The sequence below is a fragment of the Struthio camelus genome, chromosome 9 (assembly GCF_040807025.1).
Source record: "Struthio camelus isolate bStrCam1 chromosome 9, bStrCam1.hap1, whole genome shotgun sequence".
Lineage (NCBI taxonomy): Eukaryota > Metazoa > Chordata > Aves > Struthioniformes > Struthionidae > Struthio > Struthio camelus.
Window position 1 is genome coordinate 6,052,164 of NC_090950.1, and position 121,896 is coordinate 6,174,059.

The following is a 121,896-nucleotide window of genomic DNA, read 5'->3' on the forward strand; positions in this document are numbered from 1 at the left end:
CTTCGCCACTTGCAAGCGGAAGCACCATTGGCAGCACAGAGAACAGGTGACAATAAGAAATGTATTCCATAAGTAGAAAGAAACTGATTGCGTATGGTATAAGACCTCTTGCAATACAGATCTCGGCCTCTGTAGAGGCTTTCTCTGCTTTTCTGGTTGAATCAGCGTATATAAGCAGTGCCCTCTGCTGCCCAGGACAAATAGTGCTGCACTGTGGGAAGCTAACCCAAATTCATGCCAACATCCTCCAGTTACGCTATTTTTCCATGACTAGTGTCTCTAGTATCGGTGTTTGTATGAATTCAAACAAATCAGATTCCCTCTTTCGCTTGGAGGCAACTGTTTGCATTCACTGTTGTAGCAGTTCTGTTCTATTAGCTCAGATCAAACATAATCAACTGATTTCAGGTGATCTTCATTTCTCTGAACTGGAGGTTTCATAACCAGCCTAGAGAAATAAATTGTTCTGTACTGTTAGACCAATGACCTTGAAGTGAGCTCTGCAACATGAAATTTCACACTGACTTTCTTTTCCACTGTATCTAGTGGCCCATAATGAATACGTATCACTTCTCAAATCTGCCTCCGTGGGAAATGATAGGTAAATAATACAGTCATGCTGTAAAAGCATCTGTATTGAATTAGATATGAAGAGATGTCAACATCCTATTTGCTGATAACAGAGGGTAGATAACGATTGGTGAATCTCCTTCCTAGGGTTTAAAATGACTAATTTGCTGATCTCTGTGGGAGCCGCTTTCAGCTGGGGCTGACAGTTGTGGATGGAAACCCTAGGTGGATGTTTTTCTCTGATGGTTTTCTGTGATCTCAATCTGCACTGTTCCTGCCGCTATCAAGTTGGACGGACTGATCATTGCGGGAAAGAGCTTTTGTTGAGCTCAGCTTCTTCCAGGTCTTTGGTTCTGGTTACTCTGAAAACCAGAAGTTGTGCTGGAAGCTCAGCTCTGAAATGTTCAGGGCAAGTCAGCTGAGTTGTCAGGAAGGGTCTCATCACGTGAGGGGTTTGTATCTTTGTACAATGTGGAAAACTGGGAGGGAGCCAAGGGGTCTTGTGGGGAACTTTGATACTAGAGTGCTCGGGGGAGCCGGGCACAGCATAGGAAAGGTCACGGGGAAAAAACTCGTTTGAGAATAGTTAGGCATAGAGGTGCTCTTAGGAAGTATCTTGCGGAGAGTATGTGGCAGATTTTGGCTCTTCTGTGCCTTAGAGCCTCTGTTGTCTATTGAGGTAGTTCTTAGACTCTTATGCTTGACCCCCTGGAAAATAGACACTGCTCTGTAACACCAGCAATTTCATTTGAAGTAATCTGAAAAACCGCAGGGTACAGTTTTCAGAAGTCAGTGTGAACTACTCTACTTATCTCATTTTTACTTAGTTTTATAGAACATTCACAGAGCTTTGGATGAGACGTAGAGCTAAGTCACTGCTGGGTTTGAGGAAGCCTGTGGTGCTTTTCCCTGATCAGAGTGCTAAAGCCCGTATCCCATCTGAGTGCAATTCAGACAAACGTTCTTTCTACTGAGCTGTTTGCTATTTCCTCCTGCCCTCTTTCCTTCCTGTCCTAAATTACGTAGCATGTGTATATGATGTGAAATGACATCTCTGCTTGCAAACAACACGTTCTTGTCAGACCTACTGGCTATTTTCATGTGAGGAGAAGGGATCGTGCAGGCCCAGCCTTAGCATTTGTACAGCTGCTGAACGAAACACTGTTGAACGAAAAGAGTTGCAGCGCCCTGCCTGCCTCAGGGCTGTGGCGATCCTCTCTTGAGAGACCCGTGGACCTTCCCCAGCACTGTCCACAGGTGCCTGTACTTTCCCTTCTTCAGAAGATCTCCTAGCTGCCAGGTAGCTTTTTTTTTTTTTTTTTTTTTGGACAGAGATTAAATGCATTTCTTGAGACCAGGGATAATATTTTAGATGTCTTATCTGTGCAATGGCCCGTTTTCCACTGCAAAATGGGGAGAATAGTGATTATTGGAAGTAATAGCAATACCCTTAGGCTCCTGCAGGCTTTTCACAATGCAAATTTCTAGTGGTTCTCTTATAAATTACTGCTGGTCTTTTGGAGAAAGGAAGAGGAGGATATGGGCTCAGTTTGAGCTAAAACTCTGGTCTCGTTCCATGTCTAATTTCTTTGCTCAGTTGCAAGAGACGATGCCACTCAGCAGCACTGCCTGCTTTTAGCAGACACATGACTTGCAACCTGTACTGACCTGTCAAGCTCCGTGCACAGCAGCATGTTTGATAAAACTGGCTCCCAGCGCAGGCTCATTGTTTCCAGCTCCAGGGAGAATCAGAATTTGCACGTTTCAGAGCTGGCTAAGTGGCAGTGTCAGGATGTCAGAGTCTGACAGAGATGATTATGCCGCAAGGAGAGGAAGACAGATGGGTTTGACATCTCAGCAGACTGTAGCTGTCTAGTTTCATATGCTCAGTTTAATGCCAAAGGGCAATCAATTTCAGCCAGGACAATTAATTTATTTAAATCTGACTTGACAGATTGGCTAAAATTCTCTGTTGGAGTCCTCTTCATAAGGGAAGGTGCCTGGAAAGGCACTAGCTGCACTCAGTAATTAGGACCACGCAATGCAGTATAATACACGCACCTTTAGAGGGCAAGTATTTAACGCTTTCAGCTTGATCTTCTACAGAAGAAACAGGGACTATCTCACAGTTTTACATACAAGAGATGAGGGGGAGCTTGGGGGAATGCCTACATGAGAAAATGCACGGCTAGGCAGCTTCTCCTCTCTCCGCGTGGCTGCAGTGGCAGGAGAGCACGGGGGTCCAGATAAATTTCTTGTCCGTGTACTGAGAGCAGCCTGGCTCCCTAGATGTAACGCATCTGAGAGAGGGCAACTGGGATTTCCACTCTATACGGAAGCCTTGCCTGTATTTGTCAGTTGTGCCTGCGCCCTCTCAAAGCAGCAGTTCACCTCTGGTACGGAGTCTGCCACCCTCCCCTTCCCCTGCAGTATCCTGGTTATGGGATCAGGGCCTTTTGCTGAACCTAGGCCGTTGAGGGATTTCTGCCAAAAAAGACAGCCACACTGAAGGCCTTTGTTGCCTATCAGTTCTTGAACGTTAACAGCAAACAGAAAGCAAAAATGCTTTAGAAAACATCTTTGTAGCTACTTCTTCAGATGTAAAATGCTGTTTTCTGTGTGCAGGCCTGTAAAACGTTTCAGGAGAGCCCTCCCTGAAGGCTGAGAATGGGCCTTATAGTAGGGTGTTGCCTAAGGAAGTGCTTGCAGACTTTATTTTCTCAATAAGCTGCTTGAGGCACTCAGCAGAGTGTCTTTGCTTACCCCACTGGGTGATTCTGCGTCACATTTCCCCTCTTTTCAGTCTTCCCGCTGTCTTTTTGTTTCTCCCCTGCTTCTCCTTCTCTTTCTTCTCCAACCTTATACAGGGCCTTTTATACCACAGTTCTAGTATTATATGATATACAGCATTAAAATAAAATTGACAATAGCACTACAAGTCTGGGTGAGAAGGCGTAGATCAATAGCTATAGCTTAGTCCAGCTGTTCTTCAAAAAAAAAAAACAAGCTTTCTTGCTCTGATGCCACTCTACCTATATTCTTCAGCAGAGGCATAGTGAATACCCTGAGCAGGTGCCTCCTTACCTTTGGATCCATAGTTCTTCTAAAGCTCTCATATCAGCGTTTACTGGAGGTGCCGATCCCTTCTGAGATAAAACCTCCTTAGCCAGAGGCTCTTTGACGGGCTCATCATTTTTGAGTGAACCTGTGACAGAAAAGAAAGCCAAGAGGGAGTTAAAAGAGTCCTTTTTCAAAGGGTCATCTTTACTTGTAAGTAAAATAAATAAATAAAAATTTGTAAATAGTGGTTTACTTGCATAGAAGGCAACAGGAAGACCACAGACATACAGAAGTCTGCATTTGAGCTTTGATTTTTGAGCAAGATTTAAATGACATTAGCCTGCATATTGCGTGATTATGCAGCCTTTGTCACAGCTGCGTGTGCAATCAAGGAAAGGTGCATGTGGATTTACTGTATCGGTTCTTATATGTGCAAGTGGCTTTCTAACCACTGAAAATTGGGCCTCAGCATTAACAGTTTTCAGTGCAATTCTTTAAGGAGAAAAGGTTTAGCCCTGTGTGCCTGTGCATGCCAATATTTGGTTTCTCAGGTTAGGACTTTACTACTGCTCTGCTTTCAAGCATACAGTCTCTGCTTTCAAGAATACAGTAGATGTTCAGTTTACTGGCTAAATCAAGCCTAGATTTGGGTGAGACAGGAGCTTTACTTTTAATCACTTCTCCACTTTCCCTCAAATGAACCTCTGATCCTTTCACAGGGAGCCAAAGTTGTGCTAAGTCCATGGCTTACTACTGCAGTCCTTGGCAGGAGGGGATGCATCTCACTTTCCAGATGAAACCTCCTGTTGTTTGCAGCCTGTCGATAAATGACCTTGTTGTTGTATTATAAATATTTTGGTCCAAGTCATAATTCTGCTTCCATTTCAAACTGGTGACAGCATGGGCAAGTCAAAGCTCTACCTGAAGTTGGTTTCTGACATGCCCGTTTAATCATTGCTACTGATGTTCAGAAGGAAAAAGTGAAATCCAGATTTTTCTAACTCCCTAAAGCAGTGCCAGGGGCTTATGAGACACTAGTTGGAGTTATTCTCTTTGCCTTTCAAATAGGCTAAACATTTTATCCTCCTGTCAGAGGAGATTGTTTACAAAAACAAACTCTTTTTATAATTAAAGGAAAGCATCTATTATTTTTTACAACTCTTAGGCTACGAGCCAGAGGTAGGCTGGTGCAAAGGGTGCCCAGATAGAAGCTTTTCTCTCTGCTGGATTTACATTCTTTTAGATTATTTTTCCTGTTCTTGCTTCTTGAGTCTTTATTTTTCCCCTGTTTGGTATCCTATCCTGCATTTTCCCCTGTATCTTTCCCTCTCTTCCTTTCTCCTTTCCTCCTCCCCCCCAAGTAATTTCCTAAGCAAAATGACAACAGGTTAACATTTGAGCTTGAGCCAGACTCTTGGATAGCTGCTGTTCAAATGAGTATGAAGTCAAGATAAAAGAGCTCACCCATCCCTTGTTTCCATGCACGTCAGCAAATGCTGTCAGAAGAGGTTCCTGCTACAAAGGTGGCTGGTGTAAAAGCACCTGCTGTCCAGTTTCTGGGAGAGGGGATGGAATCGGTGGAGTAGAGGGAGAAGGCAGGAGAGCTGCTTACACGGTCCTAGCTGAATTTAAAAGCTGTTGCTCTGAGCTGGACTTGCTACAGTCATACTGGAGAGAGAGCTATTGCTTCTAGAAGGTCCTGTTGTATGGACTGAAGAAGAGAAATGCTGTTGCCTGTGTGTCCTGCTGAACAGTTGCAGATACAGAAGAAAAACCAGTTTGGGACAGATCCAGTTTCACCAGTGGAAACACAGAGAGGGGGTGCGTGGGAGAGAAGCGCAGGTCAGCTGCTATGGATGCTCTTAGGAGCTGCTAAGAGAGAAGCTTTCTTTTAGCTTGTCCTTCCTCAATGACACTGCCTAGACAGGAGGGATGTCCTCCTGTCCTGGAGCGGTGACGCTGCAGACATATGAGTAAGATGCTTCCCTCAGCGCTGCTCCTGCTGCAGTGGCACCAGTGGCCAAGAGGGGAGAAGGGCCGCCCCGGCAGCGGTCTGGATGCCGTGACGCTCGGGGAGCAGGCGACGGGGCGAGTCTTCTCAGCGCTTGCTCCGCAGCAGCGCTCTGGATGAGCACGGAGGGAACGGCTCTGCGCTGGTCCCACTGCTGCACTGGCAGGGTGGAGAGCAGATCTGCTCTGGCATAGGCAACGCTCAGTTTATCCACAAACCTCACTGACAACAGTAGCAGAATATTAAACAGGAGCTCTTTGCTCTGGTGCTGTCTGTCTGGAAACTTGGAGAAGGGAGGGAACTTCCCTTCTCTCCATGCCACAGGGTTGAATGGGCCTTTTTACTGATGAAACACCGTGGCTCCCTTGGCTAGGCAGGCAGGAGACTCTTATTTGCTTGGGGGCATGTCCCAGACTGCTTTTATTGTGAGGTGGAGGATATCTGTTCTTTGTTTTCTTAGAGAACTTGGTCTCCCTTCAGGGACTGAAGCAGTGTGCTTTACTACTGCGTAACAAAATAATAGTTGTCGGTGGCTTGCTTGGCACTCAAAATGCCTGGAATATTGTTATTTCTTTTTGAGCCATGCAACTAGCCAAGGTTCAGAGCCTGGTGTGTAGTTTCTGTTAGATTAAAATCTGAAGATTGGATGGGTATCTTCACTGCTTTGCCTTCTGTTTACAAGGAGCTTCAAAGTTCAGTGTCTCTGGACACCTGGGAGATAAGCAAAGGGCCTTTTCTGTCTTCGCAGTTCCAGATCTCTCTCATTTTGTGTCTGGATTGAAACCGCTCTCAAATTTTTCCTGGGGCCCTGTTTCCAGGGCTTCTGAGTCTGTTGAGATAGCTCCCTTCCTGGCTCTCTCTCTAGCTTCTCACATCTTTCTCCAGTTTCTTTCGCAGACATCTGCTCAGACAAGGTGCCAGCTCAGTGAAACTGTAGCCTTGTAGCCATGCTCTGTACAGTCCGTATTCAGAGAAAGCCACGTCGTTCAACTTGTGTTCAAGCCATGGCTGAGTGCAGGTACGTTCTGGGTGGTGTTCCTGTTGTTTCAGCCCCCAGTTTTGTAGGGGAGCTTACGTGTTTCTTAGAACTATCTTCAGTGCAAGGTGGCGGTAACTGCATTTTCAGAGAAGTCTGGCTCCCCACTCATAATCCATTGCCATTTCTACAGGCATTTGATCCCTAAGCATACTGCTCTGTCTTTGCTAGTTATTTCCTCAATAGGCCACTCACCTTGCTATGCAATTATTTTTATAAATCCTACTTTTTATCATTTTTCCTTTCCGCGCTCTAAGGAAGTACCTACATTTTTGACTACCTCATGTCTTTCCCTGTTTCACTTATTTCTCCCTTAGGGAGTGAAGGGCTGGTGGAGCGCAGTCCCAGATTTGCTTGGATTTTCCACCATGAAGCATGTTTAAAGAACCAACTGTTTTACATTTTCAGGCTGACCGGAAAAGGGAGGCACTCAGCTGTGAGTTGTGCCATAGGGCAGGGGCGTTCTGTAATGTGCTGACCAGCGAGACCATTTTCGATCTTCCCTGTCCCTTTTCTAATCTCACTGACTGCTATGAGTCCTAGTCAAAAAGGAAGTGCAATGCTGTTTGGGTCAGTACTCACCTGCAACACGCCCCACAGTCATTGCCTCTCTCGTAGTCTTTCTTTTCTCTGTGCTCCGCAGCCTCATGGACCGGTAGTACCTGGAATTCCTCTGAATGGCAATGTAATGTGTGTGTGACTCTTCCTCACCTTCGGAGATTGATCCTGCCTCTGTTAATACCTGCTGAGGAGCGCCTTGCCAGAGCCCACTGGCGGAGAGCCCACCGGCAGCTCCTCCGCTGTGCCTGTCCATGGCTTCCAGATCTTGTCTCTATGGCAACTGAGACGATCCATCAGCAGCGGAGCAGCAGAAGACAGGTAACCTCCATAACTCCATCAGCTTTGTCTGAGGCAGAGCTGGAAACAAACACACACAAACACAAAACAAAGTAGAAAAAGGGAGAGAAAGTTTTAGTTAATTCAGGGACTGCAGTGCATCATCTGTTCAGGGTAATGAAGGCTTTGCAGGATTTTTTTCTTTGAGATCATTGTGAGTAAGGAGACCATCCCACACTTTATAAGCCTTATTCAAACGTCCTGAACGTAGCTTTGATGTGCATATCACTGTCCTGTCGTGACACATTGTAGTACTCCAGATTTTACTGAGAAAATGACTGTATTTGCTCATTTAGTGACCGCACCCTCTCATTGCTTGTGAGCAATAGATTACCAGTTCATTTAGAGGGGATAGAGGTTATGGCTGTGTTCTTGTTTTTTAAGGGTGAAAACCTTATGCATTAGGAAATAAAGCTGAAAAGAAAGCTCCGTTAATATGTCTGTTATCTGTGTATTGCTCCCCGTACTATAAAAATGAATCCCTTTTACAGGACTCGGTGGCTTCCTGTCACTTATTAACAGCACTCCTTCCTGTGGTGCAGATAAGTGAATAAAAATCCATAACTGCCATGACACTTGCTAGGTAGAAGAGAAAACATTACATAGCAATTGGGAGCACAGAGACTTGATTTTATTTCCCAGAGTTGCCCTCATATGTGGATGGATCCTCATCCGTGACACATGAATTTCAGCGCAGGGGTCCCGCTCTGCTGTGTGTTGGTACGTGGACTATGCCAATACTCCTGAGCATTTCCAGGAGACAAACCGCTATGACAGCAGAACAGCAGTGAGTCCTTCTGCGTTTGCAAGACGGGGTTAAACGTGAACTGACTACTTAAGTGTTCGCTGCTGGCTTTGTCTTGTTAAATTCTTACAGCTGTCAAAGCCTTTCTAAGTACATACACGATTTTGTGACTGATGGGGCTAACATGAATTGTAGAAAGAGATGCTATATAGGAAATGTGAATGTAAAACTGACAGTTCTCTGAGAGAAGGGCACAAAATAGTACCAAAGATTAGTCATTAGGTGCTGTTTTGAGAAGTTGCAGATAGCGCTGGTTTACATTACAGTATATCCAATACAAGATACTGTAGAGGGTAACAGCCTCAATTTTTGTTCTGGCTCTCCTGCAATCTCTCTGAACTGCTCCCTGTGTGTCCCAAACCTTTCTCTCGCACAGGGAGATCAGCTTGCCCACTGGGGTCACTCCAGGTGGTCAGATGGGACTTCTTGTATGAAAACTGTGTTTCCCAAGATTTTTGAGAGCCTTATCCTTATAAGGGTGGGTCACAGCCTGAAGTCATGCCCTGGGCCTGCGTCGTTCTGCTTCCTGGGTGTACGGGGGACTGTTCGTTCTGGGAGATGAGAAAGTCTGCTTTTTCCTTTCGTAACCTGGACCACAGCATTCAGCTCATAGCTGCTTAATTTGGATCCTGATTTCAATTCGGCCAAGACTTTTGGGCTGTTTGGAACTGGTGGTTGCTCTGGGATCATTTCCTGTGTTACTGGAAGCGTATGAAGGACACATTTGTTGGTTGCGGTGTCGAGTTTGGTTTGTAAATTACTCTGAGGTGTAGAGATGCACTGAGCCTGTTTCTGTTTCTGTGGCTCAGTGGAACAGCAAAATAAAGAGAGCTGCTGTTAGGGACAGCTCGAAAAGAAAGAACAGGCTATTTCTTTTCCCCCGCCTTTCTTACTGTGCTTCTTCCCGTCCAGAGACTAAAGCCGCAAAGGCTTGATCCTGTATTAGCAACTGTAATGGAAGCATTTCTGTTAACTGGACCACAATTAGTATTAAACCTACAATCCTTCCTGAGCCTAAACTCTAACAAACATTTATTTTTCATTCATTTCTCTTCCATAAACTGTGTTATGCCTTGCCAGCCAAAGAGATGAATCTGTAACAATATCCTCTATTTCAAAGTTCCTATGTGCTTTGAACAGCCACCCCTGGCCCGTGTTACTTAGGCTGGGAAAGAGACTTGTCTCTCTTTTGTGACCTTTACAATGTTGACATCGTTTGTAGCTGTTACAAATTGCTCCTGGTGTCTTCCCCAAAAATGATTTGCAGCTTTCACAGGAGCTGCTCACCACATTGAGGAGTAATTTCAAAAGCGCGTAAGTCTCCAAAGGCATCATGAGCCAAATAGAGGCGCGTGTGTGTATGTGAGTGTGTACGGGTGTGCAGAATACTGCTTTCCCCTTTCAGTTCCCTGGTGAACAGGAAAGCAAAGAGATGTCATTGTTGGGCTTCTATGAAGATATTTGGCAGAGAAGGAACTTTGGTTTTGACTAAGCGATTCTCACTCAGCTGGGTAGCTCAAAGATGTAACCCTGCGTTTAGTGGCACTGTCAAACCAGCCAAGTTATCTTTGCCAGATACACTTTTGTTTTGTCCACCACAGGAATGAAGGGTGTCTGTCCTGAACAGGTGAGTTGCTGTTAGGCTACCAAATGGACCTTAACCAACAAGATGTTTAAACAGAAGTGAATATAACAGAGGATGAGAGAAAGACTTCCGTGTTATCTAGGAGAGGAAGGGGTGAGGAAGACATTTGGTTATTGCGGTGTCAATAAACACTATAGATATTTTTTTCTTTTATGAAGCGTTCAAGAAGAGAATTTATTTCTGAAAGCAATACTCCTGACTGTAAAACTGATACTCTGAGAAATTATTGAGAAGCCACTTACTGATATGTGAATCTAGTATGACTGATTTGGAGTTACTTTAGGTTTATTAAAACTAGGTATGGGTTTAAAGGATATGTTCAAATTTACTGTTAAATTATTCCAGGATCAGTCAAGCTATTGGGTGACAGAGAATGAATAAGTCAAGCAAGTGTGGACCATAACTGTCTTTGTCTGGGTATCTGCAGTGAAGTCTGGAAGAAGGTATTCATCTCTGATCGTCACAGGTATGCTCAGTGTCATTTCTTACATCAGGAATGGCCCATCCCAAGTACATTCACATATCGTACTGAAATCACATGTTTTGCTGCAGAGTCACCACCCACCTGAATTTGCTTTGCAGGCAAGCGTACTGCCCTGTAGTTCAAGAAGACCAAAGTAGCAGTCTGTATGGAAAATGATTGTGGGTCAGATGACAACAGTAAAACCAAGTGATGCATGTATAGCATCACGAGAGACATGCAATTTGACTCACACATAATTCAGCCTCCAGGAATTTGACAGATTGGAAATTTTACCTGTCAGTGTAAAAAAATGGCATTTACCAGCAAACACCACGGATTTGCTGGTACGTACAAGAGTAATTGAACTTGGGAACATTAGATAAAATGCTAATAAGAACTGTAAAAAGGACTGAGATTTCTAGAGCAATGTGGACAGAGGCACGTGGATGTGTGTAGGAAACAGGAACCCACCGCTGCCTCTGAGAGGGTGGGCCTGGATGTATTTAAAAGACGTGGTCTGGCTATGGACGCCAGCAACTAACTGCTGGTAACTACTGCACTAAGGGAATGTGCTGACAGGGATTCAAGGGATATCAGGTGTGCCACAAGACTAAGGCCTTTTAATCAGCTGCACCTAACTGAAGATGAGAAGGATGTAGCAGCAGGAGTTGCACCCTGAAAGCTGAGATTGCAGCTGTGTAGCCTGCTGTGTATTTCAAACGGATTTAACCTGGCCAGACCTTGAACCTGAAGCCTGGCGTGGGAGGTGGATTTTAGTGTCGGTTGATCACCTCGCTCTCTTTTTGCTCGGGCATTTGCTGCCTCCCACAACACGCCAAGCAGCCCCGGCTGCGGGAGCAGCGTTAGAGGCAGGCTGCATGTTCTGCCGCTGGTGGCAGCAGGGCAGGCAGCGGTGGGAGAGGTGGGAAGTATTAAAGCCCTGGCAAGTCAGCCTTGCTGCCTAAGCTGTTGCTGAAACGGGAGGGGTGCAAGCGGTGCGGCAGGGCTGCTTGTTCCCTGCAGTACCTGCTGCTCCACACTTCTTGACTCCTCTCTCAGCAGCAGTTTTCCAGGGCTCCAGCACAACAAAGCAAGGCGGGCAGCTGCATCACAATAATGTTGCTGCCTCTGGTAATTTGCCACCCTGGTTAATCACCTATGTTATTGTGCCTGGTGCTGGCCCTGGAGTAGCAGCCTTTGTCTCTGGGAGGATTCCTACCACAGGCTCCTCTCTACCACCACGAGGCAATTGTTTGGGTTGTACCTGTACTCAGTCTCCCATGTGATACAGGGCTGCAGTAGCATGAGACAAGTGGCTCTGCTAGCTGGTGGGTCCATTACTTTATTAAATTCCTGGTTCCCCTTTAAAATTAGGTGAAGTATATTGTCTGCCTGAAAAGTCTTAAGTCCTGTACTTGGTATATACTTAGTAAGCACCTAATGATTTTGACACAACAACAAAAAAAAAAAGCTTGATTTGCCAATGTTCTACAGTGTTGTTGCCAAGATTGGAAGAGCAATAAAGATTGTTTGATTAATTTGTTGCTATATTAGAGACAGGCTGAAATCTCCAGCTGTGCAATTCAGGAACATTTTGAAGCAGGAAATAACAGGTATGAATATAACCTGACTGTATAGTTGTTCTATATGGGGGCACACAGTCACAGAAGGTGATGAGCCCGTATGTGATTGTCTAATGTGCTCATGCCACCAGGGACAAGATAACAGTATTCATGCGCCTGAGTGGACATACAAAATATGCAAGGAATGTATCAGACCAGAATGAAGGCAGGTGCTTTTAATACAGAAGGTAACGAACCACTGCAATAAGTTCTCTAGTGATGTGTTAGTTTTGCCATCATCTTAAATTCTGACATGAACACTGGATGCCTTGTTAGATTATGTACAGCTCAACTGAAAGTTTTGGGCTCAATGCAGAGGTTGTTGGCTTGGCTGTAGGGTTTTTATGCTGTAGAAAGGCAAAAGAGAGGACCGTATCGTCTTCTCTTCCTTCTCGTATGTTCTTTTTTCTTTAGTGTAAGCCTTTTTTTTAACGACCTCATCTGGAAGGTTTTACACATTGAATGTAGGAATGGAGCTTTCATGTCTATTTGATGAACCAGACGGAAGTCTTTTAAGACAATGTTTTGTCTTCAACCCCTCAGAGTGAGCATGGCTTCTTTAGTATTTCTTCTTTAGATACAGTCTGAATGTACAAGCGAATGCCTATTTTGCTGCATTTTATCAGTTTCTTTCTAAAATGCTTTAACTATTTTGAACGTCTTGTGCAAACTGAAAATAAACCTCTGCCTCCCACTGCCATCAGTCCCTCATTACATCCTTGCTCGAGTATTAGACATTGATCCCCCCCCCCCTCCCTTCTGTTTTAAATGGTGTGGAATTTCATCTGTAAACTATTTCGCTGTGCATCATAATGAGGCTAAAACAGCTCTTTAAGGATGGGGCACAGTCCAAAATCCAGCAGCAGGTCTTACTCATCAGCTGCCGTTCTTGCTCACATGGGTGCCGATCCCTTAAGGAGTGCCACGCGCGGGCGGGCCCCGCTCAAGGCGCTGGGGCTCCACACAGGCTCAGGCCTGTGTTTGCATTGGGAGATATTTCTGTCTGAGTCAGGGGAATAGTAACACCCACAGACTCAGCCCTAGGCTCTGGCAGATTTAGCTCTCAGCAGATGTAGCTATGAATTCATTTAGCCTCATCGGTGGTTTAAGCCAATGCACAGACTTTAAACTGGTGAAGGTGAGGCCCTCTCACGTGTCCTGTTGAGCTACCCCTGCTACATGGGGAATAACTTGCATCGGGAGGGTGGATGGTGGCAGCAGCTGGTATGGTAACACCTTACCCTGCCACAGCTAAATCCATCAGAGCCGGAGCTGCCCGTCCATACATATGTTTATCTTTCCTTTGTCACTGGTTGGGATAACCCTCACTGAAAACGTTAACAATCCTGACCCTTCCTCTTAGATAGCTGCAAGAGACAATTAAGCACATGTGCCTGACCAAATCAAAGGTACGTGAGATCTCACACAGGTATTTGAACTATTTAGGTGCAAGGCAAAGGCATTATTTGATTAAGGCATGGTGGTGGAGAAACCAGGAGGAGCATGGGAACAGACTGACCAGAAACTGAGACAGAGACCAAAGAGTTTCACTGCAGAAGCCAGAGAAAAGTTGAGGTTATGTCTGGGGACACTGGCTGAAAGAAATTCAAATTGTTGGATTCCACATGTTTTCAGAAAGCGAAACTTTGCACGCATCCCGTAAATAAGATTGAATTCTGTCATCAGGTTCTTCTAACAGAAACAAACTACAACCGCTCAGATTTTGAGCTAGTCTTTCAGGTGAAAAAGGGTAATAGAATGGTTTTTTTACCATGATTTAGTGATGGTACCTTATTTATAGCAAGCAAAAACAAGAGTGAATTATGCAGTTCATTACACACTAGTGACAATAAAACCTTTATGTCTTGCACATATGTTACAGCAAACCTGTTTTAGAAGCACTTCAGAAACTAAAAATAAATGCATTGGATTTGTTTTATATAGCCTTCAAAGCCTTGTGCTTTAGACACCATGAGACTAAGTGAACAGGGTTTGGAGAGAGAGAGAATAAGTAAAACCTGTACATTTAGAACAGCTAAAAATGACTCAGCTGGCCTTGCTAGATATAAAAATGTTTCCAGAATTAAGTTTGGCAACTTGGGGCCTTCTATGGGTAGAAGCAAGTATACGTGTGTAAATGCAGACACAAAATAAGTGCATCTTATAAATGGTTACCTACATAAAACAGGAATGGATACATACCTTCACACAATTTTCTCTGTGTGAAAAATGGAATATTTATAGCAGCTACTCTATATAAATTAAGTATATATTGCTATATATTAGTTAATGAATAACTTTAAATAGCAACATCTTTTTCTGCTGGCAGAATGATTTATCTTTTTCATTGTTTACTGATTTTTTTACTTTACAAGTCAAAAATAATGATGAAAAATACATTCCTTCTTTAAATGCCACTAATAACTGTAGTCACTGCTCGAAGATATAATTGTCAGCTCCACGTATCTCATGGTGGAGACACTCTCCCTCTGTGTGGGGAGAGTCAACCTAATTTTTAAACTGTATGGAGGAGCAGAAGTGGAAATCTACAAGCTCTTCTGTTTTTCAGTGTAAGCTGTTAAAACTAATTAAAGAAAAACCTGACCTTATTTTTATTCCTTTTCCTAAATTAGCACACATGCCACGCTGTATATCCCTGCTTGAAGATTTTGAGAGAGTCTTGAAAAGTAAGAGGTGTAAACACTCACCCTGCTTCCCTGACACCACTGACATAGCTTTCTATGTACTAACAGGAACTCCTGCCTCTGGAGGAAACCCCCTTTCCTCTCTCCTGCTGATTATGAAGTGGTGTTGCCTCTGATGCCATCCCATTCCTTACTTCTGCTTAGAAGATACTAGTGAAAATTGTCACCAAGAAGCCATGGTCTAAAACTCATTTGGTTTTCCAGGCTTGTTCCTGGAAGGTAGGTGAGTAACTAAAAACCCAGTCACTGTTGCTCCTTGGCTGGTGGGACTACACAAGCATCAGCACAGGGCCAAGTGCAAATCACAGGACATAGCCTCAAAGCACAAGATACCAATGTAATGTGCAAGTGCACCAGAAGGCCCGCAGCAGCCTGCCAGCTGATCTGTCCTATTTTACAGGGTTGCACATGAGAGCTGTCAGTCCTTGTTCCTTTGCGTTTGAACCACATGAAGCTTTCTAGCCATGGAAAGACTATGCAACACAGAGCTTAAACTTTGTCCGGAAATGTCACAGCCTCTACATATTGAAGGAATCTTGTATAGAAAGTTTAGTTTGTGATGAAATGGTTCAGTTGAGAGCAGGATATGACAAATAATGTCCTGGGAATAACACCTCACTGGAAGCAGTAAGGCTTAGTAATGCCAGGGTACATGGAAGAAGGGATTAGCAGATGTCTTGGTTGAAGCTTTTCAAGACAGACTGGTTAGCAGGCAGGCAGACCCAATGTCCCTGGGGCAGACAGCACTTAACGCTGCTCTTGGGAAAAAGTCCAGCTCTATCTGCTTCTATTTCTAGATCTGCTGGTTGCATACTAGACACTTGTTGTGGAAGAAATGAGCACGGCTGGTTATTTGAAGAGCAGAGCAGTAAGAACTCAAAGGGTTTTTTATTTGAAAGTATCTATGCAGAAGCAGGTAAAGGAAAGGGCTGGCTTTGTTGATCAAGGAATAGTAGAGCACTCAGTTTTTCCTCCCTCTGTGGTCATTGGGTAGAGGGTGCAAGGAGCGTCTGTCTGGGGAGTCTGCCTGCAAATTCATAGCTGCAAGGGAGCCAGAAGTCAGTGAAAACGTTAGAATCCCGTTAGACTGGTTTCTGCTGGTTCGAAATGCCAGGTGCAGTCAGAGTGCCGCTGTGCCAGGCTATCCTTGTCAACGGCATCAAGATAAATCCAAACCTGCTATCAGGTGATACAGTTCTTACAGCCTGACATGCTGTTTGCGTGTGTCTTTAGTACTCAGGAGAAGTCCTTGATTGACAGCTCTGGAAATTCAGGTCGGGAGCATAGTGCAGCAAACGCACAGCAGCAGTGCAACCCACCCCTCCAGGAGGGCTCCCTGTAGTCACTAGGGCAGCCTGCGGGACTGCTGCTCCCAGGACAGAGCCATCTCTTCCGCCCTAGAACTGCGGTGCTAATTCTGGGCTGCAGATGACTGCTCGTCAAGCAAAGCCCCATGAACTTCCCTTCAGTTTGCCAGCTACAGCGCTAGACACTTTTGCACTGTAGGGGGAAAAAAAAAAAAGGCACCGTGCAGTGCTCTCTTGGTGCATGCGCAACCACAGTAAGTCTCCAATTTGGCAACCAGCTGATATCCCAAAGACAGGGGCTTCCAAACCGTAGCTCTGTTGCTAACTTCACCCTAGTCTACAATACTACTACCAGTAGTTTAAACGGCAAATCTGCAGCTATGTAGACGAGAGCGAGTGTTTGGCCAGCGCGGTTTCCAATGGTTGTCTCCAGGGCAGCATTTGTGTTAGCTAGAAACTGATTTCTTTGCTAAGCTGATCCACTCGGTGTTCTCTCCAGCATCGCCACAGAGCAAAAGCTCACCCTCTTGCATCGGACGGGGCATAGACGGTGGCGGTGGCGGATTCTCTTTGTCAGCGTATCGCCAGCAGATGCGGCTGGGCTGGAGTGGGAGGCCAGCGTTAACCGGCTGGGCTGGGCTGTGAAAGGTTGGCAGGCCTTTCCCTTTCAGCCCTTTCTCGCTGACAGCAGCCGTCCCTCTCCCCTCCATCCACAGTTTTTAGGCAGGGAAGGAGAAGGCTGGGATGAGGGGAGGGAGTCTCACCACTGTGGCACTGAATCCTGGTCCTATGAGAGCAGGGTTCGTTTCTCAGCTCTGCTGCAGTTCCCTGGGAGCTCTTGGGCAACGCAGGGATTTTTCTGGGTCTTACTTCCCCATCGCTACAATGGGAATCATATTGCCGTGGTGTATAAATCCTCCTGTATTTCGCTCACACTGTTTTCCACGTGAGCTCCTTGAGCAGGAGCTCGATATAGGTGCAGAGCATGACATGAGGGAGCCGTACTGGAGCAGGCACCTTTGCGCAATACTGTAATCAAGGAAAAATGAACCAGTTTGGGTACTATCTCTTTTTCGCTTTTTCATTTGATATTTGCTGCACTTTTGTCCCCGAGTATATGTCAGGCGTTTCCACTAGATTTCTAGTTCCTCGTGGTCCCTGTTGTTCTCCTAAAGTTTTATTTGAGCTGACTGCAAGTTGCTGGAGGAAGGGGCGGTTGTTTCAGGAACGGCCCCCTTTTGGAAAAGCAAAGTCCAAGTTTTGCTGATTAGTTGGGTAACCTGCTAGATATGTTTGCCTTTAGACATCTGTTTCAAAGACGGTTTTGGGTAGAAAACAGAAGAGGGGGAGGAGACTGGGTTACTGGGTTCTTTTTGCTTTTACAGACTCTTGTCAGCTTTTCTTATTTTAGACCTAATGGGGCTGCTTCCACAGGGAGCTGCTTGGAAGCATGAAATAATGCCTCAAGGCACTGCTACAGTAAAGATGACGATATAATTGCCTACAGAAATCACAGAATAAGCTACTTCCAAAAGTAGAATTTTTGTACAAACCCCAAGTATTGGCCACATATTCAGGCGGACATAATGGTCATTATGTAACTAAACCCTTTTAGATTGTCTTGCAAATGTCCTCTCCAAATTGTGGTAGCGTGGGACAATGGATTCTCTGTCTCTAGGCACTTCTTTTCTGTCAGTTGCTGTGGTGTTTCACACATACTCCTGTGTTTACAGTTGGTATTAAAGTGGATCAGATTTATCAGTCCCAAATGGAGTTTGGATAAAATCAGACCTGCGTAAAAGATCTGTCTATGTCTTAAAATGAATCTCAGCCAATTAGTCCTTTTTGCAGGCTCAGCAATGACATTTTAAAAACTTTTCTTCCCTTTCAGTGCAATTTCCTACTTTCAACGAGATCTGGAAGTAGCAGGTCTACTGTAACAGCAGAATCTGTCAATAGTTTGAAATCTCAGGAGGTAGCTTGTTCATACGGGATTTGAGTCCCTGTTTGCTTTGTGCATATAAAAATATACATAATTGCTGGGATGGAGTTCACTGCTGTGCTGGATGCCCAGCAATTGGTCTCCTGAGAGTGAAAGGAAAGATCAGCTAAGGGGAAAGATCAGGCTGCCATTAGGGCAAAAACAGGCTGTTTTCCGTATTTCCTGTCTTTATTTTTTTAAAAGCGAGATCACACGTAAACAGTTGCCAGGAAAAATCACAACTTGTCCTGCCCCTGGAAAAAGAGAGACAGTTTGGTTGGTTGGTTTTGGGGATGTTTGCTGTTTAGTTTGTTGCATTAATGCTCATTTTGTGCAGCCTGGGTCTCCCCACTGACTAGGCTTCCTCCCTGTGGTGGTTTTTATGCCTGTCAAGCTGTGCCAGTGGGGTTTGATTCTCTCCTTGCTGTTAGCCAGTATTTCAACAGTGTCACTACTGTGCTGTGTCTGGGTTGCTCAGGGCTCCTTCAGGATGACTTGGTTGGTCGAGCAAAGTCGGTTCTTTCCCAGGCACTGGATTTGTGCTTTTGTTTGTTGCCTGGGGTTTCTTCCTCAGACCATTTCCCTTCCAGCCTCCCCCCAGAATAGGTTTTTACTCACCTGGCAGCCTGAGTCCGAACCCGTCTCTCATTTGCCATCTGGATGAGGTATGTCCAACAAATCTGGACTAAACTCCCCCGAGTTATAAGGACCTTGCAAATCAGCGCTGAATGCCGAGGCAGGTACGTCCTCCTGAAAATCTCTGTGTCCTTCAGTCCTCGTGCTTGCTATCAGGTCAGTTCTGATCGAAAGCGAAGCTTTCCTTCGGACGTAGTTTGCTCACTTTCCAGAGTCACAGCAAACATGATTTAAAGGAACAGCTTTCCCTTTATCCAGATAAGTTAGTGTAAACATGAGCTCAGCGTCCTTTGCACTGCTTGCGCCAAAGGTTTAATGACAGGCCTTTGTTAAACCTCCCATATAAATCTTTAACAACTGGGTGAAACTGGTCCAAATCTGCAAACTCATGTTAGTGGAAACAGTAAATGGTATTTCCTTACACTTTTAAGGCCCACTGGCTGAGCTGCTGCTCTTGCTTTACATTATTTACAGCCATTTGAGATGAAAAGGCCTAAATGTTCATGACTGTTTTTAGGTTGCCATTTTTTGATTTCATGTGTGTTCACATACCTGGGCAGTGGAGTGCATATAGCGGATACAGTGCATATAGGGGGTATGTGTTTATATCTGTTCATCCAGAAGGCGATTATAATTGTCTCCCCTGAAATACTTTGATTTCTTTTTCACATTGTGCTTACATTTGCTGTTTTCCCAAATGGGCTTGTTAACTCTCATTTGAATGTCCCTCTTCTGGGGTCAGCTTGTTTTGCTTCAAACAAAGGCAAATAAACCCAGAACTCCTGTAGATAACTATGCCGTGCTAGTGGAAGTTTTCCCTCATCCTTGGATAACTCATCTGGTATTTTAAAGCCTGCAGTTTGAATGACTCTTATAAAACATATCATTTCTCCTGCTGAAGTTGATGCTAGTTTTTCCCTTCATTTTTTGTTTTTGAAGTTCACTGAACATGCAAAGTGCCATATTCAGCTCAAAATATTTCAATTGGTTGTGACATTACCCTATTCCTTTTAAAACCCAGCCCTATTTTTCCCATGTCCAATCTGCTCCATGGAAGTCCAAATGAGTAAAGCTTTGGCTCATCTGAGGTCAGTTATCATAGCTTCATGGTCACCGGTGTGATAGTGTCCCATTGCATCCACTGAGGTCCTGGCCTGGGCATAGAGAGCCATCAGCAATTAGTTCTCTAATAATTAATCAAGGTCACCATCAGACCTGGCTTGTACTTCTGGTCTGTGAGCTAAAGGGACACGGAAATGAAGGATGCACTGGAATTTGGGTTCCTCTCTGTCACAAGAGTTGCTCCAGGGTGAATCTGGCTAACTCTGTGCTTCAGACTGGCCTTCAGAGCATCCCCAGAGGTGGAAGAGCATGAGAAGCAAAGGGCTCAGGTTTTATTGCATTTTTCAGACATTAGAGCGCTCCGGTGACTCCTTACCAGCTCTGTTGTTTTGAGGACTAAATAAATCCTATTTCTACAATCCCCTTTTTATATGTAAATCTCACCGCCTCTTACCTCCCTTCCTTTGTTTTCCTTGAATTGGGTCATTAATTTTGTTACAGGAAATAAACTATACATATAAATACATATATATTTTTTTTTCCTTTCCAAATGAGCAGAGTGAATGGAAAAATGATATAATAATGCCTGTCATAGGCAGGCTGTTCACTGGACGCTGTGTTTCACAGGCTGTGGAAACTTCCCTGTGACAAACCTAAAACTCATAGGTAGAGTGTCACAAGGCACCCGGATCAGATGGTGATGTCATCGCCCTTTGGGCTGAGGGAGTCGATTTTTTGAATTTGCCCCAACTATTCCCACTGGGAGGAGGAATCGGTTTTCAGAGTTAGGATAGTAGTTTCTGGGAAAGTAAACACGGGGGGCACAGCCCCTCGCTCGCTCCTTCTGATGAAGATCAAAAGTAACTTTGGGGGGGGGGTCAGTGGAGTGTGAAACGGGTCTGAGCCCTAAGAGAGGCGAGCGCCTCATTCCTGCTGCTTTGCAGCCGTTCCTTAGCTCTTGCGGCTGAGGAGGATGGTGAGATGGTGACTTCAAATGTGTGCAAAGGCTCCTTTCCTTAACCAGAATTGGAATACAAATCTGACTGTTTTTTTCTTCCTTGTCCAGAAATCCAAATCTGCGTTGTCCAGTGAGCCCTGTGCCCCATAGAGCTCTACCATGAGCATTTACACAGGCTACTTTCATTATTAGTACTTGGGCATTTTCTTTCCTTTTTTTTTTTTTTCCTGACAAAGCAGGCTTTCGTGCAGATTGCAGGCCCGTAGGATTTAGGTTCTGCTCAGATGATGCTCAGATTCCCTAATGTCTGGAGAGCAGCCCGCAGTGTGTTAACTGAAAATTTGCAGAAACACATGGCCTGACTACACAGAAGACCTCTTGATTTGAACTAGCTGCCTGACCAATTACAGGTGCTACACCGTACAGCACAGTAATAGTTACTGAATTACCTGAGCTGGGCTTACCTGTCTGTAGTTTAACACAACAATAAATTCAGGCTTAAACTGCACAAGGGAAACTGATATAGATATATCACCATACAAGGCTATACCATGACATACATTGATCATTTTTGATTGACTGGGTATCCGTCTTTCAGTAACTGTAACCTTTGTTGTTTTCCTGTTAATCTCTTTTCAGGTACACGCACCACCGTGAACTTCTAAATTCAGTTTCTTAGCCTTCTTTGGAAGCTCTTGCTGTATCTTTCCTACAAGGTGGCACCTGAAACCGAACACGGTCCTCCACATGCAAATGCTCCATTGTTCAATACCCTGTCGTTAGATTATCTCCTGCATTATTTTTATATCCTCTTATTAATGCACCCACACACCCCATTTGCATTTTTTAACCTTTTAAAAAACATTTTCAGTACAACAATCAGAAATAAGAGCAATGAAATCAGTGTGGAATAGCAGAAGTGAAGAGCTTGCTTCTCCTCAGACCTATACCTGTTTTAAACGTCACTGGTGCCACCAAAAAGAAAGGGGGGGGGGGGGACCAGACCCAGCATGTCCACACTGAGAAATCCGTTTTTTATAGATAGCAAGGAGTGGTTTTGTCAAATAGTTACAGCACACAACACGTTGTTTGGAGAAAGCACTTTTTCTTTTACGGGAAGGTAACTGTTTTGCAGATAGAGGACTGCAGTACGGGATAGCATCCGAGGAGGAGTGCCGGAGGCCTGGTTGCTGGGAGCGCTTGGCAGCAGCCGAGCCAGGGTAGGACTGCTGGGTGCCCACGCTCCGGCTGCGTGGTCATCCTGCACAGGTGCCAGGGCCTGCCTGGGTTGACCTAACAGCAGGACTAAGCCTGCGTTCTTCATTTTGATAGCGGTTCTTGGCCTTTCTAAGCTGTTACCTTCTTCACAGGCGGGGAAGGGGCACTGGGTGACAGGAGGCACCTGGGGACAGGGCCATGCTGCCTCCTGCCAACACAGAGCAGGGAGCTGTTGCCACCACAGCAAGCCCTATTTGGGACTTCCCCCTCTAAGGGGAGGGGGGCAACCCATTTTATGCTTCAGCCAGGTGAGGTGATTTCTGTTAAGCAAACGAGCATGTATGGGTTGTCTGGCTGCAGAGGCAAAGCGCGTGAGTCAGAACGCCACCTGAGTAATGCCCCTCTTAGCCAAGGAGCACTAAAGAGGTGAAGAAATCCTCAAAGCGATTGTCCATATCTCCATTTTTGGCAGACTGTACCCTAGCAGCCTCTTCAGTGTCTTCTGTTGTACTTTACAACAGAATTGTAAAGTTTAATTGCTTCTGTTGTACTTTACTCCAGATTTTCTCCAAGAGTCACTGTTAAAAGTTGCAATCTAGTGTATATCAATGCCATTGTCTCTGGAGGGGTTCTTCCTCATGTTGAGGAGTGTTCGATTCCAGGTAAAGCAGTGAGATACAGGTGCTTCCAGCTTCTTGTGTGTCTCTCAGTCCAAAGCAATTCTTTAAAGCAAGGTTCATAAACATGGGGCGTTGTTTTATGATACAGCTGATGTGATCCAGTGGCTAGCTCCCAGTCAGAGGCGGCTCTGCTCCTCCTGACAACAGCTTCACGCTCCTGCTCCCTCTCCTACTGCTGGTCCTGCTGCTTGTCTTACTTCTGGTGAAGCAGTCCAGGGCACTGACCCAGCAGAAAACTATTCACTTGTTTTTGCTGGATTGCTTCTCTGCCAGATTGACATCCTCTGATGTCTTGCCAGCGTAAGATGAGCATCAGTGCTGGCACAGGAAGGGATACAGGGTGGCTCAAGAGTGAGGGAAGATGGTAAAGTAATAGCATCAAATTAGATTGGTTGCATGGTTGTAAACCCTTGCAACTCTTTATTTGGCTTGCACAACTCCCATCAAGCGAGGGGGCTTTGTTTCCTCCTTTTTCACTATTAGCAAAATCTGGCTGTAGGATTGTTATTTAGGGTTTTTTTTTCCTCCTGGGTTACTTCACAGCTAGATCACTTCAGAGTCAAGAAGCATTAACATCAGCAATGGGAACACATGAGCGACGAGGGGAAAGCAAGAGAAAGAGCAAGGAAGGGGAAAGGCAAGACCATCTCTGACAGCAGCAGCACAACGTTACATCTGTAGCATAAGGCAGTCGTGAGATCATGGTGCGGATTTGCTCGGGCACTGCCAGCAACAGCCGCGGCAGGGGCTGCCTCTAAGCCCACCGGGGCACACCTGGGGGAAGGTGCCACCGTCCCCTTCTCCCCCAGCTTCCCGCCGCGCAGTCCACGCCAGGCCCCTGGGCTCGCGCTCTCCTCTCCTTCCCACTGCCTCACGCTGCTCCTTAGCTCACAGCCTACGTGAGGTTTGTTTCCGGTAACTCCTGCACACGGGCCACCGGCAGCTGCATCTGCAGGCACCGGCAAGTCGGTCCTTTACGACTCTGGCTTAAACCCATCTGTGTTAACCCCTTTCTTCATTTAGAAACAGCATGCTGATGGGTGGGAGGTGGGCAGAGCCAGCGGAGAAATGCCTCAGATTATCAGAGCACCCTCACCTGCTGTTCATAATCGTTTTGGGGGTTCTTTCGGCAAACTTTCCCGGAGCTCAGGAGCGTTTTGCAAGGAATCCCTGGGAGTCCCTGTGCTGGGGCTGGAGGAACTTCCCCCCTCCTGGGACAAGAGGACCGGGAAGTAAAACAGCACACTGAAGCTCCTTAACCATTAGCAATAATAGCTATTCCACAATCCTGTCAATCAGTTGGTTGGTATCTGCTGTTTAATTAGCAGGATCGTTTAAGCCTTTCGCTAGCATTTGTCCAGCTCAGATGGAACCTCCCCTCACATGCAAAACAGCTTTGCTATTTAAATGTGGGCTTGCATATCCATGCCAGCTGCTACCTCTCGGGGATCCAAGACAGCTGACATCCCTGCCACTGTAGATAATGTTTTAGGCTGGAGACTAGTCAGGAAGACTGAGGCAAACCTCCCTTTTATCTAATCCAATAGGCGTGCTTTTTTTTCCCTTTGACGTGACTTCAAGGAGACGCAGAGTGGAAGAGGTATTTCTTTTGCTAAAATTTTTACTTTTTCATAACAGTGGGCATTGCTAGGAGCTTAAAAAGGTGCATACAACGTTTTGTGGGCTCAGTTAGAAGTGCAGTTTGTGCAGTCCTCCACCAAACGTATGCTTAGAAGAACAGTGCTGCTCCATGCAACGCTTCTGTAGTGCTCAGAAACCCCTGTGCTTTAAAGCATGGGAACCACTGCCAGGCTGAGCCACAGCCTTTTAAAAGCAGAATTTGACTGACTGTGTAGGAAAGCATGTGCTGAGGAGGCTGAAAATCCCCTTGTAAGCGTGGTGTGAAGCTTTCCCACAAGAAAAACTTTCTGTTTCTAGTGAAGTTGAAGAGTTTAATCCAGTTAGCTGCTGGATCGAAGTAAATCGAGTTTTGTGCCTTCTCAGTTTTGAATTCTGCATGTATTAAACAAATTTGAGTTTGCTGTTTGACAGGTCTCGCTGATGACTCTCCTTTCTGAGCTTGCTTTGAAGGTGATTTGTTGGACCAGCGTGCTGTCCGCGGGAGAGCGCGGTCTGTCTTGTTAAGAAATCCCATGAGCTGGATTTTGTGTTGGAGCCGCTCTAGGGGCACGAGAAGGCTAGAGAGAGCACTTTCGGGTGCTGGGCTTCGGTGGAAAAGGGCATAGCCACTCTGGTTAGCTTGGGGGACAGGCTTACGCACAGGAATACATGATGTAGCAAGTATTTTGGAGGGAAACGGGCTCTCCTATTTCTTAATGCTGTGCAACTGGAGCGTGGCTTCTCCTGGTTCCCCTCCATGCAATAGCCCAATGGAAATATTATCTTTTTTCTTTACAAAACCAAAACAAGAAATGTGTTTCAGCATAGTGTTCAGCTGACTTTTATCACTTTGGAAAACACTATAAATACAGCTCTGATGTTAGGTAGAGACGGAGGGGAGCTGGATTCTTGTGCTTGTCTTGCAGAGCAGGATTTTAATTGCGTTTTGCACCTGGCTCTCTGTATTTTTTTTCCCCCCTCCAAAAAACCCTCCCTTGAGTAGGAGGTGTGTGTTTGTTGGGGATCTACCTGAATTCCTTCAGGAGCCAACTGACTCGTGCGCAGAGCAGCAGAGCGCTCGGATGGGGACCGAGGGAAGGGAGTTCAGCGTTTTACCTCATTTCTGCTGGTTAAAGGCATACTGCCATTTCAGCTTGGACCCAAAGGTCTTAAGGACAGGTTTATAGAGAAGCTAAGGCCAGTGGAAATATTATCCTTTTTAGTCGCTTTTCTTGGAGAAGATTAAAGCAAATAAACATGCAAGGACGAGTCCTAGTAGAAAAACCTGTGCGAGCTGCCTTGGAGGGCAGAAGTGGCAGGAACAGGTATCCCCTGCTGGTGCCCACCAGCACCTACCCCTGACTGCCACTCGGACTCTTTCCAGACCTCAGCCTCGTCATAGATTTGTTTCTTGACAACTACGTTTCTTTCAGCTTCTCTTGTGTGCTAGAAACGCTCTGCTTTGGAAATCACTATAGCTGGATAACTTGAAAACTCTGTGAGGAATGTTTTCCTCCAGCTTAACTCCCCCCTTCTTTTATGTATTTCCACCTTGCCTTTCTTCTTCCCTGCCTGCGGGTGAGGGGCTGGAGCGCAGTGCAGGGGGCTCGGGGAGGAATGGCAGGTAAACTTTGGTCTCCCTGAACAGGACATTTTTCAAAGATGAGCCTGGGAATTAAATTCAGAACTCCACTAAATGCCAAAAAAACAGGAAATTAGAAGGAATGCTAGTTTAATGGCTTTACGATTTCCCTTCTCCCTGCTAGCTTCTCTGTGATCTGCAAAGAGGTTATTAGCCATCTCTTTTTTTTCTCCTAGGAAAGAATTACCTTATCAAATGCTTCTCCCCCTACTAGCCCACATGCTAGACTCACAAGTCCAGCTTTTTTTTTTTTTTTTTTTTCCAAAAATGATCTAACCAATGCAGGTCTGAGCAATTCTTCTCAACTTGTACATAGCTCTGAAGTCTCCCACTTGTGTTTCAGGCGTTGTGTTCCCCAAACTTCGTCTCTTTCTTCCAGTTACATCTCTTGGACTAGCAAAAGATATTGCTATCGTCTACTAACTGTGTCTTGCCTGTGTCCTTAGATCATCCTGGCTACAACAGCACTAGCACCTTCTTCCTTGCAGGCCAGCTGGTGGATGGTATTTCAGTCGGGCTTAGGAACAGAGTAGCATCGTGGCCCCATGTCTCCCTTGGCAAGTTAATTTCGGAGAGGACGGGCATGTACGATTTGAATTCCTGCCGTGCTAAAGTATGAGCTTTTGAACAGTCTTCATGTGGCTATCCTGTTGACGATTTGCTGATTTTTTTTTTTTTTTTTTACTTCTCCTTTACTCAGGAGAGCGTGCCTAATGTTTTTGCCTTTGACAACGGGTAGAGTTTAAGAGAAGGCTCAGTTCCTTTCAGCTGGCCTGAAAAGCAACTAAGCCAGCACTAAAATTCTTGACATAAGCTTGAAGTTCTTTATATTAAGACTCTGCATTGCCGATTGTGTGTGTGTGAAAATCGGAAACTGTTGTGACTCAGTGTCCACTTGAGGATCCACCTAAGAAGAAAACAGAAGAAACTGAATGTTGTCTCTAAGTGTACTTAAGAAAAAATGGAAGAGTCTCTGTTCAGATTGATGTATAGTGTTTTGTGTATATATACATATGTATATAATACACACATTGTGTGCAGGGTCTATATACATGTACGTGCATATATATGTGCACACTCCCACATATCCCTGTACAGTCCCTGAATAGGTGGCAGAGTCACTTGGCTCTAGTGCGTTCCTCGGTTATGCTCGAGGACGCTGCGGCCAGCAACCTCCGGCTTGTTTCTATGGCAGCTATTCCCAGCCTTGTAGCATCCCACCTTCCCTCTTTCCCCATTTGGCAACAAGAGGAAAAGAAGAGTACTGTGACACCCACGCTGCGCAGATCTGTGCTCCTGCATGGAGAGGCAAAGAGGATGAGCACAGAAGATGGCTGCAGATGACAGGTTCAGACTGGGGAGACCTGGGTGCCATAGGCTGTTCCCCTCCCGGACCCCTGTGCTACAGCGCTGTCTTGGAGCCTTTCCTGCAGCCTGGTCTCTCCCAAGCACCGGGGCTTTGTGGGGAGCCCCAGTTCCTTTTTTTTCTTTTTTTTCTTTTTTTCCACTTCCCTCTTGCCCTACCCTGTCAGATGGACCTAACACTGGGGGCTGTGCCCTAAACCGGACTCACTAGGATGTAAGTCCCAGTGGGAACCAGACTGCAATACCAGAAGGGGTTAGGGTACCTCTATTGCACTAGCAGAGGCTGACTAATCTCCCTTTAAATAGGCTGGAAGCGCTCTGGTGAGCTTCTGTTACAGAGCCGCGAGAACACAGCCAAGACCGTGGTCTATATAAATAGCTAGATGCATGCTGGTACGTAGTGTATAACACAGCTATCTGTTCTAGGAAGGTCTTCCTGTTTTCTTCATACTGCTGCACGGATAGCTGAGATCAATCCCTAGTAACGTTTCTGTGTAGTAGCTGTTTTGCTGCACTCTTTTTTTCCAGACTGCTGTATCTTCGGTGGCGGAGAGGAGGGAGAAGCTGCCCCTTTGAGATAGACCTCTCCCTCCCGTGGCTTTGCGTCCGAGTGACAATGGGCCTGCACCTTGCTCGGGTCTGTACAGCTGCCTTCAGCTGCCTACTACAATGCAGTTCAGACTTTTTTTGAGCAGTGCTATGTGTTCAAAAATCTCACTGATATTTATAGCATAGGAAAGGTGAAAGCAAGGAATAGTTGAGTGCTTGCTGTGTAACTGCGGATCTGGATCAGAGCAGAACCTGGCTGTCCTGTGTGCGGAGGCCAAACTTAACCCATCCGAGCTGCCCCAACTCAGTAATCGGCCCTGTAAAGAAAACATTGTTAGCCAGTCTATATAGTTAGGCTGGCTGCTAATAATATCTTCTTTTCTCCCTTATAAAACAGAAGGGTGAAAACTGCTCTCCAGGTAGATACACACTCTCTGCAGCTGCATAAGTGATTTCCAGTTTGCTTCCATCTAGTCCTGAATTAGCAAGACAGCCTTCAAAAAGGTAAGCATCTGACGCATGGCCAGTAGCCACTATAGAGCTTTCCAAGACTGAGGTAAATAGGAGAATCCTTAATTAAGAGCATTGCAAATCTTGCCTCAGCTGAGGTAGGAGGCATTTGAATTTCTTACTCATAGTGTATTGTCATCTTCTCCTTGCCATCCTACCCACTCGATGCGTCAGAGATCTAAGGCTTGGGGTTTTGGTTCCCCCTCCCCCTTCTTCTGCTGAGCAGAGGATAATCAGGCCTTCAGTCTCTGGTGCATCATGTCAGAGATTTCCACCCCTCCTCCCCCGCCCCGAGTCAGACATAATTGCCCCAAGCCAAAGGGTTTTGATCAGAGTGGATAGCTCATAAGAGAGGCTTGCTGCAAAAGGACAGTGGGCAGAGCGGGCCTGAGGGGAGAAAGAGGGACTATGCAGGGCCAGAACAGGCATGTACAGCCAGCTTCCCTAGTGCTCCCTCATGTTTGCCTCTCTCGCTAGTGTTGCTCCTTAAGTAACTGTACGAATAGCAAGACTCTGAGGCTCTCGTCTTACCAGTGTTCCCACCCAATGTGTTACCCAACAGTAACTCCCTGAGGTTGATCACTTTGTTTTCAAGTGCTCTGAGGCCCTTAGGAACTTGTGCTTGGTCCCATGAGTCACCACTTGGCCGCTTCAGGCAGGCGGCAGTCTTCCCCCTTCCTGGGATCTGCAGGACCCCGTCCCAGTTCTGAAGTTTAATTCTCCTACCTTGGGCTTTCACTTGGCACTCGCAGACCTCTGAGCTCCAGCTGGTTGACACTTTCCAACTGGGACCATTTAGACACTGTGAAGTCCTTTCATCTCATAGGAGGGGCAGGGGGCATTAAGAAGTGCTCTCTTTCCACACTCCCTGCTTACCACCTTCAAATGAGGGCATAGCTGGGCTCAGGAGTTGTCTCAGTGTGTCATCTTTATGGGATTCAAAGCACACATTTGGCAAAACAGAAGTTCCATATTGTATATTGGAAACATAATCAAAAAAGGACAGTAATGCTCTTCTGAGGAAAAATACTATATTGTCTGATTAGCAACAATCTTCTCAATTACAAAGCAAACTCAAAAATCCCAGCCTGTGAATTTCATTTAAAAAAAAAAACCACCTCTGGCAGCTTTTTCATTAACTGTATTTAATGTACTTACCTTACTTCACTCCACTAAAATCAGCCACGCTGTTCCCCGGGTAAGTCTGGTCTCTGTGTTGTGAGCTAGTGTGATAACACGTGGGTTCTGTTTGGAAGGGCATGAGAAGAAAGTGAAACCGAATGGAGCAAAAATTGCATTTCGGTGCAGAACGGGTCTCCCTGAGCAGGGAGGGCAAAAAGCAGTGGAATCTGCCCCAGCCACTCTCATGCTTTCCTTAGCCGAGACTGGGTAAAAATGTAGTGCATTTCTTCCTCTTTCTCCAGCACGATGGCTTCACTTCCTGTCTTGAAGCAGGAGACGTTGTTCCAGAATGGTACGTGGAGCTATCGAGTTCCAGCCTTGCTCTACCTGCCACGTTTCAGCACCATCTTGGCATTTGCAGAGGAACGAGAGGATGTGGTGGATGAACATGCCAAGCTAATCGCCATGCGCAGAGGCGTGTATGACCCAACCACGCACCATGTTCAGGTACCAGCATGGGGAAGAAGTGGGGGAGACTGCCCAATCATTCTGCTCCCCTGTCCCCAAATGAGTTGAATGCGTCTGCCCTATCCAGTGTAGGTAAACAGCTCTCCTTCTCTCCAAATTTAGGAGTCAAATACACTCATATTGCTTGTAGGTGGTATTATGAGAGCCGCTTGAATTCAATCTCATTAATGGGCAGCCATTGGGGAAACAAAGCAGGGCAGGAGCAGTAGATTTTCAGAGGATATCTTTGGCCATTGCTGTAAAGCTGGAGAAGCAGAGAGAGAGAGAGCGCATGTGTGCAAGAGAAGGGAAAGAAGACCTGTTGCTACAGAAAAGATGTGGAGGAGAGACAGAAATGGGGAGCATCTTAGGGATGGGGAGGAGTGCATTAGCAACCAGTGATGTGTGGGATTTTTTGTTTATTTGTGTTTTTTTTTTTTAATTAATCCTCCTAGAACTAATTAAAACAATTGAGAACAGCTAGTCTCACCACGCAACAGTGTTGTCTGGTTTATCTGTGCCAATGAATTGGCTACCTTATTAATCCACCAGTTAATAATAACAGTTATCTTGCTGGGTGACTGGGGGTGGTGGATACTCTATTTATAATCATTTCTTGCATTTGCAAAATGCATTAATGTTTTAAAAAATCATTATATTCTCCTATTCCAATCCATCATCAGTTAGTGGTTGTCTTAGATTATAGACTCCTAAGAGCTGGAGTCTGCCTTCTTTGTCTCACAGAACCAGCCTCGGAGCCCACCTGCGTTGTCATACAATTCAGGTAACACCTTGTGTAACCCCCTCTAATTCAGTTAAGTAGAGCTCAGTTGGTCAAAAACTCAGTAACTTCTGTTCATATGCTAGAGTTTCTTAAAATAGAAATATGAAATATCCCAAAAAAGGAAATACTGGTTGAATAGGCAGAGATAAGGCATGAACAAAAAGGGCAAACAGCAAGTCGGGATAGAAAAGCTAATTTGCATAATCTTATAGGAAAGCACCACTTGTTTTTTTTACCAAACCAAAAACTCTACATAGGAGTAACTTTCTAATTGCAACAGGAGTGATAGAATCATGATTGTGTGGCATGCTTTTGCACATAAAGACCGATAGAGAGATGGGAGGAAAGGTATACCTGCTCTACTACTGACTTGCTGAGTGATGTCCAACAGCTCAGTGCCCAGATTTCCACACCAGACTGTGTAAAGCCCCGCGATTAGCTCCAGCAAGGTATTGCACTGCAGGATGAGATGCCCATTCATACAATGATCAAAATGGAAGAGTAGGGGTCTGAATGAGAAATGAATTTGTCTGCACCCAATATACTTGAAAGGGCCTGAGGATCGCTAGCTGACTTCCTAAGAAGCACTGACACAGCACAGTGTCTGTACCCACATATTTTGACCAATCTGCATGTCTGTGTATCCATAAATACATATATTTGTGAGAATTTCTGAAAGTTCAGCTACTATAGTTTTCAAAACAGTGTCATTGGACGCTGATTGTGTTGACAGATACAGCATCAGCTCCTCAGTGAGTAGTAAATAAAAAGGAGATAAGCTCACCTGTTTGGTGAAACGTGAAGTGCATGAGCAGCAGTGTTATCCAAATAATCTCCATTTATTTTCATTTACCCTTGGTGATGCCAGTATATTGTCTTCTCATTTCTTGCTCTATCCTATAACTTGTTTCTTCTTTCTTGTTCTCATGCTCTGACCTGCAACTTTTGTCCGGGCGTCCTCGCTCTGTAACGTGGATTTATTTGTAACGCTGTGTTTCGTTCTTGCCTCCCTTCACATGGGCCCTGGTAGTGGAGTAGGATGGAGACTATTGTCAGTGCACAGCTGAAGGACCACCGATCTATGAACCCCTGTCCTGTTTACGATGAGGTCTCGGGGAACCTCATCCTGTTCTTCATAGCCATCCCAGGAAAGATCTCTGAGCAGCACCAGCTCAGGACAAAGATCAACCTGGTACGTCTTTGTCACGTCACTAGCGCAGACCAGGGACGCACCTGGAGCGCTGCCCAGGATCTCACTGAGGGGACCGTTGGCACTGAGTACAAGAACTGGGCCACTTTTGCCGTGGGACCGGGTCACGGATTGCAGCTGCTCAACGAGGCCCGGAGCCTTGTGATTCCTGCCTATGCCTATCGCGTCCTTGACCCTAGGCAGCACCCCACCCCTCACGCCTTTTGCTTCCTCAGCTCCGACCACGGGGCCACATGGGCGCTGGGGAACTTCGTGGAGGAGGAGAGCGCGGTGGAGTGTCAGGTGGCGGAGGTGCACGCCTGCGGCCGGGAGGCGCTCTACTGCAACGCGCGGAGCAGCACGGGCGCCAGGATCCAGGCTGTCAGCTACAACCACGGGGTGGACTTTGAGGGAGGCCAGCGGGTTGAAACGCTGGTAGAGCCTCCCTTCGGATGCCACGGAAGTGTTACTGCCTTCCCACCTCTCCTGGGTGCCAGGTGCCAAGATAGTTGGTTGCTCTACACTCACCCTACAGACCCGAAGGACCGAAAGGATTTAGGAATTTACCTCAACAAAAGCCCTTTAAATCCAAAATCCTGGACAAAACCGAGCATCCTCTTCAAGGGCCTGTGTGCCTATTCGGATCTGCAGTACATGGGGGTGGGCCCAGATGGCTCACCCCTGTTCTCCTGCCTCTTTGAATTTGGGACTCACAAGCAATATGAGAAGATAATCTTTGTCATGTTCACTTTGAAGCAAGCCTTTCCATCAGAGTCCTGAGTGTCAAACCTCCTGGGGATCCCTCAGAAAACCACCTTTCCTGATCCTCCTCCTCCTCCTCCTCTCTTTCACTTCTTGTCTTTCAGCGAAAGGTTTTTCTTGCTCCTCTTTGGCCCCGAGTTTGTCATTGGCTTGTGACGTCTATGGATTACAAAGTCTATTAAACGTACTGAAACTAAACGTGTTTGGTTTTGTTTTCCTTTACCTGCTCTCCCTTCTCACTCATCCCTTTCGCTGCTGTTTTAAACATCTCGTCCGCAAAACAGGCATGACTTTCGTACGAGGCGTTTCACCTCAGGGCCTCCGATAGGCCCTGAGGGATGCTTGGCAAGGGATGTGTGCGTGGATGGTGCAGGGACCACGTGGACAAAGGTGGCAACGATTTTATGCTGACCTATACTCGGCAAACTGCGGAGAGAGAGAGAGGAGTGGAGAGGACACTGGGGTTCCCCCTCCGCCTGCAGTTATCTCCTCCAGAAAACTGCTGCAGCTCCGGTTAGGTGCGCTCCTTTTAGCCGTCAGTGCTGGAAGCTCTAGCTTTCGGGGCTTGCCAGTCTCTCGTATCAGAGAGGCCGCATGAGGCTGGAGTCAGGGTTGCCTTCCTGAGTTCCCAGGCCCCTCAAAGACGTACTTCTGTCTAGCGTTGCCTTTTCCCTTGCTTCCCGTGCTGCCTGCTCTTGCTTTGCTGCCCCTTTGCTTACGCTGCAATAAGCAGCTGCAACTTCTCACATGCAAGAAAACCACAGTCTCACGTGGCACAGCCCTTCCTTTCCCTGGGCAGCGACAGCAGGACACACGCAGGCAAAATGCAAGGTTTGGGGATGGGGCAAGTGGCAGAAATGGCACTTTGCCTGTATCAAGTGCAGGATCGGGACAGGTCTGCAGAGGGAGCTCCCAATTTATAGCCAGGAGGGGAAATAATTGCTGGTCTTCTTAACACAAGTGCTAAGCTATAGTCCGTAGAGAAATGGCTCTTAACTCAGGCAATCCCATGCCTTGAAAGTATGGCTCTTGCTGTTAGAGATCGTTGTTGGCATATGGGGCAGTGCATCTAACAAATACCATGCCCTGCTTCCAGCAAATTGCAAAGGCACGGAAGCGAGAGGAAGGGGACTTGACCAAGCCCTGAGTAGCATGAGAGCGCTCAAGCTAGAAGGCTTTCCAAAGCAGACAGATTTTTTCAGCAGGTTTCTGAAGGAAACAGTTCCAGTTTTGGTGAGAGAGAGCCTCTTCTGAGGCTGAGGTGCAATCTGAAAGGAGGTATTATACAGTGAGTAGATAAAGGGAGTGACCAGAAGTGAATCACCCCCGAGGGAGACACTTCAGAGCAGATGGAGCCAGAAAGGGTTTGACCATGTCTCTAGACAAGATTCTGCTTTAAGTACCAGTCCATCTTTGTTTGCTGTATGCTGTGTGTGTGCACGTATGGAATAGCACCAAGGAAAATGCGTGCATTTGCTCTGTTGATGAAAGAGGGTCCCTGGTTTTTCTCATTCATCTAGGTTTGTTGCAGGGCACCTGGAGCTGCTGTACGAAGGGAGCGAAGAGATCTTATAGCCTGCGCAACTACGTCTGTAATTTGTCAAGCCTTTCCCAAGCAGCAGGTCAGTAACACACTGGGCTGGAGCAGCTGCAAAGCGCCGAGCAGCTCACTAACCAGTACTTTGTGGGTATTATTCATCTGCTCTTTTGATGTAGGCAGAGTCTAAATACGCTTTTGTGGCCAATAGCCTGTTACTGGTGCCTGATGAGGGAATGTTATATTTAGACTCCAGCATAGCTAAGTGCTGTCCTGTAGCTTTAACTTCCCTTGTCAGGCATACTTCTATTTCTTCATGCTTCTAGACACAAAAATGCCTCTTAGAGGGCTTTTCCTCTGGCCAAGCCCAGCAGCACTCTTGCTGATGCGCTGTGCAGGCTGGCTGTGTGGTGGGTTGTTGGGTGACCCCTGCGCATCTTGAGTGATGCTGCAGACGGTATGTATCCGCCGGTCCTTGACAGGCTGGTGAATTCACTGCCAGCTGGTACAATACTACCAGGACATCTGTAGCAAACCCAGTTCAGATAAAAAATGTTTACTGCAATGTCTTAGAGACAACTTAGACTAACAACCTAACATAGAGAAAAGTAACGTTCGCTTTGTCCATAGGCTGCCAGGGCTGCAATTTTTGATTATCCAACATTGAAACGTGTCCCAGTTCTTTGACTGTGGCCTCATTCTTTCAAGTAAATTAAAATGAAATACTGCTGCTGCTGCGGTTATCTAAGAGATTCTGTTGAGTCTGCTTTGGATTTGCCTGACAGGTGTACCTATTATTCTTCTGTTTTATGAGGGGAGCCCTTATGTGGTGCTTTGCCCCAACTGGGCGATGATAATATGCTATTCTAAGCATATTCGTTGTGGAAACCTAGGGTTGCGCTTGCTACGTTTGCAGTGTCGCCCTCTGCACTGTATCACCTGGCACATAACTGAGGGCACAGATAACTGCACTTCTCTACGGCAAATGTTGTAGCTCCCCTCTAGGTAACTCCTCTAATACTTTCTTTCTCAGATCTACTCCCTGGCCTTCTCCGACACAGACATGAATGGGAAGAAAATTAATGGTGTAAGTATCTGCCTCCGTCTCTGTGCAGGACAGAGTAAGGTACATGCTATCCTTTGGGAATCAGGCTGCAGATAGCTCAGGACCTTGCAGGGATCAGTCTTTCCTCAGTGTCGCAGACTTCACGTGCTAGCTCCATGAGAAGTAAAACAGACACCGTTTCCTTTTCAGGCGGTGCTGTGTGTGAGCCGTTAGGGATCACACAGCTGTTTGTATTAGTGCTTTGGGATTCACCTTTTGAGCACCTGGAGCTGTACTGTGCTTTCTTTTAGGACTGAGGAATCCATACAGAAACCAGCCTGCACATCACAGTGCCACAGTCATCACACGTTTGGATCCCATCCCCTTGTTTATATCTCCAGGTTGAGGAGTGCTGTGCAGCAGGGCACAGGAGTCACACATCTGATGGAAATAACAGTAGTTTGCTAAATGCTGAAGCCAGTGGAGGGATGGGTTAAGTGTTCAATATCCAGCTAATCAGTCTTTCAGCTATCTGAACAGGGCTTGTACCCCTCTGTTACCCTGTGTTAATATGCCGTAGATCAGCAGAAGCTCTCCAAAGACAGTTTCATTCCAGCAGCACTCAGCTTGTGCAGCAGCGCCGTTCGTTCTGCATCAACGTATGGCTCCGCTGCATAGAGAGCGCCGTGAGGTCAAGCAGCGCTTTGACGTTCAGAGCTGCCCTGCTTCCTGCTGCAGCTATACTGTAAGTATCAGATGTCAGAGGTGAGGTTAGCAGCACGCTGCGGCAGGGCAAAACAGTCAAAGTGGGTACACAATCCCCTTGCCACATGCAAGCACTCTTCCCAGTGGAGAATAGGATTTGCAGCCACACCGTAGCTTACAAGAGCTTACAGCTACCGTCCATGTGGAGCTACGTCATGGCTTTCAGCATCTGACTCCTATTTAGGCACCTAAACCAATGAAGTTTGGTTCCCAAAGCCCTTTGTGGACCTGAGTGAAGCCGTAGTGTAATTTTGGTCTGCAAACAGTGCTTGCTCAGCGTGGATAGGAAGCTTTGCACAGAGCAGCTCTGCCCGTTCAGCGAGGTCCTACAGTGGTCCCATACTTTTGCATTCTGAACTCTGCAGTTATGCTTGTGCCCACAATTTGAACCCAGCAGCAGAAATTAAACTGGACACTGCAGAGTAGATGTGCAAGCGCGAGGAAGGCAGACAGGGATGAACACTACGTTGTACTGGTTTATGCAACCTCGCATCCCAAGTTCTAGTTTCTCCCTGTCTCGTTTGAGGCTGCGCTCTTCCGCCTTGCTGCAGGGGAGCAGCAGTATGACCCGTGCACCATGGCCGCAGCACTTCCCAGGCGCTGGGAGGTGAGCTTTGCATAAGGCTAGAAGTGTCTTCACATCGCCTGGGGACTCCCCCCTCGGTACTCAGAGTCCCCGCCTGGCAGCTGCTTTTGGTTACAGCTCAAATGTGGATGTGCAGAAGCACTTTCCTCAAACGCAGAGTGGCTGGAGGCACCGGAGAGGCACCTGCGTGTGCCGTGTGGCCAGTGCCCCCGTAGCAAAGTCCCTGCTGGCTGCAAACACGCCTTGGTGGCGTTGCCTTGGACTTGCAGCACTGAGCATGCCACGAAGAGCACAGGCAAGTGGCAGATGTACAGACTAAGAAAAGGGAAATGAAAGCCCCAGTTCTTCCCTCTCTGACGTAGCTGCCAGAATCGCTCTGCTCCATCCCTCCTTTGGGGATTTGGAGTAGGAAAGACCTTTGAATCCATCTAACAGTAACTATCAGGGAGCTTTGGTCACAAACTCCCAGACAAATCAGCCTGTAAGCCTGTCCCCATGCCTGGAAACACGGAGGGGTAATTTTAGTCAGTTCTTTCAAGTCCCCTCCTCACACCTAGCTATATGTGAGGACTACACAAGGCAGGAATGGGGCAGTCAGCGCTGAGGATCCTAATGCACGAGGTATTTCTGATCAGTCTAGGATTTATTTATTCCCCATGGGAACCTGCAGTGGGCAGGAAAGACGGACAGAAAAAAGATGGAAACTCAAAGGGTCTGGTAACAGATCAGAAATGGGACAGGAGGCCACCAAAGCCTGTGGGACTGAATCAGCTGGGGAGCGGACCGGCTCCCCAGCTGGGACTTTTGATGCAGAGTGTTAGGATGTGAAGGGGGAGGGAAAGGCAGGGAACAAGGGCTTGCTACTCGCTTCACTTGTAGCATGAAGAGAGAGAGCGGGGGCTGCAGGAACATGTCACGCTCACTCTCTGAGCTGTTTGAGTTAAGGAAGTTGTCCGCGGCTGAGTTTCCTTTCCCTCTCTGCGCTATTGAAACAGGAAGCTGGTGAGCTAAAGCTGCTTGATCGTTACACACAGGCACACAGGCAGCTCTGGCAGCTCCTGTACTGACATTCAGGTTTCCTCCAACTCCAGCTATGGATCAGTGCTGGTACCACGGCAACATTACTCGCTCCAGAGCCGAGGACCTGCTCTCCAAAGTAGGCAAGGATGGCAGCTTCCTTGTGCGGGCCAGTGAGTCAATTGCTTCGGCGTATGCACTCTGCGTGCTGTAAGTACAACTTTCACCCTCGCGCTTCACGCGGACACTTTTGTCCCGGCTTGTGCAGGGGGCTACCCCCTGTGCGCTCTCCGGTACAGAAGCAAAGCGCCGCTGTACCCGTCAGGAAGGTGCAGCCCGCATCAGCTGGTTTCACTTGACTGGGCCACAGGGTAGGGTAGGGTTGGGAGCAGGTTGAACAAACCCATGTATTTACTGCTGGAGTAGAATAAACCACCCTAGTCTCGCCCCTGATTCTGAAGGAGAGAATAATCCAAGATACTGTTGTTGCATTCAGAGAAAATAACCTCTTGACCTCTTTGAGCCTGTTGGCAACCTGGCTATTTACATTTCACAGCCAAAGTAGTGAGCGTGGTGCCCTCCCAGGCACTTTCTTACCTTGGTTCAGTGTGTGTTTGTCCCACCAGCCTGTACGGTGCTGGGTGCCACTCGACGAAGGGTTTGCAACAGTCCCTGGGGCTGTGCGTGGTAAGCCTGGTGCGAGGGTGATTCCACCTGCCCCACTGACGTGCCTCACGGGGGAAACATTGTCCTGTAGGAGACAGGGAGAGGAGAGACGAGGTGGCAGCCCTGAGCCCTGATTCAAGGCTGGGGCTGGGAACTGGGGAGTGGGGCCTCCTGTCCTGGGTTTGGGAGGAGCAGGTGTTATTCCTGGAGGCAGGAGCGGCTGGGGCCAGAGAAGACCGAAGCCAGTAGGTGAGGTGAAGCTTGAGGCTTTTGACTTTGGATGACAAGAGAGATAACACAGTCACCGTCCCCTCAGAAGAGATCAGGAGAGCCTCAGTGGGACCGTGCCCTGCCATTATGCAGCAGATTAATAAAAGGTATTTCATACCCCCGCCTCCACTGAAATTACAGGCAGGTTTCTCAGTGTAGCTTCTTTCTGAAAGCATATGTCTTGCAGTGGCAAAGGCGCTGCTGCTGTTTCTAACCCTGGTCTAACTGTTCAGCGCTGAGGTCAGACTTTTGGTGACAGCACGGCCTGCTGCAGAGGGCATGTCTTCCGCAGAAGAGCGTGGGGCTGAGTCGCTGCCCCCTAAGTGAAGTGTAGGTGTTGGACTGCAAGAGCTCAGTGGCTGGGGAAGGGGGGATGTTGGTAAAGTGAGGAGAGCCTCCGGGCCTGCTTGTAATAGCAGGCGGAAGGGAAGAGTTTTGTCTTTCTGGAGGGAGCAGGGCAAGAAGGGCGGCTGCAGATGAATAGCCAGGGCAAGCGGGAGGAAGGAGGGGCAGTCATGTTACAGAGGCTTAGTGCCCAAGTTGCCAATCGGGGAACGTTTTTCTGGAGTAAAGACTGTGGCTTCCACCGAGCGGTTTTTGTATGACCCCTTCGATTAGTCTTTTAACCAGTAGGTACACAGAGGAAATATTTTTAGGGGGTGACAGTGGGGACTGCAGAAAGGGAAAGCGCTGTAAAAGCGTCTACTAACGTGTATTTGCATAAGTTTTTCCATTGTAAATGTTTATGCAGCCAACTTTGAAAGCCTTTTGTGACTTGAGAGACATGGGATCAGGAAGTAGAAACAATGTCATGACCAGGATTTTCTGAAGCGGGAGCCAAAGGTTATGTTCTTAAATCCATTCTGAGGTGGCTGACATGAATGGTTTGATTAAAGACATGGGGAGCACCCAGCCTTGTCAGCCAAGAGGGGCAGGATCTGTGGTGGGACGGCCTGGCATTCATTACCGGCTGAGAAAAGTCACACAGACTTGCCTCAAAGTACCTACCAAGCTTTCCGCTTATGCTGGTTTTAGAGCGAGTCTGTGAAGAGAAAGGGTTAAAGGCGGTGAATAAGTCTTTCCCTCTGAATGTCACCTTGACAAAATGTACAGCTTTGCTGAAATCGTCCTCAGAGATATATCGGTTTCAGCTGTGTTATTGACTGGAAGGTGTTTGAAGTTGGAGCTCTTCAGTCACTTTTTTTTAAAAAACGGGCTGGCTGGAGACAAAGAACGTGAGAAAGAGAGAGAGGAATTGAAAGCCTGACTGCAAAAGGCTGTTTCACAAAACAGGATTGTACTGAAATTGAGAAAATATGGGTGTAGAGAAGCAAAACAAGACACCATGAAATTTGCTCTGAAAAAGAAGTGTCATTTTCTGCAAAGCTCTAATATTTACCGAGCAGATCAGTCTTAAATCCAGCAGAAGGGCTTATTATTAATATTTTTACCTTATAGAATGAAATAGTGATTTTCCTGCAGAGCTGTTTTAGGAAAACAGGATTTGTATAAACATAGACAAGCAAGGAAGGTGTATTTGCAGGGCATTTTACAGGTGCCTCCCCTCTTTTTCTAAAACGTAGAGCAGCAGCATTCGGCTTAGCAGAGAGCTGAAACAGTCAGCAAGTACCCAGGGAGCGCTCCTCCCCCCGGCCGCGCTGTCTGCTGCCCTACTGGTCATCCTGCCCCATAAAAGGCAAGAAGCAGTGTCATTTTCCTCCTCCTTTTTCTGTGCCTGGATCGTTTGATTTGCCAGTTTATTGGCTAGAAATGGGCCCTCAAACCCGCCTGGGGAGGAATGCCTGGATCCTGAAATCAAAAAGAGTCTGCTTGGCTTTAGCAAAATGCTGCACCTGAAGCGGTGTCGCTCCAGCAAGGGATCTTCTGTTGGTGGCTCCTGCATGAACGCCTGCGGGGTTAAAACCGGTTCAAGACAAGACCCTCAAAGCCAGGCCACACACAGCTTTCAGGTCCCTCTTGGAGGACACCTGCTGTGAGCTGCCATTTCCAGCCCCCAGGTGGGGGACAGCCTCTCTTACTGTGCCCTTACGAAGTGCCTAGCGTGGCAGTCCTATCTACGGTTAGGATTTCCAGGCCCTCCCAACTGCATGCTGCATCATCAGCAGGGCATGACAGTAGGTACCCTGGAAGAGGTCAAGAGAAAATCCAAACCTCGTTCCCTTTCCTCCTCCAGTTTGGATTAGAGGACAGAGAGATGAGAAAGTACTTGGGGACATGTTTCAGCTGAGGCAGGTGTTGTATTTACCCCCCCCCCCGCCATAGCCCGGCTGAATAATGATTGTGCATTTGTGAACTCATACCCAGTTTTTAGGGAGGGCCTGGGATGTGACTGTAATTAGGACAGGCAAGATGCTGAGGAGAGAAAGCCTAAGGGTAGAAATGGAGTAGGAGCCTTCGCCGTCCGCATACACCGGCGTTAGGAGACTGCTAAAGAGGATTCCTGCGCTGGCTCCTAGAAAGTGCTCATCCCTGTTCCTGTCTCACCCAGCAGCCCTTCCTCGCTTGCTCTGCCATTGATCTTACCTGTCCTCCACTTAAACCTGTTTACAAGTGTTATACAGCTGCCTCGTGAGGCCTGAGCGAAGGGGGACTTTCTGCGAAGGGTGCCTGGAGGGTCCTCCTGTGACGCAAGAGCCATTGAGCTGGTTTGTTTATCAGTTTCATAATCTCCGCACACACACAAATTTTCTCTCATCAGCTGCATGAGCAGATCTGCTCAGCCCTGTTTGCATACCAGCAGGAGGAAATGGCGTAAGAGGACTGCAGTGACAGACAGATAAAAACAAAACCCATACCCTTCCTCAGGGCAATATCATCTGGCGGTGATTGCCTTCAACTCGGTGAAATTAGCAGCACTGTGGTACCATACAAGGGGTTCGAGATCAAGTCTATGACTCTCCTCTCTGGCTGTCTTGCAGTAGCAGCTCTGCAGATATGTGGACAGGTGCACATGAAATGGTCTTACATCAGTTAGTGAAGTGGTCCTGAGGTCTGAGAGTAGTTGTAATTCTTCTGACCCCTTTGCATTAATGTCATCAAAAAGATAGAGGTTCATATGGATATATAGCAAAATCCCTAGACACCTTGGGAAAACTCAGCTATGATTTATGAGCAATCTCCTTTTGTTTCCAATTGTTCTTTGTGACTCCAAGCGTAAGGCTTCCTAAAATCCTGGAGATCTCTCTTTCTCTCTCTTGCGTGGTATATACAATTCAGAAAGGCGTATGAGGAACAGACTCACAACATAGTCTCAAAAGAGACCGGGATGTTTTATTTCTCCCCGGCTGTAGGGCTGACCTCGGCCCACATTTCATGGCAATCCCATAGGTAACGCAGTGCTGCTGTTGCAGTCGAGGAAGCTCTGAGAGGGGATTCTAGTTTTTCCTTTGAGAGGAAGGGGTTGAAACCAGCATCACTTGTTGGCTTAAAGCCATATTGCCAAGAGTGTTTTAACAGAGTGCTTTGCGGGTGACCTGAGAGGTTTGATCAATCTGTTGTTCACTGGGGAAAAAAATAAAAATATATTTTTTCAGCCAACGCTTCTTGGGCAAGCTCCACAAAGCTCAGCAGCTGCTGAGGAAGGTCATGCTTAGCACATTACTGCACGGCTCAGGCTTCCCTTCCTTGCCCTTGGGCTGCTGCATGTTAATGTGGCCCTTCACTGGGCAAAAGCCACCCTCCCTCTCCCTTAAATAAGAATCTAATTACATTTATCTGGGACAAAATGTTATTTATCGCTGATCTACAGACACACATATACCATGTGCATCTGTGGCAGGATAGTGAGGTCAGTTTTAATTTATGCCAGCTGTTTAGATCTTGTACATGACAGTGTGCCTAACAATCAAGTGTCTTATTGTGATTTAGCTGAAATCTATTATTTATTTTTTCCAATAAAGTCAGTGCACCTACTAGCCCTTCGATTTACTCATTCATTGCTGATTTTGGCCCAGTGTCTTTTGAAATTCTGCTTTTTCATTCCTTCCTGAGACGCCCACTCTACTGACAGCTAGAGCCATTTGGTGTTTTTTTTTCTTTCTGGCCAGAAGAAATGTTGAATAACTCACTCCGAGGCTGATTCTGATATCACTTTTTGCAGTGACATCTGCAAACATGTCTCAGGGACCGTGAGCATTTCAGGTTTGTGTTAGTTTACAGACACCAGCGAAATGGAAAGAAATGTTTAAACCCTTGTGCGTGAAGCCATCCGTCTTGGGGTCTTCCACTACCTTCTCTCACTGGCAGGGGTGTCATGATGTAATTCCCTTCTGGAGACGGTCTTAACCACCTTTTTCTGATCTGTTCCAGCTTCCGAAACTGCGTTTACACCTACCGGATTCTGCCCGATAAAGAAAATAAGCTGATTGTCCAGGTAAGCCATGCCGCAACCCATTCGGTCACACAGAAATGCACTTGAGATTGCTCATTGCATTTTTTCACAGTAGTTTTAACACTAGGAGACAAGGATACACGGAGTTCACTCAAAGCACCCAGCCAGCACAGTGCTAATCTCCGGTCCAGTGCCGGAGCCTCCTGCCCCAGCACACCGTTTAATTTGTCTGCCTTCAGTTCAGCAACACTGCCACGTTTTATGTAACCGAGAGCCTCAGCCCAGGGAATACCTTTTCCTCTGAAGTCAGCTTTTTATCAATGCTTTGTGGATATTTTCAACGCAAAATCACAATTTACCTGCATGCCGAGAATGCAAAGTAAATTGTGGTCTCGGGATCCTGGAGACACCAGGACTGAGAGAAAGAGTTTCAGACCTTTTTTTTACTGCTGTTCTGCTATGGGATCCAGAACAAGACACTTCCTCTTTCTATACCCTTTCTCAGCCCTTGTCTCTTCAGTCTAGATCATGAAATTCTGGGGGGCAGACATTACAACTCTCTTACAACTCGTAGGAGTGGGCATGGATTTACTAGGGAGCAGTGGGAGCTGTAGCCCTCCCACCCTGTTAGCACGGCCAGTGCAGCAATTCGGAGTGGACTTGCGTTCATCCCTTCCTAGTCCCTTGACAAGCAGCTTCCCACACTAGAAACACCAGTTTCTACTAACTCCATATGAATCTCACACACGCAGCTCACGTATACCATGTCATTTATGTGCTCTTGATATGCTCCAGGGGCATCAATTTTTCTTTGAGATCTGCACCACGGAGGCTATGTATCTGAAATTAGAGGGATCAGGTTAGCGAGGATAGTTGAGTGCTGGCACTTTTCTTTCAGCCGTGGGCTGTTGATAAGAATTGTGGATTGTGTGTCCCGGCCTGGCTCCCTAAAGCGCCAGCCTTCTTTGGCTCTGGCTGTTCCTAGGAGCCCCGCTCTGATGCAGTTTTGCACAAAATACAGCTCTGTTGCCACCAAGGCCAATTCCAGGCTCAGCGCTGCACTCCAGGGGCCTGTGTGCCCGGGACCCAGCCTCCAGCATCAGCGTGGCATCCCAGTTGGCCTGGCCAGCTTCAGCTGGTTTCCCTGAGCCGTTCAAATATCTCTGCCTCTCTCGCCACGCCACTTCCGTTTCCGAGGAGGAACTGGCAGTGGGACACTGCCAGACTTGACCTGGGTCTGTATGCATTAGCGTAGCACAACATCAACGCTAATCCATCGTCCCAGAGCACCAGGCAACATGGTGCAGAGGAACCAGAGCTGGCTTTACAGACTGCTAGCTTGGGGCCAGCACTGAGCTGGAACGAATAGCCCCTGCCATTCTGATCTGGCTCAACACGTTGCTGGTCAAACGTTTCCACACCGTATGCAGTAGTGGTTGATTTTTTTCCCATTATCTGGTGTATCCCTTGTTGTCCTAAAAAATGTGTCATATTGTGCTGGTGAGATGATGTGTTGTGATGGTATGGCAGGTGTCTGGAAGGTGATGTAGTGCTTTTCGCTATTTACAGTACTTTTAAGCAACTGCTGAGATTAGAGTCTGATTGGGCCAAAAAGCTCACAAGTGAAAGACCCAAGTCAGGGAGAGCATTGGAGAGACCTGAGGCCCCGGGAGTAGGTGCAACTACCCAAGTCTGTTGTGAAGCTGTGCAGAGCCAGGATGGGAGCCAGACCCTGCTAATCACGTCCTTGCTGTTTGCGCTGGAACTGTGATGAGGAAATGAACTTGTGGAGCCCTAACTCCAAATGGGTTTGGGGTATGAGTTTGGCAGCTTCTCTATCTGTCAGGAAAGAAGCACAGAAATGATCATACAGAAGGGAAGGCCAGAGCGCGCCTGCAGAGTTGGCTGCAGACTTTGCACACCCAGCAGAGAAAGTTTGAGCCTGTGCTTACCCACCAGCCAGAACCCATCCCCAGCTGTATGTCATCGGCCCAGATAGCTCAGTGCTGGCCCAAACATAATAGCCCTTCCTAGGCCTCCAGATGTCCTGACATCTTTCCCTGCAGTGACAAGGAACATAATACGCATGCACATATACATGTAGGCACAATCCAGCCTTCGAATAATGCACGCAACTTCACTACACCTGCACAGCCTGATAGCGTCAGTCTCCCGGAGAGGTCTTTCCATCAGCTATAGTCTGTACTATTTATTAAGAATAGCCTCAAGGCCAAATCCTACTGTCTGCCCTGCAAATCCTCTGGAGCGCTCCCAGAAGCCAGGGTTGGGTCAGAGCAGCTGGGACCCACAGTGGAGAAGTGTGGCCCGTGCTCCAGGCTCTGCCGCACATACCACATGCCCTGGATGGGTCTCAGCAGTCTGGGCAAGCCCTGGGCCCCCCCTTGTCCCCCAGCCACCCTGCCTGAGCGTCAGGGGCTTGATGCTGGCCTACGGTCTTTGCTAGAAGGGCGCAGACGGATTGAAAGCTGAGTTCAGGGCAACGTGTTTGAGCACCGGCAACTCTCCGGAGTGCCCTGGGCTGCAGGCTGCTCCCAGGACCAGCCAGTGAAGGTATGGTGCCGATTTGGCGTGTAGTTTTGTGTTACGGCCCAGGAAGATGTGAGTTTCATTTCCCTTCGTTCAAGCGGTTGGTACTGGCTCTGGTAACTGTTTCTGCCGTGACAAAGGGCTTTTTATGCGCTCCTATTCCGTTTGTCCACAAATCAAAGAGCCACAGCTGTGACAAACCAAGCTTTCCCTCTGCTGTTGCACTGCTCTCATGTTGGGTCAGTGCTTAGGAATAAGCAGAAAGTGTTGATCTTATTGTCCTGCTGGTGAAAACTAAGTAACTTTGAGCGAAGTCAGGGGAATCAAAGTGCTGTCATTCAGCTCAGGCGCCTCCTCACCCCGCGCTGCTTGGTAGAGAGTTGTGCCACGGAAGCCAGGCTGGGCTATTAGGACTGCAGGGGATCTTTCTGAATGTAATCTTTTGAAATCCACTGGATTTCTTGAGGAAATGAGATCCACTAGAGGTATACCCAAACTAATTGATGAGATTGTCTAGGGAGCCGTGGTCTGGCTGTGAGGGTAACTTCTCTAGCAGCTACCTCGCGGGAGGCAGAGGGACTGCAGTAGCACACCTTTGTCCCTTGGGGTTGCCAGGCGTTACAGGTTGAGTGTCAGGAGCAGGCTAAATACAGCATACTATGAATTCATGTTTTGAAGACACGGCACCTCCCGTTTTGCTCTGCGCTGTTCCAGTCCTGTGGGAGAGGCAGAAGGGGGCTGGCTCCTTCTGGCAAGGGAGAGACACAGTGAGAGTTGTAATTGAGGCTTCGAGCAAAACAGGGACGTGCTGTTGGCTGCTGTTCTTGGTACGTTGCTCCAGCTGGGCCAGACATTTTTGGATGCTTGTCTGTTGAGCTTTGGATGAAACAAGAGCTACTTCATGTGTATCAGCAAATCAGCGTTTGAAAAGACTAGTTCTCCTGTGCAAAGTTGTAAAAGCTGCTGAATAGGAAGGGGTTTGACTGTTAAACAAAAATCCATTAGAAAGGAAAGAGTCTACTCATGCAGTGGAGTTGGTACAGCTGTTAAATTCATAGAGCAACCAGTAGATGGTTCTCATTTCTGGATTCAAAAAAAAAAAAAAAAGTCATAGGAAAGGTGCAGTACTAAATCCTGAGATTAGCCTGTATTGGTTTCAAATTTGGGCCCCGATCACACGATCTGACACTTTTTTTTTTCCGCCTGCACAGTGTTCCTTCCTGAACCTAACAAAGTTGTCTTCCTGCCCAGGGCTGTTGTCTGTCAGACTTTTTTTTTGTGATGACAGCACATTCAGAAAATGTGTAATATCACAGCTACATAGTACTCGTGACACTGAATGGCAGTTCTCCCTCTACCACTCTCTACAGATTTTCACCTTTAAATCTGCAAGTTGCTTCACATTTTCTGAGTACTGGGGGCAGATTTCCTTTTCCTCTCCTCATTAGAGCCTGGCCTGGCACAGGTGGAATATTTACTCACTTCATGCCATTTTTTGCAGGGTTAAATTAACTGACTGTTCCAGTACAGGTGGCCAGGTGGTAGTAGGAGAGGTGAATATTTTTGCATTCAGAGATGCATAGTTTTGCATTCGGACTGAAGAAAAAAATATTTGCATATGTCCCTCCAGCATTTTGTGGCATGCTACATGAACTGCCACAGGGTTTCTGCATCCACAGTAGCTGTGCAGAGGTTAGCCTAGCCAGGCCTGCAACCACTCTTGCCTGCCATATCTGGAATCAAACTGGGCAAATATGAGGTGTCCCAAAAACATACCAGTCCATAGTTCTTACAGTCATAGACGTCTTTTCTTAATGCAAGTATCTCTTCTTTTCCCTTTTTCTTCTAGCACTACTGAATTTTGTCCTTCCATTACCTGAGACTTCAAAACGTTGGCAAACAGACCCATGGCTTGGATGAATCAAGCTTGCATCCTGCTGATGAAAACGTATTTAAGGAAGGGGGGAGGAGCAAGCAAAAACACTTGAAACACAGGATCTGTTACAGCAAATAGAGAACTTTGTCCTTAGATTGAGAACAATTAGTCATCAAGATAACTCTGTTAGCCTGCAGTCTCTCGCTGTAATAAAACGCTGCAGGCTGAGACAGGAAGAGAGCAAGAGACGTACAGTAACAACACAATCCAGGAGCAGGGCCACTAGGCTGGAAACCAGCTACTCCCGTGTAAGGCTGGAAATCAGCTGCTCTTGTGTTAGCTTAGCTGCTACCTGCCTGTCTTTGGCAAGTCACAGCTGGGGTGCTTCAACTCTCTTCTCTAAAAACAAATATGATTTTCCCGTGCTGCAGTGGGGAGCCGTAATTAATGCAGACTTGTTGAAAGTTTGGGAACTTGATGAGCATAATCACGATTGTGCAAAGAGGGTCGGGGCAGCCAAGGAGTCCTTGGGAATGACGAGGTCAAATGCAACTGTCTTTCTAAGCCAGGCATCTAGGGTCAGATCTTGACATCCAGGCTCACAGAAGGTGAAACTTCCGTACCTGCCCCTTAAAGTGTCTCAGTTATACATCTATCACAGGCATGGATGTGCTCCTTACCACTGCACTGGCGGAGTCAGTTGTGGTCGTAGCATCTCCTCAAGGAGGGAAAGCACTATTGGTCCCATTTTACAAATGGGGACTGAGCCCCAGGGTATTAAAGGAGGATATGGTTACCAAAAATTATTTGAAATAGCTGTCCCAAGATAATGTCCCAATAACTTTGCTAAGATCAGACGTGTGTGTTAGTTAGCGCCCTGGACATGGGTGTGCCAAGTCCTAGGCAAATCTTAGCTTAGCTTTCGGCCCATCCTTCCTCTGGGGACCGTCTGCCTGACGGTCATCATAGATATCACCATATACTCTGAGCAATGGCACTTGCACTGGTATTCATCTCCTCTAATTTTAGCGATGTAGTGAAAGCTGTCACATCTGGTCAAAGCTGAGTTGTACCTCTGGAGTGAGGTACAGCAGTGAAGAAATAGGTGTTTGACCTGGGTGGGCTGAATCGCTCTTGGCAGGTCCTGTCACTCTCCGTCGACCAAAGAGCCTGGAGAACCCCTTAGACTCGATGCCATATCCTTGACAGGCTGAAGTTAGAAAAGGAGATTCCCGTCACGGCTCACGCTTATTCAGTGTGAGAGGGCACTGAGGTCAAAAGCTGCTGTTGAAAACCTGTGGTGCTGTCTTTGCCTAATGCTTTACCCTGTGTTGCCTTTATAGACTATAATTTCAAAAGGTCACTGTGAAGAATATAACCTGCCTCCTGAGTGAGGAGAGAGCTAGGTCCACTGGGGACTGGGATAAATTTGCAAAGATCCCTATAAACAGCCCCTACTGAGGATGCTTGAAAGAGGTGTTGAGAAGGGAGAAGATGCCAGAGCTGGCTGGTCAGGGAAAATGGACAGGTACAGGATAGTGCAGGGATTGCTCTTGACCTGTGGGGTTTGATCTCGCTAGGTTTCCGGTTCATCTCAAATAGGGGTTCACAACTCGTGTTGTCTGCTGGCTGTTCAGCAGTCTAGCTGCCGCACAGTCAGTCATTTCTCAGTGGCAGCTAGATTGCATCTTGATTTATGCTCATAGTCTATCAGCTAACACTTCACAGGTCAGGCTTGGAGGATCAAGCCCTTACTTGATTGAACAGTGTGGGGAGATAGTCTGATGGATGTATGACAGCATTGCCAAAAATGGGTCGGTCACCAAAGATGCCCTTGGTAAGAGCCCCTGGAGAGAGCCACCCTAGCGGTTATGGGGACAGCTCTGAACTTGTTGCTAGAGGTGGAGCCTCCTTAAGAAACTGGGGTACCTGCAGGGCAGGCTTTGGGAGCGCAGCGCATCGGACAGCTCGTGCGCTCTATCCTCCCTGGGCGTCCCTGCTTGTGTGGCACAGCCTGGCATTTGTTTCTCTCCAAATTTTAGGAAGTCCTGCCCAGCCCCCCCAGTGCTTCCCACGGACATGCCCTGATGCTTTAGCTCGGTCATGCAGCATTTCCATGCTGGGATCCAGAACTTGAACGAGACGCAGGTATCCTCCACCTCAGAGCACAGTGAAGACCATGAAGACCATGCTTTGCATGGTACATGCTGCAGTCTCCTCCTTTTTTTTTTTTTTTGAATTTCTTTTTTTAACTTGTTTTGCTTGGGGCCAAAATGTCTGCCCAGCTCCAGGGCTTGGCAGTTTCCATGGGACAGCCTGTTGTGAGAAGGAGTCACAGAAAGCTGCCTTCTTCTCACGCTGCACAAGAAACTGTATTATGGTATGGAAAACATTAGTATTCTTAAAGTTACTGCTTCTCTTTTTCTTTCCACTTCACCTTCCCGTGCTGTCCCAGCTGCCTGACTCCCTGGTAGAAAGAAGCAGTTTGCATGCGTCTTCCTGCGTTTTGCTCCATGGGTAAATGTGGGAGACGTGGTCTAGGGCCAGACCGTCATTCCTACGAGTATGAGCGCTGCTTGCGTTTGTGCGTTTTTTAGAATTATTTATGTTTACCATTTGTTGCAAAGGGAGGGTCTGGTCCTACTTACTTGTAGGTTTTTGCTGGCTTCAGTGAAAATTATGGATGCCCTGGAAGTACTGTTTTGTGTCAAGTGATCATCTAGCTGTGTTTTTCTGGTGATTTTTTTTTCTGGTCTGATAGGAGGCTGTGTGCAACAGGAAACAAATGGTGCTATGTGAGCAGTCAGAAAGCAGGCCAGCGGCTGTGACTCACTGTATCAACCGAGCCTGTAAAGCTGTAGGTTACCAGCGTACTTGCAGCACTGGCTCCCAGAAGGTATGAGAGCTGTCAAATAGCATGTAAGGGGTTTCCGACTGGAAGCCTCCCTCTCCAGCCCACCTCTAGAAACATATTCTGGGGAAAACAGCCGGGTTTGTACGCCATCTGCATGGGAATTGGCTAAGTATGTCGGAAAGACCAGACCCCTCTGTGCGGGGATGGGCAGGAGGTACCACGAGGGAGCTGCCTGCTTTGATCGGCCCGCCGGTGGGATTGTCCCTGCCTCTGGGGGAAACGTGCTCTGGTTTCTGGTTTTGCGTCCTGCAGGGTGGAGCTCAGCATTAAGAGCTTCATCCGGCACGGCACCCTGCGCCGGGTGTGCAGGCGTCACCCGTAAGGCATGAGTGCAGGTGGCGTCCCGGGCTCCTGGTGTCACTGCCGCTGTGCCCAGCATCGGGGGCTGCATGGCGTGGGCAGTGGTAAGTCCCTTGGGAGCCCCTCGCAGAGAGAGGCCAAGTTCTTAGCGTTTTGTCCTTTGATGCTCCATTGCAATCCTGATTTGCTGTGCTGCTATAACACCTGGGGCCAAGACAGGGGTTTCTGTAGTACAGATTTTGTGGTTTGCCTTGGAGTTTGATGCTCTATGTATATCTGATCAAAAAGCGGCTACATAGAAATAGCGCTTGAGCTCTGGTTTCAGCAGCACCTAATGAGAAGCCAAGCCCTTTGGTTGATGCTAACCCCTTTGCAGCACGGCAGTCGCTTACAGCTGCTGTGAGGCAGCTGCGCAAGGACGGGGCCCCGCCTTGTGCATACTCGATGTCAAAACCTCGCGGTCTCCTGTGGAGACAGGGCAGGCACACACCTCCCCAAAATATCACTTGCAGGTTGCATAAAGACTCTAAGGCACCTCTGGTCCGCTTGCAGCCAAGAGGCGGTGAGCGCTGTTGGCCTCCCTCGGTGTTGAAGGCCAAGAGGAGACCACGTGTCCCACCATGGAGGAGACACAGCTTTACTGGTGGGGTTGGGACGTACCGGCCAGCCGGCAGCCACCCAGTGCCCCCCAATGTCCCTGGGGGGTTATCGGGGGACGATTAGCACCCGTATTGCTGCAGGGGAGGGGAAGGGAAAGGAAGTTTTGCATGAAGGACGGGGGCACAGGCAGCTTCAGCAGGGAGCAGAGAGGAGGGTCACCAAGGGGGGATGGAGAGAGCCACGAGGAGCGGTCCCGTGCTAAGGCAGAACTGAGGGATGCCCACAAAATTTTGGAGTTGGGGAACCCTCCGCTGAAGTGTCAAGAGCTCGTCGGTGCGCAGAGCCACAGAACACCCCTGGGAAGGTGGGATTTTATGGTCAGGACAACAGTGAATTTGAAGACAATTTTAATGCTAAGAGTGGCATTGATTTCAAAACAATGTCTTGAAACATGGTTAGGGAAACACATTTCTAGCACTCTCAAAAATATAATCAAATCATGTCAAGCTTCGCTTTATTACTGAAGATAGCAGCTATTCCCATTTGAAGTTTTTTCAATATATTTTAATGGCATTTTAAATCAATTTGTAAAGCTCTCGACACTCTTTACATGCAGGGCTGAAATTAATTTGCAGTCAGGGCTGAGCAGACGCTGTGTACTTTATGTTTCTGTAATCTATCCAAATCTGTTTACACAAGGAAAACGTTCTTTCCGCTGTTGCATCTGAGGTAGGACTAAACATAATACATTTCACAGGTTTTAAAAAGCTGAAAGAAGCAGCATTTAATGATAGAACAGTCGGCATTTCCTGAAACATGCACATTCCTGCCACCGAATCCCTCAGTACGCAAAATTCTTCATACAAACAATCCATATCCAGCTTTTGTCTAGTTTCAGAACGCTTCCAGTTTCCTGAAAATATCAAAAAAAGGTTCAGAGAAGATGGCGCAATTTGGGTTAAAGTGTGTTTTGTTTTTTTTTTTTTTTGGGCAAACATCAAAAAGTGAAGTCAGGTATTTGAAAGCTAACGCATACCGTGAAATGCAATCCTTTTCCGTTTTATCTCGATGTGGTTTTAGATTATGTTTATCTTCATTTAATACCAAAGATTGTCATCGATGGTTGTTACCGTTCGTCCTCCCATAAATGTGTTATGTCATAAACTGCACACACACACACACACACACACACACACACACACACACACACGAGCAGATTGTTCTAATTTTAAAACTGTACCTTAAAAAGAAAAAAAGTCTTGACAGATGTTGAAAGTAACATAAATAATCTGTTACTTGAAAGCCTTCATCACGCTTAAACAACTGAAAATTGCAAATGGGCAATCCTCACGGAAGCAACTCAGCTGCGATGGCTGCAAAATACCTTCAGATCCACAAGATACAGGGCTGTTAAACCATCACCCGCTGAACGATCGTTGTTTCAGAAGAATAAGTATTTCGCCTTAGTACCCTCTGGAAAGGCCCGGCGGGAGGTCCCGCTTTGGCCGGGGGCCGAGGCGCCGGCAGGGGGACGGGACGAGGCGGGGCGAGCCGATGCGCGTTGGGGAGCGCGGTCCCCCAGCGCCGCACAGGTCCCCAGCCCGAATCAGCTGGTTTCTTTTCAAGGAAGGGGGTAGTGACCCCCGTGGATGGACTGGGATTTCTTGCAGGGAGGGAGGGGTTGGTTTTTTGGCTTTTCTTTTTTACAGATTTTTCGTATCAGTTACACTCAGCCTGTGCCTGAGAGGCAACAAGCGTGATCCCCAGAGAGCTCAGCCCCTTGTGGGACACACGTCAGCATCTCCAGGACTAACAGGGTGAAAAGCGAGCTGTAATTCTAAATCTCGCCTGGCCGACGAGGGAAAATAACGGCAAGCTTACACGACTTGCATTGTCGACAGAAAACGTTCTCGTTTTTCACTGATTTGCTGGATCTTAGCTTGACCGTTATCAGCCTCATAGTTACAGTTTAAAGCACTTGGTTGTTTTTTCCTGTTTATATTTTATATTTTCAAAGAAATCCGACGAAGTTTCGTGACGGACTTTAAAGTCCTCCGGGAGACAGCAGATGATGCCCCCTTTCAGCCGTGTGGTCGTTTGAAATGTTTCATTGCTTCTGGGCTTTGAGGCGTGATGGGTCGCAGCGAAAAATACTCATTTTCAGGCAAGTCTGCAATTGTTTTCTCCAGGAAAGTGAAGCTAATGTGTTGTTGGTGATAGATGAGGCTTTTGTCCTTCCCTAATAGCTCATGTAAGACAGGGACAAGTCTTGGGAAAAAAACCTCCGATTGAATTTGCGCCGTAGGATGGCAGTGGATAATACCATCGCGCAACGCTGCTGCTGTAGCTATTCCAAGGCGTTTTGTTTTTTAAGAAAAAAATACTTTGCCTTCTGTGCTGAGAAGCTATGCTGGAATTATTGTAACTGAAAGGGTGATGCCCTTTCGTCTTTGCAGTTGTACCTTGATTTGCTGATGAACTGTATGGTCGCAGGGTCTCCCCGTCCCCCCCGCAACGGATGCAACTCATACTGCTCATAGGTATGAGCTTGGACTCGGCGTCGATCTTGATCGCTTGATCTGCTCCTCAGCCTTAGGGAACTGGACCCCCAGACCCTACGTGCGCTGCAGCTTGCTGCCGATATTTAACCCTTGAAAAAACAGGAAGGTGGACTCGCCTTTGAATAACAGCGTGTTCATCGTCCTTGGTTTAGGTAAACTGCTGTCCGGCTGATCTTTTGGTTGCTGAGGTTATTTCTGTTTAAAGTTTTTAAAGAAATGTGGACTCCTTTAGTTTTCAGGCTGCTGCATGAATGCAAAGTTTGCAGGGTTTGATTTCAAGCGATGGACCGACCGCTTTGGGGAAGCAAAACGGGCGTTAGCAAAAACAGCGCGGAGTCGGGCGTTGCAAAGTCCCTGGGAGAGATCAAAGACCTGGCACAGCTTTCAGCTGCTCCCAGGCCTTTGCCCTGCTGCCCAGTTTCTTCAGTCTTCAAGCATTTGTCTCAGTTTGTATGATCTGATAGTGTTTTCCATGTCCGTTCGCCTCTGAAGATCTCGGTTCACTCCTGGTTGCCACCCAGGGCTCTAAAGCTCTCCTTTTGCAATCTTTTTTAAAAGATAACACTCAGCAAAACTGAGCAAACCCTATGGGCAAAGGAGAGCAAAGCGCTCTGCGGGCTGCGGTTGTTCTGTGTTAGCAGACTGTTGAGCCCGAATTCAAATCTCCAGATAACTTCGCGCTCTGCAACGTGACAGGGGCGCAGTGCCCTATGTTGTTGAAAAGTCTTACTGCATGTTAAGGGAGAACCCCGATGGAGCGAGGCCTGGCTGTTCACAGAGACGTTGGGGAGCTTTTCCAGAGGTTTGTCTTCACTGCATGCCACATCCTTGCACATGCAAAACCAGAAACCCAGGGTTGTGTCCTATTTTAGCAGGCAAAGTTTCAGACGTGAAGCCACATCCACTATTTCTGTTTCAGCGGGGGCAGTGCAGGGGAGAACACAAAAGGAGCGGGTTTGAAGGATTTACTTTGTTCGTTTTTGGCTTTGTGTTTAGTTTTGTTAAATGACGGTGTTTCTTCAGGCTGGATCCCACAGCTGCTCCATTAGCCGTTTCGGCTCAGTGCGGCTCTGCAAAGGGTTAATCAATTAAGGAAGGCTTTGTCTCGCCCATGCAGTAAATGAATGAAATAAGGGACGGTCCCTTGAAATAAAGTACAACTGGTCACCCAGAGCGTGGTAAAAATAGAAAATAGTTGCTGAAGCTTGAAGATTAAGAAATTTTGCAGACCGAGGACAGGAAATTGTAATACTAAGGTGCTCACCCTTATCTGTGCTATTACATTTTGGTTTTTAGTTATGCAATCCCAGAGAGGTGTGCAGCGTATTCCAACGTGGTGAGTGCGGCTGCTTTACCCGCGCAGTCTGCCTGTATTGCTTCCTTCAGCAGTATATCTTCAGCAAAAAGGACTTTGTCAGTGTTTCATTTTGTCTCTTCTGCTGGATATTTTACATAATTGCTTTGGGCATGTATGAGATCCGTTCAGCACAGAAGATGGGTAGGGAAAACAGGGAGCCAATTATGGCTCCTCCGCTTCCCGCCTGCCCAGGTTAGAGGACACCCGCAGAAATGTGGCGTGGGAGTATTACATGCGCTCTCTTTGCCGTGCTGGCTCTCGAGGCCCTGCATTTTCAAGCTTCTCTCAATAACCACTAGAGCTAGATACTTTCTGAAGAAATGAAAGTGGAAATTTTCATTTGACTCCCAAGAGCTGAAGCTTTGCAGTGGAAAACCAAAAAGCACAGGACTTGCGATAAAATCACAGAAGTTGCCAGAAGCAGCGCGCTCCAAAACTTTAACTTCGGTTCTACCCACGCGCTGCAGAAGTGCTAAAAAATTGCATCAGTTCCCCATGGCTCTGCAGTCCTTGCTCATTCATCACCAACTCATCTGACTTGCAGCCTGCAGCTAAATTTAACTCCAGTCCCTCCTGTTCTGCCATGGAACCACACTGCTGGTTGCTTGTTGTTGCTATAAATCCTATTTATTATAACACAGCAATGCTGAGAGGGTTGGTTGTTCAGTAGGTTGCTGTTGGTGCTATGAGTTGGATCATAATATGTTGTGTGGTTACAACATTTTGATGGCTAGAGCTTGAATGCTTTATTTAGTGTGGAGGACTACCTCAAGTAAATGGTGTTGGCGCTTTCTGTAAATACTTGGTGTTCTGTCTCGCTTGTCTCTAACAGTATTAGCTCCACGTTTAGCAGTTAGCATACTTCTGTGGGACTTGGGGAGTGCTGGAGCAGACTGGGGTCCTTCAATAGGATTTGAGCACGTTATGCTTGTGACTTTTGTCTGTATTTTGTGTGGGAGAACACCAGTGCAGAGGACTTCTGTAGGTCCTTTACCTTCCAGATCTTCTAATAGCTGCTGCTTTTCTTTAGACGCAGAATTTTTACAAGGAACTTGAGATAATTGGGAGCCAGCCGTGCTCTACTGAAAATTCCTACAAATGTTACCTCTCTTTGACAGACTCTTTTAATTTGCAAGTGTCCCAGTTCTGCCATGGGAGCGCTTCCAACCTGTGAACGTGGCCAATCTCCGGGCTGGCAGAACGAAGCCAGGGTGGGATCACGCAGAGGAAAAGTCTTGCGGTGACAGAAGGGGCAGATCTGGCAGTCAGGATCTTTTTAAGCTTAACTCAAACGGGGCTCACGTTCCGTATCCAGAGAGTGCTGAGCGTCTGAAATTCAACATGAATAAGATGTTTTGTCTTTCCGAAAGCCTTTCCATACAATTGCTGGTAGGAAGAAATGAGATGGCCATTTCGGCAAAAACTGGGTCTGGAGAGACTTCAGGTTTTAATCTAGATTTGGAGGGAGAACTCAGGATTTGCCCTCCTGCCCAATGAAGGCAAAAATGCTGATTTGTACCCAGTTGACCTGCTTCCAGGCATCAGTAATAGGATTTGTATTTCATGCGAAATTCAAGCAAGCAAGTAGGGTGCTGAACGTGAACAAATGTTCTGTGCACACTAGTATGAAAAAGAGCAAAAATTCTTTAGCGTTCCCATTTTTTAATACATGTAACAAACAAGGAATTGTGATGCAGTGCCAGTCAGTAATGTATGGTGTCTCTTAAGTCAGTATTATGCTTAAAGAAAGAGAGCTTGTGGTGGAGGCAATATGTAACCACGACCTGCAGTTACTTTTTAGGAACAGAGGGAGTTTTATAGGCTTGACAGCATGGTAATTTTCTTCATTCTTTTCATCCTTCTTTTAACTTAGTTTTTTGTTTGGGATGTCTGATTTTTACCCAGGAACACAAGCTAGAAGTAATGCATACTTAGTTGTTACTAAATGGCAATTTCCTGCAATTTCCTTCTATCAATAATCAATAATCTCCTCTTTCAGAACCTCTGAAGCCCTCTTTCCCCAAAGTCTCTGATTTCCATGATTTTTTTTTCCATTGGGTTTTTAAGACCCAATGTCTTAAATGTAAAAGGTCACTATAGCAAAAGTGATATAAATAAGCAAACCAGCGCATCAGGGCCAAACTGTACAGGCAGAAAGGGACAAGAACAGCCTCTGTCATCTCCCGTCTCAGAAGAGACGGGGACTATTCACTTTTGGTTCTCTCTGATTCACAGCTGTGCTGTGAACTGTGCCTTTCTCCCCCCAAAACTCCCCAAAGCTTTTTTCCAGATGGGGAGGCATCACTCCAGTTGCCCGCAGGTGCCTCCCGTTGTCTCTCACCTCGCGCTCAGTCCCACTGCCAGGGTCCCCTCGCTCTTGCAGGTGCCCACCATCCAACCCCACCGGCTTGCAGCTTTCCACCCCTTCCCAAAGTCCATCCCCACCCCGCGGTCCCAGGATCCCCGTCTTCGCTGGCCACCTCGTTGTGCTTCTCCCTTCACGCCCCCCACTCAGCTCCACGCTCTTCCTGGCGTTCAAAATAGCCTGCGTTTCTGGGCGGCTCGTATTTTGGGAAGTGGCTGTTTCTCCCAGCTGTGATTCCTGTCTGCGCTGCCATTCCTGTGAAACGCTCCTGAAATTGCATAGCATGAGATTGGGTCTAAAAATAAGACGTGTTTTCTAACAAAACAAAACTGAAACCCAACCAGGTTGCTTGAAAATGCTTTGAAAATCATTTAGCAGCAATTTCTTGGCTATTAGGTTGAGCTCTTCAGTGAAACAGAGAAGCTTGCCTAAATGAGAGCTGAAACGAGATTTAAAAATGCCACCCAGATTTCCTCGCTAACAGACAGTCTTCAAGACAAGTTTTTTTTCAAAACTAGGAAACCTCAGAAGATTTTTTCAAATCTGAAAAAGTTCCTGCGAGTGTTTTGCACCCAATTAGCAGTGCCCTGATTTTCAGCCTTCATGTACGTCAGCGGGTATGGCAAGAATTTTTTAACTTTGCGAACCTAGTGACTGTTGCTGAAATGCCAAATTATGGATCTCAATACTTGCTTTAAGGCACTGTGGTTCAAAAAGATTGGCCTTAAGCAATATAACCAGATGACCAGTTTCCTAGTTCCTCCTTGCGCTTTGGCTCCGGAAAGGAAAACACTTCCTCTTCCTTCTGAGGGCCCCAGACTTCCTGTGCCATCTATTTATACAACCGCTGTAATGAACCCCAAGTTAACCACTTCCTCGCCTGGCTTAGCTTAGGCTTTACATCTTTGTAATGTGTTTTCACTCTATGTCTTTGTAGTCCACCTGCAGGTTTCCTTAAAGGTGCATTCAGAGCTGCTTCTCAGCAAACGCCTGTCTGGAGTATCTTTGTCAAGGGGTTTTGCTGGCCGGATGAGATTGTTCGGGGATAAGGAAGGAGGAGAGACTTAGGCTGGTGTGGCATTTTGCCTGGTAGCCTTTTCACGCCAGGTGTAAAGGAAGAGCAGATGATCAGCCGTATTAAAAGCTGTCAAAAATTTGGAAAACAGATTGCAAGATTTAGACGAAGACCAGTTACTGAAGACTTTGGTAATAGCCGTTTCCCCAAAACAGAGAACCCAGAAGCCTGCTTGGTATGAATGCAAGAACGAGCCACAGCTAATTGTTTTAAACTGTTGTGCAGTGATTTTAGAGGAGATGGGAGGGAAACCAGGGCTGCAAGGGCCTGCAGGACTGAAGGCACTTTGTGGAGGACGGGAGACACTGGGGCACCCTGTGGGAAAGCAGGTTTCCAGCCAAAAAGGCTGCGGTCAGACAGCAGGTGGAAAACATAGATGGAAGGACCGAGAGGCTGTGAACTTGAAAGGGGCCGGGCTGGTGGTGAAAAGCAACGTCTTGTTCGGCTTTACCAGCCTTCTTCGAGGATGTAGCAGGGTCTGGACGAAGAGGAAGCAGGCAGAGCCGGCGAGGGCGTCCTGCAGTCACGGAGCGACGCGGCTGCGGGACGTCTGGCGAGGTCTCCTTGTGGACGTCCGCCTTGTGCGTGGTCGCGGCAGGATCAGGAGCTCGCGGGCCGGCCGCGGCGGGCGCTGGGCCTCTGCGCAGCCAACCTGCTCTAGGCCTTCGCTGTCTGTACGTTTGGCAAGTTTCCTTGAGATCTAACCTAAATCTCCACTGCCGCAAAGCAAGGCGACCACGTCTGCTGCCCTGGTGGGACTCACAGCGCGGCTGGCTGCCGTCCTCTCTACGGGAGGATTTGAAAATCGTAAGGCTGTCACGTGTCCTCTCCAGGCTGTCCCTTTGCCAGGCTTTCCCTGTCCTTTTCTTTCACGCTTTCCTTGTAGATCATGTCTTCCGACTCTTGTACCACCCTTGTCATCTTTCTTGGGACTCCCTCCGCTGTTTTTGCATCATCCTTAAAAAGTGGTGCCCCAGCCTGGACACAGTGGTCCAGATAAGGCCTTCCAGCGCCGAGTACAGGGGAGCGGTTTCCTCCTGTGTCTCGTATGACCCTCCCGTTAGCAGATCTCGGACAGACATCGGCTTTTCCTGCTGCCGTTCCTCACCGCAAAATTGCTCAGCGGTCTCTGATCCGTTCTCCTCCCAGCTTTCACTTTTTCCTTCCTACGCGCCAAAGGGTGCCGAGGTGGCCACGGCCACGCCGGAGGACCGGCGGCAGAGCCGAGCCCGGCGCTCGGCGGGGCTCGCGGGCACCTTTCTGGGGATGTGGTTTGTTGCTGTGGAGATGACACTTGCCATCCACCCTTCGAAGGACTGGAAACCATTCCACGAGATCTCTCCGGCGATAACCCGGAGGAAATAGTTGCTGGGTGAACAACGGCAGAGGGGTGGGAAGTGGACTTCAGCGTCGCCCTCCACCGCGGCGGCTCCAGCCCGCTCTGGGCCCCCACGCCTTGCTCCCACTCGCTCGCCTGACCCGGCACCGGACCTGCTGCCCGTCCCACAAAACCAGAGCCAGCCCGTCTAAAGTTAAGGCTCCGTTTCTGCCCTGCTCCCGTCATCCCGCGAGGTTGTCTCGAGGGCGTTATGCAGAGCCCACCGCCGGGTGGCTTTTGCAAACCCTCATAGACCCAATGCCAGTGTTTTAGTACCCACCAGCACTTTTCCTTCCGAACCTGTGACCCTTTCCCACCCCAAGTGCAAGCGTGAGGAACGCACACGTCCTGGCGGCAGGAGAAGGAGTGCTTCGGGGGCTTCGGACGGGTGCTGCGCCCGGTTCCTCCCCGCTGGGGCATCGGCGCCCGACCGCCGGCTTCAGTCCGCTCCTGAAATGCAGTGCAAGGGCTCAGAGGAAGGAGGCCTTTACAAAATGTTTCTTCTTCTGGTTGCCACAGAGACCCAGAGGGTTTCAGAGGCTGAGCCATCCTTGGCAGCAAAAAGTGCTAATTCAGCTCTTCCTCCCGCTTACACCAAGGCTGCGTTTGGCCCAAAAAGAGCTGTGCAGGGCAATCTGTTTTCTTTCAGGCGCCCCAAGAGAGCGAGAGCTCAGGGGAAGAACAAGGCTGAGAGCCGGTGTTGGGACAAGGGGCGGGGGGGGTGGGCTGCTGTGCCGGAGCGGGAGTCACAGAAAACTGAGATTTCGGAGCAGAGGAGCTGCGGGGAGGGTTAACAGGGAGCCACGGAAGCGATTGGCCAAACTCTTGCAGCTCTGCCGCAGGGCAGCGCCGTGACTTCGGGACCCTTTCCTGTTACAGGCTAGACCCCCCAGCCTTAACAGTCAGCAGCAAAAAGCAGAAGTGTCTGGGAGGGCTAGACAGTATTTGCATCCGTTGGTGTAAATTAGAAGTCGTTCTGATAGTGCTGCATTTCTGCTGCTAGGCCGGAGAGCAGGGTCTGGCCTGCACCGGTTACGTTCCTGTGCTATTTTAACCGGCAATGTGTTTCGGCACCTCTAGCCTCACATAAATATAATCCTGTGTTTGCCCAAGCGCTGCCTTAATGCTCAATGTGACGTTTTTCCACTGTAACGGAATAATAAATCTTGATAAATGCAGGAACACCTGGGAGACCGAAAAGCAGGCTGTACAGGCGAGCTCTCCGAAACATCACACACATGTGGCATGAAAACATTTCTTGCTGTGCCTTTGAAGACATGAAGGTGTCCTTAAAAAAGAAAGGTATTCTGATGGCAAGCCTGAGGTCACTGAAGACTTCCAGTGGGGTTCAGTATTCAAAGCGTTGTCCTAATTTTTGGCCTGTGTTTTTAATTTCTAAGAAAAATTAAAAAGAGATCTTGTTGGTGCGGGTATCTGGTTGATATCTGTGTTCTGCTCGCTATGGCTTATGCCAGTGTTACACCTGTCAGATCTCTGGTTTCTACCACGTTTGCCTTTTAAACAAAAGAAGTTCACAGATAATAAGAGATCAGTCAAATACAGCCGGCAGGTAACTAAGCTTTTTTCCAAATTTGCATTAAGACTTCATGTGTGTCAATTTTTACAGCCACTCCTTGCAATCCAAAAAGAAGAGAAAATATCCTGCCTGCCTTTAGGCAGCGGCAGAACATCCAAAGTCTGGCTGCGTACCAAGTTATTTCAAATTGCAGGCAAAGTTTTAATAACTAAACAGTAAACGTCTCCTGTGTAAAATCTAGCTTCCTGCCTATGAAATAGCGCAAGTTGAGCCTGCTAATAGTGTGAGCTGCCGGTCCTTTTGAACGCCCACTCTTGCTGTATCCCTAGATATAAATGGTTCCTAGTATTTCTCTTTTAAGCCAGTAAAAAATAATCTTGGGGGGCTGGAAGACGTCTAATCTGCACAGTTCTCCCCTGCTCCTTGAGGACATTTTGCTGCGTGTGTCTCGGGTTGGTTTCTCTGGGCAAAGCCGTCATCAAGAAAGCGTGCACCCTGCCAGGAAGAGCACACCCTATGAACGGTGGTCAGAGCTTCTTTTGCATGTTGCCATTGCCTTGGGTTTGGATAATACAGTTTTGGAGGTAACGCACAGCTCTTTTCTTTCTGGTCGGGAGGATTGTCAGGCTGTGCAGAGCCAGGACAAATCGTAGGTAGAAGCAAACTGCAGGGGTGGGCTGCTTGGTGATCACCCGCTTGGTGCATCTGGCAGAGTTAGCATTCATCACAACTTCACACGTGCAGATAAAATCATTCTGTAGCTTTGTCTCCCAAGCCTCAAAAACCTTATTCCTGTGCTTGCCATCTGCAAGTATCCATTTCCTGATATTAGTGACAGGGCTGTGCCAGAAACAGGCTTAGTCACAGTCAGAATTCAGCTGGCAAGCTGTGTCATGACTGGTACGTTCATAGTCTTAGCTGTGTCCTGGGCCTAAATCTTCCTGGATAGCTTCCTAAATCTTCATCTGGATATTTTTTGTGACAGTGCAAGTGCCTTGCTAGCTGGTCTCATTTGCACCTAGCTGTGAGCCTTTGAATCCTGCAAGGGACTCTGAAATCTAGATTTAGCCATGTTGCACAGAAAAACTCTTCCTTGATACCACAAAATATAACGTAGGCCAGGGGTTTTGTGCTCAGTGAAAGAGGCAATGCAAAAAATAATCCTGGAGAATTCTTTGTTTTGAAGGACTTTCTTTGCTTTGAAGCCAAACACACTGAATCAAACAAGAGAGCTCTTCCGTTTGGCTTCACTGAATCTTTGAGGTTGCCATTTTTGCTGACACTGGCTGGAACGTGCCTGCGTATCTGTTTCTGTTTGTACTGCAGGAGTTGTTCTGCACAGCGCCTGTGGTCAGATGGGCAGCAAGAGCTGGGCTGGCTTTCTCTGCACAGTGAGAGTGGGTTTTTCCTCTCTCTCTGACTTTGTTTTTCCTCCTGCGAGGAGCAACAATTCTGTGGTAGAGAGATTCCAGGCCATGACAGCCTCTGTGTTTTGTGGGTTGTTTCAGGCATCAGAGGGTGTTCCCGTGAAGTATTTCGAGAACTTGGAGGAGCTGATAGACTTTTACAAGAAGGAGAACATGGGCCTGGTGTGGCACCTCAAATATCCAGTGCCGCGGGAAGAGGAGGAGGCAGCAGATGAACCAGAAGAGGATGCTGGTAAGAAACCTGCAAAATGACTTGGCGATTGGGATGCTTGACACTTACTCTGGAGTGCAAGTAGGGGGTTTCGAGCATATTGTGCCAAAAAATGGAGCAGAGCACAGAGAGATGTGAGCAGGCAAGTCCTTGAGCCGGTAGGTCCCCACGGCCCCAGGGCAGTGCCACATCTGGGGCACCAGACCGGCTCACCTGAGGGAACGCACTGGGAGTCTCTGCAGAGTGTATCTTCTCAGGTAGAGGGCTGGCTAATCTTTGTCTGGACCCAAGCTGGTTTATGCCCAGCCTTCTCACATACCTCTGCACCCCTCTCCCCACACTCGCACCTGTGGGGCAGAGGGAGCATGGTCTGCCTGTCTTGGTGGTGGAGATACTCCCTTAGAGGCTCGAACGTGGCTGTCTGCAGCGCCACACGCCTGCAGCCGCGGTGGGTTTTGGGCTTTCTGAATCTCAGGTGCCCTCATCTGCTCTGACATAGAGGAGGCTTCTAACAGTCATAACCAGAGGGCCCAGGTCCCACCGCGGCAGACAGTCAGACTCTGCCTACAGAGGCAGGCACAGGATGAAGAGGTGAGATTGGCATTATCGCAACTATTTTATGTGAAATGTCATGGGGGGTTCTTGACGCTGACTGGTCTTGGATCATTTCTTGGATTTTTCCAGGATCATCCCTCGGACCTGCCATTGTTCTCCCAAACCCCAAGGGAGGGTCATGCCCACAGAGCCATCCTTCCTGTCCTTTCTGATGTCTGTCCAGCAATGCTGAGCGTTGCAATGAAACTTGTCCAAAGGACATAGTCCCTGTGACAGACAGACAGACAGACGGGCAGGCATCTGCACTAAAGCAGATGTTCCTATGTACATTTGCACAATCCAATGGATCTCTAATGGGAGCTGGAAGATTTTGGTACAAAATTCTCACAAAGAAACAGAACAAAATTTGGCAAAGCTGCTCAGGAAAGATGTTCCTGGTTTTTGGCCAACTGCACTAAATCTCCTGCTCTCAGGGTGGGGGAGGGAAGCGCAGCAAAAATAGTAAGCAAAGAGGTGAGGAGCAGGGAATGAAGTTCTAGCCAAGGCAAAGAGCCTTTAGGTGGAGAAATGTCAGCTCTTGGGCTAGGCCATTCACATACAGAATTGAGTTTGGTGAGGCACTTTGGTGCCATTCTCCTGGAGCCATGTAGGGCCTATAGGTGTCTGGCTGGCTTACGCGTGGAATTGCCGAGGCGCCAGGAGCTGAGCACCCGATACCCTGCAGACGCACTGCCCAGTCGTGCCATTGCTCATGGCTGCAGTGGGCTCTGTGAGTCACGGCTTTTGCCCAGGAGAAATGGACCAAGATTATGTTTTTCTTTTTTCTAATGAGAGTTCACCTTTAAAAAAACAACCAGACGAAACCTCACAGCTCAAGCAGCCACCTCTGACAGGCATAACAGTGCTAGAGCAACGGGGGTGGAAAGGCAGGCAACCATGGCTGGGTTAGATGGAGATGACCCCATTCTTCTCCCAGAGAAGGAGGGGTAGCATGCTGAAAAGCATAACAACGGGGATCTGAAAGAGCAGGGAGCACTTTGAGCTCCCTACTTGATGCCCACAGGACAAGGCAGGAGACTTGGCCCTGCTGTGTTGGATTATAGATTATTTTTTCTCCGTCTATGTTTGCTTACTTTAGCTGTCCACTTCTTTCCACTAGCAGCTTCTTGTGCTCTTTCTATCGTGCCCCTCCATCCATTCTGCCCCAGCAGCAGATCTCTTTGTGATAACGGTAATGATATGGATGAGGTACAGCCATATTTTCAAAGCATTATGTTCAGAGTAACTAATTAACCCTCATAGCTGCTCTGCAGATGGAGCAATTGAAGTTACTTGGATGAGGCTATGCTGCAAGCCGGGGGCAGAGGCATGCGCTGATTGCACATGAGCTCCAAGCCTGGCACCTCAGCCTGCTGGTCTCACACCACTGACTCCCCGGAGAATAGGAGCCGGCCAGTATCAAGCCCTGATCTTCCTAACTGTGAAACGGGAGGGCCCTCAGAAGGGGTGGTGTCTGCAGTGACTGCCTCTGCCCTGCCTGTGGGTGAGGGGGACGTGGTCCAATTGCCATGCTGGGATGACTGTGCCTTTCCCTTCCTCCCTGCCAGACCTGGTTCCCACACCGCCTATCCTGCCTCCCCGCAACATCCCTGTGGCATTGCCAGGCAGTGAGATGAAGGAGGTGTCTTCTCTCCCTGAAACCTCCAGGGTGGCAGACGGTAACAGACTGTCCCTTTCTGAGACACTACTCCAGCGACTGCAGTATCAGGACACAAGCAGGTGAGATGGGCAAGTCACAGGGCAGCCGAATCAAACGTCAGCCCAGCTCTGCGCTTTCCCGGGCTATCTGGTTGGGAAGAGCTGAGCACCTATTTGATTTCAGCCCAACTACTTCCTCATTTATATCACCCCGCGGAGAATGGAATCAGACCTATAGGGCATTGGCGACTCCTTACAGTAGGGCTAGAAAAAAATCTGGAAAAAATACTTTCTTGAAGTATAAAATCACTAATTGAGTTTCTGCGCTGAAGTATAGTTTTCTAAGGTAAGGTATGGTAATGTCTGAGAGAACCCGGCCTGTTAGCTGTGTACCTAAACCACAGATTGTATCGGAAGCCATGGGCCATTCCTCAAGAAGAGTAAACCGGTGTGTGGCTTTCCAGGTGCACATACTGATTTACTCCAGCTACAGATCTCACTCATATTGTCCCATCTATGATCTTTGTCAAATCCGGACATCCACTGAAGCCTTAGAGGAAGCTGCATGAAATTTCATGACCAGATCTGCACAGTTAAAAAAACTCAGAGGGCATGCCCACGGGCAGGGCATGGGAGGCTGAGTCAGCAAGCAGTGGCTGTGCGTGGCAGCACAGGTCCCGTCGCGGTGGCCCAGTAGCAACTGGCTGACTGGGAGAAATGCGGTTGTGGTCAGTTGCCTGCGCCATTTCATCTGCTAAGCAGCCAGGTGGGACTTTCTGCATTTGTCAGGGCATGGGGCAGCCCAGGACAGCAAGTTTTCGTCTCCCTAGAGCCCCCCAGCTGCTGACGCTTAGCTACGTCGCAGCAGCCTGGCTTTACCTGCCAAGGCTGATGGTCCCACCGTGGTCCTGGCGAAGCCAAGCACGGCAAGGCCTCCCCTGGAGCGGGAGTTCAGCAGCCAGGGAGGAGAGGATTTAGGGGCGGGGGGAGAGACAGAGGAAAAGGTATCAACACTGTGGTGGGGGAGCCACAGGCCAATTGTGAGAATTGCATATTTACACTGAAAACCAAGGCAAAATGCCCCCTATCCGTCTGGGCTGGCTGTGGAGGTTTCAGAAAAAGTAACAAAGCTGGGTGATATTTGGGAACACTGAGAGAAGAATTGGTTTCTGACCTGTCTACCTCTTTCACAGTGTCTCTGATGAGCATCTCAAACTCATCCAGGATTACCTGCGAGTTCACATCACCAGTGACTTTGAGATGGTGCAGACTGGCTCAAGCAATCTTCCGCAGCTGAAGAAACTACTTACACTTCTTTGCAAAGGGCTCTTCAGGTAACCAGAGGCTGATTTTCAGAGGTGCCGGTATAACGCTGTAACGCTGCAGTCTAATGTAGGTGCCACGTGCAGGCATTTAGAGCCTGCATTTCTGGCATAGTAAATCTGCTTAGCCTCAAAAAAAGGTATATTTGGATCTCATGACCTGTGATTCTGGTCCAAAGATGTGCAATCCATGTAAAAGACACAGCTCTGACAGCGAAGTTTCCCCGTAGGCGGTTTCAGTTGATGGAGTATTTTTTTATGCTTTGTTTAGAAAGAAACAAAGCAAAAAATGCACTAACCGATTAACTGCATAATTTGGTAATGCATAGAGGACACCCACAGAATCGTCAAGCACAAGTCGTTTATGGAAACAAGCACATATTGGTGTATAGCTATGTTTTAAACACTGATTTTCCTTCTCACTAAAGCACTGTGAACCTCGAGTGATTTCACTGTTGTCAGTAGAGTCCAGTTCAAATAATAAGACAAACCAGCCTAGGCTGTACAATTTTTACATTTCTTATTTGTGGCCCTTTCTGGCCCCAAACGGGAAAACTCCAATAGGGAACTAAAACCTTGCTGAGTTCCCCGTATTTTGTGGTGGAAAGACACGATTTCCCCCCTTGCTACTTTTAAGCAAACAACGTTAGCCCACGCTTTTGCAAAGCTCTTAGGGAAAGCACTCTATGGCAGAGGGCCCATACTTCCACAGTTGTTTCTGTGGCTTGCAGGATCCTTCTCTCCAAAGTATTTTTAAGTGAAGCTGGTAGTGCTACTGGCCTGGTCTTGCACCTCTAGAGCTCACCAAGGCAGAAGAAAAACAAGAGGTGGATGCTGCTGATTTGCTTAGCATTAACCTACACATGGGAGGCAGGGAGAGAGTGAGATCCTCAGCTGCTTGAGACCACGATCACGCTGCTCAAGCTGTGGGCACTGTACACGTTTTACCAGGCAATGGGCTAGGCATGTGTGGCCCTGCTCCTTCTCCCTTCTGCCAGCCACCAACCTCCTCCAGATGAGCCCCTGGCCAGGGCTAAGGACCAGGTGTGCAAAGAACTGCCCTTCTTCTTCTGCACCCTGCCAGAGGGTTTTGTTTCTTTACGCCCACAGTGGGGGAGACCCAGGTGTCTAGCTAAGAATAAACCTCAGTAATGGAAACCAAAATCTAATGAAATCACAAGTGAGAGTTTTGTGTTACTAAAATATCTCCAGTACTTCTGTTCTCATGACGGCTGGCTTTTTCCATTTCCCACTTATTATTCTACTTCACCTTGTCAGGGTTTGTTACCCTGTTCCTCATAAATGTATATAGGACAGTATGAAGGACGGAGAGGCTACAGGTGCGTAATCCTCTCAAACACCAAGGCACCTTTTACATTTCTGGGTTTCCTGTAGGATTTTTGGTGACTGGGCACTGCAAACATAGAACAGAGCTGGGTCGGTTCTTCTGCATGTCTGCTGAGCACAGGGGCATGGCAGCACCACAGACACAGGAAAGGACAAGCTGCCTGTCCAGCGCCCTTCTAGTGGCTGCATGTAGTTATGGAAATGTACGTCCTTATGCAGTTCTTCCCCCCCCCCCCCAGGGATTTGCTCCTCAGATCTGTGCAATCTCTGCCTTCTTTCAGTTAGATGAAGGTGCCTTCTCAATTTCTTGGTGATGGTCTAATAACTGCAGGCTCTTTCTTCTTTCTCTGGTTTCAGTCTCAGTCAGACTTCTCTGATGAAGCTCTCCCTTGCCCTTTGGATTGTCCTTTGGCACAATCCAGCCAAACTACTCGTTTAACTTGTATTGGCTAATAGTGAGAGCTTGTATTGGCTAATAGTGAGATGCTTTGGCATTTAACTGTTTCCTGCAGTCTCCTGAATCTCTGAGATTGTCTGGATTTTTAGCTTTCTTCCCTTATCAGACTGCTGAACTCAAATTTAGTCAGTGGCATTAGCTAAATTTAGTTTTTATTTACCTCAGCTTTCTGCGGGCTGTGCAGAGATTCCAGCTGAATGTACGGGTAGTTCCTCGGTTGCTTCTCCGTGGCTGTGTCCTATTTTTTTTTAACAATGTTCAGTTTCATTATTTTCACCGTATTTGGGAATAGGTAGAAAACCAACACAAATTGTTGATTGACACACTTTGAGCCCTTTCACACTAAGCTCCTTTGCGTTGGCCCTGCTGTGAGTTCAGAGTGTGCACGTGGACACGTGAGGCGTGCTGATTTGTGTGCATCTGAGTCTTTGTGCAACGCTGTATTTTGGCTTCTTCCAGCCTCCCGGAGCCCAGCGGTGTCATCTTCCAGGGTTATTCTCACACTCAAAGGGTGCTGCCGTCAGTGTGAAAGCTGGGCATCCCTGTGCCCTTTGGCTGACTCACCTCTGTTTCGGTATCAGGCTGTGGGTATGCAGGGATTGCCAGTGTTAGCAGGGTAGAGAGGACGTGTACTGGAGCTGTTCCTCTGCTGCAGTGGTTCACAGAACCCCACAGTCGCTGGGGTTGGCAGACGCCTCTGGAGACCGTCTGGTCCAACCCCTGCTCAAACAGGATCACCTAGAGCACGTTACCCACGACTGTGTCCAGTCGGGTTTTGAATATCTCCAAGGATGGAGACTCCACAGCCTCTGTGGACAACCTGTTCCAATATGCAACCCTTAGGAGAGAAGAAAATAGCTTAAAGCACACCATGGGGGCAGGAGGAGAGTTGGACCAACTGTTTGTGAGCAGTGTGTCCAGTTTGTGCATTATTCATGGGCAGGTGCAGGCCTCATTTCGGCCTGAGGAGCTCTAGCACAGCCGGGCTGCAGCAGACAGGGAGTGCAAAGTGCCGCGATCTCATCCCCTCGCCCCTTTCCTCACCACGGATCTGCGATTAATTGAGCAAGGGCCAAACGCCAGATTAGAGATGGAAAGCTGCTTTTAACTGTGCTGGAAGCTGCCACCGCCTTCGAGGGCCAGCTGTGGCAGGCAGGGGGGGCTAAAGGGGTGAGAGCAGCCAAGTCACATCTTGTAGAAGCCCAGGGGACAGGACAACCACTGCCGGTTGAGGTTGCTTTGACAGCTCGTGTACTAAAAATGAAACAAAGCAAAGACTTGCAGGGCTGGTGGGTGCTTCTATGAAGTTTTCACTGCTAAAAAAAATTGGCATACAAGGGTTCCCCTAGTCAGGGGAATCCTCTAGGGGCTGTGAAGCTGACTCATGCGGAGCTTGGTGCCAGCGTACCCAGCATGAGGACTACTCATGTGAGTGGACTTTGCTCAGAGTTTCCTACCAGCTTTAGGTGAAACATGTTAACAGTGACCTATTCAGCCTGATGCTCTCTGAAGCCATCATTTAGTCCTTGATCACTGCTCTGCATGCTCTTATTTATTCTCCCTCTCTGGATAATTTCCACATGGAGCTTTTAAAGCAGCTTTCCAAGTGCTTCTGATAGCCACGCTTGTGCCATCCTATGTGGACACAGAGGTTTCTGACACTTCAATGAAGATCACTACCTATATTTCCTTTATACCATCAAGAGAAGAAAACAAAAGGAGTTATAAATGCAATTAAAACCACTTTGTGGTTTTGTTGAGTTTGAACGCCTGCAGATGCTCTTCCCCTAGCCTGGCATGCATGCTACAGATTGCCCTGTACGGTAAACAGAGGGCAGTTTTCCCATGAGAAATCTTTTCTGAACTGGTTTAAGCAGCTGCTGCTCTTTTTTTTCTGAGAGACAGGCTATGTGCCCTGCAGTCTGTGTCACAGAAAATATCCTGTCATTCTTTTCAAACTGAACGTCACCTAATGCTCCTGCAACTGCCTTGCAACCTCATGGGGCCTGACTGCACGGCCATAGAAATCAATGGGAGTCTTGGGTCTGGGGCCACAGCTGTTTGCAGCAACATTTGCCTTAGTTGGTCCAAAGCCGAATTGTGGTGTAACAGGACTAAGTTCAGCAGATCCAGATTCCTTCCTGTGTCTTGTACTGGTGTGTGCCCTGCGGTAAGACTCTTGGAGTGAAATTTCAAACATGAGTGCTTAATTTAGGCAATTAATCACCCGTGGTTCAGCACCTAGACAAATATCTAATCTTCAGACTATCAGACATACTTTCACTTTGGAGTAATTTCCCCAATAAACAAGGAGTAAAATCCGGTCCATTCAGACTTGGGAAAGTGAGGGAAATCATAAATATCCACTGTTGACTAGGCACAATGCACGCATCCTAGCACGGCTCCCCACCATCACCTTCCTTTTGACCTGCGCTCCCTGGCTGCTCTTTCCGTGAGAAGTCTTGTCATGAGCAGAGCGCTGCTTCTGTGCCAAATTCGTACAACGGCATTTTGACAAATGAGCATCCTGTGGAATCTAATTTGGAAATGTTAAAGGAATCTCACCGTAACCTGCGAGAGGTCCTGGTTCAAGACATTAAAGCCTGGCTCTTCCACCCCCTTGCTGCGCCCAGCCCCTCTCTGTCATGTGAGCTGAAAAATCTAGAAATGAATTTCCTCTTTGCCTAGTGTCCGCAGCATCCTGTGGCAGCCTCAGCAGCTGCAAGGACTGTGCTAAACGAAGCTGCTCTGGCTGCCGGGGCATCGATGGGCACCAAACTTTACTGGCCTTTGAGGTTTTTGAGTATGCTTTGATCTAGGAGTTGGCATAGTTGGCTGGGTGCTGATTTTACAGTGTTCTCTGGTTTGGCCCAGACTGGGACATCTTTCTGGGGAGATTTAAGAAGTTACCATCTCCGAAGCAAAACCAGAAGTAGGTCTGTGCCTCAGCAAGGCAAAGTCAGGAGCCTAACTCAAAGCTGCCTTCACTGGCAGTACAACTAAGGCACTCTTTGCACTGAAGCAGCTGAGAAACGCTCTCCCCTCCCATTCCACCAACTCAGAGGGCGGACGGCGGCAGGGGACAAGAGCGCAGTACATGGTGAGAGCTGGCCCCAGTGGGAATGTGTGCCCGTAGTCACTGCTGCGCCGCTTTGTCCAAAGAGACCAAGGGCCAACCTACCCAGAGACCCGATCACAGCCTTAGACCTCTGCCATGTCTCTGTTCCCAGTGAAGCTTCTCGGACTCTCCCATCTCTGGAGTCCATCCAGAAGGTGTTTGAACAGCAGCTGCATCCTGGCATCCATCAGCGCTCACAAGTAAGTCGGCCCGAAGGTGGGAAAGGAGAACAAAGAGGAAAGCAAGTGGCTGTGCACACGGGAAAGGGCAGCGGGGAGGGTCTGCTCTCTTGTCACACAGCCGGGACCAGTGGGATTTAGGTGATCAGTCACCGCTCCCATTCTCTTTAGCTTCTTTCTGGCTGCAGTGCAGAGGGCGCGCGGTGAGTTGCATCTCCACAGTTTCAGTTGCCCCATAGTCCTCTCTGCCTGCTTCCCCTTCCTGCCCCAGAAAGAAGGTGCAGCAACCTACCTACGACTTTTGTGCCCCCGTCCTCCCTCAGCCTGTGGGCTGGAACTGCACGTTTGTCTTTCCATAAGCTTCACTCCAGGATGCTTCCCTGCCAAACCCTTCCTTCCCCCAGCCCACCTGAGTCCCATGACCTACCTCTTCCTGCCTGTAGCCCCTCAAACCAGCAGTCCAGGACTTCTGTGTCTCGAGCCCTGGACCTGGTCCTGCAAACCTGTCCTCCAAGCAGCAAGCTGCCACCTTTGCATGGCTAGCTGTTTCTAATACAGACAAGATTTGCATATTTGCCCTTCCACCCACCCGTATTTCTGCGTGTTCAGCCAGACTCTGTGCTCTTGTGCTGCCCGTTCCAGATCGGAGCGGCAGAGGCACCATGGCTGCTCCTTGCTGTGTGTGAGAGGTGTGCGTGGGGCGAGGCTGCGGCCCTTCCAGGCCAGGCTCTGTGGGTTTGGTAGTTATGTATCTCTCTCTCTCTCTTTGTTTCTATGTCATGGATATCAGATGCTTGGTGAAGCTAGTCCAGTCAATATTGTATTGAAACTCAATCAGCTGATTTCTTTGCTGTCCTCCATTGAAGAAAAGGTACTGTTTAATAGCTTTTTTATATTACCTTGTCATCTTCTTTTTTGCCTCTGGTCACGCTCATCATACGCCTCTTGTTCATCACCAGTGCAGTTCTCTGCCACAATAAGACTTCTTTACTCTGACTTTATTACTCTCATTGTAGTGTGGAATCACCAAATACAAATCCGTATGCATGAAATCTTTTACAGGTGAAAACACTGTTGATTGAAGGCCCTGATTCAACACACCGGCGCTCCCTCATCCCCCCTGTCACCTTTGAGGTAAATATCATTCCTTTAACAAAGCTTATCACAGTGTGGAAGCACAGTAAACGCAGATGCAGCTTGGTATCTCACTTCCTGGGATCTCTGCTATGCCATCACAGAGATAACACAGCTATTCATGGATGTTGTTTAGCACCGTGCAGACGTTTAAGAGATGTCTAGTGGGACTGGCAATGATGATATGTGTCCATGAATTCAGTCAAGTGCTGCTTTTCATAATACACGTGAATAAAGTGTGGAAGATGGCTTATGAAAATTCTCCCTGTTTCCCGATAGGTGAAAGCAGACTCCCTAGGAATTTTCTCAAAAATACATCTCAAAGTTGATGTGGAAATGGGAAAACTGATTATCAAGCGAGCTAAGGATGGTCCAGAAGACAAGTTTTATACTCACAAGAAAAGTAAGACGCGCTTAAGGTCACAAAGGCTGGACTAGACTCTTAGTCCCATGGATGATGGGGAGGGGTTCTCTCTGGCGTGGGGATACAAAGTTTGGTACAGAGCGCAGGTGTGTCCGCCAGGCCCTGAGTGTTGTGTGAGCCTCTAGTCAGTCTTGACTGCCTACCCCAAAGCAGTCAGCAGAGAGCAGGCAATCAATGCTGGGGTAAATGCAAGGAAAGGAGCAGGTCTTGATAGGAGCGGGTCAGAGCTGGTTGCAATAAACCCATTTTCTACTGAAGTGCAACGTCACAGGAAAGAAACATTTTGCAGGAACATGTTAACTTCAGTGATGGCTTTTGATGGTAAAAAGCCAGACACTCAGTTTCAGTAACATTCTTCAGTGAAATTCCCCTTGATTTTCGTTTTTAATGTATGAATCAATAACTTTACTGATGAGCAATGCTAGTTTTGATGTGTGAAGGCCCAGTTCTAACAGCTTCCCTTTGTCTCTGTGATGTTCCTGAACAGGCAGCTCTCTGAAGATTTCTACTGTTTTTTTTTTTCTCCTTTCCCAACTTTTCTATGAACCCCATTGCCAAATGCATTAGGATTTCGCAGAGAGCAAACTATGCCCTATGCTCCTCTCCTCACTGGGAAAATGACCTATTGCTGACAGTGACTGAAAAAATTAGCTTTCATCAATGGCTTCCTCCAGCTGTTTTTCGTAGTTGCTTAGCTGCTATTTCAGCTGGGGAGGGATCACCTTTACCATCAAATGACGTTTTACCTGCTCTTTCACAGACAGAGGAGGAATGTATGTAGGCTGGCTCAGCATACATAGAGAAGAGATTGGTGGAGGAAGTCAAGGCTTCACTTGAGACTGCAGGGCTTGATATGGACAAAAGCTCCTGGCAGAAGGAGTTTTGGGGGCCCTTTGCAGTTCAGAATCCAGATGTATTCTTATGGGGAACAGGACTAAGCAGCACTAAAATGTAGTTAGGCAGGGCAAAGGGAGCTTCCGATGTAGAAGACTGTACAAGTCCTGAACCTGAGCGCAGGGTCCTGTTCATTTTGGGGGGATTCTAGCTGTAGCGACTACAGCTCATGACACCCAGTCTCTGCTTAGTCTTGCAGCTTATCAAGTCCCAGAAGGTCCCTAACAAACTGGTGATTGTGCTGGAAACAGAAAAAGAAAAAACGCAGCGGAAGGAATATGTTTTTTCTGATTCCAAGGTACATACACAGCTTTTCCTTCCTACCAACCTGAAGCAGGTACCTGGGAGGGAGGGGTACGAAGGGTGCTCCTTTGGAGAAAGGGAAGCTGCTGAAGGATGGTGGCTAGCTTTGCGATAGTGAAATTTTTCTTTTGCTCTGGAAACATCCAGGAACTAAACAAGTGTACTGTGTAAAGAAAGATGCTGGAGAGGGCAAATATAGCCAGGTGCTGTCACTGAGGCAGGGGGACAGCACATCAGCAAGCAGTGAGATAGGCAGGAGAGAGTCTGAAGAAAGGGCTGTTGCAAAAAGGTGCATACAGACAAATTAAGAGGGAAGTCTGGGCTTTCTTCTGACCAGCTCAGCGCATTAATTAAAGTAATGCACAACGTAAGTGCCTAAGAAAGTACTGCAGGAAAGACAGCATCTTTGAAGGCTTCAGGCTAATGGAGAACTGATCTGCCCTTCAAGTGTGTTTCCCGGTTCAGCTAGTTTTTCCAGAGGTTGTGCTGGCAGAGTTAATCATCTCATTAATTGTCTCTGCTCCTCCCTGTTAGAAGAGAGAAGGGTTCTGCCAACTTCTGCAGCAGATGAAGAATAAGCACTCTGAGCAACCAGAGCCTGATATGATCACCATCTTCATCGGCACCTGGAATATGGGTATGGGCTCGCTTCTGACACGGGCATCCCTCCAGACACTGCCAGCATGTCCTGTGCTCCTCTGCCATGACCGGCTCCAGATACTGCATTTGTTCAGTAGCAGACCTTTACAGCGGGGTTGTCTTCCCCTGGGACAGGGGCAGCTGCTCACTAGCCTTATTCTTGCATTTGGTTTGACAGTTGTCATGGTTCCAATCGAAAGGACCAGAAAGCTGGCCCTGACGGGTGCTGAAGGATTTCTCCAGTGGTAGGAAATTATGGCTGGCATAAAACTGGTGTGACAGTCCATGGTGCCCCCCACCTTGCAGAGAGGGCAGGAGCATGCCAAATATCTGCGCTTCAGCTGCTTCTGAACCTGACTAAAGACTGTTCGCGTCCAGCCTGGGAAGAGAACTGAGTACCTGAGATATTCAGAGAGAGGGGCAGGGAATAACTGAGGACAGTGGAATTAAAGCTATTTTTCACATTTTGGGAGAAGAGTCTGGTTCAACCGCTGCGTGCTGAGCTGTCTGTGCTCACCAGCAGTAAAGGGGTAAGGTAAAGGAAGTGGCACACCAGGAACGCAGCTGCTACCTTTGTACCTGGCTAGCCATGGCCTTGGTACTCTAACGAAGCAGAGGAAGGTGGTCAGAGCAGAGTGACTCCTTTGTCGAGGAGTCAGGTGGGATTAACATCTCTGGTACCTTAGAACAGTGTGCCCTGCTGCTACCTACAAGACTGGTATGAAACTGATACAGCACAAAATGAATATGAAGCCTATTATTTCTCTCCCCATGTGCGTGTAAGTGGGTTGTCTGTGTCCTGGGTTTGACTGAACATACTCTGACTTACTTTGGTGTTGGATTTGTTAATAAAAGGTGCTGCGCCTCCCCCAAAGAAGATCACCTCCTGGTTTCTTTCCAAGGGGCAGGGGAAGACCCGGGATGACACTGCTGACTACATTCCCCATGACATCTATGTAATCGGCACGCAGGAAGATCCCCAAGGGGAGAAGGAATGGCTGGAGACCCTGAGGCAATCCCTGCAGGAAATCACCAGTATCAGCTTCAAAGTGGTGAGGGGGTTTTCCAGCTATTTGCACATACCTCAGAGATAGGAGGAGAGCACATCTGGTGCAAATAAGAGAGAGAGAGGATTAAATGGCCTTGTGCCCACACCTCCTCCACTTCCATCCCCACATTATCCTCACCTTGTTTGAGGGAGAACAAACTGAACCTGTTTGTGCACTCTGAGATTGCCCCTGGAGCTGGCTAGATTGGCATATTGCTATGAACCGTGCCCTCCCCACTGCCCAAACGTGGCTCCTGCCGTGCAGCTCCCCTGCCTGCTTGGCTGGGAGCAAAGGACAGATGCTGAGCATCTGACTCAGGTGGTGATGAAGTTTTGACCATGTGAATGTCCTTCATAAAGAAGGTGATTGTAAAACTCTGTAACCCAGATCTCAGCCTAGGCTATTGCATTTCTAAATTAGGGTGTAACAGCCCATAGGCACACTCATAAAAAAGACTAAACCCTATTAAGACCAGGTTTGGCCATTACTGAGTTTCAGTGATGTCAAGAAACAAAGCTAAACATATCTGCAAGGCCACAGGAGAGCAGGGCTTATATTAATGTCTCTCCTGGTGACTGGGAAACATATTTTGTGCAAGCAAGGCGATCCAAGGATTAAATAGAAAATAGCAGCAGAAAATAGCCAGGTCCTTCCTCCCACCTTTGATTAAAATAACGGAGAGCAGGTCCTGAGCACAGTAAGAAAGTTTGTGTAGGGAAAATACTGGAGAAGGAGTCAGGAAGGCTGGAGCTAGAGCACAGCTCGCAGGTCTGGGCAGAAATATAACCTCTAGCCTTCCCATCCCTCAGATAGCAATCCACACTCTCTGGAACATCAGGATTGTTGTGCTGGCCAAGCCAGAACATGAGAACCGGATCAGCCACATCTGCACAGACAACGTGAAGACAGGCATCGCAAACACACTGGGTGAGGAAACAGATCCAGTACAGTCTAAAGGACTGAGATCTGTTCAGGCTGTGCCTACACAATCTCTTGGAATGAAACAGCTGTCTCCACAAGACTCCTTTGACTACATTTGTGTGACACTAGTGTTACTTAAGTTGTATCCCACTGGCACTGATTAGATCTTACCCTGTAAGAGAGGAAATCCATTTGCGTCTATACTCAGCTCATACTTATATATCCAGCAAAGGCCTTCAACTGGCTGTTGGATTGCTCTTTCTTGGGTTTCAGAAGGAAATTGCAATTCTTTCATTTGAGCTAATTTTTTAGCATCCTTTAGGAAATGTGTTACCACACTCCATGCTGTAATTACTAGTTCTTTCTGTGCTGATTAAGTCAACTTATTTCTCTTCTCTATCCTTCACTTCGCTTAGATGTGCTAGTCGCTTTATTATCTTTCCTAGGCTCAGCTTGGAGCTGGATTGATTTCTTGACGTTTTTGGCTTCTCTCTTTGCAGGTAATAAAGGAGCTGTGGGGGTGTCATTCATGTTTAATGGAACCTCCCTTGGCTTTGTTAACAGCCATTTGACTTCAGGAAGCGAAAAGAAACACAGGTAAAACACATCCACCCCTCTCAAAAATGGATGTTGGCCTGGGGTGGAATTCTCTAGGCCATACTTGGAAGAAGGGCCCACCAGAGGGTCACAAGCAAGCTCTCCTGACCATAAAAGTCTATTAAATGTCTCCTGGGAGGGCAACACGTGCCAAAGACCCTGCTCATTCTGTCACCATTTAAGTGAGTGACTTCTGCTGTACAGCCATAACAGATGCAGGTGAAATGGACAGCAAAATGATTGCAGAGCCAAGTGTAAATATCTTGCCCAATACTTGTGTGACCTGTCATGCAAGCCCAGTACCTGAGGAAAACAATTCCTTGATTTGAAGTGTTTTGGAGAGATGCTGGAAGGCTTTTCCCATCCAGGAATAATGTGCTGAAGGAGTTTGTCTCCCTCCTCGCTGTGGGAAGTGCTGCGAGCATGGGAGCTGTGGTGCGCACCAGGGCATGGCTGAGAACAATCCTGCCTGGGGGAGCATGCCGAGGAATTACCCAGAGGGAGGGTGTGGAGCACGAAAATATCTCTGGGGTGGCTAATTCTGTACACCCAGCTGTAAAATGAGTTTCCATGGTCTAGGCAGTTCTGAGCAGCACAGGACTGGAAGGCAAAGATCCTGACACTGGTGGGAGATCAGCACACGCTCTGGGAGGAGCTGGAGCGCTTGCAAGGAACTGTCGTAGAAGCAAAGAGGAGCTAAAAAGAAAAGGTTGGCTTTGCCATCTTTCCTTGACCAGGACCCAGAAAACAGATGGCATGGGATTTCTGTGTAGGGTCTTTGCCACTGAGGGAGTCAGCATCTACGAAAGTGTTTCCCAGTGCCTGGAATAGCTGCCAAAATCTGGTTGTGTATTTGCTGATGAAAACTGATGGCAACAATCCAATGCTGGACTTCTAGGAGATGCAGCTCAGAAAAGCACAACCCCAGGAAGGGACAAAAGTGGCTTTAGGACAGCTTTTGACCCCTTCATTCAGGTGGAAGCAGTCTGACACCCAAGGCAGAGCAGGCAGGAGCTGCTGTAAGTGCCCTTGTCCCCCTCCTCACAGAGGGCTGCCCTCCTGCCCCACCAGCTCCCCGGGCTGCCCACGAAACAAGCTGCAGCAGGCGAGCAGCTGCCTGTGCTGGCCCGCACGTGCCTGCACCTACTCCCGCTCCTTCCCCTGGCTGCACCCCTGCTGCGTTGCTGGTTGCTCCCTCAGTTGCCAACGCTGTGAGATAGACTGGTTCACCTGGAGGCACCAAGCCCGTTCCCTGGGCCGGTCTCCTGCGATGCCGTGTGAGGCGAGCGTGGCAGGTTCTCAGCTTCCGATCTGCTCTTCTCTAGATGTTGAGCCAGACTGGTTCCTGCCTGGTAAAGCAGCAGTCTCTGCCAACCCAGGCACTTAGAAATTGCACAGCAATTTAGCATGTCAGGCAGATGTTTCTTGTCTTGACAGACGCAACCAGAACTACACGAGCATCCTGCGCTTCCTGACGCTGGGAGATAAGAAACTGAGTCCATTTAACATCACTCATCGCTTTACTCATCTTTTCTGGCTGGGAGACTTGAACTATCGTGTGGAACAGCCCCCAACGGTGAGGGACTCTGCTTGAATCCATGGAGAGACAGAATATTGTTGCTGTAGAAGTGCTATCTTTTTTTGATCCAGGGCAACATAGCATAAAAAGTGGCTTGAGAGGGGAGGCAAAGGGGATCCCCAAGGCATAAGCGTGACACCATCTGAGGGAGAGTAAGGCAATCCTCTTTGCCCTCTCCAAGGATTAATGGACCCATGGCGTACCAGGAGTGCCACCTGGCACCCTGTCTTTCTCCAGGCATCATCACTTCCCCAAATCTCCACAACCCTCCTTCCCACTGCAAGCGAGCATCTGTCTCTGAACAGCTAGATCCAGAGATTGCCTTTCTGCTCTATTTGGTTAGTTTATAATGGCTCAGAATAGGCAAACCGTAATAAAAACTGAATAGGCCTCAGCGGGTGGGAGACAGCAGCAAGTCTGGTGTTGATGTGGCTCTGGCAGTTGCGTGTATGTGGATGCTCATGCAGGGAGTGTGTGGAGATTTTGATGCCGGTTTTGACAGACACACATCCAGCCACGCAGCAAAGATCGGGGCCTTTCAGTGAATGGAAAAGTTGGGAAATGACGGGGGTATGGCTTTGTGAAGCAGTTGAGAAACATTTGCCGGCTTACCAGTGAGAGTATTTATAAGAAGGTTTTTGCATCATCTGCAGCTCTGCTGTTTCCCTGTTGGCAGGAAGCAGAGAATATTATCCAGAAGATCAGGCAGCAGCAGTATCCGGAGTTGCTGGCTTTCGACCAGCTTCTCATAGAGAGAAAGGACCAAAAGGTGTTTCTGCAGTTTGGTAAGATTCTGAATTTCTTTGGCAGGTTCCTCTCCCATTTCCTAGCAACTTTCTGTTGCGGGGCTGATGTTGCGGGGCAGGCAATGACTGTCTTACCCGGTTCAGGGTTCTCAAAGCCCAAACTGTAACAGAGCTATCTGTCTGTTTTAGAGGAAGAAGAGATAACTTTTGCCCCAACCTATCGTTTTGAGAGAGGTACCCGGGAGAAGTATGCTTACACCAAGCAGAAAGCTACAGGGGTAGGTGAAAACTGATTTCCAGCTCTTTCCCTTCAGAAATACATGCCAGAGCAGGGAAAGTAACTCCTACATTAGACAGTGACCTAAACCAATCTCTCCATCTTCTGCTCCTGTAGTGTTTTGAAAGGAGTCAACACACAAAGATTTGACACAAATACAGGGTGCTTGGGCAAGCGAATTTCCTGTTCTTCTTGTGAACTGGTCCTTTCCCTTCTTCTTGACGTTAGTTCTCCTTTGGTTTGCAGATGAAGTACAATTTGCCATCCTGGTGCGATCGAGTGCTCTGGAAATCATACCCCATGGTGCACGTTGTGTGTCAGTCCTATGGTGGGTAGATAACAGATTGTAGATAGCAAAGCAATCAGTCTGAAACGGAAATGATTCAGAGCAGAGTCTGTAGGATCTCCCTGCACTGCTAGGCACTCAGCATAGAGGGACCTGATGTTAAACCAGGCAGACTGGAGCCAAATCTCTCTGCCTGTAACCTTGCAAGTTTGGAAATTAATTCTGTTATTCTTTTATATGCAGAATACTCCTAAAACAGCTGCAGCTGTCCAGCTCTAGGCCACACTGTAGGATCACTTTACACCCGTTACTTCTTGGCAACGATAAACCTCTTTTCCTGTGCAGCTGCTACCAGGAGCTCCTTACTTGGTGGTGCCAGCAGGGCAGACCCTATACACACAATCCAGTCTGCAGGGCCTGGAGCTGCAAACATCTCTCTTCTATCAACTCCTATTCCAGGAGGACTGTGTGGTACCAAGAGGGCTGGCCTGCTCCCCTTCTTACTGAGAAGAAGCTTCACAAAAGTGCTGTGCTGGGAAGAGGGGAAACCCAGAAAACCTCTTCACAAAAGACCCAGATACTAGTTCCTGAAATGTCATTGACTATATCTAGGTCCAAGCAGCTGAGTATAATGCTGATGATTTCCTGTGCATGGGAGTGAGAGGAGGGCTATTGAAGTCCTTTGAGGGATAAGTTTGGACTGATCTGATCCCAGAACCTATGATGATGAGATGTGTGGTTAATTAAGCACCTCTAGAAAATCTGGCCTCGGTCTTCATGCGCTGTTCTGTTCAGTGCACTGGCCTTTCTGGGAGTCAGCGTATGCTTAGATCAAGTCAAGACCTCGCTCACCCCACTGTGACTCTTATGCCATGAGTTGCCCTGTAGCGCAGAAGTAGCCCTGGTGTATCCCTACATGATTTCCTGCCTTGTTAGAGGTTTAATTAACTGTGCACATTGCAGAGGTGAACCAGAAATTCTGCAAGTGCTTTTCATATTAGGGAAATCAAACTTTGAGAGCCGGTTGCAAAATGGAATGGTAGTGTCCTGTAACCAAACTCTCTATATTTTTACAAAACAGTTATATACTAATATAAGTATGCAGAAACTAATACAAGATTATGCAGAAATACCTTTGGCTAAAGACAGTTACCACAGCGACAGTTACGTTTTCTGGAAAACTACTGAACGATATTTCTGTGACAGTGATCTCACTGGAGCAGGGCAGAAACGCAGAGCAGTAACTGTCCTTCCTCTCTCGTTGGCAGGCTGCACCACTGACATCATGACGAGTGACCACAGCCCCGTCTTTGCTACCTTTGAAGTCGGAGTCACCTCGCAGTTTGTTTCAAAGAATGGTTAGTCAGGCTGAGGGCAAGTGCGCTGCCTTCCCCTGTGGCTATAAAATGCAATGAATTGTATAGCTGAAAGAAAAAGCTAACTTCTTAAAAAGCCCACTTAAAAATGCCCTCTGTCTATCTCCCACTGAAAACGTAATCGTTTCCCCTCCTTTTTCCTAGATTCAAAGTACACAGACTCCCAGGGGGAGATAGAGTTCCTGCACTGCTACGCGACTCTGAAGACCAAGTCCCAGACCAAATTCTACATCGAGTTCCACTCTAGCTGCTTGGAAAGTATGGCTCTGCCTGTCCTTATTCGTTGTGTCAGACTTCCCTGCCTGTTTGGATCAGCTCCTCTTCCTCTTGCTTTGATCTAAATAAATAGCTGGGCAGGTCATTTGTTTGACTGCAAAAAAAAAAGGGATGTCCTAGAGATTTGTTGTAGTTTGCAAGTCATCTTATACTGTCAGAAATATAATCCAAACAACACAGCCATTTAGCTGTAATTCATGCTTAGGCACGTAATCTTGTGATGTTTCTTCCATCTTGTTTGGCAATCTGATCATCTCTTTCTCTAAAGAGCAACCTGTGTTGTTCTTGCTTATTACATAAAAAAATCTCTGCTTAGCAAAGACTCGATTGATTAAATTTCTAATCATGCCTGCTGCAAGTGATTAGGTGCTTTCAAAATAAAGGATGTGCGTTATGCTAATACAAATTATTTCCTTCCCCTGGTTTGAAAAGAATAAATCAGAGGATCGACTTAAAGCGAAAGGAGAGATGCTGAGATGATTCTGCAAATGGGACTGTGTGTCAGTGCTACAGAATTTACTCTATCCCTGTGCTGCAGGGCTGAGTCTCAGCTGTTTATGTAACGTGAGCCTACATGCCCTTGCTGTGTTTTTTTTTAAGCGATCCCCCATCACAGGACTGCTCCTGTAACTGGGACAGCATGCCTTTGGTGTATGCTTCATCACATTATCGCATGTCAGAGAGCTGTGTCAAAGACAGTTCCATAAAAGATTATTTTTTGGCTGTATCAAAATTTGCATAAATTTCTATGGAAACAGTGTATTACGAATCTTAAATTAGAATTTCAAAAGTGTGCTATCTTGAGTGGCGTAGGAAGAGCTGTCATGTTCCTATCCTCCAGTCCATGCTTGCACTGAGCTTTTCAGTGCCAAGTTTAACTGTAAAATAAAACCATTTAACAATGCCCCAGTCAGATCACTTGTAAATTTACTGCGTAAACATTCACCCAAAGCTCAAACCTTAAACATCTTGCTACTTTTAAAACTTGTGTCCAAGTGGGAAAATAATTGTAGGTCTTTGGAAGATCTACCATCTGAAAAGGGATTTGTAGCCAAGTTCTTGCTGTCTCTCTTCTGATGAACTCCTTTCTCATCACTTTGTAGCTTTTGTAAAGAGCCAGGAAGGAGAAAACGAGGATGGGAATGAAGGGGAGCTTGTGGTAAAGTTCGTTGATGCTCTTCCAAAGGTAAACCGAGACTACATTTCCATATCCGTATGGAAGAGAAGCCTTCCACTTGTATCCCATAAGCAACATTAAGTCTTTTGCTGATATAAATACTAATTTCAGGAACAGGGTTGTGGTCTTGTTTACACTTAAAAGAGTTTATAAGGATGCAGGATGAGTTTAAGCTAAATGGAGTATATTATAAGAAGGAAAGGACTTTCTTGCCAGTACACTTGTATCTGTATTGGGAATTTTTCTGGCATGATTATGTTACTCAGGAGTGTAACTCTTTTCTCACCTTTTCAGTGAACATAATTGTGCTGATAAGTCTTTTGAACAGGCCTAGGTTTTGTTTTAGATGGAAGATAAAACAGCCTAAGGAGTAACTCTGTCCCAAGGTTTCCTTGCCCTGTCAAACAATGTTTCTTCTTGGTGTTTTTGAGAAAAGTTAACTAGATATTTTTCACCTGTGTTAAAAAGACCGTCAATGGTCAGCAGTAGTATTGTATGCTTCAGTGTCAGAGACAAGTCCTGTCCTTGAGACTGGAGCTGTTCTCCATTTCCTGGCATGGTGGGAGCTGGAAGAACTATCAGAGCTCTTGGGTTTGGAGCAAATGTACAAGTCAGTACCTTTCCGAATAGCCCAAAAGAAGAACTGCTGACTCTGGAAAGAATGCCATATACAGATAGACTGGGGAAAGACTTTACAATAAGTAATTGTAGCAACAGCCGAACAGATCTTTGGGAGCACACTCTAATCAGAGTCCAGATTAGAGCACTCCTTCTAGGGCACTTTTCAGTACTGCACTGTAGGAAAAAACTGCAGTTCAGCCCAACGTGAGTGTTTGCTTTGTAGCATCCTGTCTGTCATGCTGGGTGTGAGAGTGGGGGTCTCTAAAAAGTGTGTCGTGTTTTACCATCAACCTCCAAACTCCACAAAGTGATGCTGAGTCTGGGGTTGAGGGTCTGTCGAGCTGAGTTTTGACCATTCTGGACTGAGGCACAAAGGGAGAACTTTGTGCACGTAGACCTCTGATTGTATTGACCCCCATGAACTTGTCTTTGCAGCTGACTCCAATTATTTCAGACCCAGAATACCTGCTGGATCAACACATCCTGATCAGCATTAAGTCATCAGACAGTGATGAATCTTATGGTAAGTGTTTAGCTCCAAAGTTCTGGATGAGTCAAAATCTACTTAGATTTTTCCAAATCACTGGAAGAGTGGGAGAGAACAGAGGTAACTATTACAGGCTGAGCATCTATGATGTGAATTCTGATTTAGAACTCAATACATACAAAAATACATTTTATGAGGTAATAACGAACAGAGGACTGTGAACTAGAGGCATCATCTGTGTAAGCTTTACCACCTCCAAAAGAGCAGCAACTTAAAAAGAAAGCGCTCTGCTGGAATTAAGTGTGAGGTCGGCTTTAAATGCTTAGTGTTTAAACGGGCTTATTCAGGACATGTAAATCCTGCTTCAGTTGCACTTGCTTGAAGCATTTCTCCTGGCTACAGCGTATTCATTGTCAGTGCTGCCTGCTTCCAAATTCTACTCAGTCAGAGACTCCATCCAGGGAAGGCTTTTTGCTGAAATCCCATTAACTGACATGGCAGTCATGGGCTCGTGATTTTCTTACCAATAATGGAAGCTCAGAGCTCTGTAGTCACCTACTGATGCCTGAAATGCCCAAATCCTTCTCACATATGTGAAGAAATGAAATGAATGCCCCTTATCTCCCAAGAGATTTTACAGTCCTTACTGTAATCCAAAGCAGATTCTCCCCAGTAAGCTCAGCCCTGTCTGCACAATGACAGTATATGACTGACAGGAGAAATGGATTTCAATGCTTTGTTTCCCAGTTCCAGACTTACTCCTTGTCCTCTAGGTGAAGGCTGCATTGCCCTGCGAATAGAAGCAACGGAATCCTTAGTTCCTATCCACACTGTGCTGACACACCATGGTGAGAAAACGGGAGTCTTCCAGGGTGAAATCAAGTTACAGACATCGCAAGGAAAACAGAGAGAGAAACTGTATGGTAAGGAACTGGATCATCCCCGCAGTGGTCACTCCAGAGTATTTCCACCTTGATAAAGGCGTCATAATTGTCAAGGAATTGAAAATTGCCCTTGCAGTGCTTTTGGTTCCAATCAGGCAAGAGCTTTTGATGCTGCCTGCAAAGATGTAAATATCATTCATTCTCAGGAGCATACCTGTGCTTTTTTGGAAAGGCGCAGCAATTACATTTGGGTTTGTCTTTTTCATCATTCAAGTAAATTCAGCAGGCTGAGAGAGCCCCCTGTCTGTCACTGATACTGATTCTGTTGAGCTGCGATACCATATTTCCGCTTGCAGTGGCTATATGGCAGGGTCCCAAAGCGCTCCAGGCACCTGGGGAACCTCTACAAAGAGCATGCGAGACTCTTAAGCAGCAGTTCCTCAGCTAACAAATTACAAGCCTTGCTTATCATCTTGCTGCCTGTTGTTCTCCTTCAGAATACAAAAGTTAAATGTGTATTTCCTTAGAAATGAGAAATTGTTCTCTGGCTGTCAGCTGGACACTAGCTGCGCCAAGTGACCAGCTATTGTAATTGCCAAAGACAGAGTAGGAAGGCATCCAAATCCATTCATATCAAGGCAGCAGAAATGCTTTCTGTTGCTTTCAGTTCAGGAAAATACCATGTTTGCCCTACATGCTATTTTCTTGATGCCATATCTGTTTCAAAGCCATAATATAAAGCCCAGATATCACTGACATCATTTATTTCTAAGTGTCTGTTTGACAGTGAGTTGCTGAAGCCAGCCTCTCAAGAAAAGAAGTCCTACCAGGCCTTTAGCATTGCATAATTCTTGCTTCTCTAGAATTTTATGTTCTGAAAACGGTTATTAAGCATTGTTTAAATCTCAGTAGCCTTCCGAGGTAGGGCGTAACACTCAGACTGACTGCTTTGTTGCTGTTCTTGAGGAAAAGTCTTTACTAAGCATTTTTACTCCGACAGTTTTTCATCAAACAGTTAAAATAATAATACAGTTTCAAGTGATTGAGTCATTATGAAGGTAGATTAACCTAACACCTTTTATTTCACAACTAGAATGAGCTAAGAGGGTATTACGGCCAGTTACCGCAGGTCAGCTAACAGGACCCGTTAGTGCTGGCGTGCAACTGCTTTGGATTGCGTAGCCCTAAATTTTACGAATGTGCTTAATTTTACCTGAGTAGCCTCATTACATTCACAAGGAGTACGCTTGGTGGTAAAATGACTTGTATGTGACTGTTCTGGGGATCATGGCATTTGTTTTGTGAGTATTTCAGGACAGACTTTGTCTTTCCTGTGTCAACAAAGCATGATATACATTGATCAGCAGTTGAAAGCATAAGACCAACAGCACTGTTTAAAGCGAGCTCACTGACCCATTCTGATAGACAGAGAGATGCCTTAATAGAAGCAGTAATATGGAAAACTTAGGGAAATAGAATCCGAAGCCACCAGAGCACTCTTTTTATGCCTTTTCTTTTCCTCCAGACTTTGTCAAGATTGAACGTGATGAAATTGCTGGGCAGAAACCAAAGAACATCAGTAATTTAGAACCTAACAAAGATTGGGATCAGACTAACAGGTAAAGGGCAAGCGGGTAAGTCAGTTACAGTAAAGTAGTTGTCTCAACGAGTGCAAAGCTGGGCTTGCTGTGAGAGCGGTATTAATAGGCAGGATGAGCACTGGAAAGCTGCCTTTGTGGCCCTTTGGTCAGGACTGCTCAGTGCTTTGGGGTCCAGAGCTTCAAAAGATGAGAGTGCATTAGTCAGACTGGGTCCCTGCGCCCCACTTACACCTCGTCTTAAAAAGGACTCTTTTATTTCCAACAGAAAATCAAAATGTACCCATCTGATGGCCAAAGAGGCAGCAGCCATTGCTCGCTATTGGGGGAGCGCTTCCTCTTCTCCAGACACCCCAGGAAAGGATGATATGTTACGGTAATTGTGCTGCTTTACCTCTGCCAGCTTGGGGTGGGAAGCAGCGCTCAAACTGCCTGCCTTTCCCTTTCCAAGAGTCACAGGACCCTTCTGGGTAAGGCTGTCTTTTCGCTCCCGTCTCAGTGTTGTCACAGGGCACATTTCTTTCCAGGCAGCTTCTTGCCTTCTGCCTGCCAACTTATATGGATGCAGCTCAAAAGGCCAAATGTCTCTCCTATTGTTCCAGTAGCATATTCCTACTCTACACAATGCTGCGCAGCACCGTAATCTGCCTCTCGCTTGGAGCCGTCCTGCTGTAGCTGCCAGATGAGCTGCTGGACCCAGAAACCTGTAAAAGGATTGCTAGGTCCTATATGTGACTGCAGAAGCTGAGTGCTAATATTCTCTGCAGCCTGCAAATGGAAGCGTCTGCCACAGCCACAGGAACTATTTGGGGTTGGAGGAGGTTGCCTTGACCTAGCTGCTTCCTCTCCAGTGACCCAGGGGAGGGAGGCGCTAACAGGACTCCCACTTACTCTCTTATTCTAAAGCAACAGTGACAAAAAAAAACAGTAGGTGGTATTGAATCAAACCAGTCAGTGGGCTCTGACTCCCTTGTAGTTGGCAGGGAGACAGAAAAAAAATGTATTTCTGCATGTATCTTCCTAACAATATTTCTTCTCTTCAGCAGCTCCACTCCCACAGACATCAGCAACCCCAACTACATGGGAATGGTTGCTTTCTCTCAGCAACCCTCTGCAAGCAGCCAGCTTAAGCAGATACCTTCACCAGACCAGCCGCCTTCTCTCTGGAACTATGAGCAGCCACCCAAAGAGAGCACCTCCATAACGGGACAGAAAGAGTCATCCTCCACATCACCCTCCTTGTCACCTCTATCTCCAAAACCATCCCTCCAGCCTACAGTAAACCGAAGCATTTGTAGTAGGAGTCAAGAGCATCTGTGAGTCTTTGCCTTTTGCACTGGGGCTATTTCCCTTCTCTCTTGCCATTCTGCACAGTCACTGTTTCATTATCTGTGTGGAGATTTCAAAGTACAGCTTGTTGTTTCGGCCTTTTTCCTCTAGAATCGGGAAAAAATAAGGGAAGGTCAGGAGCAGACATCACATACTCAAAGGAAACTAGTGTAGTACCGAGGAGGTAAAAGGAAAGCAAAAAATCTTTTGTAAAAGGAAAGCAAAAAATATGCGTATATGTTTAATTTCCTATCAGCTGGGTTCTAGAGAGAAAAAAAGAAAAGAAGACTACAGAGCTGACTGTAGTAACACAGAATAGGGAAGGGTAGGGCATAGCCCTTTCCACTCGGTGGGAAGGAGAGCTACTTCACATGTTATATATGGAGTACTTAAGCCGAATTTCTCCTTATGCTACTATAAAAAGGTCCAGCTTGCTATAGAAGTTAGTATCCATGTGCCACATCTGTCACAAGTCTTGATGCGAAATTTCAATTCCGCCATATATTGAAATATGTTCTTTACTTACCAAACGTAATAAAGGGATGAGGATACTCCGCTCTTGTACTTCTGTGCAACCGGTGTCCTCATTCCAGACCTCTTCCTCATACTGATAACTGCTTGTCTGAGTCCGGGCTAGAGTTCACTGGTGAATAAATTTGATGCTCTATAAGCCAGAGTTTGCAGAAGTCATAGCTGCAAGCATTGCCTCAACCTGATATGCACCTGGCAGCGCTTCTTCATCATGCTCTCAGCAGTCTGCTCCTTCATGTAAAGACCTCCAGCAGATCACTTGAAGCAAGGAGCCCAGATCATTTGAAAACACCCGAGAATACGCGCCACTCATCCCTCTTCTGCTCTGTTCAGTGATACTGTGGCTGATTGTTTAAGTATTTTGGCTGTGCTCCAGATGAAAGCCTTGCCAGTTCGAGTCCACTCAGACAAGAACCACCAAACCTCCCTTGTCCCATTGCACAGCTGTGCTCTCATTCAACTCTGAGCCTTCTATTAATGTTAATTCAAAGGGCTCAGCTCTGCACACAGTGTTTTTCTTTCCCCACAGTAAATAGCTTTTACTTATATATTGTACATTTGGGTGCATCAAGGAGTTTTATTCCTTCCCTAAGAATACCGTGTGGCATTGATAGCAAGAGGAGATTGACCTACTTGTAAGATGATATAGTGTGATGTGAGCTCTTGTAAGATGATATAGTATGATGTGAGCTCTTGTGTTAACTGTCCAGTCAGCCGTTTCAATCCTCTCTGCCAGATCTGAAGATTTTTGTGAATATTTAAATTCAGATTTGTGCAGGTAACAGAGCCATCACAGCGCTTGGCACAGTTTGGCTCAGTAACTGATACCTGTTTAAAGAGAAACCAAGCGTCACATTGACCACACTGTAGTCCAGCAGGGAGTTTGTACAGCACAAAGTCTGTCTGCTCTCAGCTATCGTATGAATAAAGATTAAACAAAAAAAACCTACGCAATTCTCTCCCCTCAGGTTTAATGGTTATCCTGTTGCCCCCTTGCATACTCAATTTAATTTTATCGTGCTCATTTCCTATTCATTTTCCCTTTAAATCAGTGAGTGCCTCTCGCCTGCTCTTTACAAGTCTCATTTTTACACTGCTTTGATGACTGTAGGCCACGTGAACTGGGGAAAAACACAGCAGAGCCTTTGCTTCAGGAGGAAGGACAGCAAAAGCCCGAGATGTTTGAGAACCCACTATATGGCTCCATGGGCTCTAAGGGGAAGGCAGCATCAAAGAAAGAGCCGGAATACCCCAAGGCCCCGCGAAAAGAGCAGCCACCCCTGCATGATCAGAGTTTTCATCTCACAAAGCTACAAGAGTCGGAGAGCAGCAAGACCTCCAGCAAACAGCCGTCGCCACCTTTCCTGGTGCCCACACAGCGATTCCGCTCCTACACCTGCTCTAGCCAAACTGAGGAAAAAAACACGGGTGAAAAGACTCAAGGCAAACCGAAGGTGACCACGTCGTTGGAAAACTCAGCGCCGCTCAAAACTCTCATCAAGCCGTCGCGGTCTGAAGTCAGCTCAAGCGTGCAGGGACAGCTCAACAAGCCGCCCCTTCCCTCGAAGAGCCGGGCAGTACTGGACATGCAGAACTCCAAGGGCCGAGACTATCGGGACAGTTCAGAGCTCCCGCACTCCGGGAAGCATCGGACTGAAGAGGGGCCAGTAGGCAGGACGACCACACCGGTGTGTTTCTCCTGGGAGTAAGGGGACGGGGGGGAGTTTTACTAGACTTTGGTTTCATGGTAGAAAACTCCTAGAGAAATACTGGCTTCATCGCCTTGCCTCCGCTGTGTATTTCCTGACCGAGCTCAGAGCACTGTCCCACAAACCCACAAGGGCTGCAGAGCGCAGGAGGCGAGGGAATACCTTAAAGCAGTATTGCTGCAGAACACATTGTGTTGTGAAACCATGGCCTTAGTTTTGCATGAAGTTTTAATTTCTTCTGGACTGTTTAAAGTTTCGGAGCCAGAGGAGGAATGCAAACACTCAGCTGCCTTGTTGCTCATTTGATTCATACTGCATTATTTCTGAGAACGCCAAAACTTGGCTGGGCACAGAACAAAGCTACTCTATAGGCTGATACATTTGCTTTGCTATAATTAATAAAACGATAATTAAAATTAGTTATCTATGGAAAACACTTATCAAATGGAAACAGTGTTGTCCAAACGCATTACTGTAGAAATAACAAATGCCGTGCGTTTGCACAATGCAACTGCAGTCATTTCAGTGTACCATCGTGCAGCTCTCACCACTGTTTTTTATTTAAAACTAAAAGGAAATATCTATTTTTCTGGGTTGCTTTTTTTTTCACTGACTCATTAACTGGATCAGAAGGAGTAGGGGAGGGTTTAATATGTGGGTCTGGGGCAAAAAGGGAGCCCTCATGAACAAGCCGTCGTGTTTTTTTCTTCTCCATACAAATTTACAGAATTGACAATAGGCAAGCTGATGTCTTCTTTTGTCTCTACAGTGAAAACAACATGGCAGATGTCACCCTAGGAGAAATCCTGATGGGAAGAAAGATGGAGATTACTGCTTCGTTCACATTGATATCTTCTGGTCTGGTGCTGAAAAGCCTGGGAATTTTTATTTTTGAGAGCGTATCTCTCTCACTATGGTTGTGAAAGTGTTCTAGCTGAAAAACTTGCCCTACGTTGCTCAGACCAAGAGGAGCCAGGACCACAGTAACAAATGCATGTTAGCCTTTTGTAGTGTCACTTTGGTACTTCTTTTAAGAGGCAGATGGTTAAATACACACATTAGTAAATGTTTTGAAAAGGAAGGTACGGTATAAGGACTAGGAGATGGAAGAGGTGTATTCAAAGAGTGCCCTTTGTACAAAAGCAAAATTCTTATTTTGAGTTACAGGATTCCTCTTAAAGAATGATAAACGTTAAAAGAAAGCATCTTGAAAGCGGTACAGCTCCAAAAGCATGTCATATCCATGGAGAAAGGAGTTAGGGGAGGGAGGGAATCAAGTCTGAATAGCAGATACTAATGAATGTCACATACTGTCAAAGGAGCCAGCCAGCTTTGCCTCTTGTGTGGTCTCCCAGGCTGCATACGTGGATTCATGCTGAGTGTGAGGGCTGGCCCTCGGCACTTTGGCCCTTTTTTTCTAGCAGGTAGTGCTTTTTTACCCCTAACAAACAAAGTGAAATGGCAGAACTACATGCAGAAATGGGAGAGAACTGGCCGGGTCCATGTGCAGCCTAGGAGTATAGCTGCCAGAAGGGACAGCAGTCGTTCCAGCCTCTCTTATGGCAAGGACTCTGCTTTCGAAGGACACTGGCTGGCTGGTTTCGTCGCATTCTCAATAGATTAATGCTGACTTTACTGTACACTTTTGTTCATTGACTGAGAATGAATAATGTTAACATACCTGTAATTTCTATTATATTCATGTTAAGTATTAATACAGTGGTTACAATGAAGCCATGCCTGTTTGTGACTTGATCCTTGCTGTTGATTACTTAAAAATAATAAAATAGTCACCTTTCTAATCATTCCTTATTGAAAATTGAGAACTACCTGCCACATGATTCAGCTTTAGTCCGATGCTACGCCAGGTCACCTAGAGACAGAAGTCCCTGCCCAGAAGAAACGCTGAAGGCGCGGAGGAGTGCAGGGAAGCCGTAACAGTGCCGCTGCAGAGCTGCGACTGAGCACGCATGCGTTTGTGTGCACAGACCCTCTGTGGATGCAACTGCTTTAGAAACTAGCACCTGCTAGCAGGTACCGTTACCCACTGTATGTATATGGAAGAGGGACAGTCGGTTTCTTAGCGCAGAAGAGGCCGAGCATGGGCTTCTGAGAATGGGTGGGAGAGGACAATCTGTCCATAGAAACCTTTTGCAGAAAGAGATTTTCCTACCATAGAGGCGGGCGTTTCAAGGCACCACTACTGAAACACCTTGTAAGGCTCTGCAGCCTACAAGTCAGCAAGACAGTCCATGAGCTTACACTCCTCTTGCTTTATTCAACAGAACCCTCCCTGGGTACTCCTAATAATTCAACAGCTGTGGTACTTCCCTGGCCCTAGGGAGGGTTTCACTTTCCTATTTCAGATTCCAGAAGAACTGGTACAGCCATTGAGTAACCTTCCTGGGACAGGGGAGTTTTCTCACCAGTATGAAGAGCTAGACCATTTCCTACTGAATTCTGTGGTGTGTTCATGTATATTTGGAGATGAAAACATGTGACAGATTTTCTGCAAAAAGTTTGCAACCTCTCAATAATTAGGCAGGCTAACCTTCTCTGTGAGGCTAGTATTTTTCCAGTGACTTCTTAAGCTGTGAAAAAGAAAGTATATTCCCGAAAGTTTGCAAAGTAACAGCTTGACATAAAGCAAAGATAGCTCCTTCTTGCAGAAATATCCTCGTAATTGGGAATACAGTATAAATTTGGCCCAGATTTACAGATGAGCAGAATACAAGAACGCTGGACTTGTTAAGGGTCTGATGGAAACGTATAATATAAGATGCAGGTACTTGATTTGGCCTGTCCTTTAGAAAGGCATATTGCCGGAGGAGGCTCTTTGCCACGCTTGCAGAAGAAAAAAACGTGTTACTATTCAGAGGCTCAAGAGTTGGATAAGGATTATCACTTGTCGCACCAAAGAGAGTCTGAGCTATTGTCCATGCTGAGCTATTGTCCATGACAAGAACGGTGGCAAATGCCACACGATCTCTTCAAGGGGAAAATGATCAGAAGAAGACTCTGAAAGAGCTTTCTCAGGGCTCTGTAGAAGAGAGACTTCGAAGGTGAGTAGCTTAGACATACAGTGGTAGGAATGGGCTGGTGCAAGAAAGAAGTGAGACTGCGTAATGCTTTTCTTTGTGGTAGGACCAGCTGTATCTGGAGATGACAGAGTTGATACACCAACTGCGGGAGCTTTCCAGATGTAAATATTAGGAAATTAAATTTAACAAACAGGACTTGTGCTTATGGGTTGGTTTGTTTGTTTGTTTCTGTGCGTGTTCATAGAGGTGGTTCAAGACACAGATAAAATTGATGGGGACCAAATACAAGCTGCTGCTTTCTCAGACAGCCCTGGGCCCATGACTTTCTATCCCCTAACCAGGCTCGCTGCTTTTACTACATTTTTCTGCCATCGTATTACAGTCCAACCAAGCTAGTACAAATAGTGCAAGTGGAAGGTATGAACTGAAGGGTGTGAATTGTCCAAAAATTGACTGATTTCTCCCAGATGCAGCTCCTAACCTCAACCTTTGAGCTTCCTTTATTTTAAGATCTTAAAATAGCTGCAGTCTTAGTGTACTTATTTCCATGGAGACCTAGCTGTCAAAAATGCTTCAAGTATCTAGCTACAGGATATAATGTTGTAGCACACAGTGACTTTTTAAAACCCAGGTTCCTGCCGGAGCCGGATGCATCTAACACAAGCTTTCTTGTCCTCTGAACAGTAAAACCATCACAGGGAGCTGTTGGAAGCTTTTCTAAAATGTTGCAGCAGGCTATAGATTTCCTTCCTGGTAAAGGTAGGCTCTTACAGAAAATGGTTCAAGGAGGAGTGAAAATAGGGGAAGAAAAAAAGAAATAAAGGTGAGTTAGTCACTATAAAAAAAGCAAGAGGATAATTTCAACATTCTTAGAAGTCACGTTGTTAAGGCCCCTAGTCTACTGGAGCCAAGCACTCTTCTGAATTCTGCCAGTGATTTTCTATATCGCTTAAAGCTAATCATTTTGTTGCTATCCTCCCCTTTGTTTTTAGAATAAAAGGCTTTCTAAAATTTTTACCACATCTTGGTTTTCCTTGTTATTTTCCTATTCAGTTAGTCCACATTATGAGTGAAGGGATGCGTTGTCCAAAAATGCATTGATTTCCCCCAGCTGCAGCTCCTGATTTTTATAACTTTTTGAAGGCTCAGATATTTTTTACGATGAGACTGTGGATGTCAGGAATAGCTGACTAGCCAGGATGACCCAGAGTGATTCCCAGAGAGATAGATCCTCTCCTAACTAATGGCTCCAGGTGGCAGCCATCATTGTGGATGGCCATAGGTGGCTGGGTTTGGCTGGAAATGCACAACATCCAAATACTTATTTTTTATTTCCCTAACCTCTTCCAGAGAAATCCACTTCCCACTCTAGGATACTTACTAAAGGGTCTCCATCCCTACCCTGATTCATTGTCTCCCGTAGCCATAACGTAAGTGACAGATGCAGCAGGAGAACGGTGGATTGTGTAGTAGGAAAGTTGAGTGGAAGGTGAAGGCTTCTCCTGAGCTGCAATAGCAATCAACAGTTTGGTGCTATAACACATGCTAGTTGCATCTGCGTGATGCTTGTTTTGTTGAGGGTAACGTATTTAACGGGGGAGTCTATGACTTCCCCTATTTTCTGTGCACAGCCGAAGAAGAGCGGAGTGCAGCTGGAAGAGCGTCTCATTACAGCAGCTGCTCACATCTGCCACCGCAGAGGAGGGTGCGATCACCTGCACGTTCCTGCGAGCGCTTATGGAGGGGACTCGTTATGCAAATGGCAGCGAATCCAAATAGTCGTTTTAACATGCCAAATTTCCCTGGTGTAGAAAAGGTTTTAGCTGCAGAGGTACAAGATGTTCTTTCTATATATATAAGCAAACATCAGATTATTATTCACATGAATATGAAAAAGATCTCTTTATTACTTCCACTGTGTGCGCATGATGTTGCTTCAAATGTGGCTCTTAATAAGAAGCATTTTAGGATTGAATTTGTGTTAAGACTTCTGATGTCTTTCAAAGATTCCTTTACCGTTGAATCCCAGGATGACAGAAGAAAGGGTTTTTTTTTAGCCTACTGTAATTTGCTTTATTTTTTATGCTGCATGATAAGACAAAAATGATGACTTCTGAGTACAAAATATCTGTGAGCTTTTGTTCTCAATTCATTACCATTATCCTGTTTTATTAATTTTATTTGCAGATCATCTTTGTACTAGCTCCCAAGGTAGCTAAGCAAAAGGTGCACCTTAGACATGCAGGGGTTAATTCACGTTCGTAGAACTATCTGCTGGTTCACAATGTATGAATCCGCTCTTAATTGCAACCATGGTTTATTTTTGTCACAATTCTGCTTAATTTGATTACAGCTACTAGAGATGAATAAAATAAAGGTTTGCCCCAAGAGACTCAGTTGTTGCAAACATATGTGGAAGGGCTTCAACATATACTTTTTGGTGAAAACTAATTGACACTCTTCTGTAGCATTCAGAGAATTGTAATCAAAGCTGTATTCTCAAAAATCCAATATTGCAGGAGACATCATGAAGACTAGACATGAACATTTGCTGCGATTTGGGGGGCTCGACTAAATGCTCTCCATAGGTCCCTTCCAGCCTCAACTGTTGCGTGATTCTGTGATTATATGTAAATGAAAACGCAAAGATTTTATGCCAGTGACGGTAATCTGCTAAAGATTTCACTTATTATTAGCACTTTATTGCATTTTTTTTTCAAGGTCTGGACTCCATTACATGCAGAGTAGGTTACTCTCTTGCATTATAAAGCATTAGCTTCTATCAGAACTAGTTGAAATAAAGGTGGCAGACAACAGGGTAGTTAAGTGTCGGGCTCCGAAGGAATAGATGAGTGGGAACGGATGAAGGAGAGAGGGTCCAGGAACAAGCAGAAATGTTGCAGAAAATCTCGTAGAGAACCTGTGGAACGTGACACAGGTTCAGGAACGTGACATAATGAAGCAGGACGGAGGTGGGTAGAAGCAGTCTCCAACACAAACAGGATGACCCAGGGAAGAGAAGAAGGAAAAACAGCACAGAAAATGGAAAAGAAACAAGACCTTTGCAACAAAAAGGATAAAGAGTTAGCATTGACATCATGGCTGCTCCGTACTTTACAGCAATTTGCCTCTTCACAGTTATAGCTTGTGACACAAAGAAAATGAGCACATGTGGGAAATGTTCACTCTTTTTGAACGCAGATGCCAAAACAAAGCCTAAATTGAAAATAGACCCTGAAAAGTGATATAACCCATTCACCATACCCGCAAAAGATAAACTCAGATGCTCTGCAGAAGAGTGCTCTTGCTCACTGGCGTCGTACACCTCCAGTGCTGGAGTTTCTCATCGGCCTCAAGCATCCTGTCCTACAGCTTCACTAGCCTTATCAGCGTCTCCTAATGTCTAATATGCATTTTTTGCTGAATTATAAACCCTTTTAGTCTTGTCTTGTCCCCCACGAACAAAAAGATCGGGTTATTGTCTTCCTTTTCTGACAGAACGTATTTGCACACTGCTCTCCTGCTTCCCATCAGCCTTCTCTTCCTTATACTACGCAATGCTAACCGTTTAAAGCTTTCTTCATGGGCCAGTTTTTCTATATATTTGGTCATTCCCTCTAATCCACTGTCAACAGTCTCTAGTTTTCCTACATCTCTCTTGTGTTCTGCTTGGACACATCTCCAGTGGAAGCCTTGCCACTGCGGATTAAAGGGGAAGGATCACTTCATGTCCCTGCTGACTACAGCTTCTCTCTCTTTCAGATGAGGTCTGCCTCTTTCACGATAGTACACAGTAGACTCTGTATTTGTGTGCTCACTTATTCGCACCGGAGAAGCAGCTCGAACAGCAGCCTCCTGTTTGTCAAGAGCATTTTGGTCTAGAAACCTGCTCCCCAACATACTTGCAGTCTTCAGTTTGCAATATCTGCAAGTTAATGGGCATGCTTGCTATTCCGCCTGCTAGTTCAGTAATGAAACTACTGAACTGGACTGGCTGCAGGAATAGGGCTTATTTGCAGCACAGAGAGGCGTTTGGGGCATTCTTCAGCACACAACTTCAGTACCTTCCTATCACTGTTTTAAGTGCTTATCCTCTCCATCCAGCAGCTGGGATGCCCTCCTCTAGCTGTGTGAACCTGCTGTGGGTGCGAGAGTGAAGTCTGCCACCGGGGCAGGAGTTGGAAACCCTGTGGGATCACACGAACTGGGCAGTGCCTCCTAGGAAGGCTTCGCTGGCGCAAAGGCAGGTGCAAAGAGATGGAGAGAAATCCTTTTGAACGCCAACTGCAGCATATGCCTCTCTTTTCTGGTGGCACGGTGTTAGACTGCATTTAGAGATTGCTTCTTCTCCCATCTCCTTGTAATAATTAAATATAGAAACTGTTGTAATCTGGGGGCAAGATTATACCTTTAGAAGGACGCTGTGCCCAAAAGAGGTTTAACCTGTTTCTTAGCCTCACAGAATACAGCTAGGGCCCATAGACTGAAGCACCTTTTAAACTAGCGTAGGCTGGCGAAGACGTGGCGTGGCCCCACCTTACAGAGAGGCGCACCTGGGTGCAGACGGAAGCGGTCGCAGCAATTTTTCTTTTTATCAGAGAGTCTGTGATAGTCTTAGTACTGTGCACATTTGAATCTTCTGCCTGGCTCCGCTATGAACTTATCCAATAGGCATTTAATGATGCCTGTCATCTGGTAAGGAACGGACCCTATTGGCAAGGAGACCAAGAGCTGTTTTGGTATTAGCCTTTTCTGTGTCGCCATGCAATCTTGCTTTCTTGGCGCAAGCGTCTCCTCCTTTGCAGCTCTTAACATCTGAAATTGCCTCCCTGTGTTTCCCTCTGTTTTGTATCTGCCGGAAAGGGTTTTTTCTCCTTTGCCTATTTTCTCACGGATGCATAAGTACCAAACCCACTGTAAGCTTTGTAAGGGGAAGCAAAGACGCAGCCTCTATGGATGTAGACTACAACACAGTCTCATTGAAGTTAGTTATAGTTTTTACTTTCCACCGCAGAATGAGGTTTGTGAAAATTATAAATTTGTTAATTGTCTTAAATTTTTATTCCTGAATTAGGCTGCTGAAGAAATTGGCGGATCTTAATGATTATGGTAGCAGAAAGGCCCTTTGAACGAAGAAAGAAGCCACCTCCAGCATGAACAGGATATTTTATTGCTTAACCCGTGTTGACATAAAAGCAAAGCAAGACTATGATGACATGGATCAGGCACGTATAATTGGAAAGGCTGCCAGAAGCTTAAGCTGCATTTAAGAAGAAAGAGGAACTCTGTGCTTGGAGTGGGAAAAGCAGTGTTAGCAGGTATTGTAAAAAATCAGGATGTCCTGCCCACTACGGAAATCACAGATTACGGAAAGGTAAACATTTTTAACCTATTGTGATTTTTCTAAGGTTCAAACATATACAGATGACAATTCATTGAAAAACTTCCCTTGGAACAGTCTAGCTGTCATTTTAAACAGTGAAACATATACAGCGTTTCCAATAATTCATCCTATGCTTAAGGACACTCTTTTACTACCATTTCTGCTCACACTGATTCCTTTTCCTAGTGTGTCCTGCTGAAAGAAATAGTGGCCAATTATTTTCTCTCGCAGTTTTAGTGAGAAAAGCCCACTCAACAATTCTCTGAAACAGAGGAAAACTTAACCTGTTCCCCCCCTCAAGAGAAAGACGGGGACCCTGATTTGGCTAGGATTTTTTTTAGGAGGAAGCTCCTGAGAGTCTAACATGTATCTTCTTAGAGGATATTTACAGTTGGGATGCTGGGGTAGGAAAGAGACTGTTTGAGGGCTGTGGGGAGCACATCATTTAGTTGGATTAGGAAAAATTTACAGGGATGTTTGCGGAGTCTTGGGGCATTTGTTTGCCACTAAATATCATCGTGGTAGGAAAGGGGACGTTTCTTTCTTGTTGGGGGGGAGGCTGAAAGAAAGGAGGTGGTTGGCAATTCAAAGTGGAAAGAGAACTATCTACGTACTCATCCAAGCAGTGAGAGGCTTTGGGGCTGATTGATAATATATATTAAGGCCAAGGTAGAAGCTGCAGGAGAGGAGCAGCCGAGCCTGATCCCTGTCTCTCTGGTTTTTTATCTCACGTTCCATGTTTGGTTTCCTCTTTCGCTGCAGAGGATTAAGACAGGCACGTAGAGAAGAAGGTCTGAAAGGATGAATATCTCTCATCAGCGCTGCCCTTCAGGAGTCCAGTACTATGTCGGTAGGATCGGGACTTAAGTTTGCAATTGCAAGCAATTCCACATTTTTAAACATCTCATTTGGCTCTGTGATTTATAAACAGAGAAGAAAGTAGGCTGTGCATTCACCCTCGACCAAATTAGGTTTGCAGAGAACAGGCGTACCTTGTGTACTGAGCGTGAGCTCCATGAGGCAGAGCTGCAGATGAGCAATCGTTAGCTCAGCCGGCAGCGCTCCCTCCTTCAGTGTAATAATCTAGGGAAGCATCTATTTGATTTTGTTACAATTTAATAGTTGCACCCCCCCCAGAACCAAACAATTCAGGACAGACCGAGACAAAAACCTTTACAAACCCTGCCCAGTTGCAAAATAAGTTACAAAATGATACGGTTTCCTAACACACTCCTTTGAAAGCTAAACGGGTAAAAGTCAAGCAATGCAGCAAGCCCTCACGTTTGTTTTTTTTTTCCACGTTTGCCTGATAACGCGTGGTTTCTTCATGGCTGTGATCAGGGTGGGTTTGTCTGGTGAAGGCTGCCTCTGCCGTTTACGCCATGCCCCAGCTAAGCTTGCAAAGCCACCCCATTCGTCCCCCCCGAAGCCACACGCCGCCTGGCCCTGTGGTGTCCCCACGGCTTCGGGACTGAGATGCTCTTTGAGATGCCCCAGCAGGAACTGGAGGCCGGCGGGGAGACTGGGCAAAAAAGAAAAACCACCCCAAACCCAACCGAAATAGCGTTGTAGGTCTCTCTTTCTCTCCTCTGGGCTATATGGTACGGAGCTGGTTGTGTTCGTTTTAGGAACTGTTTAGCGTTCGTTCCCGTCAGTAATCTTGCTTTAAAAGCGAAACGCGAAGGCGCGCACCCCCGAGAGCGCCTCACAAAGCCAGCGTAGCCACAGCGCGACGAAGCGTTGTTAACGCTTCCCGGGAAGCTATTTCTGCGTATCACGAGTCACGCTTCCCCAAACGGGTCCTTTCCTCCCCTCTTAGCAAGGAGGAAACTACGAGCAGTTCCTAGGCGGACCCGCGGCCCTCGGGCGGCTGGAGAAGTTGCATCCCTCCTTATGGCCTGCTTGGTGTCCGCCTGGATCCCCCCCCGTTTCACAGGCGCTGACTCGGGGCCGGGGGGAGCAAGGAAAGCTGCGCGGCCCCCAGGGACAAGCCCAGGCGCTGCGCAGAGGCTGCCCGAAGCGGGGAGGCCCGACGGCCGCCGCTCGCTCGGCGCTCATCATCCCCGCGCAGCGGGGAAGGGGCCGCAGCCGAGGACCCCCATTCGCTTAAGGAGCTTTCTAAGGTGTAATTTTTTTTCTTTTTTTTTCTTTTTTTTTTTCCTTTTTTAACGCGATTTTACAAAGCGCGCCTCTCTCGCTCATTTGAGGGTACGCAACACACCGCGGGCGCGACGCGGGAGGCCCACGCGCATGCGCCGCTGGCGGCGGGGCCGGGGCGTGGGGGGAGGGGAGCCTCCCTCGCGCGCGCGCGCGCGCGCGCGGCCCCTCTCAAGATGGCGGCGCGACGCTTCGCCGCTCCTAAGATGGCGGCGAGGCACCTCCCGCCCTTCCGAGTCCGCGCCCCAAATGGCGCCGCGGCGAGGCCCGCTCCCCGGTGCAGGGCTGCCCGGCGCGGCCGCCCGACGAGCGGAGCGGAGCGAGGCGGGGCTGTGCGTGCGGGCGTGCGGCCGAAGCGGAGCCGCGGTGCTGCGTGAGGCGGCGGCGCGAGGCGGTGTGAGGCGGCGGCGGCGCGAGGCGGGCAGCCGCTGTCGCCTTTGCGGCGCGCCGCGGCGGCTGTGAGGGCCCCGTGACAGAGGGCGGCCGGAGCGCCATGGCGGGCGCGGGGCGGGGGCTGCGGGCCGGGCCGGCGGGAGCCCGGCGCTGAGCGGACGCGCTCCCCCCCCCCCCCCGCCGCCGCCGCCTCCTCCTCCGGCGCTGCCGCTCGCCTCAGCCGCTGCCCCCCGCCCCCCCCCCCCCCGCTCCTCCGCTCCCGCCGCGCCGCCGACATGGCGGCGGGGCTGCGCGCCGCCGGCTTCCCCGCCTGGAAGCGGCACATCGCGGCGGAGCTGCGGCGGCGGGACCGGCTGCAGCGGCAGGCCTTCGAGGAGATCATCCTGCAGTGTAAGCGTCCGCCGCGGCCCCCTGCCTGCCCCGGCGGCAGCGCCTGCGGAGGCCGCCCGCTGGGCCGCCGCCGTGCCGGGCCCTGTGACTGAAACGTGCCTTTTTTTTCGTCTTTTTTCCCCCCCCCCCACCTCGAGCCGCCAGGGCAGCGGCTCGCGGGGCGCCCCTGCCGCTGGTCTGCTGCGCGGCCTGGGGCTGCCCAGGGGCCCCCGCTTCCCCCGGCCCTGTGCCGCGGGGTCGGCTGCGGCGAGAGGCTGCGAAGAGTTTGCTCTCAGAAACCTTTCACGTCTTTGCGGATGCCAACGTGCCTCAGCAAGGGCAACTTCCCTGCTAAGGCTTTGTAGGGCCGCTCCCGCACCGCCTCTGGGTTTATGAGGGGTTCTCGGGGTCGCGGTTGAATACCGCCTTAGGCTGTTGACATCCAAGAGGAGCGTGCGTTCATGTGGTAGAGGCTTATGGGATGTTTCCTTGTGTCGGAGTTATTAAAACACGCTAAAATTTTATCTAGGCCCAAACAACAAAAGTGGGAATCTGGTTTTGCTTTTTGGTCATTTTCTTAATTGTGCTTACTGTTTTTTTCAGATAACAAGCTACTAGAGAAGTCTGACCTGCATGCGGTGCTGGCTGATAAGCTGCAAGCGGAGAAATATGACGTGCAAAGCAGACATGAGATCAGGTACTCAAAAATTCCTCTTCTGGCAGTCAGCTGTCTGCTGCACACGCTGTAACGCAACGGTCTGGTTATGCAGACGGCTTTTAGATTACTGCAGTAACTTGGTGACAAACAGAGTGGGAAATCTAGTGAACTGAAAAACTAAAGTTAGATTAGAAATAATTCTAAATGTGTGATAAAGTTGCAGTCCCTTTACAGTATACAGTGGAGAAAGATCGGAGCAGGTTTTGGACGGAAAGTAGTTACTCACAATCTCTGGGTATGGAGATGGACCAGACCAAGCTTCTGTACAATAGTCTGACGTGTTTGCCTTGTAATGCTCATTGTGTTCATCTGCTCTTAGTACCTAATGATTTTGATCTGACTTTTGAAGTTGCCTGTTCTTGTAAGCATTGCAGCACAGGGAGAGTTTGTCTCCTTAGTTTCAGTCTGGAGACTGTGTTATCATTTAGAATGAGGAGAGTGGGGAAAACAGAGGTTGTGAAGTGTCAAGTGTTTTTGCTCTGTGATTTTTTACAGGCCAAAATAAGCACCACATGATAAAAGGAACGTGCCTTCTGCCTGCTTTTAGCAGAGGCTTGCCAGGAATCTTCCTTTGTAGCCTGAGAATAGCGCTCTAGTGCATTCGTGGTTGTACTGCTTGTTATGCTGGCATTTGAATTCACGCTAGGCTAATAGTGCGTTCTTCACCTGGACAGCATGTAAATCCTAACAGGTAAAGACCCTTGGTTTTTGCTTGTGGTGCTACTGAGATAGAGGCAGGACAGTTGCTCAGAATTACCAACTTCTTTTGTTGGAGCTGCTTCCTCTGTTGAACCACTTAGTGGTATGCAATGCAGTACTATATGTGTGTGTCTGATTGGTAGACAAAACATATAAAAGTAGTTAAGGCTGCTGTGTACTATTACTAGTAAAGGAATGAATAATTCCTGATCTCGTAGAAATTGCAGGCAGAACTCCAGTAAGCAGCATGGGATCTCCTGAGTCGGCATTTGGCCACAGGCTGGAGTTAACCCCCTTCTGGAAGTACTCGGAAGCTTTCTGATGACTGCAGTTGTCTTGAATCACCTTTAGCTAACAGAAATCTCATTCTGGTTGAACGTTTATTCCAAGAGATAAGTCTGGGAGTAGAGGAAGATGCACACAAGCAGAGCATCTTGAAAGTATACTCTAAACCAAACTCTGATATTGTCATCAGGATATGACAAAATCTGTTGAAGTGGAATGAATTCCCTAATCCCGCGTAGCTGAGGAAGAAAGCTTTTTACTTACTTTAAGGACTAGGAGGAATATCTAGTTCTGGCTTTAGACATATGTATGGACAGGATTATAGGATGTATTGGATATTACTGCAGAACTTGGCTTCTCGCACCTGTTTGAACATGCAGTTTTCTGGAAATGCTGTGTCTTCTAGTATGACGTAGGTTTAGGGGGTGGGAGAGTGTTGAGACAAATGCTCAATTATTGGTATCACTTCCCAGGTATCACTAGGAGACCTTTCAGCTTCTGAACACATGAACAGTTTCCCACAGGACTGTCATAACATAGTATGACTGCAGAAACAGTTTCTTGCAATTCCCTACTTCTGTTTACCGGATACAACAGTGACTAACTTAAAATTATTTTTTGAAAAGCTGTAATTTAAAAAATAGTTGCTAATTTCCTTGAAGTGTATGTGCATGTGTGTGTTTTATGTATTTTTATTACATATATGCACACATGCACATGCTTGTTAAAAGCTACCTCCGTTGCTGTCTGCGTGCTTTCAAAAACATGAATGGTAAACATTAAAGCTGTAGCTGTTGGGGATGTCATGTTTGTTCTTCTGGTTTCTAGAAAGTCGGGATAATGATGCCACTGTGTTAGAAAACACAATTTTAAAAAATCCAAAACCTTCACACTGTGAGAGCCTAGAACATAAATGACAGAGGTTGGAATGAAGGAGAGGTGACTGTAACACCTTGGGTTGTAGGGCCAAGGGCCTGGCAATAGAACCCTGGTTCCCATTATGCTGCCTCCAAATATCCAGTATCTCCCCAAGGTCCACCAGCTCCCTGCAAAACAAATTTAAGTTGGTAACATGCTTGCAATTCTTCCAGTATTTGAAAAGTTTATTTTTAAAACTCACTTGGTTTGATTTGTATTTAACCAAAGACTGGTTATCTTTCATTTGAGTTTGAATTATGTTTTAGAAAGGTACAAAGGAATTATGTCTTCCATAAGTTTCGTTTTTCACTACTAAGCAATAGCTGCTTGCCTGGTGAGAAGTGTGTTGTGGCCTAGCTAGCTGTCAGACAGTTCTGTAGTTTAGTTCATCATGAAGGAGCTGTGTCTCTGATGTAGTTTAGAAAATCTTAGGGGGATGCTGTTCTGAGACTAACTAGTCAAAGGCACAGAAACAGCTGGATTTCAGTTTGTGAAATTGCTTCTTCCTCTCTCCCAAACTCCAGTCCAGGACACGATGGCACATGGAATGATGCTCAGTTGCAGGAGCTGGCCCAGCTGAAGATAAAGCATCAAGAGGAGCTGACAGAGCTGCATAAGAAACGTGGCGAGGTTAGAAAGTCCTCTCGTGTTCTGTATGGTTCATATGTGGCCTTTTGCAAACATGTTCTTAATTTTACCGAGTATATTCATCATTTTAATCATCAACATGGATTGCTTAAAAAGGCTGTACATGAAATGAAAGGTGCAGCCTTTTTAAGCAATCCATGTTGATGATTAAAAGAAACCAGAGGTGGTCAGTCTTTCATACTGACAGCCAGGAGATAAGAATGTACGTTGTCAGCATAGCAAGGTTTTTAGGAAGTGCTTAATCTTGTATTTCATGGATGTTTTTACTGTAATGATTATGGGGAAAAAGGAGCTGATACAATTCACAACACTGCACATAAGCACCAGTTTTAAATTGGAAACATTTTGAGTGAGCAAAGTGGGAATGAGAAGGTAAGTGGCTGCGTGTGGTTTCATTTGGCTTTTTCGCTTTGCGGGACCGTTGCTAGATATGAGTAGACAAGGCAAACGAGCACAGGCAAAGGTTGAAAGCGCTGTGGGGTTAGGCAGAAAAGTGAGCACCAGTTCTTTAGAACTGGTTAGACTGATGTTAAACTGATTTACGCTTTGACAAGGAGCCACTCAGTGTTTGTTGTCCAGCTGGCATCCCTGTATTTTTTTAATGTAATTCTCTTTTCTCCCTAGTTGGCCCAGTCTGTAATTGATCTGAATAACCAAATGCAGCAGAAAGACAAAGAGATGCAGTTGAATGAAGCTAAGTGAGTAGGAACAATTTCTTCTGTGTGGTTGGTATGAGACCTAGACTTCTGGTTGGGTTATTTATTTGTATTATGATATTTTCTGGGAGTCCTACCTGTGGGCTAAAAACCCCTTTGTTAGGCATTGTACAAATAGCACGAAAAAGATGGCGTAGGTCTCGCAGGAGGGCTTCGTTGTATTTCTTGGTGGGGTGGTGTTTTTTTTAGTTTTGTTTTTTTTTTTTAAATTCTGTGGCTCTTGCAGGATTGCAGAGTATTTGCAGAAGATCTCTGAGCTGGAAACAGAGTGCCAGGAATTGCGCAGCAAGCTGCAAGATCTTGAGCGAGCTAATCAGACATTGAAAGACGAGTATGATGCTCTCCAGATCACCTTCAACGCCCTGGAAGAGAAGCTGAGGAAAACTACTGAAGATAACCAGGAGTTGGTCTCACGTTGGATGGCAGAGAAGGCGCAAGAAGCTAATCGCTTGAATGCAGAAAACGAAAAGGATTCCAGGTGAGATTGATGTCATCTATTTGATAAAGTACTTCTTGACATTTCTGTCTTTGAATACTTATGAGTGCATATGATAAAAACCAGATTCAGCTGTGATCTCAGACTGTTTTGATTCTTGCACAACAACAAAAGACTCCAGAACTTTGTGTTCCTTCCTCTGGCCAGCCCAGACAAATGCTTTGTGAAAGCAGTCTTGTCTTTTAAATGAATAAAATATGGTCTTTAGTTTCTTGAGCAACAGTGAACTGTGGACTAAAGATAATAGATCAGACAGTCAAACTTTTTCTGCTGGTATTAAGTTTGGACTTCTCTTGTCCGTGTTGTACCTCGTTTCTCCTAGTGTGGTGGGTTTTTTGTTAACCAATGTAAGGGTGTTTTTGTTTTGCAGAATTAAGGCGCTGTCTTGAAAAATGAGCTATGCGTAAGAGCAAATAAATTGTGTTACTCTTCTGAATTCCCTCAACTTGCTTGCCAACTAACAGTGCTGAGAGACTAGGAACTATTAAGACAAGTCTCACAGTACATGGCATTTTTGTATCAGATTTATTAAAGTAACCATTATTTTTGCAAGTTTGTGCAAGTATTTGCTCTGAACAAATATGTTTTCATATGGGTCATAAAGGGCTGATGCGCTACAGGCATACCGTAGTTGTGCTTTGCCCTACTGTGTCACTGGACTAGTAGTTTTGTCCTTAGCTATTCACAGTGAGAAAACGTCTCTTCTTTGCATTGAGTATCTGGAAGACCAGGAGACCAGGATACAATTCAGGATGAATTTGTGGCAGTGGTTCAGTTTTTGAAATATGAAGCCCATTAGAACTGTGCAGGGTAATCTTTGGAACGGGATTAAGAGTTCTGAAAATAGCCTCATTTCCTTTCTTAGGAGACGACAAGCCAGGCTGCAGAAGGAGCTAGCGGAAGCTGCCAAAGAACCACTGCCTGTTGAACCGTAAGCAGTCTTGATTTACAGAGCCCTTCTTCGTCATCACTTCATGCTTCAGTTTTATGGAGATGCATGATAAATGGCATCTTTGTTATTTCTAGATTTGGTGATGTAGAGCAGTGTTTAAACTTTGGTGTAAAGTCAAAAATGTGCAGTAACACTCCTTACTTGAACTTGTAGAAGAGGGGAGCGCTGTTATGACTAAAAATAGATACTTAGGCCGAAATTCCTAAGAATGGTTCGTACAGTGAATTTACATTCATTTTGCAGCAGCAAATCGTTTGTTGTGTAGTGCCTTTGGCCTTCCAAATAACTCTTTCATCATAAAGTAACATACTCTTGGAGATGCCCGCATTTTTTAAATGGTAGGCTACACCTAGCTATGTTTTACAGGGTTTCCCGTAGGAACACATACTGAGTCACTTGGAGAGGGTGAAAATGCATTGGTTACTTTCATGCTGAAATGATTTTACACTGTAGAGAAAACTAGATGGATGTGGAGTTGCTTTGCTTGGCAAGCCAGAGAGAAGCATTTCTAGTCTGTTGTCCTTTTCATCAGCTGCATGGATATTGACTTCTGTATTTATTCCTGGCTGGTCTTCTCTCTAATCAGCTGACTGAAATGAACAGTTGATGGTGTGTGTGTGTGTATATATATATATGTGTGTGTGTGTGTGTGTATACACACACACACACATATACATATGCAAACACACATGCACACTTATTACCAAGTTAATAAGGTTATCGGAACTTGGGTTGGTCAAATCCAGAATAACTAAGTTGGTACGCTGTTACTAGAAAACTGAGATAGCAAGAAAATGTCTGCACGTTACTCTGCCACTGTATTTTGAAGACTATCTGTTGTGTCTGTATTAGAGTCTTGTAATTGCAGTAGGTCTCTGTGCTGCATGTCCCTGCATGTGATAAGAGCAACGTATGTACTCCGGAAGAGGGATTGTGCAAAAGTCTGGGATAGGAAAGGCGTGCGTAAGGGGAGTATGGGAGAGTTTTATAGCATTTGGAGGGAAAATTGAAAGTGTCAATTAACAGTACAACTAGTTAGCCCAGTTTGGCCTGCAGCTTTGTAAGAGATGTTTAAATACTTCCATTCCCTTCAGTTATTTAAGTGTGACTTTCCATGGGAAGTTTACTACTGACCTCTGTGTCCCAGGCCAAGGGACAATCTTTCCGGCTCATAAGAATAGGGATTTCCCTCTCCCTTTTTCTCCCTTTTGTCCACAGTGTTCGATGTAAATGTACATGGAATAGTCTAAACATTAAATTCTTCAATAGATATTACCACACTGAATGAGAAAACCCACATGTAATATATCTGTCGCCACTTTTTTCTGCTAAGATTTTTTCCTCTGCATTACTCAAAGTGAGACCTTCCTATTTTAGAGCTGAACTCAGAAGTAACAGTGGCACAACAGCTTGAATATTTTTTACTTTCAGTGGTGATGGTGATGATCTGAGTTTCACTTCATTCAGTGTCTCTCTTGATTTGAGACACTGAAGTTCAGAAGAAGCCTATTTATTTAAAAAAAAAAAAATCTAGGAAAGAATTGCTTCTGTAAATTACTCACACTCTGCTTCACAGATGTTTTTGATCCCTTATTTTTGATTTTATTACTTCACAGGTTTTGTATTGTTGTGCAAGTACACTGCTCACTGAAAGGCAAAACTGCAGCACTTCAAGAAGTGTGTCCCAGTGTTTAGTTACTACAAAAATATATTAACTTAACCTGGAAAGTTCTTTTGCTTCACAGAATTTTAAAAGCTTAAACTTTATATTTAAAAAAAAAAAAAAAAAAAAAAGCTCACCAGTGAAACTTGCTAGCATTTTATAGAGATACCAGCCTGGTACTTTTGGTTGTAGTAGAGATTTTTCTATAGCCTTTTCATGCATGCTGTCCTCCAGAGTTCTAGAATTTTAAGTGCAGATATATTCTGACATGTGAGATTAAAAATGCTCTGTTGCAGCTGTGTTAGTCCATCTGATGTTTTTCATGGCAAGAATTGGATTATTCTTACTATCAATGCTGAATTTAAACTTCCTGATCAATCGAAATGGCATCATGTTGACAAAGCGTGTTTACAGATGGTTTATCTTGAAAAATCAGCGCTAGTTGAAGGACAAATGCTAGACTGTCAGAGCCTGTGATAACTAATGGGGAAAAACCTTTCAGCGTGAGCTGCGTAGTTTAGCTGGATGGATTAATGGTGTAAGCGTTGGGTCCTCGCAGCTCTGTTCAGTCATGAAAGAAAAGATTTGAACTGAAGTGTTGTGCACACTTGGGTACAGACAGTCTATTGAGTGCTGTGTCTCTGGCAGTGACAGCTAGATCAAGGCCCGTGTTATCTGGGACCCACCTGCACATCAGTACTGCTAAACAAACTGAGATGTGGTTAGGGATGAAAACTGACAAATTTTGGAACAGTAGCTTCAGTTCAGTTCAAATCCATCGGTAGGTGCTCTCTGTGAGAAGTTCTGTTTGCCTGGTTGAAAAAGAGGCGTTTTCTCTCACTTCAGCAGGGATGACGATATTGAAGTGCTTGCAGATGAAACCTCTGACACAGCTGAGGAAACATCTCCAGTGCGAGCTGTCAGCCGGACATCCAGGTTTGTAGACTCGGATGGTTTTGTACCGTAGCACTGAGGAAGAGCAAGGGGGGTAAGAGTGCTGGCACAAGTGAAGGGAAAGCATTGGGGGTGCTGCTTACAGTTTTTACTTGCCTTTAGCTAGAACAGAGGTCGATACTCCCACCGTAGTGTTACAAGACTCACGTTAGCTGCTGTGTTCACTGTTACCGTGCTCTCGATTTGCTCTGTTCTTAGCTTTGTTCTGTTTAAACTAAGTTAAGCTACTACCTGGAAATAGAGTAAAAGTTTTTAAGGACAATAAAATGGATATTGCAGTGTGTGTTTATCTATAACTATACAAGCTGTCAACATGACTTTGCAAGTACTTGCATTTTTGGATTTAGCAAACAATACTGAAAATGTTGTCACCTAGCCTTAAATGCAGTTTTTTCTTGCTGTAAAATAGCAGTGAGTGGAAAGGTAAGAGGGAAATTATATGAGAAACTTCAGACCTGGCAAACTTGCATCTAGAGCTTTTTCAGGCTTCAGATTCAGGAGAAACTGCAGGCATTTCACTTGCAAATTATGTTCCGAGTTGTAGTTGTTGGTGCCTTTGTATTGATGCCTTTCTTTGGTGTTTTCTGTCTTGGGACTGGGTCTGCAGGGGAGGGAGTCTTCCCAGAGACTTGCTGCTATGAACTGTGTTTGTGTTGATCTTTATTTGGAGAAGCTATTCACAAGGTTTAAACCTGTCCTCCCCTCCTTTAGTAAGCGACTCTCCCAGCCAGCTGGAGGCCTTCTGGACTCTATCACTAATATCTTTGGGTAGGTTAGAACACTTTCACCTCTTTGTTTTGTATATCGGTTTCAATGTTCAGCAGAATCTTGGTGGTGCAGGGAATACAAGCAAATAATTTCAGCCTTTCTTCTAGCTTCTGCTCTTCTTTTTTTTTTCTTTTTTTTGTTCTCCTCAACTTCCTGTTTCTTCCATCTTGCCGTGTGCTGACCTCTGACCTTTCCCTCCAGTCTGTCTGAGTCTCCCCTTTTGGGACATCAATCTTCTGATGCTGCCAGGTGAAAACGTTATCCACTCTTAGTCCAGCATGTGAATGCATTCCATTGAAGTAACAAGCAACCTAGCTGCGTTATCCTGATGTAGATTTCAGATACTGGTAACACTGGCTAGAAACTTTCTGGAGTTAAGAGAAGCAGAGAGGAAAACATGAGTGGTGTTCTCATTTTCCACTGCACTTTGCTCCTTTAATAGGGTTATTTAAAATAAGTCTGTGGGGACTGTGCTTAATACCCAGAGCGGAGCCAGTCCTCCTAAATCAAGCTCTGTGTTAGTTGGATGGTCTTTGCTTAAGTGATGCAGTCCAAGCTTTTGAACGGAGCATTTTGCTGCCTGGAGTGTAGTGTTGCAGTGGTGTTCAGTGATGACACAGGGATGGAGTTGCAGTCTCTCCAAAACTCAGCTGCAATCACTCCCTTGTTTCTCTTCCCTATTAGAAAAAAGAGGACTGCTCAAAAATGAGGTCAATCAGGTCTGATAACTTAAGCTGGCATACTGTGAAATGCTTAAAGCCACAAGAGAATGCAGGGCAATATGAGGAATGTACCTCTTGAGAGGAGGGAGAAAATAATATAAAAACTCCCTTTTTTTTTTTAAGTCATTGTCTAGTGTAGTTGAGTTCATTCACATCTGTACCTATCACTTGGGAGAAGAGGTGTTCACTTCTGTTTTTAAAATATTTTTGTTTTCTGTCTCAACTCAGGAGACGTTCTTTGTCCTCATTCCCTGCTCCCCAGGATAACGCAGAGCCACATCCAGGTCCCAGTAAAGAAGTGAGGGTGCCCACTACTGCCATATGTGTCTTTGTAAGTATGAACGGAATTCTTGTTTCTGCTGTCTTTTACTGTCTTTGGAGGAAGCGCATCTTATCTTTATCTTGGAAAGCAGTTGCTGATTGACCTGCTGAAACTGTTTCAATTAACAGTGCTGAACAGGAAGGAAATCTTGATTTGGTAGCGTAGTTCAGCCCGTTTAATCCTTAGCCGGAATGTTTCTCAGAGCCAGTGCTCACCCAGGTATTGTGTGTTCTGTCTGTAACTGATGTCTGTGTTACTGAGGTCGATGATGACTAGTAAAAGGTCTGAGGGCACAGGGGAATTACACTCCATTACCCTCTTGGCTCCCAGCAGTCCCTGTTCTGTCATGCTATAGTAGAGCTATGATGGAGGAAGAGACCGCTGACAGTTTGGGATTAATTCAGTTCCAGTTCTCCACAGTGAAGGGAGTTGTGGCACTGAACACCATCCAACAGAACTACTTAAGAGGAGCTTGCAGTACTGGGGTGTCTTCATTTGTTGTGTGTGATCTAAAGTTTTCAAGCTGAGACCTCCTTTAAGCATTGTTTTGTCTGCACAAGGCCAAACTTAAATTTCTGTGAAGGGCATTGCCTTTTGAAGTGGAAGATACTGTGGAAAACTTGTCTTGTAAAGCAGCTGCTTATTTGAACGTTCCTCTAGCTCCAGTTTCTTGAGCGAAACATGACGAGCTTTCTCTAGTGCTAGCGTGAATGTAAAATGCTGTGCGCTTTGTAGCTATCCTGACCCTAACTCTGACTTCTTTATTTTTTTTTTTTTTTCCTCCAGAGTAATAGAGCGACCATACAGTGGCTCACTGCAGCCCAGAGGCTTGCATGTTCCTAGTCTGCCCTGTTATCTTCTTTAGTGGAAGTCTTAGGGTAACGCTGCTACTCCCACACCCCAAGTGAAAACAGGGCCATAGCCTCTGCAACAACCTGGAGCTGGCTCCAATAGGGAGCTTCACAGGAGGTGTTTGTGGTTGCAGTCTCATGATACAATCTCTCTCTCTCTCTCTCTGACTGTATTCAGCAAATGCAGCTTATCAGTAGATACAAATCTTGAGTAATTTTGTCATGCGAGGTAATGCAAAGCCATGTTTGTGGAGATTTCCAGAAGCATGCGAGAGTTTGTGTTGTTTTGACCGTTCTCCTCATTGCATATAATATCACCTGAAACCACAATAGACTATCCTGACCCATAGTCTTGGCAACATGGGGGGCTGCCCCATTCCAGCTCCCATCTTGGAGCAGGAATGTGGGCAGTTAATAAGCCTTTCAGACTGTAGCAGGATGGAGGTGATGTTTGGTTAGCACTGCAATATTCAAAGGAGGACTCCCTGCCCGCTTCATGGTAATCTGTGTGTTCCTTCTGGAGATCATCTGTGTTATGGTTTAGCTCCTGCATCTAGCCTAGGTGGACAGTGGAGCAGAGGTTTGGCAGATGCCAGGAGGCCGGGATCCCAGTGGGCAGTATGGCTTCCTTTTTGAGGAAGTGAGAGTAGAACAGGTTTGAAGAGAAGGAGACGGTTGTGACTTCAGCCAGGACACGGCCTCTAGGCAGGAATTTTGACCACGTTTGTTCAGGATGACTCTTCTGCACTTGGTTAGGAAGATGGGGGCAACGTTTCAAATCCTAGATATGACCTGGGAAATCAAGTTCAAGGAACAAGTTCCAGAAAAATACAAGTATCCAAGAAACCTGATGCTCTTGGTTTGTTATACCCTTTTGAAGCAGGCTTCCTTAACTTAAGCCTGGCTTTAGTGTCCTGTGGTTGCAGGAACTAGTTGGATCTTGTTCCGCAGCTGGCTCTAGATGAGGAAATGGCAAGTTGGCTTCCTTCCACAGCATGCCACCCATTACTTTTTTTCTGTCCTCTTCTTCCCTTCCCTTTTTTTCTGGTTTAACTTGAAACTAAAAGCCTTAGCTTAAAAAGCCTAAACTTAAGTATTCTAAGGCAGCTGGCGGCCTGTTAGCACTGCTGAGTTCTCGCTGATGTTTTCTTTTATGTGCTTTCTGTTCCTTTTTAAGATAAGGATCAGTTGTCTTGCTCTGTCTATAGAGCATCAACAATAGTAGAGTTTCAGTCTGTGGCTTTGTTTCCTAGGTACTGCTGAAAGATCTACAGCTGTGGTTCTGTATAGTCTAGTCTTTAAATTCCGTAGCTTTCTAATCTGTGGTTTTTGGGTCTATGCTAATTCCATTTTGGGTGGCTGTTCTGTTCCTCCTACTCCTCAGGATGCACATGATGGGGAGGTGAATGCAGTGCAGTTCAGCCCTGGCTCCCGGTTACTAGCAACAGGAGGCATGGACCGGAGGGTTAAGCTTTGGGAAGTCTTGGGAGGTAAACATTTTTGCTTTGGGATATGTTGGGGTATTAAATGAACTCAAATTGTAGTTTAGTTCGTGTCGGCTTCTGTTCTAATCCATTACTAAAGTTGTGTTTGTCTTTTTCTGTGCAGATAGATGTGAGCCCAAAGGTGCCCTCTCTGGTAGTAACGCTGGGATTACAAGCATAGAATTTGATAGTGCTGTGAGTATCTGTACAATATCCACTGTTTGTTATTGGGGATTAAAGAATTGAATCATGTTGTACTCTGCTACCAATTTCCATCCTGGCACTTTGAAAGTTACCTAAGAAATGAGTTAAAACATTTGTGAAGGTAACTGCAAATAGTTTGAAATTGTGCAAAAAGATCTTTATTTGGTATGCTGCAGCCTGCACGCAATTCAGTGTCTTTGCTTCAAAATTCGGAAGATCAAATGCAACTTATGCATTAGCTATTTTGATAAAATTACGATAGAGTAGATTAGGTTTTGTCTAAAGTAAGAAATTAGTCTTCAGCTTCCTGCTAAAGCTGGCATAACAGCACAACAGAAGCAAATGCACTGAGATTTTTTTTTTTAATGTTTCTGAGATTTATACCTGAAAGTGTTTTGCTGAGGTCTATGATGAATAGTAAAAGGTCTGATTATCCCAGGACTTGCACTCCCATGACCTTGGCTCCCAGCAGTCTCTCACCAGTCATGGCACAGTAATGGTGTGACTGGCAGAGTACTTGCTGACAGCTCGTGATGTGTTCAGTTCACGTTAACCTGAAGTACTGGAGACGTGACTGTAGTCTGCATCCAACAGTCCTACTTGAAGGAGTTCACGGTCTTGGGCTGTTATATCTGGACGTGTGATCTGACTTTTCTGCTGAGACCTCTTCCGTAACAACATTCTGCCGCATGGAAAGCGGAGCAAGCCTGAAGGAATTTCTTCAGTTTGGTGATTGTGCATGCTAACTTTTATTAATACACAGCCAAAAGCATGCCTCATCTGGGCACTGACCAGCTCACTAGAGATTTATTGGTGCTGTTAATCTGCCGAAGAAACTAGTTCTACATTTTTTTCAGATTGCTTGAACGCATTTCAGGTGAGAAATGCTTGAGATGAGATGCAGTTGGACTTTTTCTGCTCCAGGAAAGTCTTTCGAGTTGGACAGGAGTGTGAGCGTCAGTCCTACACTGAGCATTCTCTATCAAGGGTGACTTGGAAGAGCTCTAAGCCTGAAGCTGTGACCTATCCACCTGTCCTTGAACAGATCTCGTTCTTGGAATCTTAGCTTAAAATGTTTGAAATGTAATGAAAATTATGGGAATTGGGATAATTCTACTATAGCAGGCCTATCTAAGCAGTGCCATGGGGGCCTTCTGTGGAGAATCAAAAATAAACCAACGAGGGTGAACTAGAACCCAGTCCTCACTGCAGCAGCTAGGGGCAGAAGGGGAAGGAGAACGGTGCGTTCTAGTCTGGTTACTGTTATTCCTTTTATCTGTAGTCGTGAGTCCACAAATTGATGTCACGTTTTGGGGAGAAGAAAAAACCATAGCCTTACTGAAAGGTGTCACACCAGCGTTCTTTACTTGTATGTACTGTTGGGTTTTTGTTTATTTGGTCTTTTTCCTTTTTCCCTTGGCAATTTAGCACTAATATGGCTTTAACAACTTCTTGGAAATACTTTTGAGTTTAATTATTTGCGTGATGACTAGCAGAAGCAGTTTTAAATTATTCTTGTCTTCACAGGGTTCTTACCTCTTAGCAGCTTCAAATGACTTTGCTAGCAGAATCTGGACGGTTGATGACAATCGATTACGGGTGAGTATCTTGAAGGCAAAGCAGTGGTCGGGTTGTTCCTGCCCTGCGTTCCCCAGTCTAATGGAGACATAGTAATTTTGGAATCAACATATTTACAGATGCAGATCTGCAACACATTCAACAATTCTTTCTGTTTACCCAATCTTTATTTCTTCCCAATTGGAAAGCCTTCACTGCAAGGCAAAAGACTGAAATGCAGTATTGGTCTCTGCATATCCTTGCAGGAGGCTCCAGGTAGTTCATAGCATGAAACTGGTGTTTTGTGTCCCCTTCCGTGGAAACCGTTAAAGTGTTTCTTAACGGTTCTTGAAGAACTGCTTAGGTGTTATGCCCTCATTCTAAGGACCGCTGAAGCGGAGTTTGCAGCAGACAAAAAGATTTTCTTTGTGTCGGGGCAGCGTTTTTGAAAAGTAATCCTTGGCCTAGCTGTAAAAATAGACAAGCCTTAAAGTGCTTGAATTTGTTCTGAGCATCTTGCAAAAGATTCCTCCTGACCTCCCCTCCTCCTTTGCACTCACATTCTTCTCCGCTACTTTAGCTCTTGTTTAAAGAAGAGCTGTGATCTACCAAAAGAAAAGTTTCTTTTCAGTTTTCCAAGAGGTTTTGTTTGTTCTCGTTCCTACGTATGCTTTCCCTCAAACTTTTATTTTAGAAAGATGCTACTTAGAATGATCTGAACCTTTGGTATTTCACATGTCAACTATAACTCTAATTCACTGGGTAATTCTCAGTGTAGAGATGTCAGATCTAATTTAGGAAAGTAAGAAATGTATCAGTTTTTTGCAGCTTTTTTGGCCTGCAAATCATACTATTTATTGTAAATCATAGTGAATAAGAGTTTAACAGGCTATAAATTACTCATTGCAAAAAGTTATCTCTGCAAACATCCACCTGGCTTCACAATATCTTCCTGTAATTTTCCAATATCCCTGGTGACTACCAGCTTTGGGTGAGAGCAGTCACTGTTCACCGAGATAAAATAGTGCATTCCTTGTTTTGAGTGTGTGGGGTGTGGACTTGTCATTCCTTGCACATGAGCACATGGGCAGTGAAGCTGAAGGAATGGTAAACTTTGCCACAAACTCCCCGCTTAAATGCGACTATCCATGTATAACAACTGTGCAGCAAGAGCCAGAAAAAGGATGCAGAGGAAAAGTTTAGATCCTCCTTTCTAGAGTTTATATGTCCTGTCTTAAGAACAAGTAGTCTTTACTGGATGATGCTTTCTTTCAGATTTTCAGTGGTATGTGTCAGTTTTTCAAACTTTGCTCTCATTTCTTTCCATTCTGAATGTTTGGGGTTTTTTGTATTTCCTAAGCCCAGATCGCTTAGTGTAATTTGATCATGCTTTGAGTATTAAAAGATCTGACTGTATACCAAAGATTTCTTGATCGTCTATCCCAATTCCTACTTCAGTCATGCCTTATCTGTTTTGTGACTGGCATGCAAATATTCAGCAATTTGGAGCGAGTGCAGTTCATGTTCCTCGCAGCCTCACAGTGTCCTCTGTGCTGGATGCAGACAAAAGCAGTTGTGAAAACTGCTGTTGGAAGTCTTTCTGAAATCGTTGGTTATCTCAGCTTTCAGGCTCAAAGATGTAAGAGTTGAGACTAGATGCCTGTTCGTATCCTTGAGAGAAGTTCATTATAAAAACCTGAAGGTACCGTTTCCATTTCCATCATGCTTGACTCCCTCTCCTCACCTCCGCAAGGCTCTGTTGCAGTTTCCGTCCTTCTATGAAAAGCAGGTGCAGGGAGTGTTGTGAAAGAGAGCTTGCAGGTTTCGTGAGTAGCTAGAGAAACTGCTGCTGAAGGTGACCTGTGTCTCCCAGCTATGGGCTGAGCTCTGCAGTGCTTATTACTATTTGGAGGGTTGATCTCCATTTAAGTATAATGGATTCCCCTCCTCCAGTAAGGCAGTAGAGGTGAGGACTGCAGTTTCTAAGATTGCCTTTGTTACGTTGCTGAACAGCAGAACTAGTATGCTATGAGGAAGGGAGCAAGTGGAACTAAGACCGTTCCTTTATGCCGCTTATTTCTCCTCTCCTCAGCACACCCTGACAGGTCACAGCGGTAAAGTTCTGTCGGCCAAGTTCTTGTTGGACAATGCACGCATTGTTTCGGGAAGTCATGACCGGACCCTCAAGCTTTGGGACCTCCGCAGCAAAGTTTGTAAGGAAACCTAACTCCTGTCTTTCATCCAATTTCTGTGTTTGCTAGTGAATTTAAACGGAAGGCTGACATCAGCCAGATCTCTTTGTGTAGTCCAAAAAGGCAGAAAACGGCAAGCATGCTATCTTCTATTGCTGTTCAAGAAATTACACCTGATTTGTTCTGCCTGTTACCTGAAACAACAATCAGAAAAGGTGTATGCAGGAAGCACTGTTAATTTAATAGGCAGCTGTGTTCTGAGAGCTCTCTTTGTTCTTCTGCCTATGGGTGAGTGTTTTGGTCTTCACTAAAAACTTGAGGCCACGTCAGCCCTTTTAACCTTGAGCTGGATGCAAACGTCTCCTGGAAACTTCCTTAAAATTTCTGCATCTCAAGTGATGATAACGCTAGGATTTAGGAGGTTCTTTGGGAGAAACAGTTACCTTATTTTCTTGGCTCCTGTTCTGTTGATAGTTCTTGAACCTATTGGCCTTGAGAGGGAAGTCAGGATTCAAAGTTACCTTGATACCTGAACCACAAACAGAGGTCATGCAGGTTGTTTCACATTGCTTAACTGTGGCAAGTAATGGCTGGCTAAATACAAAGTGGAAGTAAAGCGGCTGTCCTGGGAGCATTTAAAGGGATATTAGATAAAGCAAAGGAGATTGAGAAGGGCAAAGGGGATTGCTGAAGACTCTGTCTCAGAATAATCCTGACTTAAGTCTGTCTGCCCTATTGTGCTGCCTGGGCACTGCCCGGTGTAGCCAATGCGTTTGTGTGGTATAGTTGTTTTTCTGACTGTGTTTCCACCAGCTTGTACAGTATAAACTTCCATGTGTCACCACTGATTTATCTTTTTTAGGTATAAAAACAGTGTTTGCAGGATCTAGCTGCAATGACATCGTATGTACTGAGCAGTGTGTAATGAGCGGACATTTTGATAAGAAAATTCGTTTCTGGGACATCAGGTAAAACTAACTTGAGAGTTCATAGTATAGGAATGGTTAGGGAATTGCTCTCCGAGGGTAATCTGAATTGAATACTTCTTCCTTAGCTTGGAAGGTGGCGAGGCTGTTGTAACAGTCTGAGAAGGGCAGTGAAAGAGCCTTTAATTATTAGATGGCTGATTTGTTGGGTCAGTTTTCTTTGGGTCCTTTCTGGGAGGTGGAGAGAATTGTTTTTAGCTGCCTTTTCTGAAAGAGGCAGACTACTGTAGTGTAAATATTTTATATTGGTCAGTATTCTCCTTTCAAGACTGTATTTAGTTTTTCAGAGGGTGAGGTTGTGAGGAAAAGAATGTCTGATTGTTGACAGTAAACATTATCCACGAAGCGAGATCTTGTTTGGGAAAGAATCAAAACGTGAAAGTAACAGTGGTTCTTTGTTCTTGTGCATTGGGACAAGTCAAAGTTTTGATGCATTGAACGGCTCCTGGACCCTGGTTTAATTCTGATTTCCTTCTTCCCGTCTTTAGGACGGAAAGCGTAGTGAAAGAATTAGAGCTGTTTGGGAGGATCACGGCTCTGGACCTGAACTCAGAGCGAACAGAGCTTCTGACCTGTTCCCGTGATGATCTACTGAAGATCATTGATCTACGGGTCAGTGCTGTCAAGCAGACATTCAGGTGAGTGTGTTCTCTGGAGGCCCACAAGAACACTTTGGATTTCAGAACTTTGGACTGCCTGTTGTCCTCAGTGTTTGAGGTTTTGGCAGTATCTCCATGGAGAGAGCAGTCTCCAAATCTTTTCTTCTCTCCTCCCCCATATGGGTAGCAGGGTTCTCTACGGTCTCAAAAACATCGATCTGCTTTGGTGGATCTTGGCATTTGCCTCTCTAAAGAAGATAGCTTTCCTTAGAAGTGTTTGATCTGAGAGGCAAGAACTTCCTCAGAGGTGACGGAGGGAAGGTGTATGAGAAACACATTATGTTAAGGGGATACTGGAGCTTATTCCACACCATGTACAAGTCCTTATTTTGCATTTTTATGAGAACTTAAAAGTTCATCTCCTTATAAGTGAAATTAAAATTCTAGTTTGTTTTTTTTTTTTTTTTTTTTACTTTTCAGTGCCCAAGGATTTAAATGCGGGTCTGACTGGACAAGAGTTGTGTTCAGGTAAGGCCAGATATAAGCAAGATATCCTCTGATAAATCTTTTCCTCAGCAAAAGTAAGAGTGGTTCGTGATGCTTGGTTGTATTGTCCTCACTATACAAGTAGAAAAATTGAGGGGGAGCTTGTGATTTGCCCAGAGTCCCCCTTGGTCAAGATTGAGTACATGAGGGACAGAGCATATCTGTAAAAAAAAAATCAAACTGTCTTGGAAACTTCCTGATGATATATAAGTGTTTTTACTTGTTAGTGTTAACAGCTGGTGATGCTTAACTTCTTATAGAATGTTTAATAGGCAAGTTGCTTGCTGAGGAAGTTGAGGGTAGAATAATGAGTTAGGGTGATAAATTGCTAACTTTGAAGAAAACTGTGTTCTCTCTTCTGCTTCTCTGATCTCATAGCCCTGATGGTAACTACGTGGCTGCTGGTTCAGCTGATGGGGCCCTCTATGTCTGGAATGTGCTTACTGGGAAATTGGAGAGGACGCTTGCAAAGCATCACAGGTGAGGGGGATTGGCCAGATAATCTGATGCGGGGATGTGGGCTGTGAATCTTGTTGAGATATGAGAGTTGTAATCTTAGAACGTTGCAGCAGCTTATGTTGGTGTGCATGAATTTCTTAGTGCAGAGTCCTTGTGGATTCATGTCAGTAATCTATAAATTGGACTAAGGCTACGCTTGTTATTGTTCAACTTCTCAAATTGGCATGTGATTCTAATAAAATTGATTTAAAAGTTCTGAAGAACTGGTATCCCTCTTAGGCTTATAAAAACAGGAGTCTCCTGAGAACTGAGAATGAAAGCGCTTGCTCTTCCGTAGCCAGAATACTGTAGTATTTCATTCCCATTATTAAGTGCTGTTGTGCAATTTGTCTGTTCTTGTAAACTTATACCTGGCTTCCATTTCAGTTCTCCTATCAATGCAGTCGCATGGTCACCAGCAGGTGCCCATGTGGTCAGTGTGGACAAGGGAAACAAGGCTGTCCTGTGGTCTGAATTTTGACTGGACGGAGGGTGAAAGGCAGAGCATCCAGTGCCTCTGGGTATGGTGGTGCTGGTCCATGGCTGAGCAGAACGGAGACCTGAGCCCAGATCCATCGCGAGTGGGTATCTTAATGAGCGCATGGGCTTTGCTTTCCAGTGGGAAGCTCTAAAGTGGTGGAGAAGGAGCCTGAGTCAGAGACTTCTCATGGCTGTAACCGCACTGTGGCATTCGGACTCAGCAAGGGATTAGCTGATCTGGATGGAGAATGCTACTTAGTCATGCCTTTACATGCAGTATCTATGCACTGAGCAGAGCTGAAGATACTAGTGGGATTCCTCACCAGACAGCTGTGCCAAATACCCTGTCACACAAATGTACCTACAGCACTTCTAAGTTGGAAATGTTGGAAAGAAGTTACTGTGTATTCTGACTTGTCCTGTCTCCTGTGTTCTGTTCTTGTGGCCTAGTTTAGGCGTGGGGTGAGAAAATCCTGAAATATGGACACGTCCTAGGCAGTCTGTCAAGTGTTGGAACAGCTTTTAAAGAGAATCTCCTATGGCTTTGGCAGCTCTGCCTTTGAGTTACCAGCTCAGTTCAGAGCTGCTCTGAACCTTACGCAGGTTCTCCAGCACTGTCAGCTGAACTCCTTTTATCCATTTCATCTGCCTTTCAGGAAATTGTCTGTCCTTCAGGACTTCTGCACCGTTT

The 121,896-nt window shown here is 46.5% G+C and overlaps 4 protein-coding genes and 2 non-coding genes across 21 annotated transcripts in view; 5 read left to right on the forward strand and 1 right to left on the reverse strand.

Annotated features, from left to right (window-relative positions):
- NGEF (neuronal guanine nucleotide exchange factor) overlaps positions 1-7,491 on the reverse strand; it is a 40,082-nt gene extending 32,591 nt beyond the window's left edge. The window contains exons 1-2 of one of the 2 annotated variants that reach the window (XM_068954871.1): positions 7,260-7,491; positions 3,655-3,775 (exon numbers count right to left, since the gene is read on the reverse strand). In XM_068954871.1, coding sequence (XP_068810972.1) covers positions 3,655-3,775; positions 7,260-7,491 — 353 coding nt within the window. Of the gene's footprint in view, positions 1-3,654; positions 3,776-5,094; positions 5,114-7,259 lie in introns of those variants that run through there. The other variant, XM_068954872.1, reaches the window with a different exon arrangement.
- On the forward strand, positions 7,468-32,908 carry NEU2 (neuraminidase 2). Of its 6 annotated transcripts, none has more exons than XM_009669720.2 (7): positions 7,468-7,556; positions 10,370-10,490; positions 14,863-15,037; positions 15,612-15,682; positions 28,230-28,336; positions 29,767-29,971; positions 31,786-32,908. In XM_009669720.2, exons 6-7 carry the CDS (start codon positions 29,771-29,773, stop codon positions 32,722-32,724), a joined length of 1,140 nt encoding a protein of 379 aa, XP_009668015.2. In that variant the 5' UTR covers positions 7,468-7,556; positions 10,370-10,490; positions 14,863-15,037; positions 15,612-15,682; positions 28,230-28,336; positions 29,767-29,770; the 3' UTR covers positions 32,725-32,908. The 6 variants fall into 6 exon arrangements, with proteins under 6 accessions (XP_009668015.2, XP_009668014.2, XP_009668016.2 ...); XM_009669719.2 differs by having other exon boundaries at positions 14,863-15,033; XM_009669721.2 differs by lacking the exon at positions 15,612-15,682 and adding an exon at positions 23,200-24,256 and having other exon boundaries at positions 14,863-15,033.
- Positions 32,909-37,621: 4,713 nt separating this feature from the next.
- INPP5D (inositol polyphosphate-5-phosphatase D) lies at positions 37,622-92,423 on the forward strand. Of its 5 annotated transcripts, XM_068954869.1 has the most exons (29): positions 37,791-37,866; positions 42,922-42,985; positions 47,340-47,438; positions 62,962-63,112; positions 65,254-65,425; positions 66,538-66,678; positions 71,701-71,788; positions 72,558-72,638; positions 72,830-72,901; positions 73,181-73,304; positions 74,411-74,517; positions 75,057-75,159; positions 76,017-76,213; positions 77,020-77,137; positions 77,632-77,728; positions 79,166-79,304; positions 79,984-80,092; positions 80,243-80,331; positions 80,577-80,658; positions 81,885-81,974; positions 82,137-82,250; positions 83,372-83,454; positions 84,502-84,589; positions 85,327-85,476; positions 86,963-87,056; positions 87,304-87,411; positions 88,079-88,351; positions 90,007-90,583; positions 91,374-92,423. In XM_068954869.1, exons 4-29 carry the CDS (start codon positions 63,034-63,036, stop codon positions 91,374-91,376), a joined length of 3,378 nt encoding a protein of 1,125 aa, XP_068810970.1. In that variant the 5' UTR covers positions 37,791-37,866; positions 42,922-42,985; positions 47,340-47,438; positions 62,962-63,033; the 3' UTR covers positions 91,377-92,423. The 5 variants fall into 5 exon arrangements, with proteins under 5 accessions (XP_068810968.1, XP_068810966.1, XP_068810969.1 ...); XM_068954867.1 differs by lacking the exon at positions 47,340-47,438 and having other exon boundaries at positions 37,622-37,866; XM_068954868.1 differs by lacking the exon at positions 47,340-47,438 and having other exon boundaries at positions 37,623-37,866; positions 88,082-88,351.
- A 9,239-nt stretch (positions 92,424-101,662) lies between these two features.
- Positions 101,663-121,618, forward strand: ATG16L1 (autophagy related 16 like 1). 6 transcript variants are annotated; one of them, XM_068954234.1, is made up of 19 exons: positions 101,813-101,968; positions 102,551-102,644; positions 105,092-105,197; positions 105,840-105,913; positions 106,158-106,409; positions 107,293-107,358; positions 109,889-109,978; positions 110,708-110,764; positions 110,966-111,013; positions 111,715-111,817; positions 114,044-114,149; positions 114,268-114,338; positions 115,875-115,946; positions 117,997-118,117; positions 118,959-119,064; positions 119,571-119,720; positions 120,162-120,209; positions 120,606-120,707; positions 121,113-121,618. In XM_068954234.1, exons 1-19 carry the CDS (start codon positions 101,854-101,856, stop codon positions 121,204-121,206), a joined length of 1,875 nt encoding a protein of 624 aa, XP_068810335.1. In that variant the 5' UTR covers positions 101,813-101,853; the 3' UTR covers positions 121,207-121,618. The 6 variants fall into 6 exon arrangements, with proteins under 6 accessions (XP_068810339.1, XP_068810335.1, XP_068810336.1 ...); XM_068954235.1 differs by having other exon boundaries at positions 109,892-109,978; XM_068954236.1 differs by lacking the exon at positions 110,966-111,013 and having other exon boundaries at positions 101,814-101,968.
- LOC138068326 (small Cajal body-specific RNA 6) lies at positions 112,069-112,339 on the forward strand. The gene has a single exon (XR_011143057.1). It is a non-coding gene; the product is annotated as a small Cajal body-specific RNA 6 (non-coding RNA).
- Positions 114,750-115,012, forward strand: LOC138068328 (small Cajal body-specific RNA 6). The gene has a single exon (XR_011143059.1). It is a non-coding gene; the product is annotated as a small Cajal body-specific RNA 6 (non-coding RNA).
- Positions 121,619-121,896: the final 278 nt, after the last annotated feature.

Bases quoted from the DNA above. Each gene is read 5' to 3' on its own strand.
- NEU2 (XM_009669720.2), top strand. From the start codon at position 29,771: ATGGCTTCACTTCCTGTCTTGAAGCAGGAGACGTTGTTCCAGAATGGT. The intron at 29,972-31,785 runs GTACCAGCATGG...GGGCCCTGGTAG, and splicing joins CAACCACGCACCATGTTCAG to TGGAGTAGGATGGAGACTAT.
- INPP5D (XM_068954865.1), top strand. From the start codon at position 37,733: ATGGATCAGTGCTGGTACCACGGCAACATTACTCGCTCCAGAGCCGAG. The intron at 79,305-79,983 runs GTGAGGGACTCT...CCCTGTTGGCAG, and splicing joins GTGTGGAACAGCCCCCAACG to GAAGCAGAGAATATTATCCA. The intron at 80,659-81,884 runs GTGGGTAGATAA...TCTCGTTGGCAG, and splicing joins CGTTGTGTGTCAGTCCTATG to GCTGCACCACTGACATCATG.
- ATG16L1 (XM_068954234.1), top strand. From the start codon at position 101,854: ATGGCGGCGGGGCTGCGCGCCGCCGGCTTCCCCGCCTGGAAGCGGCAC. The intron at 105,198-105,839 runs GTTAGAAAGTCC...TTTTCTCCCTAG, and splicing joins TGCATAAGAAACGTGGCGAG to TTGGCCCAGTCTGTAATTGA. The intron at 110,765-110,965 runs GTAGGTTAGAAC...CTTTCCCTCCAG, and splicing joins TCTATCACTAATATCTTTGG to TCTGTCTGAGTCTCCCCTTT.